General features: G+C 41.2%; 4 protein-coding genes, 2 long non-coding RNA genes, 1 other non-coding gene and 1 pseudogene across 14 annotated transcripts; 3 read left to right on the top strand and 5 right to left on the bottom strand.

The window, feature by feature from the left end:
- Positions 1-3,868: 3,868 nt before the first annotated feature.
- LOC118724524 (PRAME family member 20-like) lies at positions 3,869-7,526 on the bottom strand. The gene is made up of 3 exons (XM_045583810.1): positions 7,204-7,526; positions 5,707-6,489; positions 3,869-4,499 (listed from the first exon to the last, which is right to left on the bottom strand). The coding sequence occupies exons 1-3, from the start codon at positions 7,491-7,493 to the stop codon at positions 3,956-3,958; spliced, it is 1,617 nt and encodes a 538-aa protein (XP_045439766.1). The 5' UTR covers positions 7,494-7,526; the 3' UTR covers positions 3,869-3,955.
- Positions 7,527-18,033: 10,507 nt separating this feature from the next.
- On the bottom strand, positions 18,034-21,125 carry LOC118723071 (PRAME family member 15). The gene is made up of 4 exons (XM_036445150.1): positions 20,754-21,125; positions 19,510-20,049; positions 19,255-19,380; positions 18,034-18,565 (listed from the first exon to the last, which is right to left on the bottom strand). The coding sequence occupies exons 1-4, from the start codon at positions 21,089-21,091 to the stop codon at positions 18,034-18,036; spliced, it is 1,536 nt and encodes a 511-aa protein (XP_036301043.1). The 5' UTR covers positions 21,092-21,125.
- Positions 21,126-37,001: 15,876 nt separating this feature from the next.
- Positions 37,002-77,460, top strand: LOC118724350. Its single transcript, XR_004989563.1, has 6 exons — positions 37,002-37,013; positions 41,451-41,452; positions 47,671-47,675; positions 57,500-57,630; positions 61,295-61,300; positions 77,448-77,460. It is a non-coding gene; the product is annotated as an uncharacterized LOC118724350 (long non-coding RNA).
- LOC118724349 (barrier-to-autointegration factor-like) lies at positions 37,657-38,400 on the bottom strand. The gene has a single exon (XM_036447505.2). The coding sequence runs from the start codon at positions 38,304-38,306 to the stop codon at positions 38,037-38,039; it is 270 nt and encodes an 89-aa protein (XP_036303398.1). The 5' UTR covers positions 38,307-38,400; the 3' UTR covers positions 37,657-38,036.
- Positions 77,461-81,590: 4,130 nt separating the features above from the next.
- Positions 81,591-132,378, top strand: MTF2 (metal response element binding transcription factor 2). 8 transcript variants are annotated; one of them, XR_004989642.2, is made up of 16 exons: positions 81,632-81,860; positions 98,603-98,801; positions 98,914-98,995; positions 104,268-104,363; positions 104,571-104,671; positions 105,060-105,208; positions 107,428-107,523; positions 108,401-108,469; positions 111,070-111,193; positions 121,123-121,190; positions 123,387-123,557; positions 127,315-127,420; positions 127,581-127,633; positions 127,752-127,856; positions 129,538-129,610; positions 129,786-129,905. XR_004989642.2 is itself a non-coding variant. In XM_036448031.2 (16 exons), the coding sequence occupies exons 5-16, from the start codon at positions 104,288-104,290 to the stop codon at positions 130,141-130,143; spliced, it is 1,476 nt and encodes a 491-aa protein (XP_036303924.1). In that variant the 5' UTR covers positions 81,636-81,860; positions 98,603-98,619; positions 98,700-98,801; positions 98,914-98,995; positions 104,268-104,287; the 3' UTR covers positions 130,144-132,378. The 8 variants fall into 8 exon arrangements, 7 of the variants coding, with proteins under 7 accessions (XP_036303920.1, XP_036303923.1, XP_036303922.1 ...); XM_036448031.2 differs by lacking the exon at positions 129,538-129,610 and having other exon boundaries at positions 81,636-81,860; positions 98,603-98,619; positions 98,700-98,801; positions 129,786-132,378; XM_036448027.2 differs by lacking the exon at positions 129,538-129,610 and having other exon boundaries at positions 81,591-81,860; positions 129,786-132,378.
- Positions 87,730-88,304, bottom strand: LOC123652691 (annotated as a pseudogene).
- LOC123652693 lies at positions 122,832-123,387 on the bottom strand. Its single transcript, XR_006742157.1, has 2 exons — positions 123,119-123,387; positions 122,832-122,910 (listed from the first exon to the last, which is right to left on the bottom strand). It is a non-coding gene; the product is annotated as an uncharacterized LOC123652693 (long non-coding RNA).
- An 8,296-nt stretch (positions 132,379-140,674) lies between the features above and the next one.
- Positions 140,675-140,834, top strand: LOC118725211. Its single transcript, XR_004989935.1, has one exon. It is a non-coding gene; the product is annotated as a U1 spliceosomal RNA (small nuclear RNA).
- The last annotated feature ends 3,345 nt before the right edge of the window (positions 140,835-144,179 follow it).

Genomic DNA, 144,179 nt, shown 5'->3' with positions numbered 1-144,179 from the left:
TCTTTTGTGTGAAATGTATCATTGGGCATGTGGTGGTATTATTGATATGAGAAAATGCTAAGTAACTGATTCACTATCTGAAAAGGGATTTACTATCGGGGAAAGGGAGGGAGGAAGAGACTGAACATAAACTGCACCTATGGATGAGGACAATGGGGGATGGGGAAGGGGCCGAGGGTCGGGTGGGAACCTGGTGGAGGGGGGAAGAAATGAGGAATCTTTGTAACAATATGAACAATAAAGATTGATTTAAAAAGAAAAAGAAAAAAAAGAACCTGAATTAGAGAAGGAATTCCCACTGGTCTGGGCAGAAAGGAATCCTCCAGACCTGGCTAAGGACCAGGCACTGGTTCCAATCGAGTTAAAGCCTGGGCCACAGCCTGTTAAAATCCTCCAATATCCAATTCAAAGGGAAGTACGCCTAGGAATCCAGGTCCACTTACACTGGCTGCTTCAGTGGGGACTTGTTAAACCATGCAGGTCTCCATGGAACACACCTCTTGCCTATCAAAAGCCTGGGACTAATGACCATTACCCGGTGCAGGATCTATGGGCTGTTAATAAGGCTGTCATAACCCTGCATTCAGCACTGCCGGACCTCTACACTCTTCTGGGGCTCATCTCGTCACAGGCGGAATGGTTTACATGCCTAGATCTGAAAGATGCCTTTTTTCTGTTTTTGATTAGAGCCTTCCAGTCAGCCTCTCTTTGCTTTCCAATGGGAAAACCCAACTACAGGGGCCAAGGAGCAGTTCACCTGGACTAGACTGTCACAAGGGTTCAAGAACTCTCTTACTCTTTTCAGTGGAGCACTATTATCTGATCTAAGTTCCCAGGACAGGAATTGGGGTGTGGTCTACTCCAGTATGTAGATGACCTTCTATTGGCCAGTTTCACACAAGCTTGGTGCTGGGAGGGAACACTAGCGCTTCTGAGACTACTAACTGAAACAGGTTATTGGATATCCAAGAAAAGAGGCACCCATTTGTCAGAAAGAAGTCAAGTATCTAGGCTTCTGGGTCACCCAAGGGAAATGAAGGCTACTGAAACCAAGGGACTGAAAGGAGGCTGGCCGTATGTGCCATCCCAGTCCCTAGCACCCAGTGGCATATTCAGGAATTCCTGGTGTAAGGTCTCAGCTGAGAGGTTTGCAAGGCAGAAGCAAGGCACATTGTCCAGGCCATTAAAAGGGGGGAAGTTTTAATCTGCACTCCATCCCGGGCGAAGCTTGCTGGTTCGAGGGTGGGCCAGGGAAGTTCGCGCCAAAAGGCGGCATAGGTACTTCTTTTATGCAGCTGTTTGGGGAGGGGAGGGCGGAGGGCATGAGAGGTGTGTGTTCCTGCCTTGGGCCAGGGGTCTAGGCAGGCCCTAGGAAGGCTAGCCAGCTACCTTTGTCACCATCCACCTTGCAGATGCTTGCATCAGCTCTGGGCTCCCCCCTCCCCCCCCAACACCTAGGAACAGCAGGATTCTGTAGAATTTGGATCCCAATATTTTCAGACTTGAGGTTCTTGCCTGAGGTCCCTCCACCCAACAGCACCAGCCCCTGCGGTGGAGTCTTTCTTCGGGTGCCCTTATATTAGGATCACTGTGATGGGTTAATTTTATGTGGCAACTTGACCTGGGGTCATGTTGGGGTTCTTTTGTCAGCCTTACAAAGGGGTCAGCATTCTGGAGAAAGGGTCTGCCGGTAGATGATTAAAGAGTCTGGAGATGAAAGATAATTTTGAAAGGCATTGGGGGTCAGAGGAGCTTCAGCTGAAGGAACTAAAGCCTCTCCTTGTCTAGGGCCCTGTGCTATTAATTAAACACAATCTGTCCTAAGGCAGTGGTCGGCAAACTCATTAGTCAACAAAGCCAAATGTCAACAGTACAACGATTGAAATTTCTTTTGAGAGCCAAATTTTTTAAACTTATACTTCTTCTAATGACACTTCTTCAAAATAGATTCGCCCAGGCTGTGGTATTTTTTGGAAGAGCCACACTCAAGGGGCCAAAGAGCCACATGTGGCTCTGAGAGCAGCAGTTTGCTGACCACAGCCCTAAGGCAAGGTGGAAATATACACTTCAAAAGGTAGAATACTGAAGCATTATCAGTTTAGGGAATGGGCTACAGCTGTTCAGGTGTTTGGCCGTCAGGAGGCAATAAAATTCCCTGAGCTGTCTGGCACTTAACAATTATCATATTTGGTTTTGGGGGAAGTGCCCTTTAGCCATTTCCAACAGGTAAACTACATATGTAGATCACCTTCGTTGAGCTGCCCAAGCTTCACCAACCTTTGGGTGAAACTCTTGTAATTATTACATGCTGGAATTGGTTCCTGGCATGGTCATCAGAGTTTTGAAACTCACAAAGCACCATTGGTACACAGAACACCAGTGACAACCGCTGAACTTGACAGCTCTAAGGATTTCCCAGGTAACTGGTAAAACCATTCTGGTGTGAATGGATGGGGTCAGCGTTTGATTTACTAGATGAGTGAGGAGATCTTAGAGTGCAGCTGGGCTTCCTGCAAACTCTTGGGGGCCAAAGTGGAATGGAAAGAGGAAGGAAGGAAGAATTCTCTGTTCTTGGATTTTAGCTGTTGGTGAACATAGGTTTCTGGTTGGCAGGGCATCCAACTACAGGGTGTGGACAGCTGCCCTTTATTCTCAGGCCTATGGCCTCACACTGGGGGGTACACCATGTGCTCTCAGGCCTTTGGACTTGGCCTCAGTTATACCCAATGGCTTTGTAGGTTCTCCAGCTGGCAGAGGGGAGGTATTAGAACTGAAGGCAGAAGCCTATCCCTGTAAATCTCCTACCTGCATCCATGTGTCCCTGTTGGCTATTCTGTGGAATGATCACAGGGAAGAAGCTCACTCGTTTGTGCAGGGTGTCTGCTCCCCTTCCTGACAGGCTGATTTCAAACACGCTCTCTAGTCTTGCTCCACAGAGAGTCCTTAATGGGAATAAGCCCCCCCCCCCCCCCCATGGATATGACCTGCCCCCCCTTCCTGGGTTATATTTTATGTGGTGTAGAAATCCTCAGAAAAAACTGTTATGCCACTGAATAACTGTAGTATTTTGCTCAAAGGAATTTAGATGATATCGCTGGCCGTAGCAGGTTACTTCCTCTGCACCAGGCTGACAGGCGTGGGCGGGATGGCCCAGGGACTCTGTGCCTCTCCAGTATGGACGAGCCCTTCTGGAACTGAGGGCCATGCCTTGTCCCTGAACCGCTCCGAGCAGAATTCCTGAGATGTGTGAATCCACCTGCAGAAGCATAGGGAACACTGGCGTCCAGGTGAGAGCAGACAGTAAGGTCTCCATCACTTCAGGGGTTGGTGGGCCACTTAGCAAGTCCCATTGTATCCACCCCCTGAGCAGCCACAAGGAGGTCAGAGATGCCCAGTGGGAAGAGAAGACCTGGAGGGAGGGATAAAATGGAGCTGAGCCCTGCAGCCAAACTGCATCCCAGCACTCCAGGTTCTGATCCTGAGCCCTCCCCATCTTTTTAAAAAAAAATTTTTTTTTTTTTTTTAGTAACTGCACAGTCCTGAGATGTAAAGTGGGGAGACAGGTGAACACATACAAGAGGACCACCAGATGGTTGCCTTTGAAATTGTCTTTATTTCTGATCATTTCTTTACAATCATCCACCCCAGGACTCACTCCCTCACAAGAAGATCAAGCCCCAATTCTGCCTCTCCCCAAGCATATGAGATTCATGTTTCTGATTGTAGGACACTTTGCCTTTGAAAGTCCCAATAACTCCCTGTCCTTTGTCCCTGCAATCCTGTAACCCAGGCTGTGTCCCTCCTGTTCCCCATTCACACTGAGCATGAACCTTACACACTGGTGGCCCCTGTATAATGCACTCCGCTCTGAGGTTTCAGCTTCCAAAGGCCCAGAAAGAAGCTCAGGTGCTCTCACTGAGCAAGGTCATTACAGGGGCACAGCACGGGGTCCCAGTCAGGAAAATGTCACATCATAAAACTCCCTGTGACCACTGTGCTTGGTGGCAAGGAGGATGGTCCTGGGCTGTCCTAACTCCCTCAGAATCCCCGTCAGCTCAGCCCGGACCAGGGCAAGCCTGTCCTGGCTGACAGTGTCCTGGGTGGTGTAACACTCCCGGGGGATGGGGTACAGCTCCAGCTCTAAGCTGCGCAGCCCGGCTGTGTGACGCAGCAGCTTCCCCACGGTGGCCAAGGAGAGGCAGTTCTCAGAGAAGGTGAGGGAAATGAGCTGGTGACAGCGGCTCAGGACAGGCAGGATGGCTTCGACTTGGGAGTCCACCATGGCACACTTATCGAGGTACAGATTCCGGAGGGTGGGTGACACTGCATCCAGCAGAACTCGAAGGGGCTCAGGACTAAAATCGGCAAAGTTGGCACAATACAGACCCAAGGACTTCAGCTGCCTGAGGTTCGGGCACTGGAACAGGTGTGTCAGGTCTGAATGGGTCAGGCTCTGGCAATGCGTAATGGTAAGTTTTTCCAAGGGGGACTGCAGGCACCTGCGAAGACACAGAGCAGTTAGTTCTGGGGGTAGGGGTGGCTGGTAGAGGGGGCCTCCTTGTGGGACATGACAGATTTGTCCAAGCCAAGAGTTGTCCTGACAATTTTATGAAGGGAAACACCCAGGAAGCCCAGTCTCCTTTTAGGCTGGGTCAAGTTCACCTCTTCTCCAGAGCTTCCTTTCCTCAGCCGCCATGCAGAGCACTGCACTCTGGAGGGTGCCTGGACATAGGGACACCCCGGGGACCTGCTCAGAGAGCCTGACGGTGTCTAGGTCAAAGTGGGCATCCCTGCATCTTATGATTGGGAGACAAAACCAACCATCCTGTCAACTCAGGCTCCCTCTGTCCACTGCTTGGCTCCAGGCACCAGACATCTTGACCACACGAGATTCTAATTCATAGGGAACTCAAGGGGCCCTAGCCTGTTTGAATCAGAGGATAAAGCTTTCCCTTTGGACTCAAGGGTCTCAGGTTTGAGTCAAGGTCAAGTGCACAGATCTCAATTGATGATTCAATGCCCAGCTTGGGTTTGGGGCATGTGCTGAGAGCAACAAATGGTTTCTCTCTCACATCATCTCTCTCTCTCTCTCTCTCTCTCTCTCTCTCTCTCTCTCTCTCTCTTTCCCGCTCTTTCCACTTCCACTTAACTTTCTAAAATTCATAGAAAAAAACACCATCCTCCTTTGAGGATTTCAAGAAAGGGGAGAGAGTAAACCAGAGGAAGACTCTGCAACATCAACTGGAGAGACCAGTGTGCAGAGGTGACTTCCATCCATACATCACCACAAACCACTGGTCACTCTGAAAAACCTTTCCAATCCCGCTTCCTTAGCTGCAGAATCATGCCTGTCCTTTCTACTAATGACCTTCCTGATACCCAGGACCATCTCTGACAGATGGGGAATCTGAGAGGCGCACGTGTGTTCAAGTGGCTGGTGGGCACAGAGCTCATGTCTGAAAATGCTCCATCTGATGTGGCTCTGCCTCCTCCTAACCCTCTTCCCAACACCTCATCACTTAGACTTCTGTCCCTTCACACACCCAGGCTCGCTGGGTCCCTCACTGAGGCAGTTCTGTTACCCATCCTGACAGGCTGATTTCAAAACATGCTTCCTTTGGGTGCTCATGGGATATCACCCTCAAAGCATCTAACAACACCACTCCCTTTACATTCTAGGGCTGCATCCACTGTTACACAGCTCACCTGAGCATCTGGTCCAGACGGCCTCGGAGGAAGGAGGGGGAATCCATGTTGAGCTCACGGAGGTGCTGCAGCCTGAGCATCTGAGAGAGGAATTGGGAAAAGGATCCCTGTTCCTCTAGCTCCTCCTGCTGCTCCTGCTGCTCCTGGTCCTCCTGCTCCTCCCTCTGCCACTCCTCTTCCTCATTCCACTCCTGTTCCTCTTGCTCCTGCTCCTCCCCCCTTGACTCATCTTCCTCTCCCATCTCCTGATCCTCATCCTCCAGTTCCTCCTCTTCCATATTCTCCTCCACATTCTCCTCCATATTCTCCTCCTCGTTTTCATCCTCATCCTCCTCACTCAGCACTTCGATGTGGGAGAGAGAGAGTTTCTGCAGGTTCCTCATCTGCCCCAGGTAAAGAGCAAACTTCCCCAGGGTGGGCAGGTCCCAAATGCAGTTCACTTCTGCCTCCTGGATGCAGTCCAGCTGCACCGCATCCAGGACCTTCCTCACCGTCTGGAAAAGCACCTCAGAAATCTTCAGCGTCTTGCAGCACAGGTGTACCAGCCCTTTCCTCTGCTGGGCCCATTGGATGACGTACATGAAAAATGCATATCTGTCCCTTTCGTTGAAGTTAAGGTCTAGGAACACCTCCACGGGAGCTAAGGGGTGCTCCGTGTTGGGGCTGGACCTGTGCACAGCCACTGGTACCATCGCTGAGGGCTTCTGGGTACTGTATCCACACCACCTTCTCCAGAAGTCTGCACCCAGGTTCCTTAAATCCAGCACCCGCAGTTTCCATCTCCTGTGGGGAAAGCAGGCCATTAGTCTAGATTCATTCAGGTCTACGTACATGACATTGGCTGACAGTGTGTCTCAGTGGTTGAGCATCTACCTATGAACCAGGAGGTCACAGTTCAATCCCCAGTCATGATATGTGCCTATGTTGCACGCTCAATGTCCAATGTATGTGCGTATGGGTGTACATGTGCGTGCGTGTGTGTGTGTGTGCCTACCTGTGTGTGTGTGTGTGTGTAGTATGCAGCAGATCAATGATTCTCTCTCATCATTGAGATTTCTATCTCTACCTCTCCCCTCTTATCTGGCATCAATGAAAAATGTTTTTTAAAAAGATCCACTGAATGAGGGCAGGTCAGAATGAGACTAAGCATCTGAGTTGAGGCAACAACCAGACTCTACCCAAACCCTGACCTTAACTTTGATTCTCAAGGTCAGTATCTCCCTTGCCCCTGCTTTGCTTTGCTCATCTCCTTCCATCCCTCCTGCTCAGCACTTCATGTACCTTTAACTACCACTGGGAGGAGGCAGGGCACATTTTGGAGGTGCCTCTGCCCAGTAGGCAGTGCTCCACTCCCCAGTGAGCTCAGCAGTGTGCCAAGGCTCCCTACCCTCACTGGCACCTTCAGAAAACCCGGGTCCCCTTAGGCCCTCCACACGCCCTGACCCCCTTTGTCTCCGGGATGCCCAGGACCCTACCAGGCACCGGGAGCAGCCTTACCTGGGGCGAACCTCCTGGGTAAGCAGAACGTCAAGCCCATCCAGCACGGCTTTTAGGACCTTGACCCGCGGCCGCTGCATCAGGCCCCCCAGATGGAGGACAGAGTAGGGCCAGGCTTGGGCCATCGCCTTCAGGGACTCCTGGTGGCGTCTACTGTGGAAGGCCAGGATGAACAGAGGCGGGAAGAGCTCGGCGGGCAGGTGCTCCAGAGCTGCGATGCCCGAGGCCTGGTCCCTCAGCAGGCGCTTTCCTGCCAGCTCCAGGAGTGTGGGCGGGGTCTGCATGCTCATCTTCAAGGTGCTCAGAAAGGAATCCTGCAGAAAGGACTGGAGAACAAGACATCCATGTCAGGCCAAGCATTTGCACCCCCATTGTCTGTCTCCCCATCCCTCAGAGGAATCAGCTCAGGGCCAATGATCAACCTTATGACCTGTACCCCTAAAGCCTCCAGTTCGATAAGCCTGTCCCCCGGTTGGAAAAAAAAAGGAAGAATATGAAAAGCTCTCCGTGCCAGGTCAGGCTTCGTGCCACCAGGAGGCCGACTCCTTAGCTGAGGTCGGTTCCTTACCTGCTGTGACCGGCTTGGCTGGAGCTCAGATCTCAGACCTGGTGGAGAACCAGGGCCCTGACTGCAGAGCTGAAGGACTCTGACTCTCTCCACTGGTGCCTGAGGTTTTTATACACCTTCTCAATTGCTAGCGTCCAATCAGAACCTCTGGTCTAAACCCCTCAACCTGATGGGATTTTTGCCTTTCTCCATATTAATTGGTTACCCCAGAAACGAGATTAGGAAAGAGAAAGTTCGAGAGGGACAAGGGTGTGGCCTGGGTCATTGATTACTTCCACAGACACTGACTGAACTTGACTGATGGCCCACAGTTGTCATCCTGGGTGTGAGACAGTGAAGGGTGAGATGGGTTCCTGACTTCAGACAGGAAAAAACACAGCCTGAGAACATGGCTGCTGGGAGGCCGTTGGCCACCTCAAAGTAATCCAAATTACCCACAGTGAAAACAGCCGAGAAGGCACCAGTGGCATCCCCACAGAAGGAAAAACGTGTCCCTGCATTTAGTTGTCACTCAGGTATTCTGTCAGGTGACATAGCAGATCATTAGCTCCCCAGGGAGCAACGAGTGAGCGACTGAGGATGCGCGTGGCCCTTCAGACCACAAGTCTTCTCTGAGAAAGGCCAGGTCACAAGGATCATGAGAGGCAGGAGTCAGGGCTGGGCAAGGTAGCGCTGGGCCATCCTAATGAGACCCTGTGAATGACCCTGGGCCATGGGAAAGATGGGGGATTTTTCTTGGAAAGAAGAGAGGTGGAAAAACACTTCTCGGGGTGAATTCAGTACCTAAAAGAGATAAACTGGAGTGAAGACAGTGCCATTCTAGAGGTCAAAGGAAGAGGATTCCATCTTCTGTCCCGCACAGGTAGAAAAGGGTGTGTCGGCTCTGGGGAAGATGGGATTAGCTCAGCAAACTGGGTGGAGACGCTTGAATGTAAGAATGTGATTAGTGGGAAAGAGGCCCAATCTGGGAGTTACACATTTTCTAACCTGCAGGGCACAAAAGGCACAGTTGTGGGCTCTTTGAGATGTTTGAGCCAGGGACAGAAATAAACGTGGGCCAATCGCAGGTAACCCTGTCAACATCATGGCAGCTGCCACCAGGGGACATTTATCAAAGGGAAGAGGTTCTTCCACAGAGAACTCTGATTCAGGAGGGGAAGACAGTGGCACTGAACAAACAGGGTAGGGAAGATTGAGTGGAGGTCCCAGAGGGAGTACTGATACTTAGAGGCAGGGAGTGCCCTGAAAAGGGACAGCACAAGCCCCGCTGCCTGCACTAGGCTTCATGGAATTTGTCTGCAGTATGAAATCACTGCCAAACAGCCGGGACCGGTTTGGCTCAGTGGATAGAGCGTCGGCCTGCAGACTGAAAGGTCTCGGGTTCAATTCCGGTCAAGGGCATGTACCTTGGTTGCGGGCACATCCCCAGTAGGGGGTGTGCAAGAGGCAGCTGATCGATGATTCTCTCTTATCGATGTTTCTAACTCTCTATCCCCCTCTCTTCCTCTCTGTGAAAAATCAATAAAATATATTTAAAAAAAAAAGAAAAGAAAAGAAAGAAATCACTGCCAAACAAACACATGTGGGCACATGAGCCAAGAACACACTAGACCCAGTCTTGCCCCGAGAAAACTGAGCTGGGCTTCTGCTGGCACTTCCTGGAAGGGAGAGGCAGTTTGCACAAGTCTGAGCCAGGCTGTCCACGGACCACCCTGCATGGGCTCAAATCTGAGCTGGGAGACTCATTCGCAGTGTGAGCTCAGACCATTCACTCTCCAGGGCCTGTTTCCTCCACTAGGAATGGCAGTGACATGGAGAACTCTGCCTTGGGTTCCTATCAGACGTGGTGGTGGCATCTTCACCATTTTCATTTCTGGACTGTTCCTCCTCTTTTCTTGGGGGCCATTGCTATTTCTGTGGTTGGAACAGTCCTGTCATTTCCTGTCTGGGATCCGTTGTTGCAGAAATCCACATAGGCTTAGAGTTTTTTTGAAATATATGAGAGGGCAGGGCGGGGCAAGGATGGGCTCCTGACTCCACTGTGAGGCAGGACGGAGTTATCCTCAATTCTGTAACTGAACCCTAGCCCTCACCCAACCAATCAGGGTTAGCCTAGGCAGTGACATCACCACCGACCGGAGTAAAACCCCTGGGCTGGGCAAAATTCACCCTCTGTTCCTCCATGCTGCCGGCGTGAGTGGGACAGAGCCCATGCTAGCATGGAAAAGACTCTTTTGTTTATTGCATTAGACTCAGCTCCCTGGTGGTCCTTGGGGATCAGGAAGTCTGGGCGTAACATATACAAATACATTCTCAACCAAAGATTAATAAAGGCATCTTTTCTATAAATGTGACTTGGGATCCTTTTTCTTTTTTTGCCCAATCAATTTACCTTTGGCTTATTTTGATACCAGGGACAGAAATAAACTTGGGCCAATATTTGGCTTATTTTGATACCATGTGATTTTTTGTATGGTTGTCTTGCTACTAGCATTACAAATGAAAAATCATTTTCAAAGTGAAATGTGGGATCCCTTAACACAACCCGCATGGTTCAGGGCCCACTCAGGGTCCGGTTTCTGGAGAAGGCTGCACACTAAAATAAAGAGAGACTGGAAAAGTGTTAATTTGGGGAAATGGGGGGCCAGGCGGGAGTCAACCTCTAGTGGGAAGACTACCACCAGGCTCTGGCCTTGCTATCCCTTTTATTGAGGCTATGGGATACACCCTTAAGCAGGTTTGGAAGACACCCATACCCCTTAGGCAGGTAATAAGCAGATTATCATTTCAGTAAGGATTTACATGATTACAAGATGGGGGAGTTGCTTCAGTTACCATTGTCTCAGTTAGATAGGGTGTGGTTGGGTCTGACCTTTCAGAGCTTCAAGGTTAACCAGCTTTTTACATCTTTCTATTAGTGAGACAATGATTGGTTTCTTGCAGTAAAAATTTCTGGATGTAATTTACATACAGGATGCTACTCTTCTAGTCCCCCTTTTTTAATTTAAATATTAGGACACTTTTGGAAATTTTACAATGCAGTCTTAATAACTTTTTTTTTCCCATCCTTTCTATTATTTATTTATTTATTTATTTATTTATTTATTTTAAATCAATCTTTATTGTTCATATTGTTACAAAGGTTCCTCATTTCTTCCCCCCTCCACCAGGTTCCCACCCCACCCTCCGCCCCCTCCCCATCCCCCATTGTCCTCATTTATAGGTGCACAGTTTATGTTCAGTCTCTTCCTCCCTCCCTTTCCCCGATAGTAAATCCCTTTTCAGATAGTAAATCTGTTACTTAGCATTTTCTCATATCAATAATACCACCACATGCCCAATGATACATTTCACACAAAAGACATTTCCAAATACTAGGTCAACAAGCCTCATCCAGGCCCCACCCAAGGCACTCACAGATCAACACCCCAGCCCTATACTAACTCAACACATCCAGATCTAAGCCTTCATCACTTGATTCAGCACACCCTCAAGTTCCCACAAAAGTTTCCAGCCATGTCTGAGAGGCCGTCATGGGGCAGGGGCAGGCGAGAAGCGAGCTGTTTTGGGCCAGGCTGCTCCGGGCCTGGCCTCTGTTGCTCTGGTTCATTCCAAAGCCAGCTGCTCCGGGTCTGGTCACCACCGCTCCCGACCTAGTTGCTCTGGACTTGGCTGCTGCTGCTCCGGTCCTGGACGCACCTGACCCGGCCACTCTGGGCCTAGCCGCTCCGGGCCTGGCAGCTGCTGCTCTGGGCCTGGCTGCACCCGACCCGGCTTCTCCCAACCCGGCTGCTCCGGGCCTGGCCGCTCCCAGCCTGGCAGCAGCTGCTCCGGGCCTGGCCGCACCAGACCCGGCTGCTCCGGGCCTGGCCACTCCCAGCCTGGCAGCAGCTGCTCCGGGCCTGGCCGCACAAGACCCGGCTGCTCCGGGCCTGGCGGCTCCCAGCCTGGCAGCCGCTGCTCCGGGCCTGGCCGCACCAGACCCGGCTGCTCCAGGCCTGGCCGCTCCCAGCCTGGTAGCTGCTGCTTCGGGCCTGGCCACACCCGACCCGGCTGCTCCGGGCCTGGCCGCTCCCAGCCTGGCAGCCGCTGCTCCAAACCTGGCCACACCAGACCCGGCTGCTCCGGGCCTGGCCGCTTCCAGCCTGGCGGCTGCTGCTCCGGGCCTGGCCACACCAGACCCGGCTGCTCTGGGCCCGGCTGCCCCGGGCCCGGCCGCTCCGAGTCTGGCCGCTCCCAGCCTGGATGCTCCGGGCTTGGCTACTGCTCTTCTGGACCTGGCTGCTCCCAACCCAGCTGCTCTGGGCCCCGCTTCTCCGGGTCCGGCCACTCCTGGTCTGGGTATTCCTGGACTGGCCACCCTGGGCTTGGCTGCCTCTGCCTCAGGTCTGGCTGCTCCAGTGCTGGCTGTTGTTGCTCTGGTTCTGGCTGCTGCTGCTCTGAGGCCTGGCCGTTGCTGCTCCGGGCCCGGTTGCCATTGCTTTGTGCCTGGGCACTCTAGGCCTGGCCGCCGCTGTTCCAACATTCTGTCCTTTTTTTTTTTTTAAACGCATTTATGTTGCAATGTTGGCTGGTGAGTTGAGTTCTGACTTAGTCTTTGATTTTTCAAGATCTTCTTTGTATTCTTTCTTAAGTAATTTTACTATCTTTTGCTCTCACTTGATTTCTTCACATTGAGAACTTTGGTTTCTTCCTCCTTGTCCTGGGAGCTCAGCAGGTTGGCCTGTGGCACCCCTTTGTTCTCCGCGGGCTCCTGCACTGCTCCAGCCTGTTGCCGGGGTTGGCACCGCTCAGGAAGCAGCCCCCGGCCTTGGCTCCCTTGCCTGCGCTCAGAGGTCGATGGCTTGGGGGCACCCCCCCCTCTGGGGGCCCCCGTCGCCCAGCTCCCGCCGGCGCCCGGCTGGCTGGTGTCCTGGCTGGTGTCCGGCAGGGGCTCCTGCTCCCTGTCGCATTCCTCCAGTCTGGAGCTTTTTTTTTCTCCTTCCCGCTAGGGGAGTCTAGGATCAGAGTCAACAGACTGTCCTCTGCGCACAGTGCGCGCGACTCTGGGGGCTCCGCTTTTTGCCACTCCCCTAGGATTCGGCCTCACAGCCCCGTCTCCCCCTGCCCGAGCCTGGGTCCCCAGGTTCTGGTCCAGGACTGGGGTTCAGAGCAGTCCGGACTGAGGCTCAGCGCCGCCGGAGGCTTTGTTTCTTCACGCTAGGGTAATCCAGCATCAGAGTCAACATTCAGTCCTCTGAGCGCAATGTGCGAGCGACTCTGGGGGCCCTGCTTTTCGCTGCTCGCTTGGGATTCTGCCTCACAGCCCCGTCTCCCCTGCCGGAGCCTGGGTCCCCAGGGTCTGGCTCATAACTGGGGGGTCAGCGCTGCCATTTCGGGGGTTCAGCCCAGGCTGGGGGTTTTATTTCCTTCCTGCTAGGGAACGCCAGGCAGCACCCAGCCCTCTCCTCCTCTCCGGCTGCGACCTCTCCGTGCGCAGCATGTCTCCGTACCTTAGGCTTTTTTTCAGCTCCTCTGATTTTCCTTCTGGTTTTCTCTTTCCTTCTTGTTGTAGAATTTTCAGTCAGTCGACTACCTGTAGCTCTGGGCGATGTCCACTCTACATTTTAGTTGTATTCCATTGAAATTGTTGTGTGCTGCTGCGGTTAGGTGTCTACCCGAGCAGCCATCTTGGATCCTCTTAATAACTTTTAATTTTATTATTTTGCATAGAAATATGACTGCTTTGGACTCATTGCATGTTAACAAATTCACTATGAGATGAAATATCAATAAAAATTTTAGTTAATACTTTAGGAACAGTTTTTTTTTTCCAGTATAACTAAATTCTCTTGAATATTTATTTATTTCAATTAGCCAATTTCAAATAATTCGGGAAAAAGGCTTATAAGTTTTAACTTTATTTGTCCTAGTTTATGGACAATAAATGACATTAACTAAAATTTTGTAATTAGTCTTTGAGTAACTTAACATTAACTTTGTCAGGGAGGCAAAAACCCAAATTACTCACTTCAGTTTAAGAGATAAATATATGCACTTCTAATTACAGTTCTTCAGATATTTGAGGAAAACTTTTCTCTATTTTCTTCCAGAACACTTTTCAGGTACAGAGCGTTTCACTTAAGAACCTTTGTTTTCCTTTAGAGCAAGCAGCCTATAGGGCTGTTGCTTGAACTTTACAATAAGGGTGACTACTATTTTATGTCAGATTTAATACTTTAGCAATCTTCAGTTTACATTGCAAATACTCAGGGAAGAGATTTCAAATTTTTCCCATTTCTTCTTTCTATTAAATTTAGAATTATAAGACTGGGAAGAGTGCGATGAGGAGCGGGAGCCGCTGCAGCGGCTGCCACCAGGCGCTGGCAGGGAGCCGGGTGACAGGGCCCCGGGCGGGGAGGTGCCCCTGGGCCCGTGACCGCTGATCGCTGGCCATGGAGCTGAGGCCGGGGGCTGCTTCCTGCGTGGCGCCGACCCCCGGCAACAGGCTGAAGCCGCACAGGAGGCCTCAGAGAACAAAGGGGTGCCGTGGGCCAGCCTGCTGAGCTTCCAGAATGAGGAGGAAGAAACCAAAGAAGTTTTCAATGTGAAGAAATCAAGTTAAAGCAAAAAGATAGTAAAATTACTTAAGAAAGAATACAAAGAAGATGTTGAAATATTGAAGATTAAGACAGAACTCAACTCATCAGCCAACATTGCAACATAAATGCATTAAAAAAAAAAATAGACAATGTTGGAGCGGTGGCGGCCAGGCCCAGGGCAGTGGCAGCCGGACCCGGAGCAGCAGCAGCCAGGCCCGGAGTGGCAGCAAGCCATGGAGCAGCCGGGCTCAGAGCAGCAAAGGCCAGGCCTAGAGCAGCTGGGCGCCGAGTGGCGGCAGCAGGACCCGGAGCAGCTGGGTTGGGAGCGGCCAGGTCAGGAGCAGCCAGGCCCAGAGCAGCAGCAGCCAGGCCTGAAGCAGCCGGGCCTGGAGCAGCAGCAGCCAGGCCTGAAGCAGCTGGGCCTGGAGCGGCGGCAGACAGACCTGGAGCAGCTGGGTGCAGAGCAGCCGGCCCGGAGCAACAGAGGATAGACCTGGAGCAACAGCGTCCAGGCCCGGAACAGCTCGCTCCTCGCCTGCCCCCGCCCCAGGGCTGCCTCTCAGACATGGCTGGAAACTTTTGGGGGAACTTGAGGGTCTGCTGAATCAAGTGATGGAGGCTTAGATCTGGATGTGTTGAGTTGTCGTAGCGCTGGGGTGTTGATCTGTGAGTGCCTTGTGTGGGTTCTGGATGAGGTTGGTTGATCTATTTGGATGTGTCTTTTGTTTGAAGTGTATCCTTGGGCATGTGGAGGTATTATTGATTTGAGAAAATACTAATTGATTTGCTACCTGAAAAATTTAAAGTTCTGAAAGTTTAAGGTCTCTTGCCAAAAAGATTTTAAAGCTAACACCTTAATTTTAATGGAGAAAGGGGAGGACAAGCCCTTCCCACCCAGAACAGGTAATCCAATTCCAGCCAGCAGCTATCTTTAAACAATGTGTTCATTTACATTTGAATGGCTACGCCTTTTGATAGCCCAAGGGCAAGTTTACATATAAACAAGTTTGCTTCTCAGTTCCCAGGGCAGAAAAAACAAGGTTTAAAATTATTAGATTTTAAAATTTATTCTTAAAAAATATAAAAGTTTATTAAGTACAATAAAAAAAAACAAGGAAATTAAAAAACCCGATGAACAATATTAACTGTTGATTATAATAGAATCAGAGATACGGGAGGGGAGGGGACTGAATTTTCAGGGAAAAGGGGAGTGGTGGGTGTGGGAAGAGACTGAACATAAACTGTACCTATGGATGAGGACAATGGGGGGTAGGGAGAAGGGCAGAGAGTGGGATGGGAACCTGGTGGAGGGGGGGAAAATGAGGAACTTTTGTAATAATATGAACAATAAAGATTGATTTAAAAAATAAACAAAAAACCTTTGTCATCCTTTAGAACACATGTGTCAAACACAAGGCCCGCGGGCCAAATCCATCCCGCCAGGCCTTGCAAAGTGGCCCACACCGTGCTGTCATCACTGTACTCCGCTGCGTTTCCATCACAATGACAGTTTATGACTGGTCAGTAAACCACTCACGATTTAGGCTGGATTTTAGATTTTGGCCCCTTCTCTGATTGAGCTCCACACCCCTACTTTAGGGCAAGCAGCCTGTAGGGCTGTTGCTTGAACTAGCTATATTACAAGTCACTTTACAATAAGGGTGACTACTATTTTATGTGAGATTTAATACTTTAGCAGTCTTCAGTTTACATTGCAAATACTCAGGGAAGAGATTTCAAATTTTTCCCATTTCTTCTTTCTATTAAATCTAGAATTATATTATCAAAGAGTACACCCTTTGGCTCATTTGCATATACAGAGGGATCATGGGAGGTCTTAATCACTTTTTTAGAAGACTTAATCAGGGGTTGGCCTTTGCTGTTCCAAGATGGCTGCCCCAAGAGGAGCAGCAAGCCATGGGGCCAATATGGTGTCTGCCATGTCAGACAGTCCAATATGATGGCTGTCTAAACTGTTCTTTGACAGAAAAGATCGTTTGTTTATTCTCACAATAAACAAGGGAAGAGCAAACCAAAAAGATAAACACTCAAAATTACATTGCAGACAAACAGAAATCTCACTTGCTGTTTCTGGTGGCTTTATTAGAATTTCATTGTTTATAAAAACATTGCCTTTTCATTTAGCTGAAATTATATGAAACCTTGATTATAATTAAAAAGATAATTTATTAAGTAATTTAAGTAGGTATCTTTTATTGAAAAGGCAAAGCAGAGCAAATAAAGTAAATGTTTACAACTGATTCACAAGGCACAAAGGTCACCCCAGCTCCATCCTAATTAAAAATGCAGGTGGCTAGAGACACTTGTATTTTAAATTTCCTCTTGAAATTTCACCCTGCTATTTGGCTTCTATAAATTAAACCTTCCCCAGACAAGCTTATCAGTGCTCCATATTTGGGAGACAAAGAAGGTAAAATCATATAAATAGGGAGAATTTCTGCATGTTGGGGCCCAGAATTTGAGAGACATTTTCTTCTGGACCCGCACTTAATTACTATCACTCCATCTCTCTGGTATTGCTTTGTTCTTCTTTGGTTTTCTGTAACATTATGAGTCTGTTCCTATAAATCTTCAACCTGCGTCCATGTGTACCCTGTTGGCTATTCCGGAGAACAATGCCTAATACAGCGATTGATTACAGGGAAGCAGTGTGTCTGCTTCCCATCCTGACAGGCTGATTTGAGAACACGTTCTCCAGTCTTGCTCCATAGACAGACAGTAGGTTTAATGGGCATAAGCCAAACCCCCATGGATATGACCTCCCCTGCTCTCCCCGGGTCATATTTTATGTGGTGTAGAAATACCAAGAAAAAGTGTTATGCCCCTGAAAAACTAATATTTTTGTCAAAGGATTTTGGATGAGTTAGCTGGCCCAAAGCTAACTTATTTCCTCTGCCAACAGGCATGGGCTAGGAGGCCCGGCAGCCTGGTTCCTCTGCGGTATGGATGAGCCTTCCGGAAGCTGGGGTCCTGCCTTGTCCCTGAACCCCTCACATTTTCTGAGTCCACCTGTAGAACCATGAGGAACACTCGAGTCCAGGGTCATAGCCAGCAGCCAGGTCCCCTTCACCTCAGGGGTTGGTGGGCCACTTAGCAAGTCCCATTGTATCCACCCACTGAGCAGCCACAGGAGATCAGACAGGCCCAGAAGAAAAGAAAAAAAAGACCTGGAAGGAGAGATAACATGGTGCTGAGCACTGCATCCAAAACACATCCCATCACTCCAGGTTCTGTTCCTGACCCCTCCCCACTTTTATTAATCAGTAACTACAGGGTCCTGAGGTGTAAACGGGAGAGACAGGTGAATACAAGCAAGAGGACTAGGAGGTTGCCTTTGAAATTGTCTTTATTTCTCATCATTCCTTTACAACCCCGGGATTCACTCCCACACAGGAAACTCAAGCCCCAATTCTGCCCCCTCCCCACACAAATGAGATTCATGTTTCTGACTGTAGGACACTTTGCCTTTGAAGTCCCATGAGCTCCCTGTCCTTTGCCCCTGCAGCCCTTTACATTGGCCACGTCTCTCCCTTTCCCCATTCACACTGAGCATGAACCTGAAAGCCCGATCCAAGGTGTCAGCTTCCAAAGGCCCAGCCTTTGCCGTTTGCACCCACTAAAGCAGAGTCCAGACAAGGGAACAGCACGGGCTCCTGGTCATTACAACTCAACGTCATAACACTCCATGTACTCGGTGGCAAGCTGGATGGTCCTGGGCCGTCCTAACTCCCTCAGAATCCCCGTCAGCTCAGCCAGGACCAGGGCAAGGGTCTCCTGGCTGACAGTGTCCTGGGTGGTGTAACACTCCCGGGGGACGGGGTAGCACTCCTCTTCTAAGCTGCGCAGCCCGGCTGTGTGGCGCAGCAGCTTCCCCACGGTGGCCACAGAGAGGCTGTTCTCTATGATGGTGAGCTCGCTCAGCTGGTGGCAGCGGCTCAGCACAGGCAGGATGGCCTCGACTTGGGAGTCCACGATGGCACATTTCTCGAGGTACAGTTTCTGGAGGGTGGGTGCCACTGCCTCCAGCAGAGCTCGAAGGAGCTCAGGAATAAAACCAGTGAGGCTGGCACAATACAGACGCAGGGACTTCAGCTGCCTGAGGTTCGGGCACTGGAACAGGTGTTCCAGGTCTGAATCGGTAAGGCACAGGCAACGACTTACGGTGAGTGTTTCCAAGGGGGCCTGCAGGCACCTGGGGAGACACAGAAAGGTTATTTTCTGGGAATGGGGGTAGCAGGTAGAGGGGTTGCTGAGGGCAACCAATCATCTCTCTATCACTACAAATTTCACTTGCTCTCTCTTCCCTTCCATTCCACTCTCTAAAGATCAATGGGGGAAAATATCCTCCTCTGAGGATTTTTTAAAAAAAAAAAAAAAAGGAGAGAGTAAACCAGAGAAAGATTCTGCAACATCAACTGGGGAGGGCAGTGTGCAGAGGCGATTTTCATCCATACATCACCACAAACCACTGGTCACTCTGCAATCCTTTCCACTCCCGCTTCCTTAGCTGCAGAATCATGCCTGTCCTTTCTACTAATGACCTTCCTGGTACCCAGGACCATCTCTGACAGATGGGGAATCTGAGAGAGGCGCACGTATGTTCACGTGGCTGGTGGGCACAGAGCTCATGTCTGAAAATGCTCCATCTGATGTGGCTCTGCCTCCTCCCAACCGTCTTCCCAACACCTCATCACTTAGACTTCTGTCCCTTCACACACCCAGGCTCGCTGGGTCCCTCACTGAGGCAGTTCTGTCACCCATCTTGACAGGCTGATTTCAAAACATGCTTCCTTTGGGTGCTCATGGGATATCACCCTCAAAGCATCTAACAACACCACTCCCTTTACATTCTAATACTGTGTACAGTGCTAAGCAGCTCACCTGAGCATCTGGTGCAGACGGCCTCGGAGGAAGTAGGGGGCATCCAGGTCCAGCTCGCGGAGGTGCCGTGAGCTGAGCATTTGAGAGAGGAGTTGGGCAAAGGCTGTCTCCCTCTCCTGCTCCTCCCTCTCCCACTCCTCTTCCCAATTCAGTATCTCTTCCTCCTCCCACTCCTGCTCCTCATCCTCCTCCCACTCCTGCTCCTCTTCCTCCTCTTCCTCCTCTTCTTCGTCTTCCTCCTCTTCCTCTTCATGCTTCTCCCAATCCTGCTCCTCTTGCTCCTCTTGCTCCTCTTCCTCCTCGTCCTCCTCCCAATCCTGCTCCTCTTCCTCATTGTCCTCCTCCTCTCTCAACACACGGATGTGGGAGAGAAAGAGTTTCTGGAGGTTCGGCATCTTCCTCATATAAAGAGCAAACGTCTCCATGGTGATCAGGCTCCAGGCGCAGTTCAGTTCCACCTCCTGGATGCAGTCCAGCTGCACCGCATCCAGGACCTTCCTTGCCCTCCGGAAAGGCACCGCAACAATCTTCAGCTTCTTGCAGCACAGGTGTAGCAGCCCTTTCCTCCGCCGGGCCCATTGGATGACGGATGTGACAAACTCATCTGTGTCCCTTTTATTGAAGTCAAGGTCTAGGAACACCTCCACAGGAGCTAAGGGGTGCTCCATGCTGGGACTGGACCTGTGCTCAGTCACTGGACCAGTCAGCCAGTGCTTCTGGGTGCTGTCTCCACACCATATTTTCCAGAAATCGAAACCCAGGTACCTTAAATCCAGCACCCGCAGTTTCCACCTCCTGTGGGGAAAGCAGGTCATTAGCCGAGATTCTTTCGGGTTCACAGGGCATCGGCTGACATGCTGTATGGACAGTGTGTCTCAGTGGTTGAGCATCTACCTGTGGACCAGGAGGTCATAGTTCAATCCCTGTTCAGGATACACGCCTGGTTTGCATGCTCCATGCTTAGGGTGTGGCATTTGTGTGTGTGTGTGTGTGTAGGAGGTTGCCATTCAAAAAATTCTCTCTCATCATTGAGGCTTCTATCTCTCTCTCTACCTTCCTATCTGAAATCAAGGGGGGAAAAATGTGGTTTTTTTTTAAAAAGATCCACTGAATGAGGGCAGGTCAGAATGAGACTAAGCATCTGAGTTGAGGCAATAATCAGACTCTACCATGACCCTGACTTTAACTTTGATTCTCAAGGTCAGCATCTCCCTTGCCCTCCTCTTCCCTCTGCTTTGCTTTGCTCATCTCCTTCCATCCCTCCTGCTCAGCACTTCATGTACCTTTAACTACCACTGGGAGGAGGCAGGGCACATTTTGGACGTGCCTCTGCCCAGTAGGCAGTGCTCCACTCCCCAGTGAGCTCAGCAGTGTGCCAAGGCTTCCTACCCTCACTGGCACCTTCAGAAAACCCGGGTCCCCTTAGGCCCTCCACATGCCCTGACCCCCTTCGTCTCTGGGATGCCCAGGACCCTACCAGGCACCGGGAGCAGCCTTACCTGGGGCGAACCTCCTGGGCAAGCAGAACGTCAAGCCCATCCAGCACGGCTTTGAAGACCTGGACTGGAGGTGGCTCATTCAGACCCCCCAGAGGGAGGACAGTGAAGGGCCAGGCTTGCGTGATCGCCGTCAGGGACGAGCAGCGTCTGCCCCGGAAGGCCAGGGCGAACAGCTGCGGGAAGAGCTCAGCGGGCAGGTGCTCCAGAGCTGCGATGGCCGAGGCCTGGTCCCTCAGCAGGCTCTCTCCTGCCAGCTGCAGGAGTGTGGGTGGGGTCCTGATGCTCATTCTCAAGGTGCTCCAAAGGAATCCTGTGGAAATGTCCAGGGAACAAGGCATCCACCTCAGGCCAAGCCTTTGAGCCCCATCCTCTGACTCCCCATTTTCACGGGAATCAACTCAGGGCCAAAGCCCCCACCTGGCGATGGTTACAGAGGCCCTCCGTTTACAGAGGCCCTCTCTGGGCGAGGTGACCACAGAGCCATGGCTCCCCTGCAGGCCCCAGGTCAAGCATCTCAGAAGCACCCACATTTTTATTTCAATCTGCCTGGGGAGTGGGTACGAAGGGCCAGAAAAGCTGGCCCCCTCCTTTTTTTGGGGAAAAAATTCAGACCAATATATGGACACAAACTTAATATTTGAAAATGTCCAGAAATAAAACCACGGCTAAGATGTTTTCATTAGGGGCTTGGAGGGAGGAGGGGGTGTCAGGGAATCAGCTTGGGTTACACCTTTAAAATAGAGCAAAGCACAAATCCAGATTTTGAAATTCAGGAAAAAACTACACTAAGAGGCAAACTCAATGCCTTCAATCAGGCTGTTAAAACAGCAGAAGAAAAGGGGAAAGGTCTGTGCCAACGTGAGACCAACTGCCTCAGCGGAGGCCCGTAACTTACCTGCTGGGGCTCAGATCTCAGACCTGGTGGAGGGCCAGGGCACTGACTGCAGAGCCGGACGCCTCTAAACCCCTCCTCTGGTGCCTGAGGTTTTTATACAGACCTTCTTAAACACTAGAATCCAATCAGGACCCTCAGTGTCCCACCCTTAATCCTAATGCCATTATTGCCTCCTTTCAGATTAATGGATTGAGAGAAAGTTAGGGAAGGGCAGGGTGGAGGCCTGGCTCATGGATCCCTTCCACAGACACTGACTGAGGTTGACTAATAGTCCGTAGGCTCCTCCTCCGTGTCAGACAGTGAAGGTGCCACGGGTTCCTGGTGTTAAACAGGAAAGAGCAAAACCTGAGAGCATGGTTTCTGGGGGTCTTTGGCCACATCAAAGTTATCAGAACATTGCAGAGTTAAAACATCCTCGAGAAGACACTGGTGCATCCCCAGGAAAACCGGGAAATGTGTCCAGGCATCAGGCTCGGTTTTACAGCAGGTGACATAGCAGATCGTGAGCTCCTCAGGGAGGAAGAGGTTGTGTCTGTCCTAGACCCCGAGGCTTCTCTGAGGGAGGTCAGGTCACAAGGACCGTGAGAGGCAGGGGCAGGGCGGGGCAGGGTGGCGCTGGGCCATCCTAATGGGACCCTGTGAATGACCCAGGGCCATGGAAAAGATGGGGGTTTTCCTTGGAAAAAGGGGAGATGGAAGGACTCTCCTCTGGGTGAATTGAGGACCTAAAAGGAGACGAGCTGGAGGGGAGGCAGTGCCATGCTTGAGGGCGAAGGGTGAGATTCCATCTTCCGTCCCACCCAGGAGGAAAGGGTGGTCTGCTGTGGGGAAGATGGGATTAGCTCCCAGCCTGGGTGGGGGAAGATTAAATCTAAGAATGTGAGCAGCCCTGGGAGTTCGACATTTTCAAGCCCAAAAGGCATTGCGGCTGGATGCTGTGGGCTCTTTGGGCTGTTGGAGCCTGGGACAGAAATAAAAGTCATCCAATCACATGCAACCCTGTCAACATCAAGAAAAAAAACAAGCAAAAAACGGTTTTTAAAAAATATCCACGGAATGAGGGCAGGTCAGAATGAAACTAAGCATCTGAGTTGAAGCAACAACCAGACTCTACCCCCACCCTGACTTGAACTTCGATTCTCAAGGTCAGTATCTCCCTTGCCCTCCTCTTCCCTCACTTTGCTTTGCTCCTCTCCTTCCATCCCTCCTGCTCAGCACTTCATGTACCTTTAACTACCACTGGGAGGAGGCAGGGCACATTTTGGACGTGCCTCTGCCCAGTAGGCAATGCTCCACTCCCCAGTGAGCTCAGCAGTGTGCCAGGGCTCCCTACCCTCACTGGCACCTTCAGAAACCTCAGGTCCCCTTAGGCCCTCCACACGCCCTGACCCCCTTTGTCTCCGGGATGCCCAGGACCCTACCAGGCCCCGGGAGCAGCCTTACCTGGGGCGAGCTTCCTGGGCAAGCAGAACCTTTTTTGGGGGGAAATTTTTAGACCAATATATGGACACAAACTTAATATTTAAAATTTCCAGAAATAAAACCACGATTAAGATGTTTTCATTAGGGGCTTGGTGGGAGGAGGCTTGGTTACACCTTTAAAATAGAACAAAGCTCAAGTCCAAATTTTGAAATTCAAGAAAAACTACACTAAGTGTAAGGTGACCAGATTTTAACATTGATAAAGCGAGACACCATTGATGGGGGGGAGGGGGGGTGTTTGATTAAAAATTTGGTCTATATGGAGCAACAAAAATTTTCATAGAACACAAAAATAGTATTGTAATATATTTTTAAATAAATTTCAACATAAGGACAATTTATAAATATAATAAATTAAAAAATTATGTATAGTCGTGTCAATTTCAAGACCGGTGCTAGACTTTTTGCCGCCACTATAAAATATAACTAATACAAGTACTGTCTGCTAAATTCAAGAAAACTTATGTATTTATGAAATAAATACATAAATTACTTAACCTAAATTATCTGAATAGCTGATTTGTAATGACATCACTTGTTTAACTAGCTTACTAGCTCGCAGTATGATGTGTATCATCTGAGAGACAGTTACAAAATGTTTTCGTCGTTGCCAATCCCCAAAAATGCCATTGTTCATTAAGTCCAAACAATGGTGGTCGAATTCTAACAACTGATCAACAATGCGAACTTTGATAAGCAGTTCTCAATAATCAGTTCTCAACAGTTACTTGTTATTATTAAAGTTTAACATTATAAAATTAACAAAAGTAATATAAAACTCATATCCTGGCTAAATAGCCACTTGGCAGCCGAAAATCCTATATTCCCTTACCATTCTCCTGCATTTCCCTAGCTTGTTGTGCATTCTTTCCAAAATCAGGCCGTTTTTAAAACGCCGCGGGACGCGGGGCAATTTGTTGAAAATCGGGACTGTCCCGCCCAAAGCGGGACGTCTGGTCACCTTAGTGTATTATAGTACCATGAATATTGGAGGGCAGTTGGAAGCATCTGCTGCATGGAAGGTGTAAGGGCACTTGAAACACACACCTACCCTCAAGATGCTTCATTCCAGTGGAAGAACTGACTGTACACACTACCTCTGGTTTAACTTGACTAAAATAACATTTTAACACAAGGGAAAGATATGATTACAATACTGATGTAATTATAAGGACCATAAACTAAATACTAACCCAATGTAGGAAATAATAATTTTTGTCATCTAGTAGTGGGTATCGAATTAGCCACCGCTTTATTTTTAGCTATGTGATATGTCACTCAGCGCACATTCCCTGGAGGGTTGCATTGGCTGACATATGAAAAAGATCTGCAGTGTCATAGGGTTGCCAAGTTCTCATCAAAGATTATCTCCAGCTGGTAATTTGCTTTTTGGTACAAATTGGCATGCCATCTTCCAGTGCCAAAACTCAGCATGATCAAAGAGAGTTGGAGCGGAGGCAGCTCTTCCTCTCCCATTTTCTACATTTCACAGAGCTCTTTGCTCTGAAGAACTCTATTCCAAAACAGTGTTGTTCTCATGGCCTCCCTGGAGTGTTGGCCCAATCTCCAGGCTCTGTCATAGATTATTGATTAAGCTTGAGGGAGAAGAGTATAGTTCTGAACTTCTGAATAGGAAGCAGACAGCCTAAATACTGATCAACAAATTTGGAGCTCTGGCCAGTTTTGCTCAGTGGATGGAGTTGGCCTGCAGACTGAAGAGTCCCAGGTTCGATTCTGGCCAAGGGCACATGCCCGGGTTGTGGGCTCGATCCCCAGTAGGGGGTGTGCAGGAGGCAGCCAATCAATGATTCTCTTGAATTATTGATGTTTCTATCTATCTCTCCCTCTTCCTTCCTCTCTGAAACCAATAAAGAAATATATATATATATATATATATATATATATATATATATATATATATTAATTTGGAAAAGAATCAAGAGAAACTTGCCTCATTTTGCTACTTCCATAAAAACAAAGCTTAGTGTCCTCCAATTCTGACCCCAGTTTCTGGAATTGTTTGGATAAATATAAACTCTTAAATGTGGAGAAGAAAATGAGGTGCTCTTAAAGCTGATATTCCTGGATAAGACATAAGACAGAGGAGGTGGCCATGTCCATGTGATGCAGCAGATAATGAGATAGCTTTTCATGTTTTTATTGATTTCAGAGAGAGAAAGGGGGAGAAAGAAATAGGAACATCAATGATGAGAATCATCAATCAGCTGCCTCCTGCACGGCCCCTACTGAAGCACATGCCCTGAGCAGGAACTGAACTGTGATCATCTGGTTCATGGGTCAACTCTCAACCACTGAGCCACACAGGCCAGGCTATTGAGATGGCTTTTGTTGTTGTTGTTAATCCTCACCCGAGATATTTTTTCCATTGATTTTTTTTCTTTTTTCTTTTTTAGAGAGAGTGGAAGGGAGAGGGAAAGAAACACAGAGAGAAACAACGATGTGAGAGAGACTCCAATTGTTTGCCTCCCACATGCACCCTGACTGGGGTGGGGATTGAGCCTGCAACCAAGGTATGTGCCCTTAACCAGAATGAAACCCGCAACCGTTCAGTCCATGGGCCGATGCTCTGACCACTGAGCCAAACCTTCTAGGTCTGGAGATGGCTTTTTAAAAAAGCTTTGGGACCTAGAGAGGAGGAGCTGGGGTGAGGATGGGGTGAAAGTGGCAGCTGCAATTAGATATCAAAAGGCAGTCTTTCTTTACACAATAAGACTGTCTTTTCAGCCATTCCACACACTTGGGTAGCAAGCACCATCAGTAGTATCAGCTTCCAACAGGAAGAGTGATGGAATCCTTTCATAGCTTCACACATACATACATCCTTTTCTGTGAGGGAAAAACCTGTGTAGAGGGCATAGCACTGCCTGGCATATGATAGCAGGTTCTCAACAAGTGAGAACCATTGTCATTGTTATTATCTAAATGAAGGGCACCACAAAACCTCTTTCTCCTGACCTGCAAATCCAACTCTGAGGTCATGTATGCAGATTAGAAAAAATGTACTGATTACCCAGACCTAGGCAGCATCTCTCACCTTCTTGTAACACTTGTTAACAGGTTCATTTTTACCAATCATTTTCCTCCTCCTTTCTCACTGACAAGTGCCTACTTTTTCTTCAAGGACCAAGACAAATACTAGCTTCTCCTTGTACCTACACCTCATCACATTCCCACATAGACATCCACTTTCTTCGATGGATGCCCACAGCACTTTGATTATACATGTTATATGGTTGTTATGCTGTGATTTATTGTATATGTTACCAACCCCAATGACAGTAAATTTCTCCAGGGAAGGGATGACTTCTCTCTTTTTGCATCTTAAATTATTAAAGTATTGTCTGACTGGATAAATTGTACATCCACCCAGTGGATATTATTCATAGATAAAAAGAAATGAACTACCAAGACATAAAAAGACACAGAGAAATCTTAAATGCATGTTGCTAAGTGAAATAAGACAGTCCAAAATGGTTATACACTGTAGACTTCAATTATACGACATTCTGAAGAAAGCAAAAGTATAGAGATAATTAAGAGTGGTTGTGCCCTGGCCAGGTACCTCAGTTGATTGTAGCATTGATGGGTGCAGGGTGGAGGGGGGGGGGGGTGTGGGTCAGTGGGGGGAAGAGCGGGGCAGCTGTAATACTTGCAACAATAAGATAAAATTTAAAAATAAATAAATAAAAATATACTGGTTGCCAGGGTTTCAGGGTAGAGTGAAGGAGTGGGAAGGTGAAGTACAGTTGACATTTGGAGAAATGAAACTATCTATGTATATGAAGAGCCAGGGTCGTAACATCCACAACAACTGGAGGCTTGACCAAACACCAGGCTTCGGGTGCAGCAGGTGAAAGGCCTGAACTGCTGACCTCTCAGAAAGAGAGAGGTGGGCCTCGCCAGCAGCCAAACCTCTCTCTCTCTCTCCCAGCGGTCATTAGTTCTGCCTGCTCACCAGCAGCCTGAGGCAGCAGCTGATCAGCCCCACTTCTATGATCAGGCCCAGAGATAAGCCCAGAAATGCTGACAGGCATAGAAACCAACCAATTAGGACCAAATCTGGGTGAATTGCGAGGAGCCAATGGCTGCCTAGGAGGCGGGGCTTTTGACACTGATTGGCATAGAAACCAACCAATCAGAACCTAACCTGGGTGAACTGCGAAGGCAGAACTTAAGGTGGGGGCTGAGGAGGTGTTTTAAGGGCAACAGCTGTTTGGTGTAAGGTGTAAGATAGTGATTCAATTTTTTAATGACCAGTTTGGCAGCACAGTGCATATGGCTGGCTATCAGTCTAGCTATAGGGGATTATGTATTTTTGTCTGCCAAGAACACTTCCTCCTGCTGAATAAGGCTCCCCTCCTCCCCCATTTAAGCAATCCTATCCTAATAATCTATCTATACTAATAAAAGGGTAACATGCTAATTAGACTGGGTTGACCAGCCATCTTCTAGAGGTCTAACTTCCTTCCAGACAAAGCCATGGTAGTGGGGGCTGAGGCAGAGGCAGTTAGGGATGATCAGGCCTGCAGGGGAGGGCAGTTGGGGGGCAAGATCAGGCTGGCAGGGGAGAGGAGCAGTTAAGGGAAATCAGGCAGGCAGAGGCACTTAGGGGCGATCAGGCTGTCAAGGGAGAGCAGTTATGGGTGAAATCAGGCCAGAGAGGAGGGCAGTTAGGGGCAATCAGGCAGGCAAATAGAGGGGTTAAGGCCAATCAGGCAAGCAGGCAGGCAAGGGGTTAAAAGCCAGTTGTCCCAGATTGTGAGAGGAATGTCTGACTGCTTGTGGGATTGGGCCTAAACTGGCAGTTGGATATCTCCTGAGGGGTCCCAGATTGGAAAGGGTGCAGGCCAGGCTGAGGAATCCCCCTCCATGCACGAATTTCATGCACCGGGCCTCTAGTGATGTATAATATTTTAATGATACATAATGTCACACATATATCAAAACCTATAGAATGTTACAATACAGAGAGTGACCCTTAATATATGAAAGTTAAAATAAAATAATTTCAGAGGTCAGAGAGTTCCAGGAAGAAAAAGCAGACCATGATAAGGACTCTACTATATTAAAAATGTATGAAACAACCTCACTGAAGGAGGTAGGGGGAAAAGATGATCTTAAGCAAAGTTGGAAATGAGTGGAATCTGTAAGACTGACTCAAGACAAAGCAAGTTGCATAGAACAACTCTAGTTTATAAATTGTCTCTTGGAGGTTTGGGCTAACAATTTTAATACTGTTACATATCCTATATAATAAAAGCCCAATATGCAAATTGTTCAATTGGGAGTTTGATCACTTGCTATGACATTTGCTGATCACCAGGGGGCAGCGTGGAACATGGTGGGTGTCAGCAACACAGTGCTGGCAGTGGAGGCACTGACAACCTGGATGAGCCCTGATGAGAGCAGAGCTGTGATGGGATGGTGGAGCAAGTGAGTGGGCAGTGCCCAACCAAGGCAGTTGGGAGCAGATGCCCAATTGCCCTGTTGATAGCCTCATAGATGGCAACCAGCAGTGGTAGCTGGGGATGGGGATGCCACCTGGCTCCCAGACACTGAGGGAGCTGGACAGGAAGCTCAGCCCGAATCAGACGCCCTGCAGGTTGGATGGTGGAGAAGGTGAGGGGGAGGTGCCAGGTCATGGTGGGGTGCCAGGCGGAGCTGCAGGGCTGTGAGCCTGGGGATGCAAGCTGGGTTCCGATCCCTACAGGCCATCCCAATGGACCCCACCCATGCACAAATTCATGCATTGGGTCTCTAGTGAATAATTGAGTAAGTGGATAGCAGATGGTGGGTGCTGAGTATCTCATTGTTAGAATGAGGATTTATGGATGAGCAAGGAGAGGAGGCTAGAATTGTCCATGTAGTGATGAAAGTTGGAAACATTAATAACATCAATTAGAACTCATTTTAGCTTTATATAGATACATATGCTTACATACAGAAGTATTTATAGATGATGTGTATGTACACCAATTAATATACACCCATATATAGAGTGTCCTACAGTCTGAATAATCATGTTATCAGATACTAGTAAATGCAAATTAAAACAATGATGAGAGAGAGAAGACCAAGATGGCTGCGTAGGTGAACAGCTGGTCTGCCGCTCGCACAACAATTTAAAAAAATTAAAACTAATACAAAGGATATCTATCATCCAAAACCACGGGAAGGCTGGCTGAAAGGGAGGCGAGTGCAAGCGCTGAAAAGCTGAGAAGCCTAGGTACGGAGGCATGCGAATCGGGCTGGTGGTGAATCGGGCTGGTGGTGGGCGACTGGGCATGTGGCTCGGCTTTTCTTTTCAACCGGAAAGGAAACAAGCTCCCAATCACTTTGAAATCCAGTTTCTGGGCTCACATGGGGGACCCAGACTCCTACGGGGAGAAGATGCCGAAGTGAGGGCGACTCTTGCAGAGGCACGCACAGCAATCATTGTATACTGCGCTGGATGTCAGGGAAGCGGGGACTTGGAAACTCATGGCTATTAGCCATGCCCCAACCTAGTGATGTCCTGAGGCCCCGCCCCGCCCTGAGGCCCCGCCCTGAGGCCCCGCCCTGAGGCCCCGCCCTGAGGCCCCGCCCTGAGGCCCCGCCCACAGATTCTACAGACCAGCACGGGCACCACAAAGCTACTTTTACATATGAATGGCCTGTATTGAGGCAGCTTGACCATATATAAACTGCAGCTCCAGCAAAAAAAAACAAAAAAACAAAAACCGCCAAGACCCAAGCAAACAGGAGAAAACTATAGTTCTCGCTGTAGCTCCTGAACTGAATCCCATTGGAGATCCAGAAGCCAGTGTTCCTAGTGGTCAATTTCAACCCCTCACACCCTTAAGTGACACATTCGGGAGACGGACTCAGTGAGCACCAAAGCCCCACTGAAACATACCGCGTCTCCAGCGCAGCAGTTCTTCCTTTATAGACAGAGCGGGTCCTCACAGACAATTGGCCTGGAGATCAGTTCCTCCCAGAGTACCAACAGCAAACAAGGCTTAATTACACTCATCCCACAAAGGGATATAGCAAAAGCAACCACCTCATGTGATTGGGGAAGCTGATAGGTCACCTACCACACAAAGCCACTCCATCAACACAGGGAGGAGACACAGAAACATGTCACGAATAGGAGAGATGGAGGAAAGTAAACTAGTGGACAACACAGAGTTTAGAATCACATTTATAAGATTACTCAAGAATCTTCTAAAAACCTTTGAGAAACTTGATGAGACCTCCAAGAAGCTTGGTAAGACCTTCAAGGACCTTAAAGAGAATACCAAAAAAATGGAAAAAGACCAGTCAGAAATTAAGCATACAATGTCTGAAATAAAGAATATACAGAAACTCAACTATAGATCAACGTACCCCAAGAATCAAACTAAAGATCTGGAATATAAGGAAGAAAAAATCACCCAACCAGAAAAGCAGAAAGAAAGAAGAATCCAAAAGTGTGAGAATAATGTAAGGAGCCTTCGGGACTGCTTAAAGCATACCAACATCTGGATTTTTGGGGTGCCAGAGGAGAGCGAGCAGGATATTGAAGGCTTAATGGAAGAAATAATGACAGAAAACTTTCCCTACCTGATAAAAGAAATAGACTTACAAGTTCAGGAAGCATACAGAACCCTAAACAAGAGGAGTCCAAGGAGGGACACACCAAGAAACATCATAATAAAATGCCAAGGGCAAATGACAAAGAGAATTTTACAAGCAGCAGGAGAAAAACAGCTAGTTACCTACAAGGGAGTACCCATACGACTGTCAGCTGATTTCTCAACAGAAACTATGCAGGCCAGAAGGGAGTGGCAAGAAATATTCAAAATGATGAACAACAAGAACCTACAACCAAGATTACTCTACCCAGCAAAGCTATCATTCAGAATTGAAGGTCAGATAAAGAGCTTCACAGACAAGAAAAAGTTAAAGGAGTTCATCAACACCAAACCAGGATTACATGAAATACTGAAGGGTATTCTTCAAGGAGAGGAAGAAGAAGAAAAAAGTAAAGGTAAAAATTACCAACAACAAAAAGACATAAAATACATACCTACCAACAAGTGAATCTAAAAATCAAGTGAATAAAAAATCTGAAGAATAAAATGGACTGGTAAACATAATAGAATCAGGGACATAGAAATGGATTGGACTAACAATTCTCAGGGGGGAAGTCTGAGGGGTGAGGAAAGAGACTGGACAAAAATCTTACACCTATGGATGAAGACAGTGGCAGGGGGTAAGGGCATGGGGTGGAGTTGGGAGTCAGGTGGAGGGGAGCTATGGGGGAAGAAGGGGGAAAGAGGAACACCTGTAATAAACTGAACAATAAAGATTTATTATATATTAAAAAAAATGATGAGATAATACCACCCTTATTAGAATGGCCAAAATCCAGAATACTGACAACACCAAATGCTGACAAGGATGTAAAATAACAGGAATTCACATTCATTGCTGGTGAGAATACAAAATGATGCCCTGCCAGTGTGGTTCAGTGGTTGAGTGTGGACCTATGAACCAGAAAGTCACAGTTCAATTCCCAGTCAGGTCAAATGCCCAGGTTGTGGACTCAATCCCTGTGTAGGGTATACAGGAGGCAGCCAATCAGTGATATTTCTATCTCTCTCTGAAATCAGTAAAAACATATGTATTTTTTAAAACAAAAAGATACAGCCACTTTGAAAGACGTTGGTTTATTACAAAATTAGACAAACTCTTTATGATCCAGCAATCACAGTCCTTGGAATTTACCCAAAGGAGTTAAAAATTATGTCCATACAAACACATGCACAGATGCTTATAGTAACTTTATTAATAATTGGCAAAACTTGGAAGCAACCAACATGTTCTTCAATAGGTGAGTGGATAAATAAACTGGTACATCCAGACAATAAAGTATTTGCTAAAAACAAAACAAAACGAAACAAAAAAAAGTAGCCATGAAAAGATATGGGAGAACCTTAAATGCATATTACTAAGTGAAAGAAGCCAATCTCAAAAGCCAAGCTACATACTGTATGATTCCAACTCATTGACAGTCTGGAAAAGGCAAAACTATAGAGGTAACTGAAAGATCAGTGATTACTAGGTGTTTGGGGGTGTGAAGAGATCAGTAGGTGAAGCACAGGGGATTTTTAGGACTGTGAAATACTCTATCTGATACCATAATAATGGATAAATTTGTCCAAACTCAGAGGATCACAACACCAAGGGTGAACCACATGTAAACTGTGGACTTTGGGTACTAATGGTGCGTCAAGAAGCTCATCAGTTATAACAAATGTTCTATCTGGTGGGAGGTGTTGATAGTGGGAGGAGCTATGCATTTGCAGGTGCAGGAGTTATATAGGAAATCTCTGTGCCTTTCCATCAATTTTCCTGTGAACGTAAACTGCTCTAAAAGAAAAGTCTTAATAAAATAATAGATAGTCTATTTGTTAAGCCTCCTAACACATTATTTATTAAGTAACTTTATGCCCAGAGAAGGTAAATAATTGTCCCAAGTTAAGAATGATCTTCATAGTGATTTGTTCTAATTTATTTAGCAAGTATTTATATTATGCTTACTATGTGAATGACTATTCTAAGTGCTCTGCAATAATAGCCCTGTAAGTCCTCATAATAATATCATGAAGATGATTCTATTTTAAAAAATATATATCTTATTGATTTTTTACAGAGAGGACGGGAGAGGGAGAGAGTTAGAAACATCAACAAAAGAGAAACAAAGGTACATGCTCTTGGCCGGAATAGAACCTGGGACCCCTTAGTCCCCAGGTCAGCGCTCTATCCACTGCGCCAAACCGGTTAGGGAAAGAGGATTCTATTTTTATTCCCATTTTACAGACAGGAACTGAGACATGGGAGGATTAAGCAGCACTGGCCTGTGCTCAAAGAGCCAGTAAGTGGCAAAACTGGAGTTTGGATTGAGGCAGTCTAGCTCCAGAGATTATGTGTTAACCACTGTGTGTGTGGCCTCTGTTATTCAAAGAAAACTTTGAAAAGCAGTTTTGAGTTAAAGTCTTCTCCATTGTTTTTGGCGTTAAAGTTGTTGCATAACGGTAAATGCAAATGGACAGTACTGTTATGACTGGCCACTAGGGGGCATTAGAACTCTTGCAAACCTGCCAAATGACTAGTATTTTTTTTTCTTCTTAGTTTTATTTTTCCCCCCAACACCATTTATTCTACCTATACCTCTTCCACCTCCACCCTCCGCCCCCCACAATCACCAGGTCCATAAGTTCTTTCCCTCTTTTCATTTTTTGTTAAATCCCTCCACAAGCCCTCCCCCATCACATAACTCCTACCAGAGCTAAATGACTAGTATTTTAAAAGGAGTGAAGGACAGCCCTAACCGGTTTGGCTCAGTGGATAGAGGGTTGGCCTGCCGACTAAGGGGTCCCAGGTTTGATTCCGGTCAAGGGCCTGTACCTGGCTTGCGGGCACATCCCCACTAGGAAGTGTGCAGGAGGCAACTGATCAATGTTTCTAACTCTCTATCCCTCTCCTCATTGTAAAAAAATCAATAAAATATATTTTTTAAAAGGAGTAAAGAACAAAGTTTCTCATTTGTATTTCCATTTGTTAGCCAAAAATAAACAGAAAGTCATACAAATAAGTTTAAGTCTCACAAGGTTTTCGCTTGCCTTTTTTTTTTATTATTATTATCCATATCCTAGAAATTTTCCATACTGTCCAATTTAACACCTCATTGCATACTGTTTTGTTTTCAAGTTGTTTCATGTATTTGTCTTGTGCCTAAAACTAAGATGCAAACTCTTTGTCAATAGGGAACGCTGTTTATATTGTACTTACTATTTTTTAAAATGGTACAGCACCTGACACAGTTGTTAGGTACTTTATAAACACTTGCTAATCAGTTTGAGTGCATAAATACCTTAATTTACATAATAGATGTGTTCTTGAGGCCAACATCAACCAACTTTAAAACTCACTAGGGAGCTAGATATTTAAGGGAATTCAGTAGTAAAAAGCCTTTTAAATTAAGTCACGAAGCACTCTGTAATTTAGCCTACTATATGTAAATCTCTATTTTCTTTTTAAAAAAATATATTTTATTGATTTTGTACAGAGAGGAAGGGAGAGAGATAAGAGTTAGAAACATCGATGAGAGAGAGTCATTGATCAGTTGCCTCTTGCACACCCCCTACCGGGGATGTGCCTGCAACCAACGTACATGCCCTTGACCGGAATCGAACCAGGGTCCCTTCAGTCCCCAAGCCGACGCTCTATCCATTGAGCTAAACCAGTTTCGGCTAAATCTCTATTTTCAAATGTGGTTTGGTTTAAAGCAGAAAACACCTGGGTATCATTGATTGAAAAATATCCATTTCTGTATCTTGTGCAAGGCTTTAAAGAGGCTTACTTAATAGTCTGCCCTGTTTCGTGCTACAGCGGATGGCAATACACTGGGGATCGAGTGGCCAAATGCTGCCCAAGGAGGCAAGGACCTGCCCCCTACCACTCACCAGCTGGGCAAACCACTGGCACTTTCCCGGGCCCAGAGTCCTCAGCCATAAAGCGATGGAGTGGAGTGAGAAGAGCTCTTTCAAAATCAACACCCCAGTTCTTAGGTAAGGGGGAGGGCGGACAGAAAAGCCTTCACAGACTCTCTTACCCGAGAGAGAGGGAGAGAGCACTCTCTCAGACCTGTGTTCTTTACCTCCGTTAGATGCCATTGACCCGGGAACAGCTTGTAATGATACAGTCATTGCCCACAAGGTATTTAAATTTCCTTGATTCTCCCTGGTCCTCCTGGACTCTCCATAAATGAAAAGGGCGCAACATCCTTGTGTTTCTATTTCAAAAAGGATGCTAAGGGACTAGGGGGAGACTTGGGAGTGAACAGATCTTTTTACTACTCTCCAAAATTAAGAGAAAACACTCAGGTGTGGTGTTTTGTTTTTTCCTAATAAATAATTTTAAACATTTAAAAAGTATAAGGCTGTTCAACTATTTCATTTTCTACCAAGGGAACCCTATGATCTATCATAGATAAAGAGGTTTGGGGACCGCTGGGGAGGGTGTTTATGAGCTGTAAACTGAGTGCACTGAGAGCAATTAGGCATTTAAATTAGAGCAATGTGTAAAGCTAACAGCTGGTAAGTGTTGTTAATTGCAAGCTATAGACCACCTGCTTGGCAGGATCTGCATATAAACGGAAGAAAATAGATTGAACAGTGGAGAGTAGAATATGGATGTGGTAATTCGGAGCATAAATTCAGGTGACACAGTCAGCTGGAGTATCTTTAATATGTGTCTAGAAGCACAGCATCTCCTCGAGGAATGCATGGCCGGACAAGGATTTGTTAGGCTATTTAAAATGGGCTTAAATTACAATTTAATTACTCTCACAGTTAATAGCTTGGGATTATTTCAAGAGAATCTGACCTTGAAGACTGATGCCTATTTATCTTATAATCATTTGATGCTAAAAAGTGAAATATAGTGGCAACCATACTTTGGTAAAAACTGCTGTTTGAATTTTAACCCTTCTAGTTTGGCCCCTGCATCTGATTAAAACACAGGGTACTTACCTCAGCTTCCAGGTGGAGACCTGGAGGCTAAGGCAATTCTCCCTTGCCTGGGACCAAGACCACAGGAAATTGATTCCCACTGACTCAGTAGCTTCAGGGATAGAAACTGTAGATAATCTTTAGAGACTAACCGCTGAGCTCTGCTTCTGTGTTATCGCTATCGCAAGATAGGGCCACATTCCAATGTCCTGCAGGATGTGACTGGGAACCTACTCTGCGGGCTGTCCCCAGTCTTTAGAATTTAGTATTTAGGACTTAGGAACAAAAGGAAAATTCCTGTGGTTTGAACCTTTAAAGGGACTGCCTACCCCTGAAACGGTGCAGTCGTGTGGGGACCATCTGCGTGTGGTGCTCTGGCGGCTGTCCTGGCCAGTTCAATAAATCCTTGCCTGCTTTTTCAAAATTAATTAATCAGCCTCCGGTGGTTTTATTTTGAACCCAGGGTTCGACCCCACAACAAAAAGAATGGTTGAAATAAAAACTTAGACACTTCTATTTATACACATTGTATTTACAACATTTATTAAAATAAGGTTTTTCACCATGTTCCCAGGATCCTACTTTAAAACTTGCCAATGGGAAAAAGAGGGAATTCTTAAGACATTGGTGTTCTAGCCTTCTGTCACTGAGCAACTTCTCGATGCTAAGTATATCTTTAAATCCTCTGTAATAAAGTATTGATCATTGTTGAAGGGGAAAAGATCAGAGGATTTGGATTTATACTTGGTCTGACCTGTACTTATTCCTCCCCTTTTTCTATCAAAATCAATTCATCCTAGACCTGTTGCTCTCTGGGTGTTTCAAGGTAGCAGGATTGGTAATTTCTTTCTTTCTTTTTTTTAAATATACATATATATATATATATACATATACACACACACACACACACATATATATATATATATATATATATATATATATATATATATATATAATTGATTTTTTTACAGAGAGGAAGGGAGAGGGATAGAGAGTTAGAAACATCGATGAGAGAGAATCATCTATCAGCTGCCTTCTGCACACCCCCTACTGGGGATGTGCCCACAACCAAGGTACATACCCTCAACAGGAATCAAACCTGGGACCCTTCAGTCCACAGGCCAACACTCTATCCACTGAGCAAAACTGGTCAGGGCAGGCTTGCTAATTTCTGATAAATTAGAAGGCAAATCCCTGGAGGAAGCCCCACTTTTTTCTATTAATTTTAAAAGCGAAAGTTTTTGCCGAAACCGGTTTGGCTCAATGGATAGAGCGTTGGCTTGGGGACTGAAAGGTCCCGGGTTTGATTCCGGTCAAGAGCATGTACCTTGGTTGTGGGCACATCCCCAGTGGGGGGTGTGCAAGAGGCAGCTGATCGATGACTCTCTCTCATCGATGTTTCTAACTCTGTGTCTCTCTCCTTTCCTCTCTGTACAAAATCAATAAAATATATATTTAATAAAATAAAAGGGAAAGTTTTGAAAAGCTTGAAGAATTTTTAAGGGGAGCTATCATTTTTTTGTTCCCTTTTTAACCTTCATACTTTTGTTTTAGACTAGATGATATTCTAAGACACATGCTGAATTCTTTATCCATTCATAAGCTATAATAAATATGTACTGAGTGCTCACTAGGTGCCAGGCAAAGTGCCAGGAGGTAATAATACAAAGCAAAGGTGAATCAGACTGTTTCTGGCCCTTGAGGAACCCCCATGTCCAAACAGGAGAGTCAGAAACATAGAAAGAATCACAACATGATAATCATAGCCTCAAGATTTTGAACATTCACTCAACGTCAGGCACTTTACTACATGATTTACATATGATATGTCATTTAACCCAACCACCAACCCCAATAGGGAGATGTGCATCTCTCCATTTGCAGATGAGGAGACAAGAAGCTTAGAGAGATAGTTATGTTGCCATTCTCTCGCTCTCCTCTGTACACTTAACTCCTCTACCTAAAATTTTCTTTTCTTTTTTTTTTTTTTTTACTACTGACTTTATTGATTTAAAAAACTTTATACGGACAGTGACGGTTTTGCCAAAAGAGAAGCCAAACGTCATTAAACAGACCAGGGGTGAGGGTAGGGGCCAGAAATCCACTCAGAAAAGCTGGTTGTTGACCTGAAACTGGCGGGAAGGAGAAGGGAGATGCATGCAAGAGTGAGAATTCCAAAAAAGGTGAAATGGTGAGGGGAGAGAACTCCCCCAAAGACCCGGAGGCCATTGGTGGTGGGCAGACAGCAATCGTTTCCTTGGTAGAAGACAAGGGAGCACCCCCACTCAGCTGCAAACTCTGGAGACTCGAGGCGGGGGTCAGGGGTCGGGGGCTCCCCAGAGAGCATCACAAGAAGGCGTCGCACCACTCGCGCAGGCACCCGAAGCAGTCCCCGGACTGCTTGGCGTTGGCGCCACACGTGTCCTTCAGCCACTCCCGGAACAGGTCTTCGTCCTTCTTCAGCACCAGGGACTGGCCCAGGACCACGTAGGCCTTGTCAAAGCCCCTCTCCTCCAGCTTCTTGCCCAGGACTTCACCGATCCCCGCCAGGCTGCCCACTGGCTTTTCCCCCATGGGCTCGGCCACGAAGTCTCGGTGCTTTTGGGAGGTTGTCATCTTGACCAGGGTTGATCTTGGTTGCGGGCATATCCCCAGTAAGCAGGAGGCAGCTGGTGGATGTTTCTCTCTCAAAGGTGTTTCTAACTATTTCTGTAAAAAGTCAGTAATTTTTTTTTTTAAGAAGAAAAAAAAAAAAAAGTCCAAAAAGAGTTTCCCCCACTATTCGAGAGAGAAATCTCTTCACTCCCCGGGGAAGGCGCTGTGTACTGCCCGGACCTCCCGGGGGAAAGACGATCCGGCCGCTCAGGTGGGCTCAGGTGGCGCACGCGGCGGCCGGGGCTCGGGAGGGCGTCACTCCCTCTGTGACCTTGGCTGGGAAATGAGGGCGCTGCTGCCCGGGAGGAGCAAACAAAAAGGGCCCTCCGCCCTCCGCCGCCCCGGGGGCTCCCGGGGTGGCAGCGGCTCCCGCCCCTCTACCTAAAATTTTCTATCTGCCTTCATCTAATTCCTGTTTGTCCTTCAAAAAGCCTTCCTTGACCTAGAGGAGGGACAATGCCTCGCCTACTGCTTCCTGTCCATCTCTAGCAGTGCATTGTCTCTAAATTTGCATTTAGTTTATGCCTGAATCCTCGACTAGATTGCATTAGGACTGAATTTCTTTCAGAGTGAGCATGGCTATGCCATCTTTGTATTCCTAGAATGTGGCTCAATGTATTTCATGCAATTCATTCTCAGTAAAAGCCATTTGACTGAATGAAGCACAGCAGAGCCAGGATTTGACTCTACATATATCTGCCTGGCTCCAAAGCCCTAACCAGTTCATTCTGTTAATTTGCTTAGAAATGAATCCTATGCAAAATATGGGAGCCCAGCCGAGACCGGTTTGGCTCAATGGATAGAGCGTCGGCTTGGGGACCAAAGAGTCCCGGGTTCGATTCCTGTCAAGGGCATGTACCTTGGTTGCGGGCATATCCCCAGTAGGGGGTGTGCAAGAGGCAGCTGATCGATGACTCTCTCATAGATGTTTCTAACTCTCTATCTCTCTCCCTTCCTCTCTGTACAAAATCAATAAAAAAAAAGAGAGACTTGCATTCCCTATTTGGGTGTGAAGGTCGTTTAAAAAAAAAAAAAAAAAATATATATATATATATATATATATATATATATATATATATATATATATATATGGGAGCCCAGAGGAGAGAAAGTCAGGGTAGGGCTCACAGAGGAGGTGATATTTAATATGGATTTTGAAGAATGTGTAGTAATTTGTCAAGTTCTGAGAGGAGCAAAAGCATCTCATCTGGGGAAACAGTTCACTCAGTGGCATGAGAGAGCAAGGTGCATTTGACCTATGAAGTGGTACTTTCACGTTGATACAGCACGGGTTGAGGGTGAATGATGGTAGATGGCAGGAAAGCTCGGGCACAACAGAATGAGAGAAACCTGATATGCCTTTCTAAGCAAAGAATTTAGTCACTGATAATTTTTAAATAGAGAAGGTCCCGTTTAATAGAGAGGAGTTGGAGTCCAAATACTTGGGTTGAAACCTAACTGTCACTATGTGATGTTAGCGATTCCCACGCACTCAGTTCCCTAACTGAAAACCTATAACACCTGACTCATCGCCTCATAGCGTTGTGATGAGATTCAATTAAGGTATACACTGAGTGGCCAGATTTTTATGATCTCTGAATGCATAATAATTTGGCCACTTGTGTGTGTGTGTGTGTGTGTGTGTGTATAGAGGCTCTGGTGGATGAATTCATGCATAGGAGAGGTCCGGACTTCCTGGCCAGGGGGAGGGGATATGGACATGGGCAGTTGGCCGGCCTGCCTGCTGGTCGAACTCCTGGTTGATGGGACAATTTGCATATACGCTGAGTGGCCAGATTATTATGCGTTCAGAGATCATAATAATCTGGCCACTCAGTGTGTAACCTAAAATTAACCGTTACAAGCATACCTGGTTTTATCTCACTTTGCTTTATTGTGCTTCACAGATGTCATGTTTTTTTTACAAATTAAAGGCAAGACCCTCCACCAGCAGAAAAGCAGAAAAGATTTTGACTCACTTTATTACGATAATTGCATTGTGGTGATGGTCTGGGACCAAAACCACAATATCTCCAAGGAATGCCTGTATAAATGCTAATTATTACTAACAAGTGAATTAGTGTGTTAGGGCTATCATAACAAATAACACAGACCAGGTGGCTTAAAGGACAGAAAGGGATTTCCTCACAGTCTGGAGGCTGGAAGTCTCAGATCAAGGTGTTGGCAGGGATGGTTTTCTTCTGAAGTCTCTCTCCTTGGCTTGCAGACGGCCATCTTTTCTCTGTGCTTGTCTGTGTTCTAATCTCTTTTTATAAGGACACCAGTCACATTGGATTAGGGTCACCATAATGACCTCATTTTACACCCTCCCCCACTTAATTACCTTTTTAAAGGCCCTATTTCCAAGTGTAGTCACATTTTGAGGTATTAAGAGTTAAAACTTTAGCATGAATTTTGAAAGTGATACAATTCAGCCTATAACAGCACTTAAAAAAAATATATATTTTTTTATTGATTTCAGAGAGGAAGGAAGAAGGAGAGGGAAATTGAAACATCAATGATGAGAATCATTGATCAGCTGCCTCCTGCATGCCCCCTACTGGGGATCAAGCCCGAAATCCAGACATGTGCCCTTGGCCAGAATCGAACCTGAGACCCTTCAGTTCACAGGCTGATGCTCTATCCACTGAGCCAAACTAGGTAGGGCAGCATTTTTTTTTTCTTTTTAAATCAATCTTTATTGTTCATATTATTACAAAGGTTCCTCATTTCTCCCCACCTCCACCAGGTTCCCACCCGACCCTTGGCCCCTTCCCCATCCCCAATTGTCCTCATTCATAGGTGCAGTTTATGTTCAGTCTCTTCCTCCCTCCCTTTGCCCGATAGTAAATCCCTTTTCAGATAGTAAATCAGTTACTTAGCATTTTCTCATATCAATAATACCACCACATGCCCAATGATACATTTCACACAAAAGACATTTCCAAATAGGTCAACCAGCCTCATCCAGGCCCCACCCATAGCACTCACAGATCAACACCCCAGCGCTATACTAACTCAACACATCCAGATCTAAGCCTTCATCACTTGATTCAGCAGACCCTCAAGTTCCCACAAAAGTTTCCAGCCATGTCTGAGAGGCAGCCGTGGGGTAGGGGCAGGCGAGGAGCGAGCTGTTCTGGGCCTGGCTGCTCCTGGCCTGGCCTCTGTTGTTCTGGTTTGTTCCACAATCAGTTGTTCCGAGTCTGGTCACCGCCGCTCCCGACCTAGTTGCTCTGGACCTGGCTGCTGCTGTTCCGGGCCTGGCCGCACCCGACCCGGCTGCTCTGGGCCCGGCTGCTCTGGGCCCGGCCACTCCGGGCCTGGCCGCTCCCAGCCTGGCAGCTGCTGCTCCGGGCCTGGCCTCACCAGACCCGGCTGCTCCGGGCCTGGGCGCTCCCAGCCTGGCAGCCTCTGCTCCGTGCCTGGCCGCTCCCAGCCTGGCAACTGCTGCTTTGGGCCTGGCCGCACCACACCTGGCTGCTCCGGGCCTGGCCGCTCCCAGCCTGGCAGCAGCTGCTCCGGGCCTGGCCGCTCCCAGCCTGGCAACCGCTGCTTTGGGCCTGGCCGCACCACACCCGGCTGCTCCGGGCCTGGCCGCTCCCAGCCTGGCAGCCGCTGCTCCGGGCCTGGCCGCACCACACCCGGCTGCTCCGGGCCTGGCTGCTCCCAGCCTGGCAGCCGCTGCTCCTGGCATGGCTGCACCAGACCCGGCTGCTCTAGGCTCGGCCGCTCCGAGTCTGGCCGCTCCCAGCCTGGATGCTCCGGGCTTGACTACTGCTGTTCTGGACCTGGCTGCTCCCAACCCGGCTGCTCTGGGCCCGGCTTCTCCGAGCTCGGCCACTCCGGGTCTGGGTGTTCCTGGACTGGCCTCCCTGGGCTTGGCTGCCTCCACCTCAGGCCTGGCTACCACTGCCCCAGGTCTGGCTGCTCCAGTGCTGGCTGTTGTTGCTCTGGTTCTGGTTGTTGCTGCTCTGGGGCCTGGCCGTTGCTGCTTTGTGCCTGGGCACTCTAGGCCTGGCCGCTGCTGTTCCAACATTCTGTCCTTTTTTTTTTTTAAAACACATTTATGTTGCAATGTTGGCTGGTGAGTTGAGTTCTGACTTAGTCTTTGATTTTTCAAGATCTTCTTTGTATTCTTTCTTAAGTAATTTTACTATCTTTTGCTCTCACTTGATTTCTTCACATTGAGAACTTTGGTTTCTTCCTCCTTGTCCTGGGAGCTCAGCAGGTTGGCCTGTGGCACCCCTTTGTTCTCTGCGGGCTCCCGCGCTGCTCCAGCCTGTTGCCGGGGTCGGCGCCGCCCAGGAAGCAGCCCCCAGCCTTGGCTCCGTTGCCCGCGCTCAGAGGTCGATGGCTCAGGGGCACCCCCCCCCTGGGGGCCCCGTTGCCCGGCTCCCTGCGGGCGCCCGGCTGGCTGGTGTCCAGCAGGGGCTCCTGCTCCCTGTCGCATTCCTCCAGTCTGGAGCTTTTTTTTTCTCCTTCTCGCTAGGGGAGTCTAGGATCAGAGTCAACAGACTGTCCTCTGCGCGCAGTGCGCACGACTCTGGGGGCTCTGCTTTTCTCCACTCCCCTGGGATTCCGCCTCACAGCCCCGTCTCCCCCTGCCCAAGCCTGGGTCCCCAGGGTCTGGTCCAGGACTGGGGTTCAGAGCAGTCCGGACTGAGGCTCAGTGCCTCTGGAGGCTTTGTTTCTTCACGCTAGGGTACTCCAGCATCAGAGTCAACATTCAGTCCTCTGCGCACAATGTGCGCGCGACTACGGGGGCCCTGCTTTTCGCTGCTCGCTTGGGATTCCGCCTCACAGCCCCATCTCCCCCTGCCGGAGCCTGAGTCCCCAGGGTCTGGCTCATAACTGGGGGTCAGCGCTGCCGGTTCGGGGGTTCAGCCCAGGCTGGGGGTTTTATTTCCTTCCTGCTAGGGAATGCCAGGCAGCACCCAGCCCTCTCCTCCTGTCTGGCTGCGACCTCTCCGCGCGCGCACGCAGCATGTCTCAGTATTTTAGGCTTTTTTTCAGCTCCTCTGATTTTCCTTCTGGTTTTCTCTTTCCTTCTTGTTGTAGAATTTTCAGTCAGTCGACTACCTGTAGCTCTGGGCGATGTCCACTCTACATTTTAGTTGTATTCCATTGAAATTGTTGTCTGCTGCTGCGGTTAGGTGTCTACCTGAGCAGCCATCTTGGATCCTCTCCATTTTTTTTAATTTTTTTTTTAATGTAACAATTCCACAATGGCCGAAACCGGTTTGGCTCAGTGGTAGAGCGTTGGTCTGCGAATTGAAAGGTCCCAGGTTCGATTCTGGTCAAGGGCATGTACCTTGGTTGTGGGCACATTCCCGGTAGGGTGTTTGCAAGAGGCAGCTGGTCGATGTTTCTCTCTCATCAACGTTTCTAGCTCTCTATCCCTCTCTCCTCCTCTCTGTAAAAAATCAATAAAATATATTTAAAACAAAAACAAAAAACAATTCCACAATGACTACTTAGGTAATGCCAAATGAAAAATGGGAAACCTACCTTATTTTCAAACCACGTCATTCAAACAAGAAATAAAGTCACAGACTCATCCCCACACCTTTTTTCCTATGAAATGAATCCTCTAGTCAGAGGCTGTGCTGAGTGGGATTTCATATCCAGGGATCAAGCTTTCCATAACCCATCCCCAAAAACAGCACTGGCTGTGGCTCCGCAAACAGGAAAGGTAATCCCATGCCTGGGATTAGTGTCCATCCTCTCCAAGGTGAACCACTGGCTCTTCCAGGATGGAAGGGGCCCTCAAACTGACCTCTTTAAGGAATAGTTCCACATGCGGACCCCTGTTTTGTCTATGTTGCTGACAGCTGGATGTTTAGAAGCAGCAGCAGCTAGACTGGCACTGGGAAGTAGAATTCCATGCTTCGTGTCAATGCATAGTCTTCATTTTGGCCACAACGGCCAGTCTGTTCATGTGCCCATCATGGCAATAGCAAAGGCTGGCTAACACTAACTAGCTGAGAAATTTTGCCCACTTTGTTCAGCACTTCCGTGGTAGATGCTCTGGCAGGCATGAACATAACACAGAAATCTCCATACTTGATGCCTACTCTCTCTGTCCTCTATGTTCCTTGTCTCCTGTCATCCAATCCTTTTCTTCCATGCTCCTGACCACATAGATGGTCAGGCCAGTCCGTATATATTCTTACCTCAGACCATTCTTCTTTCACACCACCGCATGGCAGGCAGAGTGAGTTACCTGATTGGTGAATTTTGAAATAGATGAGCATCCTCCTTCCTGTTTCTCTGCCTATGAGTGTGTGGGTCAGTCTGTCTAGTTCTGCTGCTAAAGTACTGTACATCCTCCAAACTAGACTCTATTAGTAATTAAAGGGATATTTGGGCCTCCAACTGTCTGACTCCTACATAGTCTCTTAATTAGTTCCAAGCTCCAGAAATGTTACTGATTTTGTGACTGAAACCCAGACAGAAAGTATGTAATCTGAGCCTTCAGCCAGCAAAAGGGCAGTGCTTCCTACTTCAAAGTTTCTCCAGAGAGGTGGGCACTCCCCTGAACCCAGGGAATTAGAGAATATTTGATGTCATGGTGGACATAGGAGTGAAGCGCTTGAAAGAACATTAGCCCCTTGCCCTGGCCAGGTGTCTCAGTTGGTTGGAGCATCATCCTATACAAAAAGGTTGCCAATTTGATTCCTGGTCAGGGCACATACCCAGGTTGAGGATTTGATCCCCGGTCGGCACATACGAGAGGCAAGAGATCAATGTTTCATTCTCGCATAGATCTCTCTCTCTCTCTCTCTCTCTCTCTCTCTCTCTCCCCCCCCCCCCCTTTCCTCTCTCTTAACATATCCTTGGGTGAAGATAAAAAAAAGAAAAGAATATTATCCCCTGATAGAAAGTTCTGGGTGACAAGGAGGTAGGTGCTTCTGGTTGCTTCATCTCTCGGTCTTCTTCAGAGCTTATTTTCAGGAGCCCAATGTGATGAGAGCTAAAACCAGGCTCCTGTAGCAACTCAGATTCTTTGAACTCATAGTTCATTTGGACCCTATCATGGAGAGAACTTTGGAAGTATCAGGGAGAAAATACTTTAAAAAACATATTTTATTGATTTTTTTACAGAGAGGAAGGGAGAGGAATAGGGAATTAGAAACATCAATCAGCTGCCTCCTGCACACCTCCTACTGGAGATGTGCCCGCAACCAAGGTACATGCCCTTGGCCATAATCAAACCTGGGACCCTTCAGTCCGAGGGCTGATGCTCTATCCACTGAGCCAAACCTGTTAGAGAGAGAAAATACTTTTAAAATTCTCTTTGAAAGCACATTTTTCTTTATATGTGTTTTTGTTGGTTGTTGCGGAAAGATTCTTTCCATACACTGAATTCTTCACAAATACTAATTGCCTATTGCATTTGAGGTATTTACTATGAGTGTGTGTGTGTGTGTGTGTGTGCAAGAAAAAATAAGCAGTTTTCACACTTCTTACAAGTATTCAGTTAGTGACTATGTACTAACTGAAGCAAATTTTTTCATTTCAAAGCAATGTTGAAGTACTTTTGCTCAGTGAATTATTAGGAAGGATGAAGTTCCCATATAAGTGTGGAAACTAGAGCACCTTATTTTACCTCAAAAAAGAGAAATAAAACAAAAGGGAAATATCTTATGTTTTTGTTCTAAGTAAAGGGAACAGAATACATTTGATGTTCACTTACTTTTCACAGTGCCAACAGTTGGCCCACTTCTGCCCTTCTGGTGGCCACACCTGTTGCATCACAAAACCGAAAACAGATACGTGGGCTCCTAGAAAGCAGAAGTAAGTGTCAGATTCAATCAGAGAAGCAGTGGGAACATCATAGGGTGAAGCCTGTGCTTAACCACAAGGTGCCAAATTTGACCAAGGGTTGCTGCAGACAAAGAGAAGTCACAGATGAGCAGCTGGGAGAGGAAGAGAGGCAGGAGGAGGAAAGAGATGGAGATAAGAGATGGGAAAGCAGATACAGATCAATTCCGTGTGGTTGGCTGGAAGGTGGGCTTTGAGGTTTGGGCTGCTTTGAGTGAGCCCAATGCTGCTGTTGTTCCCCTCACCTCCCTGCACTGCCCAACATTTGACACCTGTAACAGACAATCGTTCATAGGAGGTTAAAAAACATGGCAGTGAAAAGCCTGGGCTTTCGAGTCAGGAAACCTGGTGTCAAGGCCCAGCATCATTATGAGTGTGTGGGTCAGTCTGTCTAGTTCTGCTGCTAAAGGACATCATTAATTAACATACCAATTAACTCAATAACTCCCACTTTTAGTTTCGTTATCTGTAAATGGAACTAAAAGGGACTCTTTCTCAGAGAAAAGTGTGATGATGATTATATGAGATAATAGATTCCAGAGTTCTTAGCACAATGCCTGGCATATAATGAGTCCCGATAAAAGTTAGCTCGTGTTATTAACCTGGGTCAATAGAACTCTAACTGAGCTGGAAAGACCCACAGATGTGTGGAAGTGTCTTTGTTTAAACCACACTTCACCAAAGCCATTCCATTTTCATCTATTTTATATACATATTTGTCTTCTGTGAAGATTTTGCTTTAAACCCCCCCCCCCCCCAAAAAAAAAAAAAAAAACCTTCAAGCTCTGGCCAGATAGCTCATTTGGTTAGAGCATCATCCCAACACTCTAAGGTTGTGGTTTGGATCCCTGACAGGGCACAAACAACAGTGAACCAGTAAATGCATAAATAAGTGGGACAACAAATCTCTCTCTCTCTCTCTCTCTCTCTCTCTCTCTCTCTCTCTCTCTCTCTCTCTCTCTTCCTCTTTCTAAAAAATCAGTTAAAAATATTTTTAAAGCCCTTCAAGATCATGATCTAAATCACTGATGTAAATCTTGAATTGGGCAAGTCAAAGGACCTGCTCAGGACACTTTACTAGAAAGTTCCCTCCATACTGGCAGAGACTAGCCTTTGGGTACAAAGTCCCACCAGCTATGATGACACTTGTAATGCCATCTGCCTGCCTACACTTTAACATCTTACACATAAGGAAACAATGGGAAATTTTTTGTCAGTTGCCCTGCTCAAACTCAGGAAACATTGCAACCATAGCGTTTCCTCAATCCACCAAGTTCATTAACAGAATTGTTTCTCTTTGGCTTCATTCTTCCAGTGCAGCTTCCCAGATAACAGGTGATCAATGCTGACAATGATAATTTATAGGTTCTTCGATTAGCAACAAAGATTTACTTCTTTTAGGTAAAGCTTGGATTAATGTCGTCACTGATAAAATTAGTCTCTGGATACAGAGTTTAATGCCTTGGGAAGCGTGTAAGTCAAATACAGGGGAAAGAAGAGTAGGTGTAAGAAAAATTTGATTTCTACAATTTTATGTCCAGAAAATTAAATTGAAAGAGAAGTTTTAAAAATCTCTTTTTGCATTAGTTATAGCGTTAAATAGTTTTCTTTGAGAAATAAAGCTAGATGCACCATCATTTTAGAAGGTTAGGTTGGTGCATCTTTCCATGCACCGAGTGTTTTTTAATGTGGAAGGTTCCAGGTGGGCTCTTGGATTGTTCTGTGCTTCAACAATGCCATGAAAATTGGTCTGGGATTATATTTCCCACGCCCCCACCTCCTATTACCAAACTAGTATATCACCCATCTGCACAGGGATAAAATTTACACCTGCATCATGCAATTTCTATAAGAATACACTTTGTTTTGATAGAAGGGCTTGTGACACAAGAAGGCAACAAAAGTTATTTTTATAACCCTCGAAGGTCAGGGATCTGGAAAAATAAATAAATGTAGTATACTTATTTGACAATAGTAAAGTTTTTTTTTTTTTAAAGAGTAGAAATACATTTTTAACCATGTATTATATAGAGAAGTTTAGAAATCTTAATCTAGAAAATAACTAAATAAAATCTTCACTTAGAGTATATTTGGTCAGAGTTTATAGGGACATTTTGATAATCAAAAACCATATGTACACTATAAATATAATGTTCTGGAAGTTAAATCAAAGCACTGAAATATAATGCCATAAAAATAAAATTGAATGTAATGACACATTTAAAAATTTTAATTACTACATGAGGCTCAGGGTCATATATGAAACTATAATCATTATATTGTACTGGGTTAAAAAGAGAAATGTCAGTTAACTTTTCTTAGTAATAGAATAATGAATAGTAGAATTTACTACATTCAGTAACATTTAGCAGCCCACCACCCCAATTTAAACTGCTTTTCTTTAAAAAAAAAATTTTTTTTATTGATTTCAAAGAGGAAGAGAAGAGAGCAATAGAAACATCAATGATGAGAGAGATCATTAATTGGCTGCCTCATGCAGGGGATCCAGTCCACAACCCAGGCTTGTGCCCTGACTGGGAATCAAGCTTTGATCTCCTGAGTCATAGGTCAATGCTCAACCACTGAACCACACCAGCTGGGCAAAACTGCTTTTCTTTTCTTTTTTTTAAATATATTTTACTGATTTTGTACAGAGAGGAAGGGAGAGAGATAGAGAGTCAGAAACATCAATGAGAGAGAGTCATCGATCAGCTGCCTCTTGCACAGCCCCCACCGAGGATATGCTCTCAACCAAGATACATGCCCTTGACCGGAATTGAACCCGGGACCTTTCAGTCCCCAAGCCGACGCTCTATCCATTGAGCCAAACCGGTTTTGGCAAACTGCTTTTCTTTAAATATATATATTTTATTGACTTTTTACAGAGTGGAAGAAAGAGCGATAGAGAGTTAGAAACATCGATGAGAGAGAATCATGGATCAGCTGCCTCTTGCACACCCCCTACAGGGAATGTGCCCGCAACCAAGGTACATGCCCTTGACTGGAATCGAACCTGGTACCTTTCAGTCCATAGGCTGACGCTCTATTCATTGAGCCAAACCGGTTTCAGCAAAACTGCTTTCCTTTAAAACTAGGTTATTTCATCTTATTCTATATTCAGTAAATATTTTTTTATCTATTACTGTAATAGTTATAAAATAGCAAAAGTGTTCCATGCTTTAGCTACGTGAACCCTGATGAAAGTATTTTTTTTTTTTTCTGGTTAAATAGGAAGTAGTATAAATAACTTACTATTTGAATATTTCCCTTAGGCAATCTATATAGATGACCTTCATTTATTAAGGCAATTAAATTAGCTGTGGACAAAAAGCTATTTAAAGTTAATTTTAAGCAACTGCAGTTGTAATTTACAAACTACCTTTCGACTCATTTATTCTGAGAGAGAGTTGGGAGGCTGATGGCTTTTATTCCGGACCTCTCGTTATTTATGTGAGGCAGATACAGACCAGATGCATGCCCCAATGAACCGTGATGCATGCCCTAGATGTGTGCCCCAACAAACCACAGCCATCTCCCCCAAATCTAACTACTCAATCCCTCCCCCCTTCCCTCAGTCAACCATAGTTCCTCTTGGGGTAGAAACCTTTTGAACAGGACAATCTGTTCCACACTTACATTTATGTCTAGAAAGCCAGGTGATTATGGAATGTATTTTCACTGAACTTTTCTTTAAACTGAATCTGGAATTGTTGAGCAAAATGTAATTTACTTTTCTAGCTTTTTAAAATCAGGACAGTATAAGGGAAAGATGGAAACATTCAATTGAAGTCTGAGAGCCTGAAGAATAACACATTATTTGCTCAAAGTCATGCAGGTGGAGAAAAGAACTTGTGATTTCATGTCCTCAGATATATTGCTTATTCAAAGACATATTTAAATTCATTTAGAAATAAAATATTTCAATCAATATTGGCTTCATGGACATGCAATCTGTGCAATCAGAGTTGAGAGTACTACATTTACCTGTGCTGCCATCTTGACTGAAAGACTAATTATTCTTTCTCAGCTTCATTTCCTCCTTGGTAAAGTGGGCATAATCACCACTTTCTCAAAAGGTTTTATGTATAAGGACCCAGAAAATATTATATGATCAATAAATATTATATTTATGATGTCTTGGGGATGGTGCAGGAAGACTTCTCTAAGGAGGTGGAACTCTGTAGAACAGTGTTTCCCAAACTTTTGACATATGTGTACCCCTTCTATAATTTTCATAATGCTGAGTACCCCTCGTACTCATGAGAACGTAGAATTAGACGCAGCTGAGCACGGTGCAGTGCATATCCCCACCAAACTCCGGTGCAACTCATACCCCCACCAAACTCTTCCCATACCCCTGGGAGTACACGAACCACACTTTGGGAAACACTGCGTAGAACCTAAACTGAACTCTACTAGTATAGGCAGTGAAAGAGCAAGACAGTTATTACAGTCATGAGGAATGATATGAGCAATATAAAGAATAAAGTAAGGCAAATTTATGAACCAATTTTGTGCTTTCTCTCTATACTCCTATAACATTCTATACTTACGGGGTTTTTACGGTCTAATTCTAAAAACCCATTCTTGGAAAGCAAGAAATGTATCATTTATGGCTGTTGCTATATTCTCAGTACCTAACATAATACCTGGTGCGCAGTAGGCACTCAAGCACAATGCTGAGTGAGTGGAGAAATTAACAGGTCCAGTGTCAGTTGCAAGATTAATTGAAGATGGGTTCTTTAAAATTTAAATTCTTTGTTGTTGAAGGTATTACATATTTCTGCTTTTCCCCCCATTGACCTCTCCCCAGCCGCTCCTGCCTCCCAGCACATGCCCTCGCCCCCCTAGTGTCCTTCAGCCCAGCCTGTGCCCTCTCTCAGTCCGGGACCCCTTGGGGGATGTCTGACTGCCAGCTTGTGGCTGGATGACCTTCTGAGGCTGCACAGCCTGCTGCTTGAGCTTCATCAGCTGCTGCACATGCACAGTCTGTCCTGTGAACACCACTGAGTGGGTGAGTCAAGTGTGGTGGCAGGCTCACCACGCTGAGTTCCCTGCACTTCCCTGAGTCACTGAGTTATTCAGACTCACTGCCTTCTACCGAGAACGGAACCAAAACTGGGCCTAATCTGGCAGCTGGACATCCCTCTCACAGTCCCGGATCCCTCAGAAGATGCAGTAGTGCACCAAGTAGCAGGAAGCCAGGGAGGAGCCTGAATCAGGACCAGGCACTCTTCAGTGTGAACTCATCCTGGCCCATTGTGCCTGCTGCCACCGCTCAGCAGTGCTGCCTCAGAGTCAGGAGAGTCTCCCCATGCCTTGGCAGCTGCGCTTACAAGCCATGAGTCCAACTTCTGGCTGAGCGGCAAACACCCTCTGGAGCACACTGATCACTAGGGGCAGCTCCTGCATTGAGAGTCTTCCCCTCTGGTGGTCACTGTGCATCATAGCAACTAGTCGTTCTGGTCATTCTGATCGTTCCACTGTTAACGGTCGCTTAGGCTTTTATTAGATAGGATAGAATAAACTTGCTTAATTAGACCTGCTTTTTGATTTGGCTAAACTTTTCCCAGCCCAGTGAAGCACCCCAACTTCTCTTTCAGGTAATTGTCAGCAACACAGCAGAAAATATCAACACAAAGCAGATTATTATACAGTATATATAAAGGATTCATTACCAGCCTTTGTTAAATTTAACAGGCTTTTATAAGTACAATTCTCTAAATTTTTATTACATTTTATTTTATTTTTTTTAATATATTTTATTGATTTTGTACAGAGAAGAAGGGAGAGAGATAGAGAGTTAGAAACATCGATGAGAGAGAGTCATCGATCAGCTGCCTCTTGCACACCCCCTACTGGGGATATGCCCGCAACCAAGGTACATGCCCTTGACAGGAATCGAACCCGGGACCCTTCAGTCCCAAAGCCGACGCTCTATCCATTGAGCCAAACCGGTCTTGGCATTGAGCCAAACCGGTTTTGGCTAAATTTTTATTACATTTTAAATTTGATGCTTCTTGCTTGATGACTTAGCAAGAACTAACATTACTTTCAGCACTAAAATCCTATTAGCATTAAATCATAAAATTTAATATTTCAAAATGTTTCTCGCAGACAACCAATCCCATCAATGTTTCAACTCAGTTCAGTAAATACCTTGTGAAAAGCAGTATAGTGGGAGTTTTTCTCAAAGCCTGATAATGACAAGTTGAAGTACTTATTATCTTCTATGCTCCTAGTACCGGTACATACTTAGTAACAGAGCAATGTAAAGTTGAATAATACTTATTTCCTACCTCACAGGAAGTCACAGATTAGTGATGGAAATAAGCAAAATTTACAACTAATGACAATAATGACAATAAACCAGACTATGTAGTACCTAGGTGTGATTATAAGCAAATGCTAAATAAATGTGTATGTTGAGTTAGGAGTGTCTTCACAAAGCTAGTGGCATTTGCTGTAGGCCTTCAAGGATGAATAAAACAGAGAAAGATGAGATAGAGGGCCCATGCAGAGGGAACAGGATGAAATAAGGCAGAGAAGTAAGTAAAAACATTGCAGACTTATCTGATGTGCCTAAAAGAGCAAGTGAAAATAGGTAGAAAATGGTAGACATAGAGCCAAGATAGGAACACAGGGAAAGTGGATATTTTTAGTGGAGGGAGAGGAGGAAATAGTGATAGGTGATAAGTAACAGTTGAAGGCATAGAATGGATGAATCAGTTTAGGAATAGTTGACTAGAAAATGAAAAAGAAAGGAACTAAAGAAGTATTGTGATTTTTATTTAAGGACTCAGCAGAGAAAGAGAAATGAGCAAACATGTAGACAGAAATCCATCAGAAAGGTATTGAGGTTTGCCCTGACCAATGTACATATACTCCCTCCTGCCTCAATTTTCCCTATTATTTTTTTTTCTAAAATATATTTTATTGATTTTTTACAGAGAGGGAGAGAGAGGGATAGAGAGTTAGAAACATCAATGAGAGAGAATCATCGATCAGCTGCCTCTTGCCCCCTCACTGGGGATGTGCCCACAACCAAGGTATATGCCCTTGACCAGAATCGAACCTGGGACCTTTCAGTCCTCAGACCGACGCTCTATCCACTGAGCTAAACCGGTTTTGGCTTCCCCTATTATTAATATCACTAGAGGCCCGGTGCACGAAATTCATGCTTGGTAGAGGGGTGTCCCTCAGCCCGGCCTGCACCCTCTCTAACACAGGACCCATTGGGGGATATCCAACTGCAGGAATCGGGCCTAGATTGGCAGTCAGACATCCCTCTCACAATTCAGGACTGCTGGCTCCTAACCATTCGCCTGCCTGTTGGCCTGATCCCCCTAACTGCCCTTCCCTGACAGCCTGATCCTCCTAACTGTTCTCCCCTGTCAGCCTGATCCCCCTAAATTCTCTCCCATGACAGCCAGATCACCCCTAACTGCTTCTGCCTTGGCCTCACCACCATGGCTTTGTCTGGAAGGATGTCCAGTCTAATTAGCATATTACTCTTTTATTAGTATAGATGCTTTGGTGTAATATATGTGTTAAAATTGATAAACCAGCATTGATACATTATCATTTATTAAAGTCCATAATTTATACTAGGGTTCACTCTTTGGGACTTATAATTATACCAGACCCAATGCACGAAATTCGTGCAAGAGTAGGCCTTCCTTCCCCCCCCGGCTGCCAGAACCGGCTTCCCTCTAGCACCCAGCTTCCCATGCAGAGGGAGGCCCTGCCCACCTGCCGCAGCTCACCCCGTGGCCTGGGCCTCCCCAGCAGGGCGATCATGGGTGATGGTTGGCCCCTGACCAATCTCATCGCACCCGCCTTGGCTGGACTGGCACCAGTGGATGTCATAGAATGGTTGTCTGGAAGGTTGTTCGATCTAATTAGCATATTACACTTTTATTATTATAGATGGACTTTTTATTGTGTTTCTTGATGCTCTTTCTCACTTTAGAGATACATCTTGATGAATTTATTCAACTTTTATTGTTCTTTATGGTGATATTTTATAATTAGTCATATTTAAGGTGGTTGTTTTTTTATCAAAGAACTTTTCTTAAGAATGTCTTCAATTCTGGGTTTCATGGAGCTATTTATCATTAGTCTCCAAAATAGGTACTAGAAAATAAAAAATTTGCATAATCACCTAGTCACACTTCTAGTATTTTTTATTTCCAATTTAAATACAAACCAAAGATGACACATTTCTGTCTTTTTAAAGATGTAGTTTATGGATATATTTAAATATTTTTTTAAAAGGAAGTAATTTTTATGGGAATATGGACATCTAAATATATTTTTAAGTTAAATCTTTATTGTTGAAAGTATTACATATGTCCCCCCATTGACTCCTTCTAGCCTGCCCTCACCCCCTACCCCAGGCCTTCACTACTTTATTGTCTGTATCCATGGGTTATGTATATGCATACAAGTTCCTTGCTTGATCATTTCCCACCTATCCACCCTCCCCTGCCTTTCCTCTGAGATTCCACAGTCTGTTCTATGCTTCTATGTCTCTGGATCTATTTTGTTTATCAATTTATTTTGTTCATTAGATTCCACATATGAGAGAAATCATGTGATACTGGTCTTTCTCTGACTGGCTTATTTCGCTTAGCATAACACTCTCCAGGTCCCTCCATGCTGCCTCAAAGGGGAAGAGACCCTTCTTTTTTTTTTAAATATTTTATTGATTTTGTACAGAGGAAGGGAGAGAGATAGAGAGTTAGAAACATCGATGAGAGAGAGTCATCGATCAGCTGCCTCTTGCACACCCCCTACTGAGGATATGCCCGCAACCAAGGTACCTGCCCTTGACCAGAATCAAACCCAGGACCCTTCAGTCCCCAAGCCGACGCTCTGTCCATTGAGCCAAACCGCTCTCGGCGAGACCCTTCTTTTTTACTGCTGCATAGTATTCCATGGTGTAAATGGACTCATCTACTGATGGACACTTGGGCTGGTCCATGATCTTAGCTATTGTAAATTGTGCTGCTATGAACATAGGGGTGCATGCATTCTTTCTGATTGGTGCTTCAAGTTTCTTAGGATATAATCCTAGAAGTAGGATCACTGGGTCAAATGGCAGTTTCATATTTAATTTTTTAAGGAAACCCCATACTGTTTTCCATATGGTTTCACCAGTCTGCATTCCCACCAGCAATGTACTAGGGTTCCCTTTTCTCCACATCCTTCCCATTTGTTTATTTGTTGATGGTAGCCATTCTCATTTTAATTTGCACCTCATTGTCATTTTAATTTGCATCTCTCTAATGATCTGTGACTTTGAGCATTTCGTCATATGTCTCTTAGCCCTCTGTATGTCCACTTTCGAGAAATGTCTATTTAGGCCCTTTGCCCATTTTTAATTGGATTGTTGGTCTTCCTTTTTAAGTTGTATGAGTTACTTATATTTTTTCAGCATTAACCTTTTATCATATGTATCATTGCCAAATATGTTCTCCCATACAGTGTGCTCCCTTTTCATTTTGTTGACATTTTCTTTTGCTGTGCAGAAGCTTTTTATTTTTATTTAGTTTCATCTGTTTATTATCTCCTTGGTTTTCTTTGCTGTAGGAGATGTAGCTGTACACATATTGCTGTGAAAGACATCTGAAATTTTGCTGCCTATAGTTTCTTCTAGGATTTTTATAGTTTCATGACTTACATTTAAGTCTTTTATCTATTTTGAGTTTATTCTTGTGTATGGTGTAAGTTGGTGATCTAGTTTATTTATTTTTTGTATATATCTGTCCAATTTTCCCAACACCATTTATTGAAGAGACTGTCTTGGACTCCATTGTATGTTCTTGCCTCCTTTGTCAAATATTAATTGAGCATAATGGCTTGTGGAAACCCAAATATTAATAATATTTATCTATACATTGATTTTGAGTAATTTTTATTTTATGCTTTATACTTTTTATGTTCCTCTAGAAATAACATCAATATTTTGTAATTGGAAACAATATATCTGTTAAACAACTTTTGACTTGTACAAATGATTTTTGCTTTTGCGAAAATACGGAGGAAAATTTTAATGTTTTATCGCAATGAAAATATATGTTAAAAGCAATTACCCTTTTACAGAAGTATTTAGAAGTAAAATTAAGGCCAAAGCAAAGTAATTTCATGGCTTAAAAGCACTTTAGTCCCAAGGACATAAAATATATTAACTTAAACAGTGAGACTATTGTCCATAAGAGTACCAAATATTCTGAATGGATAGAAGCATCCAGCTGTAAACTGATGGACTTTTGTGGGCTAAGAGCAATTGAGGATTTCTACCTTTTAAAAAGCCATTTCTCATGTTACAGCAATGGAGATTGTGGAAAATGTATAGGACATATTATGTTTCACTTTCTTTATTTGCACAGCTTGTTGAAAGTAGGTTAATTCTGTGGGAATCCTTACTCCATTCACAACTTGAATATGTACTTACAGTATTTATACATCTAGAGTTCAATTGATGATTCTGGTCACCATCTGTACATGGATAGTTTTCACCCTAAGAGCTATTGGTTCTAATGTATTGTTTTGACATTATGTACTATAGTTGATTAAACAGAAGTAAATACCAGGTGCTGGCCTTCTCCTCTCAAGGGCCCCCAGCATGGCTGGCTGGATTGTGGAGTTTAATAAGATGCTGTACATAATGATCAATCAACTATTTGAGTTAGGTAAATCTTCAGGAGTGTAAAACAAACAAACAATAACAACAACAAAAAGTACAGGAAGATGACTAGAAGGAGACCTAAATAGGAGAAGGAAAATGTTTTCTGATAATTTTGTTAAGGAAATTAAGAAAAAGACTGAATCCAAGATGACAATTTGCCCATCAGAGGGGAAAGACGTGGGAATGTAGCAAGTCTTAAACAAAGAATAAGCACCGATCGACTCCCCGCTGGAGGGTTTCAGCCACATCCACAAACTATGTAAAAGCATTAAGAAGGAGACCAAGAAGCATCAGTGTAAAGTTCATTCTGGGTACATTCCATAAAATGATGAGCTGGAGTTGAAAATGGGAGAGATCATTGATATTTACGGAGAGGTAGAACAAGGCCGGTGGAGTGGAACCTGAACAGCAAGTTGGGACAGTTTTCCTCAAATTCTGTGAAAGAGTTAGAGGGAACAGATGGCAGTGAAACTCATGAAGCCCAGGAGGATTTAGAGACTGTTCTGGGCCGCCTTATCTTTCCCCGCTCTGGGGAATGGGAATGAAACTGCACTTGGATCAGTTACACAGCCAAAGAAAATTAGAGGAATCGGATTTAAAGAAGGCACTGTAAAATTTAGGATAAAATATCCAGTGAAAGAGAAGAGAAAAAAAAACCCAAAAAACAGAAAAGCCCTTAATCATACAGTAACTAGGATCCAGAACTCAGAGTGAGGAGATGGCAAAACAGACCCTGAAAGTAAAATTAAAGCTAAGGAATATAGTGTTCTAGATGAAATAAATTTTAAATTTTTTTTCAAAAAAAAAAAATAAAGAAAGAAGTAAATACCACAACACTTGGTTCTCTAAAACAAAATTCAGCCCAATAATTTTGACATTATTGTGAAATCTAACATACTCATCATCCACACTCGGTTCACTACGTAGTCAAAGTGAAAGCTCGGGAAAGTAAGAAAGAGATCTGGGTAGAAATAATACCACTCATTTCACAAAATATCTGAATTGAAGTGAACTCAGACTAAAGAGTTCAATAAAGTTATATAGACTAGAGATCCCGAAATTTATCAACCATCGCTGTTGGCTGATATTTACGGCATCCCTTTCTGTTTCTACTCTACTGTTTCTTTTCAATCATGTACAGTAAACCAGTAACTTGTTTACAGTTTTTTCAAGGACTAAAGATTAAAAAACAAACTAAACAATTTAAAAGCAAAATTTCCTGAGATTTATAGATGCAACCTAAAAAATCTGAGCATAGGATATGGGAAATCTTTACAGTTTATAACTTTTTAGACATTTTAATAGCAGCCAAAGCATAATGAGTACCAAGTGATCAAATTTCAGCCACAAAGTTTGAAAACTCATTTTAAAAAGTTTGATGGTCACCTTAGCTGGTCTGGCTCAGTGGATAGAGCACTGGCCTGCAGACTGAAGTGTCCTGGGTTCGATTCTGGTCAAGGGCACATGCTGGGGTTGTGGGCTCGACCCCCAGTAGAGGCATGCAGGAGGCAGCTGATCAATGATACTCTCTCATCATTAATGTTTCTCTCTCTCTTCCTCTCCCTTCCTCTCTGAAATCAGTAAAAAAAAGTACTAAAAAAAATGTTTGAACCCTAACCAGTTTGGCTAAGTGTATAGAGCATCGGCCTGCGAACTGAAAGGTCCTAGGTTCGATTCTGATTGAGGGCATGTACCTTGGTTGCAGGTACATCCCCAGTAGGGGGTGTGCAAGAGGTGGTTGACCGATGTTTCTCTCATTGATGTTTCTATGCCTCTCCCTTCCTCTCAGTAAAATAATCAATAAAATATATATATTTTTTAAAAAGGTAAACCCACCTAACCTGTTTGGCTCAGTGGATAGAGCGTCGGCCTGCAGACTGAGGGGTCCTGGGTTTGATTCCGGTCAAGGGCATGTACCTTGGTTGGGCACATCCCCAGTGGGGGATGTGCAGGAGGCAGCTGATGGATGATTCTCTCTCATCGATGTTTCTAGCTCTCTATTCCTCTCCCTTCCTCTCTGTAAAAAATCAATAAAAAATATTTTTAAAAAAAGGTAAACCCCTAAAAAAAGATTTAAAAAATGTTTGATGATCATCACACACTGTAATATACAGATCATGTATCATAGAAATGTATACTTAAAACCTATACAACCCTATTAATCAATGTCACCCCAAAAATTTAATTTTTTAAAAAGTGTGATTGTTGCCCTGGCCGGTGTGGCTCAGTGGATAGAGTGTCAGCCTGGGGTTCGATTTCAGTCAAGGGCACGTGCGTGGGTGGTGGGTTCAATTTCCCCCCATAGGGGACGTCCAAGAGGCAATTGATCCATGATTCTCTGTCATCATTGATATTTCTATCTCTCTCCCTTCCTCTCTGGAATCAATATGAAACATTTTTTTTTTTTTTTTTAGTTTGACTATTAGCTTCTCCATAATGTTCTTCACCAGCTTTAAAAAAAACAAAACAAAAACAAAAACAAAAACAAAGGGAAAGCACATGGAATATACAGGGGGACTGTTATTTACTTATCTACTTTGATTTTAATTTTATTTTTTCCATCACCGTTTATCCCCTCTATGCTCTCCAAGGGGATTATGTTTAGACATAATTGATATTATTTATTTATGTTTTATGTATTTCTAAATATCATTTTATTTTATTTCTTTTAAAACACTTATCTTTTTTTTTTAATATGTTTTATTGATTTTGTACAGAGAGGAAGGGAGAGAGATAGAGAGTTAGAAACATCGATGAGAGAGAGTCATCGATCAGCTGCCTCTTGCACACCCCCTACTGGGGATATGCCCGCAACCAAGGTACATGCCCTTGACCGGATTCGAACTCGGGACCCTTCAGTCCCCAAGCCAACGCTCTATCCATTGAGCCAAACCGGTCCCGGCTCTAAATATCATTTTAATTGAAGTTTTATGTTGAATACTTTAATCAAAACTTGTCTAAAGCTGGAGAGGGAAAGTAGCTTGATAAATTATTATATTGATTAATGCTTAACCTTAATTAAACTGACCTGACTCTAATATGATCTGAAAGTATTAGGTCAATGTTAGTATAATTATCTAATTCTGAATGTTCATATACATATGCTTGGCTCTAGTAACCCTTGAATATAGTTTATCAAGGAGTTTTGAGAACAAAAAAATGAAACAGTGGAAATGTTCAATTGTCAAGGAACCCAGTAGGAGAGGGAAGAAGAATTTACAGTCTTAAACCTCTACACATTATGTCAGACATTATGTCAGGCATTTTTCACGGGTTTCTTACTTAATGTTTCCAACAATCTCATGAGTAATATTTTATTATCCTATTTTACAGATTTTAAAAAATGTGATTTAAAAGGGGAAAGGGAAAGTGACATGTAGATGAAACACCTTTTCTCTGTGATAAAAACCCAAACGTATGAGGATAAATTAAAGGAAGCTATTGTGAAGCCAGGAAGGTGGGTGAAAACATGTCAGATGAGTTTTGGCATGAACAAGTGCAAGATGACATTTATTTAAAATATATTTAGAGAATAATGGTAAGTCATATTCATTATTCCTTTCGGATAGTAATCCTCAAACTGTTACAGCCAACAAATTAATAAAAGACTGGGCATCACCAGAAATTAAATGGAAAAGTAAATTGCACACCCTATCGCCCCCTTCAACAAATTATATATCCACAAGTAAAACATTCTGTTCTATTCTTCATACTTCATCTCTAGAAATAAATAGTAGAATTGAGGAAGGGTCAGATGAATTTGCCTGGCTTGTTTGAAGGAAAGTGTCACTTGAAGATTTTTAGACTGAAAATATAGATTATTTCCATCCTCAGGTCACTTTTTGTGAAGTTCTGGTCTAGATTCTGGAGTAACTAACTCTAGACTCTGAGGTAACTCATGTCATGGATGAACATGCTCATTCATCTCACATCCGGTCATTCATGTAACAAACATCAGACATTGTACAGATGGTAGAAATCAAAGATAACAAAGGTATTTTTAGATACCTCCTGTCTAGACATCCCTGGAATATAAACACAGACCTGTGCCAGACTCCACTAGTCCCTTTGGGCTTGGAAAAGCAGTTCCTTATTGTTGCACTGGTTTTTCTCAACCTTCACCCTCACTCAAAGCTGGTCTTACATTATCCTCCTATCCCTTAGAGAGGAAGGCTGGTTATGAAAGTTGCATTATCCCAATTTTTCACAACAGTAGGCTTGGGATTTATTGGGGAAAATGTGTGATCTTTGTTGAACCCTAGGGCCAAAGTCCCTGTGTCAACTTCAAAACCTTGCAGAAATAAAAGTGACAAAACCTATCACTGTTCTAGCCTTTGTTTCTTTTGTTCAGTTGTTTCTCGGTGTTTTTTGTTTGTTTGTTTGTTTTTGTTAATCCTCACCTGAGGACATTTTCCCCATTGATTTTTAGAGAGCCGTGGAAGGGAAGGAGGGAGAGGGAGAGAAAGAGAGAGAAACATCCTTGTGAGAGAGACACATTAGTTGGTTGCCTGCCACACACACCCAACTAGGGATCAAACCTGCAACCCAGGTACATACCCTTGACGAGGAATCCAACCTGCGACCCTTCAGTGCACAGGCCCAACAATCTATCCACTGGGTCACACGGCCAGGGCCTAGCCCCCTTTTTAAAAAAAATATATATTTTTTTTATCGATTTCAGAGAGGAAGGGAGAGGGAGAGAGGGATAGAAACATCAATGATGAGAGAGAATCATTGATTGGCTGCCTCCTGCATGCCCCCTACTGGGGATTGAGCCCACAACCTGGGCACGTGCCCTTGACCAGAAACGAACCCAGATGCTTCAGTCCACAGGCTGACGCTCTCCCCACTGAGCCAAACCAGATAGGGCACTTGTTATTTATGTAGAGTAAAAAAAAAATCAGGCCTTAATGCAGAGAAGACAGCACATGAAGACAATAAATCTACAGTGCAACTTCTAAAATATTTGATAAAATATAGTCAATTTAATAAACATGAACTCAATGTTAACAAGCTCCTCATAGGAAATAAATGCATTTTTCAAAAAGTTTTAATTTATTGATTTTTAGAGAGAGACATAGATTTTGTTGTTCCACTTATTTATGCATTCATCAAAAACCTGTTACTTTGGCACATTGGGATGATGCCCTAACTACTTGAGCTACCCCCCTGGGCTATGGATATTTAAATAAGAAGTTAATCTAGTGACTACAAATGAAGTCGTGATCAGAGCTAGCCTCGTGGTGGCAGAAATCCCCGAGAGTTGGGCCCCTTCTTCCCAAGATTAGCCCTGCCTTGGGCACAGAATAAAGACCATGCATTTGCTGACTCTGGTTTAGAATAGAAACTCACTGAGCCAGAGTCCTTGGTATGGCATTTTCTTATCACTATAGTTATAATCCATTTTCTGGCCTGGAGTAGCTCTCATATATCTGTTTCTATTAGGTACTCGAGCTTTTGCTAAAGACAGGGGGTTTGTCACAAATTAGTTTCTCTGGGAAGCAGACTATGAGATGGAAATTAGCATGCAGAAAGTTTATTATGTATTATAGTCTCTTGAAATCAACACCCATGGGGGAAGGGAAGAAGTACAAATTGGGCAGAAGGAGAATTTGGCTGCAATGCAACCACAACATCTCAGTTGTAATCCACGGGAAGCTGTGAAGTTAGAATGACCCTTCAAAGTTGTTGCCAGTTGAAGTAGGAGGCCTAATGCCTAATTATGTTGAGCATATCTTGATGTGCCTATTGGCCATTTGTAGATTTTCTTTGGAGATATTTTTATTCAGATCCTTTCTCCATTTTAATTACGTTATCTGTCTTTTTGAGTTATGAGTCCTTTATATGTTCAGGATAAAAGTCCTTATTAGATATATGATCTGAAAATATTTTCTCCCATTCTACAGGTTGTCTTTTCACTTTCTTGATAGTGTCCTTTGAAGTAAATTTTTTTTTTCATTTCAATGTTATCCCATTTATCTATTTTTTTCTTTGCTTGTGCTATTGGTGTCATATCTAAGAAACCATTGTCTAATCCACTGGTTTTCAACCTTTTTAATGCTGCAACCCTTTAATACAGTTCCTCATGTTGTGGTGACCCCCCTCCCAACCATAAAATTATTTTCATTGCTACTTCATTACTGTAATTTTGCTACTGTTATGAATCATAATGTAAATACCTGTGTTTTCTGATGGTCTTAGGCCTCTAATCCAAGGTCATAACATATGTTTTCTCCTAAGAGTTTTATAGTTTTAGCTCTTATGTTTAAATTTTGAATTAATTTTTGGGTTGTTTTTTTTTTAATGCAAATATGATGGACAACAGCCTCTGCACTATAACACTTGACCAAAACCCAGTGGTATCTTATGAAGGCTCTTTATCAGAACCCCTGACAAAAAGGCAAAAAAGGTCAGCACACAATACTGCAGCTGTTAGCAAGTTGCCACATTCCATTCAATATCCTGAATATAGTCTGCAGATGTCTGTGGTAGTCTGCATGCATCAAAGCACTCTCCAGTACAAAAGGATCTACTCGCTAGGTCAAAGACAGCTCTTTGAGGTTCAAGGAATGGCAGTGCACACTCCCCAATGTTTGCATAGGCAGGTAGCTGCAAGCTTGTTCATAGGGCTCCAGATCTGTAAATCAGCAGAGGTAAACTGGGAAAAGAAATGGAGAAACTTAAAAAAAAAAAAAATTTGGAGCCGAAATAGGTTTGGCTCAGTGGTAGAGCATCAGTCTGTGGACTGAAAGGTCCCGGGTTTGATTCCGGTCAAGGGCATGTACATTGGCAGCTGGTCGATGTTTCTCTCACATCGACATTTCTATCGATAGTTCTCTATCCCTCTCCCTTCCTCTCTGTAAAATATCAATAAAATATATTTTAAACAAAAAATTAGATAAGATTTCAGATTACGCTGATCAAATCTATTAGATATAACCTTCCTTAACAAATGTTTTCAAAGCAGAAGAGTAGAAGAGAAGCATTTTAAGAGCTAAATTGATGTATCTGCAGGAAGAAGTGTTCTGGCCAAACCTCAGCTGAAGAAACTACTGATTTTGTGGTTGGCTGGTGGTGTCTAAGAGTTTTTTAGGCTGAACTAAAGGGTGAAGTTTAAAGCCAACTGAATATCTTAAAGATCTCTGACATAGTTGTGAATCATCTGGAGAAATAAAAGCTGAAGAAATAGTTTGTAAAGCTTAATAAATAAAATCAGCCCAGCTGATGAGGCTCAGTGGTTGAGTGTCCACCTATGAACCAGGAGGTCATGGTTTGATTCATGGGTTGTAGGCTTGATCCCCTGTGCACCATGCAGGAGGCAGCCAATCAATGATTCTCTCTCATCATTGATATTTATATCTCTCTCTCCCTCCCCCTCTCTAAAATCAATAAAGATACATTTTTAAAAATAAAATCAGTCTAAATTGGTTGAATTTAAGTTGCTCTGCAACTGTAGTCTGCCTACTTTCATATTGCTTGTACCCTAAAATTTTCTTATAGCAGAGCAAAATAATTTTACTGTCCAGTCAACCAACCAAACATGCTGTGCTAAGAAGTGATACCTGAAAAGGTTTAGGCCTTAGGTAAAATACAGGAAATTTTCCACATCTCCTTAGTGAAAAATGCACATGTATGAGCAACAACATTCATTTATTTATTTACTCATTCAACAAAGACTTGTGAGAGGATATTCTTCTAGGCACTTGGGAAATCACAATGAATAAAAAAGTCTTTACAGAGTTTATAATCTACTGTGGACGACAAATAAAAATATGTTTTCAAGTGGTGATGAGTGCTATGAAGCAAAAAAAGGAGCAGCGTGATTGAGAGCTTCTGTTCATATAGGGCAGTCAGAGAAGGTGACAACCAATATAAGGTAGGTATATTATATTATTTCCAACTTACAGTAGATGAAACTGAACCTTAGAGTGACCAGTTGTTCCAGTTATCCATTGCTATGTAATAAAACATCTCAAACTTACTGGCCTAAAACAACTTATTTGCTTATAATTCTACAAATTGGCCAGGGCTTGATAGGAACAGTGCATCAGCTCCACGTGGCATCAGCGGGGGTGGCTGGACTGGAGCTGGAGGATGCACTTCGAAGGTGCTTTAAGTAAGGTGGTTGGCAAGTTGGCACTGACTGTCAGGGGAAGCTCAGCTGGGACTTGGCAGAGGCTTCCACATGACCTGTCCAAATAACAAGCCTGGGCTTTTCTCAGCATGGTGGTCTCATAGCACTTAGACTTCTTAAACACCCACTGGTTCTCACAGAGCACAACTGTGGGAGCTGCCAGACCTTTATAATATTATACCTGGCTTCAGAAGCCAAACAATGTTGCTTTTGCTACAATCTATTAGCTAAAGGTCACAAAGCCAGCTCAGATTCAAATGGAGGAACTGTACTGGGGCATGTATACAGGATGCATGGTTCTCTGGGAACCAATAATGTAATTGACTACCACAGTCTGCCCTTTGGCCTCTAATGATTTATGTTCCTCCTACATGCAAAATTACACTTAAATATCTGATTATATTTTTACATTGGCGCAAAATCTAGGCCCTACCGAGAATTTTACCACATGGTACTACTACCTGCCCATATGCTTAGGTGAGAATTACTCATTCTCCTTAATTTTCCCCACTTTTGCCTCCCATTTCAATTCAGCAACCTATAGTGTAGACTTTACTTTGTAAACATCTCCCTAATCCCTAACCCTAACCCTAACCCTATCCCTAACCCTAACCCTAACCCTAATTAGTTTACTTCCTTCCCCTTTTCCACCTCAAGTCTAAAGTGCCATAATGTTTAACTGGGCTAATGTAAAAACTGCCAAATGGTCCCCATCATTCCCTCTTGCTCTTCCTCCAGTTCAGAGTTTCTCAGCTCGGAATGATTTTGCCTCTTGGGACATTGGATGATGTCCGGAGACTTTAGCTGTCTCAACATGGAGGGTGTACACTACATCTAATGTGAAGATGTCAGAAAGGCTGATAAACATCCTACAATGTTCAGGACAATCTCCCAAAACAAAGTATTATTCACTGCAAAAATGTCAATAGTGCTGAGGTTGAGAGACCCTGTCATCTTTTCTCTACCAAGTAAGAAGTGAGCTCTTTTTTAAATACAATCATGTCAATACCCTGTTTAAAATCCATCAACATCTTCCAGCGATTATTAGGTTAAGAATGTGAACTTTTGTATGGCCCACAGGGTCCTCTGTAGTGTAACCCCTAACTCTTCACTGCTTTCTGTGCTCCAGCCACACAGGTCTTTCTTAAGTTGTGTACATATTTCCCCTCATGATTGGACCTTACTTACCCTTTGTCAGTAATGCTCTCCCTCCTAACAACCCCACCTCACCCTAACTCTGACCTAACAGAGGAAACAGGATGGGGTTGGTGAGGAGCTGGAAGCTGGGCAAGATCTAGGTCCATGTTGATGGTTCAGGAGTATTGAGTAAGGCCACTAAATATACTTGTCTGAATCCACTCATTATATAGAGTTGTGGGTTTTTTTGTTTTGTTTTGTTTTGTTTTTAAGGCATCATGGGACCCAGTGGGGAAGGGTGGCTGACTGGAGTAGTAAGGCAGGAGCCTGGCTTTGCTGCCATCAAAAGTGGGGACTGGGCAGTGCAGGTCTTTGTGGCACCAGGGCTTCTAATGCTCCCTATGTGGGAATATAGTGATCCATCAAAATCAGAAATTCCCTGGGTCTCCATAAACACCACCTGATCTTCCAATCATAGGCCTGGCTGCCTTAAGAGGAAGAACATCCCTTAACTTGGTTGCTGAGGACTTTATTCCGGGGAAGAGAAGAGCCAAGCTTGTGGAGCCTGTGGCTGTCTGCACCCTCCTGGCTGCACGAGCTCAGGTAGCACTTGCTCTGTCTTTCATCTCATTGGGAATGTTCTGTTTAGGGATGGAATCTTAGCCTTAATGTGAGCATCCTGTAGCTGAAGCTGGGGTAGAGAGAGGACTGTAGCCTCACTCTTGCCTGTGCCTTGTGGCTCCTCCTTAGCATATATTTTCAGTAAAAAATAGATTTGAACTCTATATCCAGTCGCTTTTTGTCCTCCATTTCTTTTGTTTGTGATCTATTTCATTGTCCCGGCATTTTTGCAGCTTCCTTGATGGGGCGGGGGGGGGGGGGGGGGGGGGGGTGTCAGGGTGGAACCTACAGCTTTGGCTTCTGTCAGCCCCGCCCTATGTGGTTCCTGAGTCTCAGTAATCCCCAGGGTCCTTCAGTACTCGTGGCAAGCACCTCTGAGAGAAAGGTGCCCTTGATTTTCGCCTGCTACCGAACAGTATAGTTTCTCCCTCAATGGGCCTGGAACTGGGGTTCAGTTCAGTTGGAAGTGGGATTGGAGGTGGCGTTCAGAGCAGTCTGGAGCCCCTGTCTCCTTCCCGCCAGGGCAATCCTGCGGCACAGCCAACCGTCCCTTCTCTGCACGCAGTGTGCGCTCCTCTGGGGACTCTGCCTTTCTCCGCTCCCCCGGGATTCCACCTTACAGCCCAACTCCCTCTGTGTGAGCCTGGGTCCCCAGGATCTGGCCTAGATCTGGGGTTCAGAGCAGTCGGAACAGCCCAGCACAGTCGGAGCTTTTATCTCCTTCCCACTAGGGAACGCCAGCCAGGCACTCAGCCACCCCTCCTCTCTGGCTTCATTCTCTCAGTGTGCACCGCGTGTCTCTGTACCTTAGGCTTTTACAGCTCCTCCACTTTTCCTTCTGGTGTTTTCCTTGCTTCTCGTTGTAGAATTTCCAGTCAGTCGACTTTCCTGTAGTTCTGGGTAATGTCCATTTTATATTTTAGTTGTATTTTATTGAAATTGTTGTGTGCGGCTGCAGCTAGGTGTTTACCTGTGCAGCCATCTTGGATTCTCCTATTTTCAGTAAAAAATAAAAAAGGGGGGTGAATCTCTGTATTATGAAAAAACAAACAAAACCACACAACTAGTTAACTCCTATTCATCTTTGAGGTCATAGTTCTAATATCTCTTTCTTAGGAAAAACTTCCCTACCCTCCTGACTAGGTATAAGCTCTCATGCCCTATGAAGCTTTCATTCGCAGCAATATATAATTATGCTCTTATTTGTGTTACTTGATTTCATTAGTTTGAATACCTTTACACATTATATTATAAATGCCAAGAGGGCCAGTAATACTAGTTCTTGGTGCAATGCTGATGTATAATGGATACTCAATGATATCTTTATTAATAGATTTTAATTTTCAGGCATTTTAGTTTTACAGAAAATTTAAGCAGATAGATAGTACAGAATTACCATATAATTCCGTGTCCCTTCACTCAGTTTCCCCTAGTATTAGGTCTAGTAATAATTAATGTCGTTTTCTAATACTTTTTAAAATTGAATTTATTTAAACAATACAACAAAATTTAATCAACAATATAGTTGCCGTTGTTTTCTACTACTTGTGCCCAACCCTCAGGAAGCATTTTAATCCCTCTGTTGTAAAATTCTTGTGATTTTGATGCAAAAAATTCAGTCAATGCATTTTTGAGGCATTCTTCATTATTAAATTTTTTTCCAAGAAGAAAGTTTTGCAAAGAACGAAACAAATGGTAATCAGAAGGGGCAATATCAGGAGAATATGCAGGTTGAGGGAGAACTTCCCATTCCAACTGGCGCAGTTTTTCAGCAGTGATTCTTGCAGTATGCGGTCGTGCGTTATTGTGGTGAAGAATTACGCCCTTCCGATTAATCAGCGCGGGTTCTTTTTCTCTTAAAGCTTGGGCTAACCTTTCCAATTGGGCACTATACACTGCACTTGTAATGGTTTGGTTAGATGGTAAAAGTTCATAATGAAGAATTCCTTTAAAATTCCACCAAACACACAACATCACTTTTTTCGCATGCAAGTCAGGTTTTGGTGTGGGCTGCGGAGCCTCATTTTTGTCCAACCATTGAGGCCGCCTTTTCAAATTAATATACAGCACCCATTCTTCATCTCCGGTAACAATTTGCTCTAAAAACGGCAAACGGTTTTGACGAGAGAGGAGCGAACTGCAAATTGTGACTCTTTGATTACGGTTGTTGTCGGTCAACTCATGAGGAACCCATTTTCCAAACTTTTGGACTTTGCCAAGTGCACGCAATTGATTGGAAATTGTTTTTTGTGAACAATTTAAAGTCGTCGCAAGCTCTTGTTGGGTAATTTGAGGATTTTGCACCAAAAGAGCTTGAAGAGCTTCTTGATCAAAATTGGACACATGGCCTCGACCACTCTTGTCATCTAACGAAAAATTTCCCTCGCAAAATTTCTCAAACCAACTCTGGCATTTTCTGGCGCTAACTGCATCTTGACCAAGAGCACTACAGATGTTTTTTGCAGCCTCACTTGCTTTTCTTCCTAATTGGAACTCGTAAAGCATGCAGTGCCGAATATGCTCTTCATCCGCCATCTTCTTAGCCCTAGTTTTGCAACAAAAACCAAACCAAACACAAACTTTTTCAAGCAAAACTTGTTATTTGCACTTCACACGTTGTGTAGATACCACGTGTTTGAAGGTTATGTCAATACAAGTCAACGCCAAGCAAGATTTTAAACGAATGTTTAAAAACGACATTAATTATTACTAGACCCAATATGTTGCTTTAGTGTGGTACATTTGTTAGTGTGATACATTTGTTATAATGAAATGAAACCTATAGTTTACATTAAGGGTCATTCTTTGAGTTTTGACAAGTGCATTGTCATGAACCACCATTATAGTATTATTCAGAATAGTTTCACCACCATAAAATCCATATGCTTATCCTATTTGTTCCTCCTTCGTCCCCCGTGCACAAATTTTGTGCACCAGGCCACTAGTTGAATAATATGCCATTGTATGGATGTACCACAGTTTATACATTCACCTACTGAAGAACATGTTCCTTCCAATTTGGCTACAAACATAAAAAAATATATATGTAAACATTCATGTGTAAATTTTTGTGTGGATATATTTATTTGTGTAAATACCAAAAAGTGTGATTGCTGGATCAGATGTTAAGACTACCTAGTCATAAGAAACTGCTGAACTGTCTTCCAAAATGCTTCCATCATTCTCCAGCAATGATGAAAGTTCCTGTTGTACTGCATCTTCGCCAACATTTAGTATTGTCTGTATTTTTTATTTTAGCCATTGTAATAGGTGTGTAGCAGAGTTCCACTATTTTAATATTCAATTTAATGATAAGATATCTGGCATATTTTCTTTTTAAAAATATTTTTTATTGATTTCAGAGAGGAAAGGAGAGGGAGAGAGAGATAAAAACAGTAATGATGAAAGAGAATAATTGATTGGCTGTGTATCCCCCACAGGGGATCAAGCCCACAACCCTGGCATGTGTCCTGACTGGGAATCAGTTGATGCTCAACCACTGAGCCATGCTGCCTGGGCTTGCATATTTTCATATACTTTATTTGCCATTTGTATATCTTCTTTGGTGAGGTGTCAGTTCAGGTCTTTTGCCCATTTTTAATCAGGTTGTTTTCTTATTGTTAAGTTTTAAGATTTTTTTTTGTGTATTTCGGATATAAGTACTTCACTGGATATGTGTTTTGCAAATATTTTCTTCCAATCTTTTCTTTTCATTCTCTTAATTATGTCTTTAACATAGTAGAATTAATTTTCATAAAATCCAACATCAATTTTTTAAGTCACAGAGCATGGTTTTGGTGTTGCATCTAAAAACAAATTGCCAAACCCAAGTCATATAGATTTTCTCCTGTGTTATCTTCTGGAAGTTTTGTTTATACTCAGTATTATTTATTAAATATGTTAATGCAGGTTAATGGTAGTAGAAATGGATGGACTAATACGGGTGGGAAGAAGATTATTGGCTCTATAGATTTTGAAGGCATCAGCATAAAGTTAACAGTTAAAGGCTGTTGGGAACTCATCCAAAGAATTAAGTTGCCAGTTAAGACATAGTTGAGAGAGTCAAGTCAGCTGATCAAAAGGGCATGATTCAGGGTAGACCAAAGGCAAATGGGTCAGAAGAGAGACACAAGGATCGGGTTTATTGATCAGAATTTCAGAAAAGGCAGTCCAGTACCCTGGAGAGCTCCCCCACGAGCCCATGTTTTGAGAGTCTGGAAGCTTTCATATCTCCCTACCTGATGGCATCTAAATGGGTTATTGGACCAGACACCCATATCACTGTACTGAGTGAGGGTTTTTTTTTTTTTGTTTGTTTGTTTTTTTAAATATATTCCATTGATTTTGTACAGAGTGGAAGGGAGAGAGACAGAGAGTTAGAAACATCAATGAGAGAGAGTCATTGATCAGCTGCCTCTTGCACACCCCCCACTGGGGATCCGCCCGCAACCAAGGTACATGCCCTTGACTGGAATCGAACCCAGGACCTTTCAGTCCCCAAGCCGACGCTCTATCTATGGAGCCAAACCAGTTTCGGCCTGAGTAAGTTTTAAAAAACCTTTTAAATATTACAAGAATAGAAAAATTAGAAAACAGAGAGGAACACAAAGAAGAAAAAAATCTTACCACATAGAGATACTCACTAACTACATTTATTATTAACTGATGACAATTAACTGGTGAAACAAGATCCATAAATGAACCCTATTTACTTATTCCTATTTTCCTTTATCAGAAGTCCTTCAATTACTCCAGTCTAATGTGCAAATTTTGTAAAATTAAATTGTAATACTTAAGATTATGTAATTTAATGTATTCTGCTTCAGTTATAATCACTATTTATGCCAAGCCTTTCTGCCTGACATGGGAGAGTCAGGAAAGAGCACTAGTAAAGTAAACTGAATTGGAATATGAAGACTTCGGGTTAGATGTATAGTTTCCACTTGATACCAGCCCTCTCCTTTATTTATTTTTTATTTTTTAAAATATATTTTATTGATTTTTTACAGAGAGGAAGGGAGAGAGATAGAGAGCTAGAAACATTGATGAGAGAGAAACATTGACCAGTTGCCTCCTGCACTCCCCCTACCAGGGATGTGCCCGCAACCAATGTACATGCCCTTGACCGGAATCGAACCTGGGACCTTTCAGTCCACAGACCGAGGCTCTATCCACTGAGCCAAACTGGTTTTGGCAAGCCCACTCCTTTCTTGTACTCCAGGTGCAATTTCGGCTGCCAACTAGACACACTCATTTTAATATTTTTATGGACACCTTAAACTCAATTTGTTCAGTATTTACTTTATTAGTTTTTCACTCAAATTGTTCCACATCTTTTTTCAACACAAGCCACCTCTAATCTTTGTTAAAATGAAGCAGGGAAGAAAGAAAGAGGGCAGAAGAAACAAAGAACCACAGATGTCATTTCTCATCTCAGTAAAGCCATGAACCTCAAAGATTATCCTTAAATCAATTCACTCTTTCACCTATCTCTTTCAATGACTGCTAAGTATTGTTTTTATCTCCTTCGAACTGTCTCTGGAGGCTCTTCTCTTTGTTCAGGCTTTCACCATCATCCACCTGGACAGTTGCAGTGGCCTCTTTATTTGAAGCTTTTCCCTCTTGAATTTAATTTCCACACCGATATTTATTTCTAAAGGATGAATTTATTTTAAAGCCTCTGATGGTTCTTCTATCTCTACATGGGATCGTGGTTAAAGAGTAATCTCCAGAGTCAAACAAAATTGAATTAAAATATACACTTACTGTTGTGTGACTGTACAATTTGCTTATCTTCTCTTTACCTCAGTCATTCTGTAACTTAGGAATAATTTCTTCTACATAAGGTGTTGGGAAGGCTAAAGAAAATAATATTTGTAAAATACTTTTCACACAGCTTAGAAGAGGGCAAACATTCAATGAATGTTATTGTGATGATGATGATGAAAGTTCAAACCTCACCGCATGTTAGTGGATTCACAGTATTTTGGCGGTCCAGAATAGCAACACTTTCTTTGGGGAAACACTTTCCCTCCAACTCCAATTATGTGTTTCTTGTGGTGGCAGTTAATAAACGACTCCATTTCTTTGACTGCAGGATTGAGCATTGATCACCTGAGGATATTTACATTGATTTTTAGAGAGAGGGGAGAGAGGGGAGGGAAAAAAAGAGAGAGGGAAGAAGGGAGGAGGGAAGGAGTGAAAGAGGGGGGGGAGAGAGAGAGAGAGAGAGAGAGAGAGAGAGAGAGAGAGAGAGAGAGAGAGAGAGAAATGTCAAAACATTGATCAGTTGTCTCCTGTACTTACCTCCACTGGGGATCAAACCCACAACCTTTCCCCCCCCCCCCAGATATCAAGTTTTATTTTATCTTTAAATTTTTTAAATTATAGTTGACATACAATATATTAGTTTCAGATGTACAATATAGTGATGACATTGATGTACTTTATGAAGTGATCGCCACCATAAGTCTAGTAACTATGTAATACCATACAAAGTTATTCTATTAGTGACTATCTTCCCTATACTGTACATTACATTCCCTTGACTTACTCTGTAACTGGCAGTTTGTACTTTTTAGTATTCCCATCTTTTTCACCCATCTCCCCAGTTCCATTTGGTAACCACAAGTTTGTTCTCTGTTACCTATGAGTTCATATATGTTTTGTTTTGTGTGTGTTTTTATTCCACATATAAGTGAAATCATATGGTATTGGTCTTAGTATAATATCCTATAATCCTTCTTATGTAACAATATTTTATTCTTTTTTATGGCTGAGTAATATTCCACTGTATGTATGTGTCACTTTTTTAACCATAGATGGACACTTAGGTTGTTTCCACATCTTGGCTATTATAAATAATGCTGCAGTGAATATAGGAATACATACATCTTTTCAAATTATTGTGTGTTTTTTTATTTTTTCAAATAAATACTCAGGTGGGATTTCTGGGTTATATGGTTGTTCTATTTTTAATTTTTTGAGAAATCTCTTTACAGTCTTTCATAAAGGGATGTACCATCTTTGCAATCTCATCAAAAGTGCATAAGGATTCCTTTTTCTCCATATTTTTTAATTTAATAAATCATTATTGTTCAGATTATTACAATTGTTTCACCTTTTTTCCCCTATTGCTCCCCTCCACCTGGTTCCCACTTCACCTTCTGCCCTTACCTCCCTCCCCACTGTCCTCATTCATAGGTGTACAACTTTTGTTCAGTCTCTCCCCATACCCCCACACCCCTTTCCCCCTGAGAATTCTCAATCCACTCCCATTCTATGTCCCTGATTCTATTATATGCACCAGTTTATTCTGTTCCTCAGATTTTTAATTCACATGATTTTTAGATTCACTTGTTGATAGATATGTATTTGTTGTTCATAATTTTCATCTTTATTTTTTTCTTCTTCTTCCTCTTCTTATAGAATACCTTTCAGCATTTCATATAATACTGGTTTGGTGTTGATGAACTCCTTTAGCTTTTTCATGTCCAGGAAGCTCTTTATCTGACCTTCAATTCTGAATGATAACTTTGCTGGGTAGTGTAATCTTGGTTGTAGGTTCTTGCTATTCATCACTTTGAATATTTCTTGCCGCTCCTGTCTGGCCTGCATCGTTTCTGTTGAAAAATCAGCTGATAATCGTATGGGTGCTCCCTTGTAGGTAACTAACCGTTTTTCTCTTGCTGTTTGTAAGATTTTCTCTTTGTCTTTTGCCCTTGGCATTTTAATTATGATGTGTCTTGGTGTGGTCCTCTTTGGATTCCTTTTGTTTGGGCTTCTGTGCACTTCTTGGACTTGTAAATCTATATCTTTCACCAGGTGGGGGTTGTTTTCAGTCATTATTTCCTCAAATAGGTTTTCAGTATCTTGCTCTCTCTCTTCTTATGGCACCCCCATAATTCTGATGCTGTTATGCTTGAAGTTGTCCCAGAGGCTTCTTACATTATCTTAAACTTTTTGAATTCTTTTTTCTTTTTGCTTTTCCAGTTGATTGTTCTTTGCTTCTTTGTATTTCACATCTTCGACTTGATTCTTGAGTTCCTCTAATCTGCTGTTGGATCTCTGTATAATATTTTTTATTTCAGTCAGTGTATGTTTAATTTCTAGTTGGTCCTTTTTCATATCCTCAGGGGTCTCATTAAATTTATTGGCCTTTTCTAGGAAATTCTTGAAAAACCTATAACTATGGTTTTGAACACTATATCTAGTTGTTTGTTCTCCATTTCTTTCGTTTATTAAATTTTTGCTGCTTCCCTGAGTTGGTAAGGTGGCTCTGTGTGCTAGTTGTCCTAGATGGTTCACTGGGTCAGCCTCCCCAGTTACCTGAGGTAGACACTCCTGGTGCACCCCTTTGTGGACTGTGTGCACAGCCTTTTTGTGGTTAAGTCCTGATTGTTGTTGGTGTCGCTGGGAGGAATTGACCTCCAGGCCAATTGACTGTGAGCACCCCCTGTGTCTATAACAGAAGAATTTCTGGCTGAAACCGGTTTGGCTCAGTGGTAGAGCGTCGGTCTGCGGACTGAAAGGTCCCGGGTTCGATTCCGGTCAAGGGCATGTACCTTGGTTGCAGGCACATCCCCAGTAGGGGGTGTGCAAGAGGTAGCTGGTCGATGTTTCTCTCTCATCGAAGTTTCTAGCTCTCTATCTCTCTCCCTTCCTCTCTGTAAAATATCAATAAAATATATTAAAAAAAAAAAAAAGAATTTCTGTGCTGGAGACATGCTTATGGAACCAGACTTGTTCCAATGGGCTTTGATGCTCACTGAGTCTGCCTCTTGAAAGTGTCCTTTATGAGAGTAGTTGAAATCTGGTGTCATCTCACACCAACCACTAGATACATAGCTTCTGGATCTCCAATGGGGTGCAGGTCAGCTACTGTCTGAGGCTACCAAGTAGGAGCTACAGCAAGAACTACAGTTTTCTCCTCTTTGCTTGGGGTTTGGAGGTTTTGGAGCTGTCTGACTGGAGCTGTAGTTTATTTGGTTAAGCTGCCACAGGGCAGGCCATTTATATGCAAAAGCCACTGCACAGAATTTGGGTATGTTCATAGATTATGTGGGGCGGGGTCTCAGGGTGTCACTAGGCTAGGGCGTGGCAAACAGCAATGGCTGCAAGTCAGTCTTCTCTGCCTTTCTGTGTTTCCAAGTTCCTGCATCCTGTGCAGTAAACAATGATTGCTGGGCGCACCTCTGCAAGAAAGTCACCCTCACTTTCCGACCCGATGGCCGCCAGTCCAGCTTCTCCCCGTAGGAGTTTGGGTCCCCTGAGTCTCCCCAGAAACTGGATTTTAGAGTAATTGGGAGCTTTTCTCCCTTCAGGTTGAAAAAAGGCAGCACATCCAGTTGCCCACTGAGAGGGCAGGGCGGGGCAAAGATGAGCTCCCAACTCCGCCCTAGGGCGGAGTTATCCCTAGCCCTCAAAACCCCTGGACTGGGAGATATTCGCTCTCTTCCGCCATGCTGCCGGCATGGGTGGGAGGAGCACATGCTAGCATGGTGAAGGCTCTTTTGTTTATTGCATCGGACTTGGCTCCCTGGTGGTCCTTGGGGATCACGATGTCTGGGCATAACACCCACCACCCGCCCAATTCACATGTCTCCGTACCTCAGCTTTTCAGCACTTGTACACTGAATGCTCTTTTCTCTTTCCTTCTAGTTGTAGAACTTCCACTCAGCCAACTTTCCCATGGTTCTGGGTGATAAACATTCTGTCCTCTAGTTGTATTTTCAAAATTGTTGTGCAAGGCAGCAGTTTAGGTGTTTACCTTTGCTGCCATCTTGGTTTCTCCCCCAATGGAAACCCACAACCTTTTGATGTACTAGATGACACTTCAACCAACCAAGCCACCTAGCCAGGGCACAATGATCCAATTTTTGTTGAACATAATATCTCCTTTTCTTGCTTGTAACATCTGGTCCAGGTTGGGTATGTGATCCAAGCATAGCCTTTCAGAATATTTCCTTGTGATTTATTTATTTATTTATTTATTTAGGCTAGAATGCTAAAGGTGGGGAGTGGAGATGAGGGAAGGAAGTAGAGGAGAAAAATTCCCCCTTTTAAAAAAAATACATTTATTGATTTTTTAAAATTATTTTTATTTATTTATTGTTTTTACAGAGAGGAAGGAATAGAGAGTTAGAAGTATCAATGTGAGAGAGAAACATTGATTAGCTGCCTCCTGCACACCCTCTACTGGGGATGTGCCTGCAACCAAGGTACATGTCCTTGACTGGAATCAAATGGTTAGGGCAAAAATTCCCTTTTCTTAACTACTGGTTCCTAAAGTAAAATGTAACTTTGCTAAAATGCTTCCCACTAAGTAGAGAAGGCCAGATGCAGAAGGAGGGACTGAAAACACCATTCAGAGAGAGCAGAAACTAGACAGAGAGAGAGAAAGAGATAGAGAAATATGGAGGATCCTGATATAATATATTTCTAATCCTTGTTTCCAGGCAACACCAAAGTAAGGGTTTCTGCCCTTCCAAGGCTTGTTTAGGTTGCAATCATGACCCTAGTAATAAAAATAGTCTTGACCGATACCACTTGTCATAGGAGTCCTCCCACAGTAAGACACAGTCATTTTTCTGTGCTTGTTTTTATCTTTCACTCTAGGTTCTACTGTTTTCCTCATTCCTAGAATAGCTCACACCCTGTTATACCTCTATACATTTGTATTGTATCTTAGTTACTTGCCTATGTCACTGTCTTCAGACTCTAAGCCCTCCAGCCCACTTTGTAGATATATTGCTTATTAATGCCTGTATCTGTGCTGAATAGTATATACCACAATTCTTCACATATAGAACATACTAGAGGCCCGATGTACAAAATTTGTGCAAGAGTAGGCCTTCCTTCCCCCAGCTGCCAGCACCAGCTTCCCTCTGGCATCCAGGACCCTGGTTGGCTTCCTTCTGGCCTCAGCTTTGTCCAGAAGAATGTCTGGTCTAATTAGCATATTATCCTTTTATTATTATAGATGGTCTCTCCACTGACAAAGCTTAACATTCTGCCAGTTGGTGAAGGAAAAAATTTAAAGGATCCATATCTATTTTCACAAAGCAAGTAATGAAGTGTAGACTTGAAAGTGATAGGCAATAAATTGATAATGGGCGCACTATATTTTAAGGGATATTATACAGAGTCCAAATTACTATATATATATATATATATATATATATATATATATATATATATATATATATTTACAACAAATTACTGGGTTTAAAGGCAGGTTCATGCTATATATGGATGTTTAAGCTTTGGATAAAAAGGAAAAGAATTTTAACAAATTCTCTTGATTTATTATGGAAACCTTTTTAAAAATATATTTCAGATCTATTTCCCTTTTCAGACCAGTGAAAATAAACTCTGTAAGGACTCAGAATGTCTTTCTTTGATTTTTCTGACTTGTCTGATTATCAGCCACCATCTGAGTCTTTCCTGCACCTTGGGCTGGGCCTGGGCAGCTGAGTAGCTGCCATCCAAGGCTTGCCTGTGCCTTAGGCTGGCCCTGGGCACCTGGGGGCTGAGGGGGCTGGGCATCGCCATCTTGTGGCTGTGGGTGCCGCCATCTTTGAGGGTGGGGCAGTCAATTAGCATATCCCCTCCTTATTGGCTGTGGGTGCCACCATCTTTGTGATGGCATGCGGGTCAGTTAGCATATTCTCTCCTTATTGGATAGGATGCTTTACCAAAGAAGATTTAAGACGAGCTAATAAGTACATGAAAATATGCTCAACATCATTAGCCATTAGGGAAATAAATATTGAAATCACAATGAAAAAACCACCTCCCTCTCATTAAAGTGAGTAAAATAAAAAATATAGACAATAACAAGTATGTACTGGTCAGTATGTGGAGGAATAAGAAAGAACACTTACACATGGCTTGAATTTTGGAAAAGTGTTCAGCAGTATCCTAAAAAGTTAATCATAAACTTACCATGCAATGAAACAATTCCACTTCAGGAATCTACCCAAGCAAAATAAAAACAAATATCTACACAAAGACTTGCACACAAATGTTCATAGCAGCATTATAATAGCCCCACAATTGGGAACAATGCAAATATGTATCAATTGGTAAACAGTTAAACAAAATATGGTACATTCATACAACAGAGTACTATCCAGCAATATAAAGGAAAGAACTGACACAGGGCACAACATGGATGAACCGCAAAAACACTGTTTGGATGAAAGAAGCCAGACCAAAAGACTATATATTATGAGTCCATTTATATGAAATGGCCAGAAAACGAAAATCTATTGAAACAGCAGATTGCCTGGGGTCAGGAGTGGGAACAGGGTTGACTAAAAATGGGCATAGTACTGACTATCTTTTGGGTTGTGGAAATGTTCTAAAACTGGATTGTAGTGATGGTTGCACAACTCTAATCTCTGCTTATTGTCACTTAGGGGCTCAAAGTGACAGATGTTTTATATCAACACATGCTTCCATGGTCACCACAGCAGCGGGGAGGGGACTGTGCCTCTGCCTCTTCAAAATTTTCCTAGGAAATGGTATCACTTACCCTCCCGTTTTATTGGTAAAAGCAAGTTACATGGCCATGTCTCACTTTGAGAGTACAAGGGAGTGCTCTTTTACTACGTGTCGGGGAGACAGAACAAGCATAATTTTTGTGAACTCTAAGACTCTCACAGAGACAAATAATAAGAATAAAAGGCACAGTTGACTCTGACTGGAGTGGTTTTGCTTTGTACTTCTGAGAGACTTGACATTTGTTTCTTCTTCAAGTCCTAATCCTTTGCATGTTGCTTAATTAAAAAATGTATAAAATCACAGTAACTGGTATTCTTTTTTTAAAAAATATATATATTTTAGTGATTTTTTTTTTTACAGAGAGGAAGGGAGAGAGCTAGAAACATCGATGAGAGAGTAACATTGACCAGCTGCTTCCTGCACACCCCCTACTGGGGATCAAGCCTGCAACCTGGGCATATGCCTTTAACTGGAATCGAACCTGGGACCCTTCAGTCCGCAGGCTGATGCTCTTATCCACGGAGCCAAACCAGCTAATGCTATTCTTTGCATATCACTGTGACTCCCTTAGTGCCTTTGATCCCCTGAACACCTGGTTTCCTTAAATTAGGGGTGTCGAACTCAATCAGAGAAGGGGCCAAAATCTAAAATCCAGCCTAAATCGCGGGCCGAATGGTTTACTGAATAGTCATAAACTGTCATTGTGATGGAAACGCAGCGGAGTGCAGTGATGACAGCGCGGTGCAGGCCACATTGCAAGGCCTGGCGGGACGGATTTGGCCCGAGGGCCTTGTGTTTGACACATGTGCCTTAAATGATGGCACTTTTGCAGTCATATGTTTACACACAGAAACAAGCTTTTTTTTTAAAAAAAAAAAATAGGGATCAGTGACTTCTCTGATTTTTAAGGGATTAGAATACTTTTGTGTGGCTAAAGATGTCAAAATTATACTAGTAAATGGAAATTATAGGAAGGTATATTGTACATCTATATAAGGGAGAATTTTCTAATGATACCTCTGAGGTATTGAACCACTGAAGATGTTGAAGTTGATGCTTGATGACCACTTGAGAGAAACATGGAGAACTTCCACCAAACATTCTCCCAAACGGATGTCCTATCATTAGGCTTATTTACTGTTTGCGTAACATCTCTATTTTTGGGCTGCACCTACTTTAAGTCAAAACTCTCCTCAACCAAAAGTGTGAAGGGCATTGAAGCCGAATTTATAAAAAATTGTTATAATTCAACTCAGAGAAAGTGAAACTTAAAAAGCAGCAAATAGGCTGAGACTCTGGTAAGAAAAACACTTAAAATCTAATTAGGACTATTAGTCAGGAGAAGCAAAAGGGTGGAAGGGTATGACTCAAATATGTTACATATTTAATGGTGTCGATAAGATGAATGTTTATTTGCTAAATCCCGAGATCAGAGGCTGAGGGAATCCCTTTTGAAATATGAGCAAAGTAAGTTCAGCCCACAAGAGGTATTTTTCCAGAGAGAGAGAAAAAGCATGGTATTAATTATCCCTGTGATGTAATATGAGACAAAAAGCGTAAGTCAATTTACAAAATGTTTTGACAAATTTATAAACGAAGGGACCACGCGTGGCTGCCAAGAGGAGCTGGGCTGTCTCTAAGCTGAGAGAGAGACAAGCCTGCACTTGGTCCCTTGGGACCCCTGCCCGCAGCAGTACATGGGGCAGGTCTGCCCTTGTATGAAAAAGTTTGCATTCCTAAAATAAACCACTTTGCACGGGATTATTCTCAGATTTCATCCCAATGAGGAACGATGGCAAGGCAGATAAACAGGAAAAAAAAAAAAAAAAACTTTCATCGTCTGTGGAGGGAAAAAGTCCAAAACTCTTTTATCTAAGCAGCTCCCGATTAGAAAGAATTTGGGGCCGATCCACCACCGCCGAATACATTTAAAATTGTGACATCCTGGGTCTTCGGCCGGCTAAAGGGAATGCAAGCAGCAGGCTTCAGGGTGAAGACAGAAGAAACGTCAAGTTTTCCCCCCCGGAAAGGAAGCGGGCCCGGCACCCGGAGAAGACTGTGCACACGGGACACGACGCTCTCCTCCAGACGCCGCCGGCGGCCCGGAGCGCGGCGCTCACTATTGTGCTCACGCCGGCGGCGGCGGCGGCGGCGGCGGAAGGACTCAGGCCGCCGCGACATTAAAGAGTCCGTCTTTGTTCGGCGGCGGCTGGGGACGCAGGGCGCGGTGTCCTTCCGCGCTCGCCGAGCAGGCCCCGCCCCCGCGCGGCCCCGCCGGGCTGCCATTCGGCCGGGGAGTCGCTCCGCGCTCCCAGAATGCACCGCCGGTCCGCGGGAAACCAAAATGGCGAAGGGCTGTAGCGGAGCGGGTTGTGTTTAAGGCCGGTGTGTGTGTGTGTGTATGTGTGAGAACGCTCGCTCCGACCCCCGTCGCTCGTCTCAGGACTTCGGCCTGCGCGTGTGTGAGGCGCGGGGTGCCCGCTGGGGAGGGTGCCCGGCCAGTGCTCGGACGCGCAGGGGGAGCGCCCACGGGGACGGGATCGGTTGTGTTTTTTCCTGTATGAAGCGGTTGGCACCACTGAAGTGACCGAATGAGGTGAGAGACCTGGGCCTGGGGAGCCGGGCTCTTCCGGGGGAGGTGGGCGGCGGGGAGAGGGAGGGGGAGAAGAAAGGAAGCAAGGGGAATAGGGAAAGATGGAGGACCGAGGTGGGGGAGGCGGCCGGCGGCCGCCTGTGTCTGTGGGTGCTTTGCATTCGCGTCCTGTGTTATAGGATGAAAAGAATGGATGGGACGGAGTCGTCATTTGGGGGTTGGTTGGAGGAAACAGAGACTATATGAGAGGGAGCTGGGCGCTAGGGAAGTCGGGTGGAGGGACCGGAGGAGGCGTTGAGCCGGGGACACCGTGTTTGGAGGGGCAGGAAGGAACCGGGGGGCAGCGGGCGGTTGGAGGGGCAAGAGGAACCTGGCGAGGGAGGGGAGGGGAGGGGAGCCGGGGGCAGGAGGAGTGGTTGGGAAATAGGGACGGAGAGGGGTGTGGGGTGCTGGGTGAGGGGCGGCCTGGGACGGGGTGGGGGTGGGGGTTGTATGGAGTTGGAGTAAAAGGGGTACAATAGAAGGGCAGGACGGGTCCGGGGATAAGGGGTGCACTCACCCAGGGGAGCCTGGGCACGAACCCGGGAAGCTTTGAAGGGAAGAAGTGCCGGTGTGAGATGGGGAAGAAGAGGTAGTACCTTGCGCTCCGGGCTCACCAAATCGGAGACAGTTGTTCCTGTTTAATGAAATCTATCCCCGATTCCTGCTCGGATGTGGATTTGTAGTGCTGATTCATTTTTTTTTTATTTTATTTATTTATTTATTTATTTATTTATTTATTTATTTTTACAACGGAGACAATTGTAGTTTGAGGGATTTTGACTTAATTTGCCAAGATTTCTTAACGTACCTTGGTAGAGCCAGAACTCTTTAAACTCTGTGTTTTCCGGTCTGGCATCCTTGGTTGCTAGAATTTTTGTTTGGAAGCACCTAGAGGGAACAGATGGGTTTATTGGAGTGATTTGACGAACAGTGAGGGTTCGTGAACAATGGGGGAAAAAAGGATATGGAATGTTATTCTATTCTTCAGAGCATTTGACTTGAGTTAAAGGTAGGACCTGTTTACTAAGGTAGATGTGAAGACCTAGGTGGGTCTGTGTATAACATAAGAAAGTACGTGAGGTCAGTGCGTAACTAGAAATATGTAAATAGTGCCTGGTTTAATTTGTCTCCAGATGCTGCGGTAGTAGTAACTTTCTCCTTCAGATTGATTCCATGTGGCCCTGCTGTGTACCTTGCCTACAGGCTGGTTTCAATTTCCATGTTTTCATTCTCTCTCTAGAATTCCTTTTTTTTTTTCTTCCCCCCAGTGGATTACAAAGACAGTGAATTTAAAAGTATTTAATGTGGCCAAAGCAAATACTTAAATCCTTAAGTGACCTTTTTAAAGGTTTGAAATGCTTTAATTGGAGCCATTTTGATTTAAAGTTTTAGGTGCCCAGTAGTTTTGGCAAGGAAAGAGTTGATTTTAAATTTCTTAACATAGAGCATCCTATTGTTGATATTTAGAATGTTATTCACACTGCAAGCATTTGCAGTGATAGCTTGAGAGGGGATATGGGACAAACATTTTTGTTGTTTTTAGGTTCCTTAATTTAAAAAAATGTATAATTCACATTTTCAATGTGCTCACCTTCAGTTTCTTTTAAGGTACTAAAAATATTCTAAAATATTTGAATTTAGAGTGCACCTGTTTCCTGATATTGCGTATCATGTTAATGGGCATTAACGGAAACCTATACCTATTAGGATGAAAGCACACACAGTTTTTGAACTAGAAGTGCAGAAATGAACTTTTTTTTCCTGATGAAACAAAATATATTTAATACTCCTTTTAAGTGTGCCTGTTGCCTCAGAGCTCAGTTTGGAAAGGGATTTTATTCTGTATATTTGCTATGGGTGCTTTGATGTCATGGTTTATAAATATACCTTTTTATGAGATCCTTGACTGAAAAGATAATTTTTTCAATTTATATTTCATCATAATCTTTACATCTGACTTTAGGAAACTGGCAGTATAGTGATAATCTATTTTAACGTATGGGAAATTTGCCTCTGAGGAGTTGCCATTGCCATCTGTAGCTTGGTGGTTCCGAAAGTGTAATTTGCTGTTTGAGTTAGTCTAAACTTCCACAAATGCTATTCCTTGTTTGATATTTTTATGCTTTGTTTTTACTGTTTTCCAGGATTTATTTATTGATACAGTATAACAACCCCAAATTGGAATGTAGAAGTTTTCCCTGTGCATATTTTTATGATTAGGAGTACTCTCCAATAGAACTTTCTGCACTGAATTATAAATTCAGTTTCTAGTGTTCAACATCCACAATGGCTATTGGCAACCATAATAGATATGCCTGTAATGCTATGAACTTCTCTCTCATGACTGCTTTTGCTGTGTCCCAGAGATTTTGGGTTGTTGAATATTGATTTTCATTTGTTTCCAAGAAGTTTTTTTATTTCTTTCTTAATCTCATTGGTAACCCATTCATTGTTTAATAGCATGCTATTTAACCTTCACGTGTTTGAATGTTTTGGGGTGTAGTTGATTTCTAATTTCATTCCACTGTGATCTGAGAGGATGGTTGATATGATTTCGATCTTCTTGAACTTGTAGAAACTTGTTTTGGGTCCTTACATGTGGTCCATCTTTGCGAATGATCCAGGTGCATTTGAGAAGATGTATATTCTGCTTTGGGGCGAAATGTTCTGTAAATGTCAATTAAATCCATCTGATGCAGTGTGTCCTTTAGAGTCACTGTTTCCTTCTTAAGTTTTTGTCTGGAAGATCCATCAAGTGAAGTCAGCAGGGTGTTCACACCCCTGGTTTTTTATATGTTAGGATAGTTAGGTTATGTTTTTGTATCCATTTTGCCTTTTGATTGGAGCATTCAGTCCATTGACATTTAGAGTTATTATTGATAGGTACTTATTTATTGCCATTTTAATTCTGTATGCCTAGGTCTCTCTCTGTTCTTCTCATTACAATAGTTCCTTTACATTTCTTATAATGCTGGCTTAGTGGTGATGTACTCTTTTAGCCTTTTTTGTTGTTGTTTTTGGTCTGGGAAGGTCTTTATGTGTATTTGATCATCTATTTTGAATGATAGCCTTGCTGTATATAGTAATCTTGGTTTTAGATCCTTGCTTTCCATTACCTTGAGTACTTCATGCCATTTCCTCTGACCTGTAGAGTTTCTGATGAGAAATCAGGTGTCAGCCTTATGGGAGCTTCTTTGTAGGTAACAGTTTTCTCTTGCTGCCATTAAGATTTTCTCTTTGTCTTTAATTTTTGGCATTTTAATTATGATGTGTCTGGATGTGGACCTGTTTGGGTTCTTTTTGCTTGGGGTTCTCTGTGCCTCCTGAAGTTGTGTGACTTTTTCCTTTACCAGGTTGGGGAAGTTTTCTGCCATTATTTCTTCAAACACATTCTCTATTCCTTCCTCTCTTTCTGCCTCTTCTGGCACATCTGCTATTCGAATATTGTTATGTTTCATGTTGTCCCATTGCTCCCTTAAGTTATTCTCCTGTTTTGTTTTGTTTTTTGTGTGTGTTGTTGTTGTTTTTTACATTTAATTTATTTTATTTTATTAAAATAACATAATTGAGGAACCATCAGATAACTGTATTTTGTCATGCACAATAAAAACAAAATTAAAAACCAAATCAAGAAAACTTGTATTCATGGCTTCCTTACATACACATTACATGGCTGTTGAGAGACAAGGCTGGTCGATGGCCCCACTCCATAGGGGCAACTCCTAGAAGACAAAATTCAGCATGATGGAAGGCTGCTCCCTGACAGGGCTGTGACTTGGAAGGGTAGGCCAGGCACCTCTTCTGGAAAACCATCCCAGTGCCCTGGAGACCTCCATGAAAAAAGGGAGGGTCCCCAAATTCAAGTTCCATAGTACCAAAGCACTCCTTTAGACAGCCATGGTTTTGACAGTCCTGGGCTGTTTGGTGCATTATGTGCAAAACTACCTGTTTGGTGCCACACTATTCACCATTCTCTCTGAAGAAAAAGTCCTTCCTTTGATAAGCATTTCTCATAGGAACGGATACTCAAAATTCACGTGTCATCCCATCATGGCTGGTTTCCCTGCCTTTATTTTCCCTCCAATTGCTTTTTCTTGTCCTAAAAATAGTTGTCTAACCAATGGCCAGGTTCCCAGATCATTGATTGCCATCAGCAGCCACTGGTGAATCTAGAGAAGGCTTAGCTCATGAGCATGGATGAAGCCTTGTAAATGTCTCTTTCCCAGGACCAGAAAGGGTAGAAAAGAAAGTAACATGAAGTAAGGCCCTGTGAGTAGAAGGTCCTTAGCAGGAGCTTCTCTAAAAACAAGCTCTCTGCTCCCATAGAAATGGAGCAGAAAGATGGTGCCTGCTGACTTCTCTTCCTCCCCTGATGGCCTGAGTATAGTTGCAAAGTCAGCTAGAAGACAGGCAGTCTAGGCAGCGATCGCCAATCTTTTGGACCTCACAGACCACCAGTGGTCCGCGGACCACCGGTTGGCGACCACTGCTCCAAAGGTTTCCTTAAACCAGCAGTCGCCAACCTTTTGGACCTCACAGAACACCAGTGGCCCACAGACCACTGGTTGGTGACCTCTGGTCTAGGGGACATGGTCAGTGTGCAGACATTGATATCCTCGATGTGGGCTGCCTGATTCAGGGATGGTTCAGAAGTGCTCCGGTTGACTTTCAGTGAGTATTGGAACAGCTCAATGGAAAGGATCACTGGGGGGTGGGGGGGAAGGGCTCTGTTCCTTAACTTTTTCACACAGTAAATTACAAGCCGCTTCATTGCTTTGGGGCAGTTCTAGTATAGTTTACTAAGGTCTGGGGAGGCATACCCTTGGCCCACCACGAAAATGATCTTATCTCAGTTGTTGATGTGGGAGTAAAGTAGCTCCCGTCATGAGCTCATACAGCACAATGCCATAGGAGTGGATGTCAGACTATAAGCTGAATGGGTTGTTCAGCCTGCTGAGAACCAGTCCAATGCAACTTTACTATTGCCAAACCAAAATCTCCAATTTTCACCATCAGGCCTTCATGGAGAAATATATTGTTGGATTTCATGTCTCTGTGGATGATGTTTTTTGCATGCAAGTAGTTCATTCCCTGAGCTGTCTGCCAGGCAACGTCAAATCAACTGGAACATCTGGAACTTGGTCTCTTAGACATGCAGGTGTTTGTAGAGACTGTTGCCCTCACACCATTGGGTCACAATTGCCAGGTTGTCCTTTGTCATGTATCCCATAAAGAGCAGGATGTTCATGTGTTTTGCGCAAGACAACCACCTCATTCCTTAAGGCCTGAAACTGCTATGGCATGGGGGTCAACAACCTTCAGGATCTTTACTGCAACATCTCCATGCCACTTGTCCTTATAAATAGTTCCAAAGGAGCCTGACCCAGTCCGAGTGTAGAGCATCACTTCACTGGCTTCTATTTCCCAGAAATAACTTGAATCTCTCTGTCCATGAGGCCTAATTTTGTTTTCTCCTGGGCCCCAGATCCTAGTGCCTGCTCTCTGTGCTGGCACAGGGGTTTTGGACTGTGATCAGCCCATTTGGCTCAGATTGTTGGGGCTACTGGGTAAGGCTGAAGGTGAAGCTGGTTCACTGTGACTTTGGATTGCATCCTCAACCATCCTGCTGTCCACAGGTAGGGTAGTGCTGACCGGGTGAACATTAGGAGTGGATGTCGACCTCTGCTTCTAGGAGAGGAAACCTTCAGAGGAGGGGCTGGAGGTGTTGAATGTGAATGTGTGGGGTCTGGAGTGTCTGTGCTAGGAATTAACAGGTATCTGGAAAACAAACTCACATCCAATGCATTGTCAAAGAAGGCAGTGCTGGGACTAATGGTGATTGTGGAATTTGGAAACAATAAGAGTTGTCTGACATTACTCTAGTCCACACATATAGTAGGTATTTTGGTGCTACCATGCTCGTGAAATTTGTAGCCACAAGTCTGACATTGAAATCCATTTAGTAGGAACTTATGACACGTCACAGAAGGCAAGCTCCAGGAAGGTCTTCCAAGAGGAACGTGATCCAGCAAATCTACTTAAAGTTATTCTGCAACCAAGGAGGCAGCATCAGTATTCCTTTCTAATGCTGTGTTTATGTTTGTGGAGAAGTCTGAACATTGTGCAGCACTCTGGTTGTGGGCCCTCACCTTAAGTGCTTTTCATAAGGCAGTCATGCAAACTCATTCCATTTTATACATTGACCGCAGTTCTTTGCTTGTTTGGCAAGATAACACGATGTATTGCTTGTCTTAGAAGAGTCCATAAATTTGCCATCATCTGATGCTCAACGCTGATAGCCAAACGGCTGAATTATTGGGAAATGCAGGTGGGGCCGTCAAACATTGCATCTTTGAATCCAAAACTGTTGCTGATCGTCTACTAGGCCCCCTGTATGTGCTCCATTGATAAAACTTAACACACTACTTAAACTTGAAGGAGCCAGGCCACCTCCATGTCCGTGGTCTGTCTGGTGGTAGCATCTGGCCCACTCCTCCTTCTGATGCTGGTTAGGGAGAGGGAGACGGTCACATTTGGTGCATCCCAAGCTCAGGGGACAGGTCCCTCATCATCACACTCGTGCTCTCCGCCTCAGGGCACATGCCCATAAGCCTGGCCAGCTGGCCCTTTTTGGGGCCCAAGGAGAGTGGCAGGGAACCCTTCCTGTCTCACACTCCTTCTCGTCTTACTCCTGCCATCTGTGATGGTGGCTCCAGTGCTCAGAATAAAGAAGTGTCCTCTTGTTGTGTGTGTGTGTGTGTGTGTGTGTTTTGTGTGTGTGTGTGTGTGTGTGTGTGTGTGTATATATATATATATATATATATATATATATATATTCCCCCCCCCCCCACTAGAGGCCCAGTGCATGAAAATTCATGCACTGAAAGAGGGGTTCCTCAGTCCAGCCTGCCCTTTCTCTCAGTCCGGGAGCCCTCGGGTGGGAGGTGACCCGGCGATCAGGGGAAGGTGATGCCCCATTATACCTCTGCTGCTGCCACTGCCGGCAGCACAAGCCTCCTCTGGCCTTGGTTACCTAAGCCCTGGGCGGCCCTGGGCAGTCTCCATCAGAGGCTTGCCTGAGCCTTGGGCCGGCCCTGGGCAGCTAGGCAGCTGACATCTGAGGCTGGCCCTGGGGAGTTAGGGGACTGAGGGGACTGGGAAACTCTGGAGGCAGGCACATGGAGCAGCCAGGACCACCGAGGGACTAGCCCGGCCTTGCCACACACCTGCCACCCTGGTGGGTTGAGGGAACAGGGCACCATCATTTCAAGACTGTGCGTACCACCATCTTTGAGGGCATGGCAGTCAATTAGCATATTCCCTTCTTATTGACTGTAAGCTCCACCATCTTTGTGATGGTGTGAGGGTCAATTAGCACATTCCCTCTTAATTAGGATTGATTTCAGAGAGGAAGAGAGAGGTGGAAACATCAATGATGAGAGAGAACCATCAATGGGATGCCTCCTGCATGTCCCCCACTGGGATGAGCCCACAACCCAGGCATATACCCTTAACCGGAACTGAACGTGGGACCCTTCAGTCCACAGGCCAATACTCTATCCAATGAGCCAAACAGGCTAGGGCTGCCCTCCTGTTTTTTAACTTTTTTCTTTGTGGTTCTCTGATTGATTTTTTTTCAACCCTGTCTTCTATTGTAATTCACTGATTTGATCCTCACCTTCCACTAATCTGCTATGTATTCCTTACAATGTGTTCTTTATTTGTGCCGTGTCATTATTTCTGTTTTCATAGTTAATATATATTCTCATACTGTTGAGCATCTTTATCATCATTACTATGAACTCTTTCAGATAAATTTCTTATCTCTGCTTCATTTATCTCTTCTGGAAAATTCTCTTGTTCTTTCATTTGAGGGTTGTTTCTTTGTCTCCATTTTGTCTTCTTGTTTGGGTTTGTGACTATTAGGTGGATCCTCTATGTTTCTTAATCTCTAGTGCAGGCCAGTATCAAATGCTATTTCTGATGAATTAGATCAGGCAAAAACTCAAAGCCTACAGAGAGGACCTCTGCTTATAGAATGATAGGATTCCTCTTGTATTACTCTAGGCCACATGTGTCAAACACAAGGCCCGCGGGCCAAATCCGTCCCGCCAGGCCTTGCAATGTGGCCCGCACCGCGCTGTCATCACTGCACTCCGCTGCGTTTCCATCACAATGACAGTTTATGACTGTTCAGTAAACCATTCGGCCCGCGATTTAGGCTGGATTTTAGATTTTGGCCCCTTCTCTGATTGAGTTCGACACCCCTAGGCAATCATCCTCAGGAGTGGCAAGAGTTTTTTTTTTTTCAGGTGGCAGTTGCTTCTGCTTGGAGGTTGTTATTTTTAGTCTCTTAAATGACCTCAGGGCAAGATGTTTTCCAATTGTGTGGGTCAAGCATGTCAAACTCAAATGCTAACTCAGGTCAAATAAACAAGGTTTAAGTTTATATGGGCTGCAAAAAAAACAAAAGCTTTAATTTTCATAGAAATGTAGGTTTATGTTGATAGATAAATGCTGAATAAAAAGGGCTGAAATAAATAATCATTAACAAAATAATAGAACATTTTTAAAAATATATATTTTATTTTTTTACAGAGAGGAAGAGAGAGGGATAGAGAGTTAGAAACATCGATGAGAGAGAATCATCTATCAGCTGCCTCTTGCACATCCCCTACTGGGGATGTGCCCACAACCAAGGTACATGCCCTTGACTGGAATCGAACTTGGGACCTTTCAGTCTGCAGGCCGATGCTCTATCCACTGAGCCAAACCGGTTTCGGCAAAATAATAGAACATTTAAAAAATATATATATTTTATTGACTTTTTACAGAGAGAAAAGGAGAGACATAGAGAGCCAGAAACATCAATGAGAGAGAAACATCTATCAGCTGTTTCTTGCACATCCCCTGCTGGGGATGTGCCCACAGGTACATGCCTTGACCTGGGATCCATCAGTCTGCAGGCTGACACTCTATACACTGAGCCAAACCAGTTAGGGCAATAATAGAACATTTTAATACAAATTAATGTTTTTTCTTGAACATTAACTTACCAGACACTGAATAACTGCACAAATTAATAAGCATAACACAAATAAGCCTATTTTTCTTATTCTCTGAAAGCAATATATTTCCTGTTGCACATACCAAACAAGTCAGTCCAAGACTAATGTGGCATTCAGCTGCTAAAATAATTGCTGCTAGTATTAGTAGAGAGAAATTAGCCTGTAAGGTGTGTAAGGGAAATGAATGCAACACGATTATAGTAATCAGTCATTAGTGAATATTGTAGTTCATTCTTGATAATCTTACCTATTAATAGACAAACTTGTAAACTGACCAGATCTCCACTATGCCCACAGACAATCAGAGTGAGTATGCAAATTAACCCAACAAAGATGGAGTTTAATTTGCATACACATGCGCCAAGCAATTGGGGGCAGTGGGCTGCTTGCATTGTCGCCACGGTGATGCAGCAGGCCTTACTCTCCAACCTTGGTCTTTCAGGGCCTCTGGGCAGTGTGGGAAGGTGGGCCGGAGTGGAAAGAAAGAGGTGGCTCCAGGGCTCGGTCAGACTAGTAAGGCCATGCTGGCAGCCAGGGAAAGGCAGGCCCATTCTAGCACGAATCTTTGTGCATTGGGCTTCTAGTTATGTATTACAGAATATTGTAAAAATTAAGTTACGAAATTTTTATTAAAAGGCTTCTTACATACCTTTATATTGGTTGGGACACAAAAATATTCATTGTGGGCTGCATGCAGCATTTTGGCTGTGAGTTTGACATGCTTGGTGTGGCTCAACTGTTCCCCCCAGGCCAGGCAAATGTCTGTGTGGGAAAGATGTCTCCACTGCGTGACGCAATGACTCACCATAGGAGAGTCCAGAAATACTGTCCATGTTTTCTACACTGCCTTCTGAGCTCTAACTCCTGAGTCCCCAATCCTGGCTTCCACTCTCATAGCTCCAGTCCACTTTGCCCTCCCTCTGCTGGAGCACAAGGTGGGTGGCTCCACAGGGAATTTTAGCCCCTTTAAGAGGGTGCTTGAATTTCCAGCTGTCGCTTCCTAGCAGACAGCAATCCTGCTGCTTTTCACAGGTGTTATGTGTGTACCCTTCTCAGTTCTGGGACTTTCTGCTGGGAGGCCTAGCTTGGTGATTAGATCCCTGAGTTCTCAGTGGCAACCCCCCACAGCTGAGATAACTCTCTGGAATTTCACTTGCTGTCTGTGGGCGCCCAGGCAGCCCCTTTGCACCTCTGCCCCTCCTACCAGTCTATGTGGTCTCCACTTTCAGTCCTCCAGTATCGAGGTTCTCTCCAGCGAGTTTTCTGTTGGTTATTCAGGAAGTTTTTTTGTATTTAAGTTGTAATTCCACTTTGTTTCTGCGAGTGTGTCTGTGCAGTATCCACTCCCTTTGCTGCCATTTTTAATCTTTGGCCTTATAAATTTGATCATATGAAAGGTCCCACCAAAAATGGCACCATTGTTAGTGTACGTTATATCCTTCATATCCACACATGTGCTTCTTTTCCCAGGAAATAGAAGAATTTCTGGGAAAGGTGGTAGTTTTTGTTTTTTAAGAGATGAGGTCAGGATCTGTGATGCTTGGAGGATATGGATAGTAGCGGAATAGGTTTTGTTTCTTCCCTTTGTCTCTTATTAGTGCTGGTCTTAATTTGCTATCGCATAGTCCTTTGACTTTGTAGATTGGGTTAAGTCAGAGTGAGAGGAGTGTTCCAATGGGAAGTGGCATTGTATGTGGAAGTAGGTTTTCCATTCTTCCCTTCTTTTACTGCCAAATTATATTTTGTGAGATCGAGAGTAGTGGCAGGTATACTAAAGATGGGCTTGTGGTAGATTTTTCATGGCTGATTGGGGTTGTCAGAGAAGATGAGGGAACCCCTCAGCAACATAATAGAGGGATGAAAGTTCCTACTAGGGAGATAGGTGCTATGTTGAGGTAGAGCAATTGACTTAGTTTCTGTCTTTAATTAAATTAAATGCTTGTTCATTGATTATTGTGTTCCTACTCCATTCTGGGCATAGTGCTATGTACTGGGAAAGTAATGATAAACAAAATGGGACAGTCTTTTCCTCTCTCAGGGTACAAATTGTTTAAAGGGTGGGGAATAGGTAAAGATAAGTAAGTAGGCAAGTAGAGCACAGTGTGAGAAGTATAATGATGGGAGAACTATAGCAAACCAAGAGAACTTCTAACCTGGACATGGTGGGTGGACCTGAATCAGGGAAATGAGTTTTAAGATGGAAGGTCTGTCCATGCCGGTGTGGATCAGTGATTGAGCATCGATCTATGAATCAGGAAATCATGGGTTCGATTCCCAGTCAAGGCACCTGCCTGCATTGCTGGCTTTATCTCCAGTGGGGCTTGCAGGAGGCTGCTGATCAGTGATTCTTTCTCATCATTGATGCTTCTATCTCTCTGAAATCAATAAAAACATATTAAATTAAAAAAAAAAAAGAAGAAGAATTAGAGGAAGAAGGAAGGTCTAGCTGAATCTTTCTTACCAAAAATCTTGGGCCTTGAAGATAGGACCTTGCCTATTGTGAAGGAAAAAAAAATAACCTGAAAGTGAGTTGAATTTCTTGATATTTTTTCCCTTATAATTGAGAAATTATAGTATGTCAAATCCTTAACTGATGTTTTTAAATATTAGTCTGATACTATTCCTCCGAGATTATTTCAGACAGATGAAATAAACTGTCCATGGTCTCACAAGTAATATTCAGGTACTTTGTTTCTTAGTTAACTTGAGGAATAAATTGGGGATTGGCTAGGGAAGGAAAAAAAAAAAGCCACACTATTTGAATAATGCATCCAATTACCAAGTCTTGAGTCAGAGTCATATTTATTGTGGGAAAGGTCAACCAAGAAGGAAGAATTCCTTTGTCTAGGCAATGTCTCCCAATGGATGGCAATAGTAGTGATGAAGAAAATACTTCTTTAATGGTAATTGCAGTATAGCTAGAAAAAGTCTGTAGGTGTATGTTGTCAAATAATAAAAGCAGATTGACTTGCTATTCTCATACTCTTCCTTCTCTGTCACCTATTATTGTGTGCTGTGAAGAGTGGCTATATTAAACCAGATCTTAGAAATACTGGAAAAGTGTACACCATCCCAAGTCTATGATCAGGAGATGTCCAATTTTCCCCAGTCCTCACATTCCCTGCTTTAATCTACCAATCATCTTAACATATCCATTTGAATATATTTATTTTTACTCATAAAATATACTTTCATTGGGTTCGAAGAGAATTAATTTAAAATATAGCAATCAAGGATAGTGCCAGTTGACAAATAGTTTCCACCCTTTCTGTAAATAGCTTTAACAAAAATTTCTACTTGTTAATTTGATAGACAAAGAGACAGTTAATTATAACTTAAAGTACTTGAAGACACAAGAGCACAGATACTGTATTCACATTAATTCATATATGTAATTTCTATCTTATCGATATTAGACAGTTCCTATAAAATAGCAAGTTTCTAATTAGGATTGTGGTGTAAAAAAAAAATGGGTAATTTTTTAATGAGTTCTTTTTACTAAAGACATAATCAGCTGAAACCAGTTTGGCTCAGTGGATAGAGTGTTGGTCTGTAGACTGAAAGGTCCCAGGTTCGATTCCGGTCAAAGGCATGTAGCTTGGTTTCGGGCACTTCCCCGGCAGGGGGTGTGCAGGAGGCAGCTGGTCAGTGTTTCTCTCTCATCAACGTTTCTAGCTCTCTATCCCTCTTCCTTCCTCTCTGTGGAAAATCAATAAAATATATATATATTTTTAAAAATATATTTTATTGATTTTATACAGAGAGGAAGGGAGAGAGAGAGTTAGAAACATCGATGAGAGAGAGTCATCGATCAGCTGCCTCCTGCATACCCCCTACTGGGGATGTGCCCGCAACCAAGGTACATGCCCTTGACCGGAATCGAACCCGGGACCCTTCAGTCCCCAAGCCGACGCTCTATCCATTGAGCCAAACCAGTCCCGGCCAATAAAATATATTTTAAAAAATAAATAAATAAATAAAGATACAATCAACTAACAGAAGTAAGACACTTATTCCCTCATCCCCTGATACCTTATACCTTGTATGTAGCCAGTGTAATATCATTATAGGTGCAGAGAGCAGAGGTTCATCGCAGGATCTGAGTCCTGCGCATAAGGCTTGCCATTCTCACTGTTCTTTATACTTCATTACAATGACTCTACCCCCACCCCAAATCAAACGAAAGAAACTGTTGCTCTTGACTTGGGGAATATTTGGTGAAGGTGGTAATTTAATAAAGTACGTAATTAAGTACAACATGATTTTATATTGTAAACGTATTAAAAACTCAGTTGAATATATTTAATATACATTTTGTATATTCTCGTAAAATATATGGGGTTATATATGCATGTTTTCAGTTTGCCTAGATGATAATTGTGCTATAAAGTTTGTTCTGCTTCTGTTTTCATCAACACATTTGTAACCTATTTCCATGTTGAATCAAGATCACAACAGTATTCTACATTTTCAAGGTAGATTTCAGGTTTTACATTTTATTTTTATGTCTTTAATCCATCTGGAATTTTGTGTGTGTGTGTGTGTGTGTATTGTAAATTAGGGATACAATTTTTCCTTTATTTAAGATAGCCAGTTTCCCAAATACTGCTTACTAAATAAATAATACATCCTTTCTGTACTGATTTGTGATATCAATTTCATCATTTATCAACTTACCACAGATGAATCTGTGGTTTGTTTTTTTAAGTTGGTAGAGAGAGAGAGGGAGGGAGGGAGGGAGGGAGGGAGGAAGGGGGCAGCAGAAGACACATCAATATTAATATTTTGTCCCACTTGTTTATGCATTCATTGATTGACTCTTGTATGTGCTCTGATTGGGGATACCCATAACTTTGCCATATTGGGATGATGTTCTAACCAACTCAGGCAGCTACCCGGCCAGGGCTAAATGAATCTGTTTTGGAGATACCTATTCTGTTGAATTGGTTTTATTGTCTGTTCCCTTTTTTCTGGAACTGTTTTTCTCTGGAATATGTCACAGTTTCTGATAGGGCAAGTCTTCTTTTTGTTGTTCTTTTTAAAATTTGACTTAGCTATTCTATGGGTTTTTAGTTTATCTAATTTTAAAAGTGTTTGACCTCTGTAACATGCCTTATTTTTAATTTAACAATGAGTAACTTCAGTATATGGCAGATTATTTTCTGAAATGACATACTCACTTCACTTATATTTACTTTCTTATTTAACACTTTTGGTTTTCTTCATTTGTTCCTGTGGCTTGTAACTCCATTTGTTACCAGCTGGTGTCATTTCTTTAAAATAATTTAGTTCCCACTATCTCCTTTGTGCTGTTACTGTCAATTATGTTACATTTCTATATGTTATAGGCCTAACAATAAAAGTATAGTTGTACTAGAGGGGGTCCCTCAGCCTGGCCTGTACCCTCTTGCAGTCCGGGATCCCCCCCCCCCCCCCACACACACACACACCCACACTCCGTACTGACCACCTGCTCCTGCCACTGGCTTCTGGCTGAGCTGCGTTCCCCCTGTGGGAATGCACTGACCACCAGGAGGCAGCTCCTGCATTGAGCGTCTGCCCCCTGGTGGTCAGTGCACATTATAGCAACCAGTTGTCCTGTTGTTTGGTTGATATGCATGTTAGGGTTTTATTATATAGAATTGTTTTATATACTTATATTAGAGGAAATATCACTTATACTGTATATCTAATTATCTTTACCAGTGTTCTTTGTTTTCTTCTATTTATGTGTATTTGAATTTTTATTTTGGTTTACTTGCTTTCAATTCTAAGAATTTTCTTTAGTATTTCTAGTAAGGTGCTTTGCTAGCAACAAATTCAGTTTTTGCTTAATGGGAGTATTTTTATTCACTTTTATTTTTGAAAGACAGTTTTGCTGAATATACTATTCTTGGTTGACAGTTTTTCTTTCAGCATTTTGAATATGTGATCTTACTTCCTACTGGCCTTCATTGTTTCTGATGAGAACTTACATTGTGGGGTTTCCTTGTGGATGCTGAGTAATTTTCTCACTACTCTCAAGACTCTCTTTCTCTTTCAGCATTTTTACTATGGTATGCCTGGGTATAGAGATCTTTTCATTTGTTCTATTTGGAGTTTGTTGAGCTTCTTGGATGTGTAGATTAATATTTTTCAGCAAATTTGAGAAATTTGGATAGGTAACATATCTTGAAATGTGTATCTTTCAAACTGAAACTTTATATCCTTTAAATAAATACTAAATCCCCATGCCTCCTTTGTTTCTGCCCCTGGCAGCCACCACTCTACTCTCTCTATGAATTTTACTACTTTTTATATCATAAGTAGAATTATATAATATTTGTCCTTTTCATATAGCTTATTTTGCTTTGCATAATGTTTTCAAGGTTTGTCCATTTTTTACCTTACGACAAAATTTTGTGGAATTTGAATATTCGCAGGTATTGAAATGAGATATTCCTAATTCTTAAGTGTTAAAACTTTTTTTCTTCCTCACTTCTTTTATTTTTACTTAACTTTTATGCTGTCTATTTTTTAATTACTATTTACCTAGTTTTACATGTTGTTTGTTTAATTAGTAAATAATAATCTAAATTAGGAAGTGAAACAAAATAAACTCTGCTTTACCTTTAAGAAGGTTGATGGTGGGCCAGTGTGTTCAATGGTTATAGTATCAGCCTGTACACTGATAGTCATGGGTTTGATTCCCTGTCAGGGGCAAGCAAGTACCTGGGTTTCAGCTTTGATCTCTGGCCCTGCTTGGGCTCATGCGGGAGGCCACCAGTTGATGTCTCTCTCTCACATTGATATTTCTCTCTCTTCCCCTCCCCCTGGCTGTGTCCCTCTTCCCCTCTCTCTCTCTTTAAAAATCAGTGGAAAAAAATGTCTTGGGTGAGAATTAACCAAAAAATAAAAAAGATTGATGGTGTTATGCTATGCTGCTTATGGAATAGCTAATACATAAGTTATATTGTTTTAGAATATTTGGGTGTCTTTTGTTTTTTAAAAAAGTAAATTATCTTATACTTCTCATTTGATTGTGATTTTATGGAATTGATGGTTCCCAATTTTTATTTTAAATTTTCTTTTTGTATATTTGATGGATTCTGATACATTCCTGTCAATAAACAAGGATCATTTCTATAGTGATTCTCTAGAGAGGGAGGTCATGACTACCCTTCAATGAGTTAAATATACCCAGCTACCCCAAAGTCATCACTGCTTAGTGTGTTTGAACTTCATGTGGCATAAACATTTTTGTTTATCAAGTACTTGTGAAATTGTGCCATGTAACTTTTTAAAAAAAATCTAAACGCAGTTATGATATTCAAAGCATCTTTTGCTCATGACCAAGGCCTGTCCACTTCAATTTGGAGCTGTTATTTTGATGATAGCTGCCTTTATTTGTCTTGGAGTGATTGCAGAATCATGGCCTCACCTTGGATAGGCACTGAATGAATATTGAAACTACTATCATTTTGTGTTAAACCTCTTTGTTTCTTACAAGGTATTTGTGACATTGAGGTAATTGTTATATTTTACCTCCATTTAAGGTTTTTAATAAATGAAGAAACTTAATATATGATATCAGTGGAATAAAATACGCTCTATCAGTAAGTTAATCTTATGGCTATCTTTTATTTTTTGAAACAGAGACTCTACAGGGGCAGGTAATTCACTGGTCCACAAGCGGTCTCCTTTACGTCGAAACCAAAAGACCCCAACATCCTTGACCAAGCTGTCTTTACAGGATGGATATAAAGTCAAAAAGCCAGCATGTAAATTTGAAGAGGGTCAGGATGTCCTAGCTAGATGGTCAGATGGCTTGTTTTATCTTGGAACTATCAAAAAGGCAAGTTACCTTAATATATCTTTTGAAGTTTTTGCAGTAAATGTTTAATAATTTTGAATTTAAATTTAACTCTGTCTTTTATTTTAAAAACCAGTATTTCTCTGTATTTCAGATAAACATATTGAAACAGAGCTGCTTCATCATCTTTGAAGACAGTTCTAAATCCTGGGTTCTCTGGAAGGACATCCAAACAGGCAGGTGCTACTGTTTCTCTTGAACATGATTTATACTAAAATTTGATATTTTCCAACTTGTCATTTTTGAGTGTTATCTGTTCAGCAGTATATTAAAATATCTTAGAACCACTTTTAAGGAGAGGCTAAAAAAAACCAACTTTACCTTTGTAGTCTTTGGGAAGTTATAATTTATATCAGTAGTTTTCAATCCTTTTCACTTCCTGGCACACATAAGCTAATTACTAAAATTCCGTAGCACATCGAAAAAATATATTTTGCCAGTCTGACACCCCCCAAAAAAGAAGGTATAATTTTGATTCATTCATACCAGACAGAGATTGTTGTATTGGCTGTTGTCATTTTTTTATTTGACAAGGGAAAAGAGGTCAGTGCCCCTGACTAAACAGTTAAGTATTGCACATTTTAAAAATTCTTGCAGCACTCTGGTTGAAAATTGCTGATCTATATTAAAAACTCAAAAAGAAAAAAAAAGAAAAAGAATTGGTCTGTTAGGGTAGAAGTCGACTATTGTTAGGACCCTTCTAAGAATTTAGAAGAAACAGTTTGGCCTACATTTTAACTGTTACTTACTTATATTAGTATAAAGTACTGTAAAGAGCTAATAGGTTTTAGCTTATAGGTATATATACTTTTTGTCAGATGTTTGGGGAAATTAGAACATATTAAAAGATTGAGTACTAGAAATATTCATTAATAAAAGTGGTTTAAAATGATCAATTATCTTTTAATGTTTATATGGGAAAGTGAGTACAGGTACACTTGATTTGGTTATAGGTACATTTCTTATACTTTTTATTTTTATAAACCATAATTATGTGTGTCATTTGAATCTGCTAAAAAAGGTATTTTTCTAGGTATCTCTTTCATGGAATGTGCTTTATTTATTTTTTAAAAGGTATGATTATTAAAATTTGAGCATTTTATCTACACACTAATGCAACACTTTTTAAAAAAATGTAAGTTTTGCCCTAGCTGTGTGGATAGAGCGTTGGCTTGGAGACAGAGGGTCTTTGGTTCAATTCCGTTCAAGGATGGGTTCCTAGGTTGCAGGATCCTCCCCAGTCTGAGCTCTGGTTGGGACGCATGCAGGAGGCAGCCAATCGATATGTTTCTCTCACATTGATATTTCTCTCTGTCCTTCGTTCTCTCTTACACTCTCTTAAAAATCAATGGGAAAATACCCGTGGGTGAAGATTAAAAAAAAAAGTAAGTTTTTATTATTGTTGTTGTTGTTCTTTATTTTAGAGAGAGAGGAAGGGAGAAACATCCACTGGTTTCTTTCTGCACATGCCCTGATGGGGAATCAAACCCACCACCTTCTGGTGCAGGGGTCCTCAAACTTTTTAAAGTGGGGGCCAGATCACGGTCCCTCAGAGAGCTGGAGGGCCGGACTATATGAACTACTAATTCCTACTGTAACACCTCGGCTGCGCTAACTGCCCAAAAACCTGGCGGGCCGGATCAGACTCCTCTAAGGGCCGCATGTGGCCCGCGGGCCGTAGTTTGAAGACGCCTGTGAGTCTGGTGTATGGGACAGATGTTCCGACTAATGGAATCATACCAGCCAGTGCTAAAGCAGTACTTTTGGTTTTGCTTTTACTAGGTAAATAGGCCTGCACAAAGACCTGTGTTTTCTATTTCCTGTTGTAGAAAGGAGATGTAAATTATCTTCCTCTAAGAATAGAAGGATACCTTTCTAAAGTATTTAGCGATTGGGTTTTGTATTGGATTCCCAAGTGCAACTTTATGATAGGTTACTGTGTGTTGTATGTTTTGAATCTGGAATTGATGGGTCAGTGAGAAAAGTGGTAGGAGGATAGGTGTCTTCACAGTAGTGATACTGAGCAGGTCTTATTACCTGCATTAGGAATTTCTCTTTATTTAGTTTGTAAATGTGACTCTACGGTGGATCCGAAACACATATAGGGCTTCTGTTCCCTTCTATTAGCTATGTATTCCTTTCAACTTTTCTACCTTTTCAAGGTTCCTGTGAGTTAAAATATAGGTTTCTCAGTCTTTTCCCTCCCTCATTCCTTCTTTCTGAAGACCAGTGGTACACAGGAATAGAAAGTTGTCATGAAAGGGAAGGTCCGTCCTATATGTGTACACACACCCACACACACACCCGGTGCATCAGTTAGTGTCTGTGGTAGTTCGTTTCTCACTGGCTGCTTTTACTATCCTTAGAATTACCAAGGATTATTCTTTGGCCATTAACTTTGTAATATCCAGAAAGTAGCACACATGTAACTTGGAGTTGCTATAAAATGAAGAAGTGAACCTGAAAATTGCATTCTGACAGATTTCATTGTGGAGTTTTCTTTCTATAAGAAACTTGCTAATAACAGAAACTAGGAAAATAACTGAATAAATTAGCATAATTTCACTCATGTAATAAGACTCCTTTGAAAAATTTACATAGATAAGGAAGAATATATGGTCATGTTAGTAATCAAAGAAATGTGTATTACAACAGGGAGATAACATGTTAAAACCATTAAATGAATTTAAAAGGATTTTTAATCTTAACACCTAAAATACTATTATGGTTTCTGTGGAAATAATACACTGCTGATGACAGTATAAATTTCTATTTTGGATATTTAAACAGCAGCATTAAATGCATAAAAATGTTTTATACGTTTTAATTTATACAGCAGACTCATTTTAGCAGTTTATTCTAAATAATTCAAATATAAAAAATTAGATGAGAAATATTTACTGTAGCTTTATTTTAATAATAAAATTTGAGATATCGAAGATGAAATGGCTTGAATTAGCACTGGCTTTTCTGAGGAACTGCCTTCCCCTAAACCAGTCCACCTGGTTGCAGTAGAGTCAGATTAAGCACCTACCCCAATCTAGAACTATTGGTTCTTTTCCAGGGAATTAACAGATTTGGACAGAGAGGTCCCAGGCTCAGTCTGGTTGCTCTCCTGATTCTAGCCAAAAATCAGAAGATGTGGGGAGGCCATGTTTACCCAGTTGTTTAGGGAAGAAAACAAACCCTGGGAAAGCAGGAAGCTAGAGCGCAAGAGATCGAAACAGACAAGGAAAAATGCAAAAAAATGAACAAACAAGAAATTTGGTAACATGTCTATGTAAGAATAGAAGGTGTAATGAAGTAAATTTGGTTCTTGCCCTGGATGGAATATTATGTAGTTACTAGAGGCTGGTGCACAGAATTCGTGCACTGGGGTCGGGTCCCCCAGCCTGGTCTGTACCCTCTCACAATCTGGAACCGCTGGCTCCTAACCACTTACCTGCCTGCCTGCTTGCCTGATCACCCCTAACTGCTCTCCCTTGCTGGCCTGATCACCCCTAGCTGCCCACCACCGTGGCTTTGTCCAGAAGAATGTCCGGTCTATACAGTCTAATTAGCACATATCCTTTTACTAGAGGCCTGATGCACGAAGATTTGTGCAAGAATGGGCCTTCCTTTCCCTGGCTGCAGGCACCGCCTTCGCTCTGTCCCGGAGCTGCCTTTCTGCCTTCTCATGCTCAGAGGCCCAGAACTGCTCGGGTAGTGTGAACCCCTGCGTCATTGCCATGGCGATGACGCAAGTGTCCCGTCCCCAGCTGCTTGGCACTTGCATATGCAAATTAACCTGTCAGCTTTGGTGGGTTGATTTGCATACTCCTGATTGGCTGGTGGGTGTTGCGAAGGTATAGTCAATTTGCATGTTTTTCTTTTATTAGTCTAGATTATTATAGATTTGAAGTTACAGTTTTGAAAACTGCAGTGTAAATGCTTTTAAAAAATATTTTTATTGATTTTAAAGAGGAAGAGAAAGGGATAGATAAATAGAAAAGTCAGTGATGAGAGTCTTTGACTCGCTGCCTCCTGCACACCCCCAACTGGGGATCGAGCCTGCAACCCAGGCATGCGCCCTTGATCAGAATCATACATGGAACCCTTTAGTCTGCAGGCTAACTATCCACTGAGTCAAGCCAGCTAGGGCTAAAAAAAATGCTTTTAATAGAAGGAATATTAAATAGTATTAATGAAAAGAAGCATCTCACAGTGTAGAGTATGGACTCTAGCATATCTAGGTTTGAATCCTACTCTTGATACTTTCTTTTTTTTTAATTTTTAAAAAATATATTTTTATTGATTTTTTTACAGAGAGGAAAGGAGAGAGAGAGAGAGATAGAAACGTCGATGAGAGAGAAACATCGACCAGCTGCCTCTTGCACACCCCCTACCGGGGATGTTCCCGCAACCAAGGTACATGCCCTTGACCAGAATCGAACCCGGGACCTTTCAGTCCGCAGACCGACGCTCTACCACTGAACCAAACAGGTTTCGGCTACTCTTGATACTTTCTGATTGAAGATCCTTGGATTAGTTACTTTATCTTTCTGAACCTCATGTCTTCTCTTTAGAGAGGATATTTATCTAAAAGTTGTATAATTAAATAAAGTAGTATATGTCAGGAGCCTAACAATGCTTGCACCAGAGAATAAAATTGAAATTTTTTTATTGTTGCTATTTGAATAAAGCATGTGTATTAATATTTTAACTATGTATATTTAAATAAATGAATAGAGAATATTGGAAATGTGTTAGTCATAAAGTCATTTTAAAATTTATAGAATAAAATTGCTTTTAGAATAAAAGTGTTATAGAATAAAAATATTTAAGAAAGATATAATTTATTCACTTAAGATGTATAATTTTATTGCAGTGGGATTTTGTTAGGGTATATTATTGATACAATCATGTTTCTATATTTCAGAAGCTGGAAATTAAATAATTGGTGTTCAGCCTCTTTCATAAATTAGTAAATAAAAAGAAATGTTCCAAACCCAGAGAAAAAAGGAGTCATTTTTCAAAAAGGATACATCTTGCGCTTTTCTTTAGTCTCTTGTTGCTAGGCAGTGTAGGGTGAGTGAATACATGCATATACATGGTTAGATGTGTGTTTTGCAGAGTAGTTCTAGTGTTGACAAAATAAACCCCCAGAAGAAGGGGAATGTTAAAAATGAATGATAAGGCTTCCTGCCTGAGAGCAGTTTAAATTATGCCCTCTGCCAAAAAGCAGGTTAAGTTATGAATGTAGACAGTTAGAAATCAGTTAGAGGTCAGAACACAGAAAGGGAGCAGAGAGATAGCATTTGTATATAATACTTTGGCTTGAAAAGAAATCATTATGATCTAGTGAACAAACATTGCCAATATAGGCTACTCACTGAGTCAAAAGGTAGTTTTGTTAAATGGAACACTTTATTATTATAAACAAATAATAAAATTATTTAAATATTTCAGGAGCCACTGGAAGTGGGGAAATGGTCTGTACAATATGTCAGGAAGAGTATTCAGAAGCTCCCAATGAAATGGTTATATGTGATAAGTGTGGCCAAGGTAAACATTGATTTCTTTTAATCTTGTGGAAAAGTTTGTGAAGATTAATGATTAAAAATTACAATGTTAATTTGAAGCTGTTACAATAAATTTACTCATCAGTTGTAATTATATTAATATAGGAAAAGAAAATACTAATTTATTTAAATTGTATTGCAGTATTTATTAATAAAATAGAATTTGCTTTATGCTTTTTTTGATATTAAGGATATCATCAGTTGTGTCACACACCTCACATTGATTCCAGTGTGATTGATTCAGATGAAAAATGGCTCTGTCGACAGTGTGTTTTTGCAACAACAACAAAGGTAGGTATATTTTAAGTATTTTGGGCTAAAGCCCTAAATGGAATTTATAAGGCATTATCAACATAATGATTGTGTACGTTGAAAGTTTATTTGAATGAAATGTGCGATCAATGCTCGGTAGAAAGAGATGTTGATATTTGTTTAACTAATGATGCTTAAATGACTTGCAGCTATTTTTGTACTTATTTTCTGATTGTGGTCTTGGAATTGGGGCAATAATTTGAAAGAAATTCTAGTAGGAAAGATTATTATTAGTCAAGTAGTTTTGTGATGTAAGAAATTTAGAATGGAAATGTCTTCAGAAATTTCAGAAGCATTTTTAAATTATAGAATTGTATTTAAAATTTTATCCTTCACTCTTTTAAATAATATTTTCCCTCTGATATAGAGGGGTGGTGCGCTTAAGAAAGGACCAAATGCCAAAGCATTGCAAGTCATGAAGCAGACATTACCCTACAGTGTGGCAGACCTCGAATGGGATGCAGGCCATAAAACCAATGTCCAGCAATGCTACTGCTATTGTGGAGGCCCTGGAGAGTAAGTATAGTTACTTCATACCATTTAAGTAATTTTTATTTGTTTATATTGCCAACTTTATTTTTGTTACTGACTTTGGTGTTGGAGTAATAGTGAATTGTAAATTCATGGGATTGTCAGTACAGAAAATTGAAGGAGGGGAATTAGAGGTTGTAGTTTTATTCAAATTTTTAATTAAATATTTTCTAAAGAAATGAATTCGTTTTAACTAAGAATGTCTAGAAATTTACCTTTAACTTCTGATCAGTGGTCCTAGGTTTGCTCTTTGGAACTAAACAAATACTCTTACCTCTCTGAGGAGGTAACTCTTAAAATATTTCAATTCAGCAATCACATTTCTTACTCCCATGCCTTATATACCAATAATGTTCTCTTTTCCATGCTAAAATCTCCATTGCCATAAAAATTTCTTTATGACATAACTTTCAAACTGCATTTCTTATTCATAGTTTTTAAAAGTTATTTTTAAAATACGATGTTATGATTAGAAAATTCAGTTTCCCAGAATAGTCTTGACAGAATATAATGGGACTATTAGAGTTCTGGACATTATACTTCTGTAGTTGCAAAGAGAGATTGTAATACCTTTCCTTAGTCATCCCATCTTATTCTTTTGATTTAATTATTTAAATTATAATTTTTTAAAAATATTTTTTTATATTTTATTGATTTTTTTTTTTTTTACAGAGGAAGGGAGAGGGATAGAGAATTAGAAACATTAATGAGAGAGAATCATCGATCAGCTGCCCCTTGCACACACCCCCCCCCCCCCTCCCCGGGATGTGCCTGCAACCAAGGTACATACCCTTTACCGGAATCGAACCTGGGATCAGTCCGCAGGCCGACGCTCTATCCACTGAGCCAAACCGATTTCGGCTAAATTATAATTATTTTTGTGTGTGTCTTAATGAGACTGCTTCTCTTAAGATGATGCTTTCTAGAAGAAGATTGGGACATATAGGTAATCCATGATGAAAACATGAATAAATGAACATAAATTAATGAAATTTTAGTTCTATATTCTTCATCTCTGATCTTAAGGACTTTTTGTGATTTAATATTTTTCTAGTACTTCTTAGTTTTTGGTCACCTTCACATTTAAGAAACTGAAGTTTTTAAAAATCACTTCTAAAATATATATAACGAACTCATTTATAACCAGCATTTAATTTAAAGCATTATTCAAAGTAGGTGGAAACTATTGTAGACTTTATTTTATGAGATAGATCATTCATTGTTCTGTGCCATGACTACATGAACTGATATTGCTAACAGATCTAACTTCAGCAACTACCAGAGTAATTACTTGAACACAAACACTGGAAAATAGTTTATTTATTAGTCTTTGTTGAATGAATGACCTTACTTAATATCAGTCTTCTTACTTTGTGTATATGTAGGTTAAAATTTATGTGGGGCTGACTTGTTGAGCCACAGAATTATTGGGAGAAACAAATTATTGGGGTGGCAAATAAGGATATCAATATATCAAAACCATGCAGTGACTGAAAAGAAAGGATATCCTCAGTTGAAGGTTGAGTTTTAGCATCTTCAGCTTTTTAAAATAGAACAAAATCTTTCACAAAGCCTTTACCTCCTGGTAGAGTCTTAGATTAGATGTATAATTATATTTATCAATTACATTAAATTGCTATATAGTCATGTGCCATTTAGTGATGGGAATACTTTCTGAATGCATCATTAAGGTATTTCATCATTGTGTGAACATCACAAAGTACACAAATCTATATGTATACATCTAGGTTATATGGTATGTCACTGTAATATATGTGGTCTGTTGTTGCCTGAAATTATGCCATGCGTAACTATACTTGTTTCTATTTTAATAGACAATAATAATAGAAACAGAGTGAGTGATATGGGGCAAACACCCATACCATCAGTGACCTCTGGAACTTATTTCTCTTAGAGTATAGAGTCAATGTGGGGGGGAAAATCCCAGGATGGTGTTTTGACATAGATCCTTGACTAGTGTAGGAACTGGGCTTTTGTTGACTAAAATAGATGTATCTTTCTAGAGTTTCTAAATGTTCATGAATAAGAGATGAAATGGTTAATATGAATGACATATTTAAGAAAAAATTTAGCACTATGTGTAGTAGAAATGTGATCCTATAAGCACAGTGACATTAAAAAAAAGAAAAGAAAAACAACTACATCATCAAAAGGTAGTAATTTTAATCGTTTTTTTCTCTTAGCTGGTATTTAAAGATGCTACAGTGCTGCAAATGTAAGCAGTGGTTTCACGAGGCTTGTGTGCAATGCCTTCAAAAGCCAATGTTATTTGGAGACAGGTGAGAAGGACATTTGGACTTTACTTTGTAAATTTTTTAAAAATTTTATTTAGCTTTTTTATTGTGGTTATATTTGCAGTTTTTGATTTCTAGAATTAGTTTTAATAGTGATTTGTAAAGGAGTTGCCTTAGAGGGAAAATATTGAGTAATATCTTTAAATTATATGTAATTTAAAAGTACACATAATTTTTATGCTTTTGGGTATTATTCTAAAAGACTTTTAAGTATTTGATTAGTGATTACATTTGCTTATGTTCTCCCTCTGTGTTCTAAACTATTCTCATTGGGATCTTCCTTTAAAGAACCTCAAAGAGATCTTGTGACAGAACATTGGAAAAGGACAAAGAACCTTGATACACATAATTTATACCTTAGACCTAAAGGATTTCTAAAAGTAGACTTAATGTGCTTCTGGATTAGGAGAATGTAGAATATAAGAGAAAATTCTAGGAAGACAAATTAAAGATAGAACATTAAACTTGACATAAAAAATTCTGGTTTTAAATCTTGGCTTAGCTATTAATTTATGCCATCTTTCTGAGCTTAGCAAGGTCAGTATGCCTCTCTGGACTTATTAGTTTTAAGCATTAAACATAACAATGTAGATCCAGTAGCCACCACAATTCCTGTTACACACAAGCCTTTAGTAAACTATGCCTGTATATAAATCTGTGTGTGAACTCTGAAGATTTCATTATTTGTCATTTTTGGAAAAGAAATTCTTTAAATCACATGTCATAATTCAGGTTATATTTTGTTCTGTGAATCCTTATGTCAATTGTAGGATATCCACTTGGCTGAATATTAGCTTTAATATTAAAATAGTTTATGTATACCTTTGATTACACAATAATTACAACTTTTTCTTTTCCCTAGGTTTTATACATTTATTTGCTCTGTCTGCAGTTCTGGACCTGAATACCTCAAACGTCTACCATTACAGTGGTAAGTGGGGACATTTCTGTTAAGGAACAAAAGAGAGCCATATTCTTAAACCTATAGGATAAAACTAGAGATATATTTAGTTGGCCTAAGTAAAAACTTGGTCATCTTTACGTATAGCTTTATTTATTTTCTATTGTTTATCCTTAAACCTGATGTCATCTTCACTAAGGATTACCTAATTATATTGATGAAATAATATGGCCATTCATTTTCTAACAACTTTAAAATACTCTTTAGATCTTCAAAACTCTTATTTATCTTTCTAATTCTTTTGGGCCTTCAGAATAGCATACCATAGAAGAGAAAAAGTTCTTATTACAAATATGCCAATTTCTGCTTTTGCTTAGCAATTCTTGGGCATGGGAAGTATGATGAATTAGGGAAATTTAATGGTAAAATATTTATATGGTAGTTCCCCATTACCCGTGGGAAATATGCCCAAGACTCCAAGTGAATATCTGAAACTGTGGATAGAATCAAACCTTGTTATATACTATGATTTTTCCTATACATACATAAATACACTTTAAGCTTCTCTTTGGCAAATCGCCATCATCATTATTCTTGAGCTTTGTGTTCATTATTTATTGGGTCGGCAACTAAGTAATTGCGGATTTTTTAAAAATCAAAGACAATTTTTTCATGGAACTAAATAACTTTATTCTGTAATGTATTGCCCATTTTGATCAATGACCTTTTGCCATCTTTCAGGCAGCATCATAATCCCACGTTCAAAAAACTTCTGGTTTTTATTAGCAAAAAACTGAATCAGGTACGATTTGACATCATCATCATTATTGAAATTTTTACCATTCAAGGAGTTTTGTAAAGATCGAAACAAAAAGTAATCAGATAGTGCAAGGTCAGGACTATATGGTGGATGTGGCAAAACATCCCAACCAAGCTCCATTAATTTTTGCCGAGTGACCAAAGATGTGTGTGGCCTTGCATTGTCATGATGGAATACAACACCTTTTCGATTTGTCAATTCGGGCCGCTTTTCTTCAACTGCATTGTTTAATTTCGTTAGTTGTTCAATGTAGACATCAGAATTGATCGTTCGGTTGGGTGGTAAGAGTTCAAAGTAGACAATTCCTTTGTAATCCCACCAAACTGATAACAAAACCTTCTTTTGATGAATATCAGCTTTTGATGTTGTTTGAGTTGGTTCACCTGGCCTGCTCCACGATCTTTTCCGCTTTATATTGTTGTAAACAACCCATTTTTCACCGCCAGTTATCAGTCGTTTTAAAAATGGATCATTTTCATTACGTTTCTTTAGCAAATCGCAGCTGCTAATGCGTTGCGTTAACTGTGATTCTTTCAGTTCGTGCGGAACCCATGTATCGAGTTTTTGAACATAGCCAAGTTGTTTTAAGTGATTTTCAATGCATGTATGTGATACATGAAGCTTCTCTGCAATCTCACGTGTTGTACTGTGACAGTCCGAATTGATTATTGCTTTGATTAGGGCGTCATCAACTTCAACTGGACGACCAGAGCGTTTTTCATCTTTGAGTGAAAAATCACCAGAACGAAATTTGGCAAACCAATTTTGACACTGCCGTTCTTTTAAGGCTTCGTCACCATAAACAGCACATAACTTTTTATGAGCTTGCGATGCGTTTTTCCCTTTGCGGAAATAAAAAAGCAAAATATGACGAAAATGTTCCTTTTGATTTTCCATTTTTCAACGAACGCCAAACGAAAACTACAAAACAGATCAAAAAACTTTTTTTACTGATTAACAGCTGAATAGCCAACTATCAAATAACAAAATGTGTTTTACATTTGTACTACGTCTGCAAACCTAAAAATTCAACTGAAGCCATATATGTGTGAGACCCGCAATTACTTAGTTGCCGACCCAAATAGTAAAACAAGGGTTACTTGAACACAAGCACTGAGATACTGTCACAATCCATCTGATAACCATGAGGCTACTAAGTGACTAATGGGCAGGGTTGTGTATACAGCCTGGATCCACTGAACAAAAGGATGACTCACACCCCAAGGGGGTCAGAGTGGGATGGCACAAGATGATGTTATGCTGCTCAGAACGCGCACAATTTGAAACTTAAAAATTGTTTATTTCTAGAATTTTCCATTTCATATTTTGAACTGCAGTTGACTGCAGGTAACTTTAAAACTTTGAAAGCAAAACTGACACTTAGGAGTACTATGTAGTAAGTACTTAGAAATTTTTATTAAATGGTTTGCATATTTTAGGAAAAGGTAACACTTGTGAATCAGGCAGAGTCTAATAAAGTATGATCTATGCAGTAGTAAAAACAAAATATTTTATTGTAAAGTGTGTTTTTTTTTTAATTAGATTCTTTTTAAATGCATTTTAAGAAAGTATTTAAATATTTTTTTAGTTTATAGTTAGTTCAGAATAAGTAAATGTTTAGTTAATGCTTTCCAATTATTTTCAATGTAATGCTTTATTACATTATGAATATGAGTTAGGATATTAACCTTCTACCTAAACACTTTATATTGGATTTTTTAAATTACTGGTGTTATAAAAAAATTGTGTGATTTCTTAACAATAACCAAAAACATTGTTTTTTGTATATTTTGATTACTTTGGATTCCAGGGTAGATATAGCACACTTATGCCTTTACAACCTAAGTGTTATTCACAAGAAGAAATACTTTGATTCTGAACTTGAGCTTATGACATACATTAATGAAAACTGGGATAGATTGCACCCTGGAGAGGTAAGTGATTTTAGAGCAGACTTCATTAGATTCTTGTTGTCTTTTTCTGTTTTTGTTAAAAGCAACTAAGACACATGTATAAGCCACTCATCTAAAGTAGCATTTTATTTTTAATTCAGGGAGAAATAACTCCAGTAAGGATATCATGACCAGCCCTCTCATCCTCCTGTTTGTTGCCTGATGAGTAGGGGGAAAAATCTAGGAGGAGGAAGTAATAATCTTTCATATTCTGAAGAGACAATCATTGTAGTTAAAGATATAAGGGAAGGAGAAGTCCTTATTGGTTACCTTACTTATGGTTTCTCCTATGTTTTCCATCAACTTTAGAGATGTAACTAACAATCTTCTTTACAAATCTCTTGTTGGTATTTGCTTATAAATCTTTGACTTCTGGAATGGTAGGACCCATTAATAGTGTTAAAAGAACGAGTTATAGTGAAGCTACCTGAGTTGGAGATTTTCACCTTCATTCAGACATCTTATTCTGCTTTTCATTTGCAAAATATAACCATTCATGCTGATTAACAAAGGATTTTTTTTAAGCAATTTAAAAGTTAATGCACATACAGTGAAGAAGATTTTGAAACCAAAGAATAGCAGAAAGAAGAAACTAGAATAACTTTAGTAGTTATCTGGTACTTAGCATTTAGTTATATTATTGAAATATGGATATTAAGTATTCCTAGGTTAAATAAAAATTGTTTTATAATATGTGGAATGAGATGAATGAATTTTAGTCACACATTACATTTTGAGGTAAAAATTAAGTAAACTACTTTGAAATTTAGGAAAAATTTCTATATTTGAAGCCTTTGGACATGTGGCAGTTTATAAGGTTCATTTCAAATAGGACCGTAAGGGTTTTGTTGTTATATTGGGGGTTTTATGGGCATCCCAGAGAGCATAGTGCATATTTATTTAAAAGTTAGTTGGTGGGCTCTTCCGGGGACAGTGACTTCAGGCATTCACCACGGTCCGGCGTTTGACATACTGTTGGAGACCGTCCTACAATACAGCCTCTAACAAAACTAGGCTGTCCCGAACCCCAGGTAATAGAACTGTTTACCTTTATACCAAGAAGTTTGGGAAAGCACCAAAATATGCATGTGGCATGTGCCCAGGCCAGCTTAGAGGAGTTCGTGCTGTGAGACCTAAAGTTCAGGGAGGCTGTCCAAAACGAAAAAACATGTCAGCAGGGCCTACAGTGGATCCACGCGTGCTGTGTCTGTGACAGGATCACGTATGCTTTCTTTATCGAGGAGCAGAAAATCATTGTGAAAGTGTTGAAGGCTAAATAAATAAATTTTTAAAATGAAGCTTTTTTGAATAATAAAGATAATTAAAAGGCTAAAAAAAATTAAAAGTTAGTTGATGGTAGATCAGTGACATAAAATAAAACACTTGCAGAATACTTATATTTTAAATCTAAGGATATTAAAATCAATTGAACTAAGATTTTGATTGTTAGAAATTTAAATATAAATTTATTAAGTTTGTTAAATGCTTGTTTTTCTGAAGTTTTTTAAGAGAAAATGAGTGATTTGTAAATTTGATAAATTTTGATAAACTGATTAGTATAAAAGAAAAAAGTATGTGTACAGTACTAGTAACTGTAGTGTTGTTTTTTGTTGTTTTTTTGTTGTTGTTGTTAATCCTTACCTGAGGATATTTTTCCCGTTAATTTTTGGAGAGTGGAAGGTAGTTGGGGGTCAGGGGAGGAATAGAGAGAAATGCACTCTGGCGGGGGCCTAGATTGAACCTGCAACCCAGGTGCATGCCCTTGACTGGGAATTAAACCCAAAACCTTTCGGAGCGTGGTTGGCACTCTGACCACTGAGCTACACTGCCAAGGCTATAGTGTCCTTAATAGTTATCCTAATATCTTATGTTCTAATTCATTTATTCAAAATGCTTTTATTTTGTTTTAATATTGGAGGCACTTTGATTTACTTCTCCCCCTCCTCCTGCTCAAAAAATGCTTTTATTCTAGCCTTGTTTCTTTAACAGTTTATATGGAAGTACATCTGATTTCCTATTAGTACATTTCATGTTTTATATGGTTAAATACTACAGTAGTTACTTCATTTAGAGTCCAGGGTTGGGAAACCTTTTTGCTATCAAGGGCCATTTGGATATTTATAACATCATTTACAGGCCATAGAAAATTGTCAGCTTAAAAATTAGCCTGCTATATTTGGTCAAACATTTAATTAACTTACTGCTCATGCCTTGGCAGGGCCAGACCAAATGATTTTGCGAGACTTAGGCTGGATGTTCCCCATCCCCGATGTAGACAGTGAGCATATATATAAAATTCAAGTTGTTTTATTTATTTTTAAATGCTATATTTTTTTATTAAAATAATATTTACATTGTAGGTAAGAGGTTGAAAGTAGAAAAAAATAAAAATAAAAATTAGGCTATTTTTTAAAAATGAGTTCAGTTAATGAATTTCAGATACTCAGTTCTAACTGAACTTCTGATACAGATCAGAAATTTATTTCAACAATAGATACATATTTTTATTTTCTGTAGTTTATGAGATAATGCCTTAGAAATGAGAAATTTCCATTTTTTATTTGACAGTATAGAAAAAAATTAACAAAAATTTTATTTTCTGGGGAGCGTTTTTTTGAGCTATCAGATTATCAGAACAAGTGACTTTTGAATCATTTCTTATTGCTCTTTTTCTACATTAAAAAAATGTTCAGACTTCTTAGATTAGTCATATGTCCTCAGTCTGGTTATTTTACAGATGGAACTTCAGGTTAATTTTCTACATCTATCCTATATAATAAAAGCCTAATATGCTAAGTGTCTGGTCATCTGTTCAACTGTTCAAAGCATATTATGCTAATGATATGCTAAGGCTACTCAACCACTTGGTATGACGTGCACTGACCACCAGGGGGCAGATGCTCTGACAATAGATTAGCTTGCTGCTGGAGTCTGGCCAATCAGGACTGTGTGAGATGGGGCTGGACATGCCCTGGAGTCCTCCCATAGTCTCTCCCTGGCTGGCCAACCTCCTGCATCCCTCCCTGGCCCCAATCGTGCACTGGTGGGGTCCCTCAGCCTGGCCTGCGCCCTCTCGCAATCTGGATCCCGGGGGGGGGGGGGGGGGGGAGTGTCCCTCAGGGGATGTTGGAGATCCGGTTTCAGTCTGATCCTAAAGGCATAAAAGGCAAATATGCAAATCGACCGAATGGCAGAATGACTGGTCACTATGACATGCACTCACCACCAGAGGGCAGATGCTCAATACAGGAGCTGCACCTGGTGGTCTCCCACAGGGAAGCCCTGCTCAGCCAGAAGCCAGGATCATGGCTAGTGAGTACAGCGGTGGTTTCAGGAGCCTCTCCAGCCTCCATGGGAGCACTAAGGCTGTCCGACTGACAACTTAGACCTGCTCCTCCTTCCCCTGGCTGCCGGCACCCCGGGCGGGCGGGGGGTAATGAGTCTAAGCTGTCAGGTGGAGATCCCCCAAAGGCTCCCAGACTGTGAGAGGGTGCAGCCTGGGCTGGAGGACCCCCTCCAAGTGCACAAATTTCTTTCTTTCTTTTTTAAATATATTTTATTGATTTTTCACAGAGAGTAAGGGGGAGGGATAGAGAGCTAGAAACATCGATGAGAGAGAGACATTGACCAGTTGCCTCCTGCACACCCCCCACCAGGGATGTACCCACACCATTGTACACGCCCTTGACCGGAATCAAACCTGGGACCCTTCAGTCTGCAGACCGACACTCTATCCACTGAGCCAAACCAGTTTTGGCGAAGTGCACAAATTTCATTCACTGGGCCTCTAATCTATAATAATAAAAGCTAATTAGACCGGTCTTCCTTCTGGACAAAGCCGGGGCTGCGAGGGAAACTCAGGACCCGGTGCCAGAGGGAAGCTGGTGCTGGCAGTTGGGGAAAGGAAGGCCTACTTTTGCACGAATTCTGTGCATCAGGCCTCTAGTATAAATATAAAAGCCTAAACAACCGGCCAACTGGTAGCTATGATTCACACTGACCACTAAGGAGCAGACACTCAATGCAGGAACAGAAACCATAGGCATGGTAACATGTAACAGGCTGATGAATCTCAGAGGGAAGTGGGGAACACTTACTCTCATTTAACATAGGGGCCCAGTGCATGAATTTGTGCACCTTTAAAGGAACTGTGGGCTGCAAGGCTGCAGTGGACACAGGGGCGGGTCTCGGGCCATCCTCCACGCCCCTGCCAAGCCCTTCCCGCTGTGGCCCCCACTCTCCTGTCTGCTGGCAGCCCCACTCCTGCCAGCAGCCCCGCTCCCACAGTTGCCACTCCCATGCACTGAAGGCACCAGCCCTGCTTGTACCTGCTGACAGCACAGAGCAATTGCCAGCACCAGCAAACTGTGCGAGTGGCAGCTACTGCCCCAATTGACCCTCAGGAGCAGGGGTAGGTGGAGAGGTCCACAGGGATAATCGGGACCAGTGCTGGGTGCTGGCAGCGGGTGCGAGAGGTGGCTGCCTGCCCCAGTTGCTCCTCAGGAGCAGGGGGAGGTGGAGAAGCCCTCAGGGGTGATTGGGGCCAGCAGCTGCCACTTGCATCCATTGATGGCACCAAGTGATCAGGGCAGGCGCCAGGCAGTGGCAATGAGTGTGAGCAGCAACTCCAGTGCTGGCAGCAGGTGTGAGGGACCGTGGTGGGCGGGAGCAAAGAATTTTTAAGTAACCACCAGAGGCTTGCCCTGATGACAGTGACTGGCGCCCCGCCTTGATCTGGCGCCCGGCTCACCTGCTCCACCATCCCGCCACGGCCAATGCCCGCAATGTTCTGCATTCTGTGGCCTGCTGCCGATGTCTGCCATGTTCTGCATGCACCCCCTGGTGGTCAGCGCACGTCATAGTGAGCATTTGTTCAGTTATGCTGTTTGGTCTGTTTGTATATTAGGGTTTTATACATATAGATTGCCGAGCTAAATTATAACAAATGATGACTCTGGCTAAAGTCAAATGGTATTTCTATGTTTGAGAAGCCTAATAATTATTTACATTTCTAGTTACTTGGAGCAATTTTATATTGAATCAATGATGTCTGTTTAGTATTTCGTGCATCTTTTTTAATTTGGTATAAAGTACTACGGCGAACTTTTAAAAATTGATTTTAGAGAGAGAAAGGGAAAGAGAAACATTGATGTGATAGCAAAACATCAGTTGGCTGCCTCCGGCATGCACCCCTATGGGACCTGGGTCTGTTCTCTGGCTGGGAATTGAACCCGTCTCCTTTTGATGCACAGATGATGCTCTACCAAGCCACACTGGTCAGGGCCGTGACCTTTTTTAGTAACAAAAAGAAGTTTCAAAATCATTAAGTATCTTTCCTAGTGAAAAGGCAAACAACATTTATGTAGCATATCTATTTTTTTCAGTTGGTTATTTTCAGGATTCCTGTGAAGAGAAGCTGAAACTTTTGGAACATATAGGATATATAATTTGATATTATGTTTTCTTATATAAATGTTTTATATCTTTGAGAAGTAGTGAGTTAATGATTTCATAGATTGAGTATAGCTGTTTCTTAAACATTGAGAATGTTTTGGAATGTTTTCTTTGGATTAGTAAAAATGTGTAATATACCATTTAGGACCCCAAATAAAGGTTGATTAAGTTTTTTATTTAGAATGATGTATCGTTGTAAGCAGATTTCTTTTCGGAGTTAAAATGAGATATCAATACTTTCTAGAATCTGCCTGTTAATCATTTGTCTTTGATTCCTAATGTGATTTGAAGTCCTAGTTCTGAAAGGACAACTCACTTTTCTCTTAACTATGCTCTTAACAATGTCTATACTGCTATCTCACTTCTGAGAGATATAAGGGGAAAAGCATAGATAAACTCAAATGAAATGCTATGGCAGAAATGATGTTTTGGCTAATGGAAAATGTAGTATGATAGAGCTGGTATAATAAGAAATCTAGTTAAAAACACATGGGGCCTTGAGTGTTATCTATTAGCCTGTAGTATATAGGTCTGTAGACAAATTACCGTATTTTTCGGACCATAAGATGCTCCGGACCATAAGACGCACCAGTTTGTAGAGAAGGGAAATGAAGAAAAAAAGATTCTGAAACAAATAGTGTCCTAAAATATCTTATGTGCATTAAAACCCAACATCACAGTCATAAACACATGTAATCAACCCTGTAAAGTAAACAGCAGCATTTAGAACCATTTTAGAGCCAGGCAAGCACACAGAGACCACACAGAGCCGGGCAAGTAAAAAAACTTTTTTTTTTAAAGTATATGTGTAGGCTATATTTGGACCATAAGACGCAGGGACTTTTTCCCCCCACTTCTGGGGGGGAAAAAGTGCGTCTTATAGTCCGAAAAATACGGTTGTACTTAAGCTGTTTGTCATGCTTCAGCCTACGTGGCAGGAAATTCAACATGAATAATTGAATGGTGGAAAGAGTTGTAGCTATATATAATGTCATTTATGTTATACAGAAGTATACAACCCTGAAAGTAAAAGCAAAGTGTGAGTTGGTGTCTTCTAATACAGATATTTAAACTGCAGTCACACTCTTAGTTTTCAAAACACAGAATGGGATCCCGTGACCTCCCTATGCAAATTGAAATACTGTCCTATGCAGTCCAGGAGTGCTGAATGAACGTAGAGATAAAATTTCTGAAAACTATAGAGAATAAGTATTAAAAGAAAAATGAGGCTTCATTGCGATTTTGATAAAGAAAAAAGGAGTGGAAATGAGAAATTAGAAAGTCAGTTGTTGTTGTCAGCCAAGTTGTAAAGCAGATTTTTCAAGTGCATGGTTTAAGAAGCAGTAGGGAAATAACACTGATTTATTACAATGAGCCATATTAAATACTCCGGATTGTTTTTTACTATGGTTAGCAAAACTGGTATGGGCATGGTGTACCATAGGGCAACTCAATTTGATATTAGATAATGAAAAGTCTTGGGGGGGAAAATATATATATATTTTAGAGACAGGGAAAGAGAGGGAGGGGGGAGAGAGAGAGACAGAGAAAAACTTTGATTTGTTGTTCCACTTAATTGTGCATTTATTGGTTACTTCCTGTATGTGTCCTTACCAGAGATGATACCCGCAACTTGGCATATGAGGATAACGCTCTAACCAACTGAACAACCTGGTCAGGGCCTTGGCTTGGAAGTACTCTTGAGGGAGAGTCTATTCTTTTTTTTTTTTTTTAATATATATTTTATTGATTTTTTTACAGAGAGGAAGGGAGAGGGATAGAGCAAAACATCAATTAGCTGCCTCCTGCACACCTCCCACTGGGGATATGCCTACAACCAAGGTACATGCCCATGATGGGAATTGAACCTGGGATGTTTCAGTCTGCAGACCGACACTCTATCCACTGAGCCAAATCAGTTAAGGCGAGAGTCTACTCTTGAGGGTGTGTCTTTTTCTCTACCCTCAATATGACAGAATCAAAAGAAAAAATAATTTTGAACACTGAGCTGTAAACATAATCAGATTAACAACAGTTATCAAGTTCTACTTTTAGGTTTCAATACACAAACAGTACAGAAGAAGCAGGTATAATAGGAAATACTTGACTTGATAGAAGTTCATCTGATCAGATTTTACTTTATTTATTTTTAAAATATATTTTTATTGATTTCAGAGAGAAAGGAAAGAGGGAAAGAGATAGAAACATAAAATGATGAGAGAGAGTCATTGGTTGGCTGCCTCCTGCGTGCCCTTTACTGGGAAGTGAGCCTGCAACCTAGGCATGTGCTTTTGACTGGAATTGAATCTGGCACCCTTCAGTCCATTGGCTGATGCTCTAGCCCTTGAGCCATACCAGTTAGCACATCTGATCAGATTTGAGTTAGGGTAGAGACAGAGATGGGAATAAGGAAGAGGATGGAATTAGTTAGCCAAAGCTTAGTATGAAGTAATCATGTGATGTTGCTGCTAAAATTTTAACCTAATCTTAGACATGATAGCTGCTGTCAAATATTTGAAGAACTATCTTGTAAAAGGGAATAGAAGAGTTCCCAGAAGGAAAGTTTTAGCACTTATGGAATGGGCTCTCTCAGTAGGTGCCTAATCAGTGTTAATAGTAAGGTTAAATGACTGTCCTATCTAATAAAGAGGGAATATGCTCATTGACATCACACCCTCACAAAGATGGCAGCACCTACAGCCAATAAGGAGGGAATATGCTAATTGACTGCCACACCCTCAAAGATGGTGGCACCCATAGCCTTAAGATGGCAGCGCCCAGTCCCCTCAGCCCCACCAGAGCAGCAGGTGAGTGGCACAGCCTGCCTCCAGAGTCCCCCAACCCCCTCAGCCTCCAGCCACCCAGGGCCGGCCAGAGGCACAGGCAAGCCTCAGATGGTGGCTGCCCAGCCACCCAGGACCAGCTGAGACTTGTGCTGCCAGCAGTGGTAGCAGCAGAGGTGTGATGGGGGCATTGCATTCCCCTGATCACTGGGTCACCTCCCGCTCCTGAGAGCTCTTGCACTGTGGAAGGGGGCAGGCCAGGCTGACGGACTCTCGCGCCCCCCCCCCCCCCCCCCAGGGCATGAATTTTCATTACCAGGCCTCTAGTCAGTACTATAAAAGAAATTACAGTGTATCAATAGAAGCTTGACATCTAGGGTCTCTTTCAAGCTTTAAAGTTTGATTCTTTTATTTTTACTTCAATAGAAATTTTTTATCGTTGGACACTTCACAGATTACCTAATCTTAGATAGCTGCTGTCAAATATTTGAAGAACTATCTTGTAAAAGGATAGGAGAAAGTGATAGAAATAAAAGTGTCAGAGATGAAAAAAAAAAAGAAAGAAAGTGATAGAGTAATATGAAGGAATGAGCACAAAACTGCTTCCCTCCCCTTTTAACATCCAACACATTGCACAGAATTGGCTCTCAATGAATGGTGAATGGACTTTTGTCACTTGGGTTCAGGTTATAGCTCTCTCACCAGCCATGTGAATTTGAACATATCATTTAATCTGTATATCTGTTAAGTAATTAAGAGTTGGAGTAGATGACCTTATGTCTTTTCTACCTCCAGCTTTATATGTGGCAGATTTGTTTGTTCTCTTTATTTGAAGCAGTTCTGAGATTTAGGAGTTTTTCGTGGTAAAAAAGATAATTCGCAGAATTTTGAACTTAGCTGTGATGTTTTGGAAACCTTTTTTTCGAAGGTATTTTTAATTGAAGATGGTACTTTTATGATTCAGAATTTTTCTGCTATTTTAACTTTGTAGATGAGACAAATGACTACAGGAAGCCCTTTTGAAACAAAATAGAATATTTTTTAGAATTTAATATTTAGATTTTTAAATGGTTTGAGATAATAAAAATTACTGAGGCAATTGGATTTTAGGGCTGGCTAAAGTCTATAATTATTATAAAAATAAGGTCCTTAAATTTCAGTTTTTAAAGTTATAGAAATTATTAGTTTACTATAATTACTTTTAATAATGTTAAAAGTACTGGGAAATAAAATGTTATGTTTCTCATTACTTTTTATACTCCTTATTCATATCTAATTAATATGTATTAGAAGCTTTCATGGTTGAAATTAAAGTAAATTCAAATATATATTCCCCTCAAGTTATAAAATTAAAATAAATGTAATAATAACTAATATAATCATTTTAGTGGTGTTACACAGGTATAGTTCTTTCAGACATATCACTTAATCTGCAATTACTAGTAAAGTAATTAGTGCAGGATTTATATTCTCCTTTTTATAGGTAAGAAAATAAGCCCTGAGAGGTTAATCAACTTAAGATCACAGAACAGCTCGTCATTAAGACCTGGAATTAGATCTTCTGACCATCAATCACTACCCTTTTCTTCTGAATTATATTGCCTCTGTCTAGCACCTGTATATTACTAATTGATGAAATTATACTACGTTAAATTGTTTCTTGATACTTCACAGCTGGCAGACACACCAAAATCTGAAAGATATGAGCATGTTCTGGAGGCATTAAATGATTACAAGACCATGTAAGTTGATTTGTTTTATGTTTCCCTATGAGGGAGACATTTATTCAGTATAAGAAATAATGGCATTGTTTAAGAATTGTGGTATTTGTGTATAGAACTAGTACATACAGTTTAAAAATTTCTAATGTCCTCTCAGAGTAATGCATTGATTCTCAAGGATTGGAGAAGAGAAGAGTAATCCTATGGGAATGGGGAATGGGAGGTGGCATATGAATATCTCAGGGGAATTTGGCCTGGCCAATTTGAAAAAGTGCAACCAGTAATGATTTATTTTTATAATGCAATCTACCTAAAGTAAAATAAAATCTTGTTAGCTGGTGGGAATTTGTACAAGGTAGGGGAATATATTGTAGAGAATGTGGGTTTTTGAATGAGATCTTTGATGGTAATAAGATTAGTTACTGCTTCAGTTATAGAAAAGTAGTATCAGTGGTCTAATTGATTTCAGAGATGAAGGGAGAGAGGGAGGGCGGGGAGAGAGAGAGGAAGAGGGACAGGGAGAGGGAGAAGCATTAATAATGAGAGAGAATTATTGATTGGCTGCCTCCTATATGCCCCATACTGGGGATTGAGCCACAACCTGAGCATATGCCCTGACCGGGAATCAAACCATGACCTCCTGGTTCATAGTCAATCAATGCTCAACCACTGAGCCATGCTGGTCGGGCATTGGTCTAAGTTTTTTATAATTAAGTGATATTATTTTATATTTTTAACCTAATCTTTCCTTTTTTAAAAATCTAGCTTATCTATATTTCTTTAAAATATTTTCAAAATATATAGAAATGTTTTTTAAAATGTATATGCTGGTTTCAACTATTGAATTACATTATACAATTTTTATAACAAGCTTGCTGTTTTTGCACTTGATAGCATTTCCTCATTTTAAAAAAAAAGTTATAATTACTAGTAGCTAGATATTTAGGCCAGCTCAAAAAGTCATAAAGTACATGAGCAGTTACTGTGTTGGTAGAAATACTTTATGGGACAGGGAATTCTGTAATCCAGTTTAGGATACCAGAAATACATCTGTTTCTATTATAGTAGAAATGAGAGCTGCTCTTTTTCAATCCTACATAACAGTGGAAGAACAGTCTAAGCATTTGATAGTGGTTCTTGTTGCTAGGCAAGCTGAACAAAGATAGGTTGGGATGTTTTGGAATAAGAAATCTAAAGGCTCTTATTTTTCTTTTTCTTTAAAAAAAATATATATTTTTTACTGATTTTTTTACAGAGAGGAAGAAAGAGGGATAGAGAGTTAGAAACATCAATGAGAGAGAAACATCGATCAGCTGCTTTCTACACACTCCCACTGGAGATGTTCCCTGGACCAGAATAGAACCTGGGACCTTTCAGTCCGCAGGATGACACTCTATCCACTGAACCAAACCTGTTAGGGCAAGGCTCTTATTTTTCAGAGCATATTATTCAGAGACCCAAGCCCACACTGAAATAACATATCTCTGCTCCAGGTTATTTCTAATTTCAGATGACAGACTAGATATTCTTTGTATTTTCTGGGCTTCTGGGATTGGTCTCCTACACTCTCTTTAACAGTGCTATTGCTTATTATTTTCTGACCAGAGTTTCTCACAAATATACTCTCAAATGAAATTCTTCTTGTCCTACACCTTTTTTTTGGAGATATTTTTGAACAGATGACATTAAAATATGGAAAAACATACTAGACTAAGAAGACAACTCTATACTCTTCTTTCCTCTAAAACACATGTGTCAAACACAAGGCCCGCGGGCCAAATCCGTCCCGCCAGGCCTTGCAATGTGGCCCGCACCGCGCTGTCATCACTGCACTCCGCTGCGTTTCCATCACAATGACAGTTTATGACTGTTCAATAAACCATTCGGCCCGCGATTTAGACTGGATTTTAGATTTTGTCCCCTTCTCTGATTGAGTTCGACACCCCTACTCTAAAAAGTTAGATGCCATGTTTCAAAAAGAAAGGTAGACATGTGCACATCTCTCATCCTTCTGATGCTATCCTCCCTCCCTATTCTTCCATCATATCCTACTGTGGACTGGCTCAGGGGCAAATAAGAAAGCAAGGGAAAAGGTAGTTTTTGTAGTATGGGGTGGACTTTCATGTATGAAGACTTAATATCTGAAAGTTGAGTTAGGGTCTGCCATGTATATGTGTTCAGTTTTTAAATCTTTAGTTAACTTTTTTAAAAATTTAGGTTTATGTCTGGGAAAGAAATAAAGAAGAAGAAGCATTTGTTTGGGTTGCGAATTCGTGTTCCTCCTGTGCCACCAAACGTGGCATTCAAAGCAGAGAAAGAACCTGAAGGAACATCCCATGAATTTAAAATTAAAGGCAGAAAGGCATCAAAACCTATGTCTGATTCAAGGTAAAAGTTGATCTGTGGCTTAGTTTTTTTCTTTTTAGCTTATTTGTAACTAAAAATGTGTATTGTTTAGTCTCATTAGTATATTTTCAAATATAAGTGGTAGTTACCCTGATTTGTTTTACTGTGTATAATTTTTTTGCTTAGACAAGGTACAAAGAGTTAATACTAGATGTTTATTCATTTATTTCATATCTTAGGCTTTTAAGGAATAAGCACTATTGATTAGGTTAGCAAACAATTTAAGTGCTGGCCTATTTATTTATTTGTTTATTTTTCTTTTACTCATTAATTCCACTTAGCAAGCATCTTATTAAGTGCAGGGATATAATAACAAACAGGACAGACTTCCTTTCTGCCCTGATGAGGTTTACATTATATTGAGGAAGAAAGGTGATAAAAGTAAAATAATTACAGAACATGCTAATGCCATTTAGGATATAACACACAGATTTAGACTGTACTGGGATGGGTTGGGTCTACTTAAGAAGGAGGCTTAAGGAAGGCCTATTTTAGTTGAAACTTAAAGAATAAAAATGACCTAATAATTTGAAGAACAAAGGGATGAATACTCCAGGTAGGAGAAATAACGAGTGTGAAAACTGTGAGTTATGTTATAGGAACTCTCCAGAAGAATTTTGGGGTAAGAATGAGGGGTAGAGAGTAGCCTCAAAGTGTTGGGAAAGTTAAGTAGGGCATGATCCTATAGAATCCTGTAGATTTCATGAGGACTTTGGGTTGTTTTCTATGAATAATGGGAAACTATTTAAAGATGCAAGCATACTGGACTACCCTTTGAATGTACCCTTTGGATGCTATTAATATTTGGAGAATGGACAGGTATAGAAGTAAGAATAGAAACAAGAGAAAATGAAATTAAGACTCTTGAAGTTGTCTAGGTAAGAGATAGATGATGCCTGCTTATATAGTGGTAGGTGGTAACAGTCTAATGGAGAGTGAAAATAGATTCAGGAGAACTATTAGAAGAATTTATTGGCTATGTGAATGAATTAAATTTATGAAAAAAAGGGAGGAATGAAGTTAACAAATGCCCAGATTTCTGGCTTGAGCAACTGGTGAGTGGTATTACCTGTTTCCAAGATCTGAAAGAACAGAATTTGGCAAGGTGAATGAAGCATTCTTCTGTTTCATACTCATTGATTCTAAGATTCTTACCAGGGATATCTAAGTGATGGTGATGATGTTAGATATAGGCAATTGAGTGCTCGGGAGAGGGCACATGATATAAATTTGGAAACCATGAGAATGAGTGAAATTACCTAGGGAGCAAGAGAAAAGAAGAGAATGTGGCCCAGAACAACGCTTTGATACCATTTCGAGATATGGGAAGAGGTGAAATAAATGAAGAAGACAAAAAGGGATGATCAGTGAAATAGGAAATCAGAAAAGTTTAGTGTCACAAAAACCAAAAAAGGGTACTGTTTCAAGAAAGATTAATGTATTAAATGTTTTTAAGAACTGGGTTAAGATTAGAGAAAATTTTTATTGGATAAGATAGCATTCTTTTATTAGTGACCTTGACAAAAACAATTTTTTTGAAAGGTAAAGATAGAAACCAGATTGAAATATGTTAAAATGTGATTTAATCTGGCACTGTCCAATTGACATGTCACAACTGTTTTTTGTTTTTTCTGCAAATAAAAGGAACATAGGGAGATTCAAAATAATGATGATAATAACAACAAAGGAAATAACCATTAAGGATTCTGAATGAAAAGGGAGAAAGTGGAAAGGGTATGTGTCCTCAACTCTTAGTAGTTTTACTGTGGAGAGAAATAGATAATGGAATGGAAGCTGAAGAGTAATCAAGTGATTTTTTTTAATAGATAGAAGATAATTGGAACCTGTTTCTGTGTGCTAGTAGGAATGATCCATTGGAACAGGGATTTGTATAGGAGATACGGGAGGTAATTAAAAGTAATTAAAGATATTGTAAAGTCTTTGAGAAGCCAAAAGGAAAGGGATTTTAGAGCCCAAATGTGGGAGTAGCCTTTAGAAGCAGAACTTACTGTACATCTTTCTGTTGAAATGGAGTGACAAAAGAGAAGAGAGGTTCAGATGCCGGTTTTATTGTAGATTTGCCATTTGGAAGATGACTGAAGTTATTGCTGAATAGCTTATATTTTCTCTGAAGTAATGAGGCAAAGATAGCTGAGAGAAAAATTTAAGGAGTAAATAAAAGTATGAGGTAGTGATTTTGGAGAATAAGAAAATGTAATTTCAGAAGGTTGGCAGTGCTTCCTATCCATTTGAGTTGGTCATAAAGTAGATGCTACTTCAAAGTTGTGTTTTTTGTTTGTTTTTTTAAGGAAAGAATACTATCACTTACAAATTTTATTAATCCTTTGCTAGCAATTGTCCACGTGATGAATATTGAAAAAGGTTTGCACAAACTTTCTCATTCCTATCATGATTTTGATAGGACACTCCATCTGTGGTAGCTATAAGGTTTTCATTTGATGCTACTGGATAATGAATGGTTCAACGTGCTTTAAAAGGCATTTTCAGTTACTTCTGGGCCCTAAGTATCCTTTTAATGTGAGAGTACTTTCCTTAGTCAGGAATCGGTCCTTGAGAAATGTTATGTTGACCATCTTCAAAAAAGAAAGTGTATGCCCTATCCATCTTAGCCTTGAGACTTTTTATTGCAGTTATGGTTTGTTCCTCTAGCTTCCTTACTTGTACTTCCACCTTTATTCTCCAATCTTAATTTGGCATCTGGAGAGGTAGTCTTTCCTACTTTTCTTCATTCATCTCTTTCCATCTCTATAGTCTTGTTTATTTTTTGTTGTTGCTTTTAATTTAATTTTCCTGGATAACTTTCTTATAGCACTTAACCCACTTAATTAGCTTGCTTATATGTACATTTGTCACTTTCTAACTATATTGTTAACCCATTAGCACAGGGAATATCTTGGTATTCCTTTTATCTAATATCCCCTTTATATGGTAGATAATGTTGAATAAATGAAATAGATATTTTGCATATTGATAGCTGCTCTTTTCTTCTTCCCCTATAATTAATTAGAGGTGTCCTTAACTATTGCTTTTTTCCTTACTATTACTTGATATTTGCCTTTATGTCTCAAAAATGGTTTTCTAGATCTTTTTAATTTTGCCCTTTGAATGATTCACTCACTCACTCTACCCTCTCCCACCATGAGCTTCATTCTCTTTCTGATCATCATCATTTATATATAAAATTTAGGTATATACATCTAAAGGTAACCTCTATTTATATATAGTTAGTATATTTTAACATAGTTATTTCCTGACTCTGTGAAGTTAACTACTGAATTCCTAATTACTTTTAGTAGTAAAGCCTTCAAATATCCCCCAAGTACCCACCTAGTAACAACCTAGCCTATGTAATGAAACTTTCAGGAGTTTTAAACTTTGCCATTTGAAATAGCTGTCTGTTTCTTTTTTTTGAAAAAAAATTTTTTAGGTGGTATATATTTTTCACAAGTGTATTAAAGAGAACTTTCTTAAACCTTTCATGTGTGAATTATCTCACAAGTCAATAAATACTTTTTAAAATTAAAATGTTCTATTAATGCACTTGACCAAACTTATAGATTCTACTTCTATTTAATTTTGTTTTTATATTATTATTAATATAAAAATAAGCATAACCTAATTATTACATAGAGATATGACTGTATATTGTCCATTGTTTTTGTTGTTATTGTTATTCTCTTTATGCAGAGATTAAATACATAGTGATTTTATTTTTCAGGGAAGTAAGCAATGGCATAGAAAAAAAAGGAAAGAAAAAATCTGTAGGTCGTCCACCTGGTCCATATACAAGAAAAATGATTCAGAAAACTGCTGAGCCATCTTTGGTAAGAGGAATAATATATTTGTATATGTTCTTAGAGAGGAAAGATGCTTGAAATGACTCAAGAAACTAGTATTTTTTCAGCTTACTTTAGAACCATGCTTTTAAAGTATATATATATATATTTTTTTTTTTTTTAATTTTTTTTTTATTTTATTTTCCAGGATAAGGAATCAATTTCAGAAAATCCTACCTTGGATTTACCTTGTTCTATAGGGTAAATAGAAAGTTATTTTCTCCTATCCTATGAACTTTCTTTTGGGGGGTGGGGGGGAATTAGTATTTCTATTGTTATGTAATATAGTCGTTTTACCATTTAAATTCTTTTGTCTCAGGAGAACTGAGGGACCTGCACATTCATCTAATACCTCAGATGTGGATTTCACGGGTGCTTCCAGTGCAAAAGAAACTACCTCGTCTAGCATTGCCAGGCATTATGGGTAGATATTTTATGTCCTTATTCTTTGTTAATTTTCCTGTAGTCTCTTTTCTTTGTGAAGTGATGATTAACAACATATTTTCCAATTGAAAGTGATACAAGTATGTTTTTCGCCTTTTGAAAAGCAACCAGTATGTCCAATACTTTAAGTTATTAATATTCATTTGGATAATTTTGCTTTTCAGAGCACAGACATTCAAATTTTTTAGAAAATTTGCTGTGTGCACTGAGAAAAGAGGCACACAAATGTTTATAGGCTGTGCTCTTTTCTGTGAGATCTTTTTATGCTTTTCTTTTAAAATATTTTTTAAATATATTTTTATTGACTTTTTTTTTTTTTTTTGAGAGAGAGAGAGAGAGAAAGGAAGGGAGAAGGAGAGGGAAGCATTGATTGGCTGTCTCTTGTAGGCCCCCTACTGGGGATAAAGCCTGAAACATAAGTTCTTTTGTTAGTAAAAGGATTTTTAAACTCAGGATTTTTATGAATAGCAGATTTCTTTAATGTTTTACATAACCTAAACTCTTCAGAAGAAAAACTTTTCCATAAAATGTGACTCATCAGTTAGAAAAGTTTTGTTTACTTGGTGTCAGAGTTTCGAGCTTCTAAGTTTTTGTTTTTGTTTTTTTTTAATATATTTTATTGATTTTGTACAGAGAGGAAGGGAGAGAGATAGAGAGTTAGAAACATCGATGAGAGAGAGTCATCGATCAGCTGCCTCTTGCACACCCCCCACCGGGGATATGCCCGCAACCAAGGTACATGTCCTTGACCGGAATCGAACCCAGGACCCTTCAGTCTCCAAGCTGACGCTCTATCCATTGAGCCAAACCGGTTTCAGCCTCGAGCTACTAAGTTTTATACTTCTCTTTAATTTTTGTTCACAATTAAAAAACTACTCATGTAAATTATATAAAATTCTAAGTATTTGAAGGCTTAAAATGTAATGTTTTTAAAATGAATCATGAACAATACGATAACCTATTTTTTTTGCCTCTTATCAAGCATTGTGCTATAAGTCTTTTATATATATTGTCTTTAATTCTTACAACAGTCTTTTGAGTTATAGGTCCTGTTATTTCCATTTTGCAGGTAAGGAAACTGAAACTTAGAGGGTTTTAAGTAACAGTCCAATATAGCAAGTTTAGCAAGTATAACAGAGCTGGTATGTTAACTGTAGTGTGATTATAAAGTCTTTGAATTTAGCAGTTGTGCTCTGTTCTCCCTTTGATATAAGTTCTCCCTTTGATAAAGTCGTTGAATTTCTGAGCAGAAAAGGACCTCAAAGATGATCTAGTTCAACATCTTCACTTAATCTTTTCTCTTAAGAGAACACAGAATATAAAAGATTTGAATTTGTCCAATATCACAAGAGCTATACTCAGGATTGCCTGACTTCTAGTTTATGCTTATTTCAGTTCATTTCCTTACTTTACTAGGCTTAGAACTGGTAATAAGACACCCTTTATTCTAGTTTTACCATTTGTTTAAGCACATGGAACAGTGTTTTGTACACAATAGGTACTTATTGTATATTTGCTACATTGAATGAATGAACTGGCTTTCTGGGGGATGAGGGATGCTAATGATAAGAGTGTTGACAAAACCTAACTTACTAATAGGTCCTCTTGGTAAGAATTTGACTTGGCCTCATAATCCAAAAATTTCCTTTGATTCTTTTAATCTTAATAGAACATAGTTAAGGAAGAAAAGCTCTTCAAAGGTCAGCCCCAAGAAGGTGATGGAATCTAATGAAGGCGAGTGATAATCCATTTATATAGCATTTATTGTTTTGGTTTGGCTAATTTTGTCACCAGGTTATATACTTATAACAAAGTGATAGGAAAAAAATAATCAGAGAAAACACATAGTATGGGCAGAGGATATTTTATAAACTTGGTGGATAATTATGTTGTTTTTTTTCTTCCATAGTTTATCTGACTCCAGAAAAAGAACTCGTACAGGAAGATCTTGGCCTGCTGCCATCCCTCATTTACGGAGGAGAAGGGGTCGTCTTCCAAGAAGAGCACTCCAGACTCAGAACTCAGAAATTGTAAAAGACGATGAAGGCAAAGAGGATTACCAATTTGATGAACTCAACACAGAGATTTTGAATAACTTAGCAGATCAGGAGTTACAACTCACTCATCTAAAAAACTCCATTACCAGTTATTTCGGTGCTGCAGGTAGAATAGCATGTGGTGAAAAATATCGCGTGTTGGCTCGTCGGGTGACACTTGATGGAAAGGTGCAGTATCTTGTGGAATGGGAAGGAGCGACTGCATCCTGACTGCAGGACTGAACGTCATGTTCACTGCACTCATTTTCTGTAGGTACAGCTCAAGCCCCTAAAGGAGTCTGCTTTCACTATCTTTCTTAAAAAAATAAAAAATGTCAAAAAATTTCACAAAAGAAGATGATACTAGCCTTAATGTGTACCTGTCAATGTTATGGATATTGTCATAAAAAGATATCTTTTAAAATCAAACAGAGACTTAATTTTTTAAATCTTAAGATTTGTAGAATGTTTCTAGGATAGGATATTAAAAATGATTCAAACCCATGCATGGTGTTAGATAATTTTTCTAATTATTCCATTGAGTCAGTTTTTGTGATGAGTGGTTATCAGAGCAAACAGATCCTGTAGTTAGATAGCACAAGTATTTGAAAAAATTGTGTTTTGTTACCAAAATGTTGGAAAAAATTTATTTCAATATCTTTTTAGATTTCATAAAGTGCAGTGTATATAATGCCTACTAAAAGACTGTAAAATATTGAAATTTTCTTTCAAGCAAAGTGTAAAAATATATATTGAGCCTGTAAATTGCTCTGTGACTAGACTTCATTGTCGTCTTAATATATTCTTTGCATGTGCATACATATACATACACACAGGTGTGTATGTATATGTGTGTGATTATGTGACCTATGCAATACAAATTATGGGAACGGGCAGCTTTGGAGTATATATCCCATAATTCTTTTTTCAGGAATAGTTGCAGTATTTACACAGCAGCATTTCTTCTCAGGCTTTTATTGGGTGCTGTTGCTTACTATGTATGAAGAGAAATGTGTCAAAACAAGTTTAGTGTGCTCTGAAGAAGGGTGTAGACAACATTGTTCATGGGCTTTTAGAATGCTTTTCTCTTTCAGTCCTTGTAACTCAGCTGTTCAGTACCTAAAACAAATCTAATAATATGAACATTATCTCCTACTAGAAGTAACATTTTCAAGTTTTCACGGCACATTATGATTGTAAATGTCTCTCAGTTTTAACAGTAAGTCTATAGGAGTCCTGTGAAGATTCCTGAAATGTCTGTAGTAACTGTTAGTCATGTTGAATAAGTGTAGAATGAACAAAGTATTTTATTGCACAGGGTTAACAAACAGTATGTTGCCTGCCACGGCTAGTGCTGTTTTTTTACAACATTACCTCTTGTTTTTATAAAATGTACCAAGATTTAAATTGATAATTTTATTTTACATGTAAAAAGAAACCATTTCTTTTATCACCAGTGTTAGAGTTGTCTTCTGTTTATTTTTGTTTTGTTTGTTTGTTCTTTTTTAGCCAAAGAGTAAACAGAAGAATATTCTTTTTGTTTTGTTTTGTTTTGTTTTGGTGGCTATTCATTTTATTCTTAAAAGTGATTGGTGGATTTTAGCCTAAAAATTGGGGAATTTGCTGCCAAAATGAAAAATATGTAAAGTGTAGTGATTACAGAGCGGTAAAAATGTGGGTTAGTACTTATTTATTCCATGGATTGATTATTTGACTGTTTATAATGAAAGTTGCTTTATTTCTTTAAACATCTTCAAAAGATGACCTTTTCTTGTCATACTATAGCCAAAAGAAGCAGAGAACATTGTTGTCCTGCATTTGGTTCCTGGTTGGCCAGGTATAAATGAGCTTTACAAAAGTGTGAATTAAAACTGTCACTTCTGTTTACCTCCACCAAAACTTGATTTCCCCCTAGCTATTAATTTAAAGTTGCCTTTCCTGCACTGCAATATTTTGAATAACACACAGAATTTGTGTTGATTTTGAATGTTTGTTTATATCTAGGGGTAATGGAAAATGTAAATCCCGGGTAACCTTACTCACTCCACCTGTATCATATTATTTCATTTTCCCCAAAGTCCTTTAATTCTAACTGAACACCAGCAGTATTTTTAGAAACTCTTTGGCATACTTGGAAGATGATTTATTAAGCTGAACTGTCTTTAGACGTAATTATTGTGAATGTCTGTTTTATTTTATCATGGTGGTTCACATGGCTCTGATGTTCAGTTTGTATTTTTGGAATTGCTTTACTTAGAATTAAAACAGACCAACATTAAATGTGTGTATTTTTTAAATAGCTAATGAGTTTTGCTTCTGTATTTGCTTAAAAATACACACTGGTGCAATAGATGACTACTATTATTTAGCCCAAGGAGCTAAGCATTTTTCTGTTCCATTGTAAATATATATGTTCACTTGAATCAATCTTTATAAAACTTTGCTTTCATTTTTCTCTTGCCCCCACCCCCCAAAACAATAGTAATTATTGCATGTTCGTCTTAAATGATCCTTAAAACCTTGCCTGTTAGGCCAGCTTGTGTTCTTTATACTTGAAGAATATAAACCTCTCCCCTGTCCTCAAAATTAAAAAAAAAAAAAAAATTCAGACTTTCAACCATGTATTTTTTCTTATTTACAAAGAAGGTGTCAGGGTACATATAAAAGGATTTTTTAATTTTTTCCTAAAATGCTTCTTCCCTACCTAGGCTACAGAAAGAAAAGATGTACAAATAATATATAAAACTCATTTAATTCTTCTGTTTCAAACAAATACATTTTTATAAATACCCTTGAAATAAATAGTAAATATGGGTTCTTAGGTGATCAAGCAAGATCAGAACATGAGGCTCTTAGGTGATCAAGCAAGATCAGAACATGAGCAATCAGTTATTTTAGAAATTCTAATGTAGGGTAATGAAATCAGTTCTTGCTAGGTATATTTTATTACTAAATGTTCAATAGAAGTGAATATTCAAGGTATATGAGTTGATGGGGGTACCTTTTTTCATTTGCAAGGCATGTCCAAGTAGGCATGTTTGGTTTCTATTGTGTGTATAGAAGATTTCTATTAGTGTTGGGGATTATAACTAATTCTTTTTTTGGGCTACTTCATTGAGTTTCTACTAGACAGATACTAATAAGTTTTTATTGGAACATAATCTCACTTGCATTGTTGCAGCAGACTGTTTCATAATGTGGTTCTAGAGTTGTTTGAATGAGGATGTGATGGCAAAGGAAGATGTCTGTGCAACTTTGGGAAATAGAAGCCTTCTTTTAAGGGGATGTTTCCTCTTTTAATGATATTGGAGTATCTCTATGAATACACACTCCCCCAAATCTACCTTTGTTTCTTCTGTGGCAGTTAATCAGTCATGTCCTTTCCTCAGGAAAACAAAAACTTGACAGTAAAATGTAAAGTGAGAATTTTATCTGATCATGGATTCTTTTCTAATTATTAGTAGTCAAAAAATCAGATGTCTGACTGATAGCAATTTGAAGATGCTATAAAAGTGAGGAGTTGTGAAAGCAATCTTGCTCTCTGAATAACCAATAGGTAGGACCAACGATGGCTCAATATTTATCTTAATATCAAAGTGTCTTGGAGAAATAACTAGATGAATGTATTTTGCTGACTTTATATTTGAAATTAGAATATTACTGCAAATGAACTGGCTCACTTTTTTTTTCTCTCCCTTCCCCTCCCTTTTATCCAACAAAATCCCTCTTTGCTTGCTCCCCGTGGACATGATGAGTATTGAAACTGGACGTTTAGTTAACAACTCCTCACTTTTACAGCATCTTCAAGGAGTGTGATATCTCATTCGGAAAAATTTTCCATTAGATTCAAGCAAGCAAACAAATGAACAAAACCTCAAAAAAATGTTAAAATGTACATATTGGATAAAACAAATATATTTTGCCATTATCATTAGTCTAATTTCTGTTCCTTTAGTATTCAATCCATTTTTTCTATTTTAATTCTGTAACATGCTTTCCCAATAATAAAATAATAAGTGTATGTATGTATGTATATATATATATATATATATATTATATATATATATATATATATATATATATATATATATATATATACCACTTTTTTATCCATTCATCTGTTACTTTCATATCTCGGCTATGGTAAAGTTTGCTGCAGTGAACAAGTGGATGCATATGTGTTTGTTTGTTTGTTTAAAATATATTTTATTGATTTTACACAGAGAGGAATTGAGAGGGATAGAGAGCTAGAAACATCGATGAGAGAGAAATATCCACCAGCTGCCTCTTGCACACCCCCTACTGGGTACATGCCCTTGACCGGAATCGAACCCAGGACCTTTCAGTCCGCAGGCCTATGCTCTATCCCTGAGCCAAACCGGTTTCGGCATGCATGTTTTTTTTAGTTAGTGTTTTGGTTTTCTTCAGACCAGTTACCAAGAGTGGAATTTCTTTGTCTCTTATGATAGCCTTTGTTTTAAGATCTGTTTTGCTTGGTATAAGTAATGCTACCCCAGGTTTTTTGTTTGTTTGTTTCTTTCTTTTTCTTTCATGAACTATCTTTTTCCATCTCTTTACTTTCAGCCTGTGTATCCTCTGATCTGAAGTGAATTTCTAGCAGGCAGCATATATAAGACAAGGATCTTGTCTCCTTATCCATTCAGCTCACCTGTCTTTTAATTAGAGCATTTAACCATTTACATTTAAATATATGTTGATAAAGATTTAGTTATTGCCTTTTTATTCATAATTTTTATCCTTTTTTTTTTCCTTAAAGATGTCCCTTTAACATTTGTTATAATATTGGTTTGATGGTATCATTGAGTTTCTTGAGTATCATAGGAACAGCACTGACATTGAGCTCATGAATACATACAGAACGAATGTGTGCAAGATCAGCTATGAAACTGGCAAATGGATAGCTATGTTTTGGAGGACTTTGTTCAGTGTTGAAGTCATATTGTCAGGTGGCCTGTGCATGTTTATTGGCTTCCATTGAACTCCCTTGCAGATGTTTATATTTGATCCTTGGTACTTTTGTGGGTGACTTGGCTTGGAGAATTGAATAAACTTAGTTTATATTTTGTTATTTAGTTCAGCCAAGGTTATTCAACCCATCATTGATTATGTCAAGTCTGAAAAGAAAAAATGTTGACAGTATTTGAATGAATGTTTAGCAGGTAATTAAAAAGTCATTTTTTCTCATATTAAGAAGTTAAAATTAAGCTCACTTAAATTTTTTTATAAGAAATTAAGTTTTTTAAATGTTTTACTTTTGCTGGAGAAAAGCCATTTTTTGAATGATTTTTTGAAATTACATGCTTTTATGTAAATTGGTAATTTTCATATGTAATCTTAGATACATTACCATTTATATAAGTAAGTCAATTACATTAAAATATATTCAAAATTAAGTTGTAAATTGAAGTTAAATGCTAATAGCAATATGCAGTATTAATAATATATACTTAGTGAAGGATTATAATTAGTGGTATTTTAACTAACTATTGACCTCAAACATATTTTACCTTTAATACAGAATTTCCTATACAGAATTAGTGGAATGTAAGGCGATTTTCCTATGCAAAATTTGAGACAAAAATAAGATTTTGTGAGAATTTCTGTCCCTTTTGGAAATATCCATGAAGTTAAAGTTTTCCTTGAGGAGACATGGAAGTTTTAGGAAATGAAGCTCATTGGAGAGAGTTTTGATAGGAAAAGCCATTGACTTATCCAAGACTTAGGAGTTTGCTCATGCCATCTGTATATTATGGGAAAGAGAAGATAGTATTTTATCTAATATGGATTTGTTATATAAGAATATTATTTACAGAACAGCATATTGACATGGTTTTATTACATGTATTTAATAGTCATAAACATAGCCTAAAAGGAAGAGAGGAAATGGTGTCTGTCAATCAATGAGAGCAATAATTCAGTGCTAATTACCATGTCCATATAGATTAAATGAACATAAGAATTGATAATAATAATTTAATTTTTAGTACTTTAAGTACTGAAGTTGAGTGCAATTAAATTTAAAATGACAAGCATCAGAGGATCATAATTTCTAAGAAATTAGTAGTTTTACCAAATTTATATAATAATGTTTGATCTTAGCTAAATAATTCAGGGAAATGTGTAAAATTAAGTTACCTGTGCTGATTATTGCATATATATGGAAGGTATAATTTAAAATGTTTCAGTAGGGTCAAACTCTTGATATTTCTTTAAATAATTTTTTAAAATTTTAAAGTATTTTAAAATTAAATTTGTACTTTTATTAAAAAGTAGTATTTAACATAAAGACTCATGTGCTTGAAAATGTAATGTATACTTATTGGTGGGCCCCTTCTAGAGAAAATATGTATGTTGTCAGCCATATTACAATCAAATCTTATTTGCTAATTGAAGATACCACTGTTATAGATAAGCAAAATTAACAAAATACACAATCATTTATATTTTTGTAATTAGAGGGATTTATTATTCATTTCCACTCATTGAAATTATTTGTGTGCCTTAAGCATACTCTGACTTAAAAAAGCAAAACTTGTGCTCAGTGATTGAGCATCGACCTATGAAACTGGAGGTCACTGTTCAATTCCCAGTCAGGGCACATGCCCGGGTTGCAAATTTGACCCCCAGTGCGGGGTATGCAGGAGGCAGCCGATGAATGATTTCTCTCTCATCATTGTGTTTCTAACTCTCTCTCCCTCTCCCTTCCTCTCTGAAATCAATAAAAATATATATTTTTTTAAAAGCAAAACTTGAATAACTTAGAAAAATAGTCTAAGGTTTACACATGGTATAAGGATTAAAGGGGAACACTGATTTACATTATAGAAAATAAAATATTGACTCTTACCTAATATCAGATTACATTGATAATACAAACCTCCATTAAAAATAACATTAAGATTTATATTGTAGTGAAATACTAATAAAGTAGTACTTCATCTTTAAAAATAGCATAATTTTAAAAAATATATAGTATATATGAGTATAATTGTGGTTTTACAACTTTCAAAACTATATACTTTGAAAATAAAACTTTATATTTAGAGGTTGCACTGAATTCAGTTTAACATAAGCCACTGCTTGCTTATAAAAAAATGTACTTCATATAAGTTTAAGTAAAATATAGTTTTAGGTACAAAAAACAAATTTATTAACCTCATTTGTGAAGATAAGAAATTTATTTTTCTGAATTTTTCAAAGGTATACTGTTTAACTATTTGTATTAGTTACCTAGGGCTACCATAAAAAGCCACCACATACTTAGTGGCATAAAACAACAGCAATTCATCTCTTAGTTTAGAGGCCAGAAGTATGATATCAAGGTGATGGCAAGGTTGGTTGCTTCTGGAGGCTCTTAGAGAATCCATTCATGCCTCTCTTTTAGAATAGCTTCTGGTAGCAGCTGCAATCCTTGGTTTTCCTTGGCTATAGGTTAACATTATTCCTTTTTTTTTTTCTTCCTCTTCCTCTTCCTCCCCTCCCTCCACTTTCCCTCCCCTCCTCTCCCCCCTCCTCCTTCCTCCCCTTCCTCCTCCTCCTTCCCCTCCTCTTCCTCCTCTTTGAAAGAGGTGGGGAAGACAAACATCTGAGTGAGTGAGAAACTTGGATCAGTTGCTTCCTGTACATGCCCAGACGGGGATCAAACCCATAACCTAGGTATGTGCCCTGACCTGGAGTCAAACCCACAATCTTTTGATTACAAAACGATGCTCCACTCAACCGAGCTACCCAGCCAGGGCTAGCATGCCTCCACTTTCTGTCTCCAGTTCACACATCTTTACTCTGTATTAAATCTCCCTCTCCTTTTACCAGTATATAGATACCAGTCACTGGATTAAGGGCCTACCCTAAGTCCAAGGTGATCTTGCTTCAAGACCGTTAACTTTATCATATCCACAAATATCTTATTTCCAATAAGGTCCATTCTTAAGCAATCTACCCTTGCTGGTTGGCTCAGAGTATAGTGTCAGCCTGCGGACCAAAGGGTTCCAGGTTTGATTCCAGTCAAGGGCACATACCTGGGATTATTTAACTTGGTTGCAGGCTCTAATGTTTTTCAGTCTTTCCTCTTCAACTCTCTAAAAATAAATGGAAAAATATTCTCAAATGAGAATTAAAAAAAAAAAAAGGGCATATCTTTTGGGGGGACACAATTTAACCCACTTGTGTATTACAGGATTGTGTTTTTTTGTATGCTTCAGTTTCTGAAAATGGTTTTACAAGCCATTTTGTGTTGTTTATTAAAATGGTAGCAATCATGTTTTGAATACCTATGAGTTGCTGTTAAAAGGGAAATGAAATATCGGGTCTAGTAATAATTAATGTCGTTTTTAAACATTCGTTTAAAATCTTGCTTGGCGTTGACTTGTATTGACATAACCTTCAAACACGTGGTATCTACAGAACGTGTGAAGTGCAGTTAACAAGTTTTGCTTGAAAAAGTTTGTGTTTGGTTTGGTTTTTGTTGCAAAACTAGGTCTAAGAAGATGGCGGATGAAGAGCATATTCGGCACTGCATGCTTTACGAGTTCCAATTAGGAAGAAAAGCAAGTGAGGCTGCAAAAAACATCTGTAGTGCTCTTGGTCAAGATGCAGTTAGCGCCAGAAAATGCCAGAGTTGGTTTGAGAAATTTCGCGAGGGAAATTTTTCGTTAGATGACAAGAGTGGTCGAGGCCGTGTGTCCAATTTTGATCAAGAAGCTCTTCAAGCTCTTTTGGTACAAAATCCTCAAATTACCCAACAAGAGCTTGCGGCAACTTTAAATTGTTCACAGAAAACAATTTCCAATCAATTGTGTGCACTTGGCAAAGTCCAAAAGTTTGGAAAATGGGTTCCTCATGAGTTGACCGACAACAACCGTAATCAAAGAGTCACAATTTGCAGTTCGCTCCTCTCTCGTCAAAACCGTTTGCCGTTTTTAGAGCAAATTGTTACCGGACATGAACAATGGGTGTTGTATGTTAATTTGAAAAGGCGGCCTCAATGGTTGGACAAAAATGAGGCTCCGCAGCTCACGCCAAAACCTGACTTGCATGCGAAAAAAGTGATGTGTGTTTGGTGGAATTTTAAAGGAATTCTTCATTATGAACTTTTACCATCTAACCAAACCATTACAAGTGCAGTGTATAGGGCCCAATTGGAAAGGTTAGCCCAAGCTTTAAGAGAAAAAGAACCCGCGCTGATTAATCGGAAGGGCGTAATTCTTCACCACGATAACGCACGACCGCGTACTGCAAGAATCACTGCTGAAAAACTGCGCCAGTTGGAATGGGAAGTTCTCCCTCAACCTGCATATTCTCCTGATATTGCCCCTTCCGATTACCATTTGTTTCGTTCTTTGCAAAACTTTCTTCTTGGAAAAAAATTTAATAATGAAGAATGCCTCAAAAATGCATTGACCGAATTTTTTGCATCAAAATCACAAGAATTTTACAACAGAGGGATTAAAATGCTTCCTGAGCGTTGGGCACAAGTAGTAGAAAACAACGGCAACTATATTGTTGATTAAATTTTGTTGTTTAAATAAATTCGATTTTTAAAAAAGTATTAGAAAACGACATTAATTATTACTAGACCTAATATTAGGAGCCCTGCTCTGAAATTTTAAATTCTGGTGGACACAAACACAACTAAATTTGAGTTGAAATGTGATAAGTACCATGGAATATTGCTAAAGGTTCCATAAGAATGTAGAATAAACATAAGAGTCATTAGGGAAGGACTTATTAAAGAGAATCTTATTTGAATTTCGGTTTGGAGGACAATAGGGTTTTGACTGACAAAAATAGAGTGGGATAAGAAACAGCACAAATAAGTGGAATTGGGAGGGACGTAGGGGTGTCGAACTCAATCAGAGAAGGGGCCAAAATCTAAAATCCAGCCTAAATCGCGGGCCGAATGGTTTACTGAACAGTCATAAATTGTCATTGTGATGGAAACGCAGTGGAGTGCAGTGATGACAGCGCGGTGCGGGCCACATTGCAAGGCCTGGTGGGACGGATTTGGCCCGCTGGCCTTGTGTTTGACACATGTGGTTTAGAGAATGGTACAGTCTTGGGGAGTTAGGACATGAAAATTAACAGTATTTTAAAACAGTATATGACTAAAGGTACCCACATATATGTTACTAGTGTATCCCTGGAGAAATGAGATTCGTTTTGACTGAAGTATTTTTTAGGTTGTATTTTCAAGGATGGATTAACCTAAACAGCAGCTAATGGATAGAAAAATCTTGGTTCAGAATGAGGGAGCAAGGTAAGAATAGGCCTGGAGTTGAGAATATCTCAATATGTGAGGGCCTGTTAAAACACTGCGGAGTGGAGGGTTGTGGGGGTGGGGGGGAGTAGATGTGATTGCCTCCTTCTAGTGTTTTCTCCTGGGAAGATAACTATAGCTATTTAAAGGGGGGTCTCAATGGCAAGAGGACTTAAGGGAAGGGAGAGATTACTTTTACCTAGACTTTGTCTATTTTTTGGTTTGTTTTTTACTGAAAAAGAGAATTCATATTGTTTTGAAATTTCACTTTTTACTTAATAATAAATAGTGTGCCCCATCTTTGTCACAACAAACACTGCATATAGAGGATGTTTGGGAAAAATGACTTCATGAAGGCATTTAAACGATCATGAATGTTATGCATGATTTAGAGGGAAATGATGTAATGCAAAACGAGCTAGGACTAGTCTAAATTGAGGTAAACCTGAGGTAGTAGGAGCAGTAGGGATGTTTGGAATAATGGAGATATTTATTGGCAGGGGAGATTCCAGGATCTCGAAGGTGGTTTTCTCAGTGAGGCTCACCCATTGTACTCCGGGTCTGCTGACCCCTGTGATTTCTCCAAATGTGCAAACTTGACTACGTAATCTGTGGTTGTGGGGAACTGCATTCACATTCACCCCATAAAAGAAAAAAAAACAAAAAACAGGAAAATACGTATGTGTGGCTCAGTTGGTGAGAATATCATCCTGTACACCACAAGGTAGTGGGTTCAATTCCTGGTCAGGCACATACCTAGGTTGTGGTTTTGCCTGGTTGGGGCGTTTATGGGAGGCATCCAATTGGTGTTTCTCTTTCCCTTCTCCCCTCCCTCCCTTTCTCCCTTCTACCTTTCTTTATAAAGTCAATAAATACATATCCTCAGGTGATTTTTTTTTTAAATGCATAAGAGATTTGGGGAGAGGACTGAATAGGTAAGGGGTTTGTTTTTGTTTTTAAGTTTTGAGGACTTGGGAGACTAGTGATGTCATTAAACACTAGCAGACGTGCAGAGAACAGGAAGGAAGATAGGCTTGGTTGGAATAAAACATGCATGGGTGTAGGACATGGAACAGAATTGGGTTATAGATCAGCATACGTTAATAGCTGCAGTCTCTGTCAGGAAATTTCCCAGGAGCTTCTGCACTTTATTATTAAAAACTTGCTCATCACCATTTTTTAAGCCAAGACTTAGACTTGAGGCTCCTCATGGTGGTTCTGTGGCAGGTATGCAGAATTTTTTTTTGTAAAAATGTGAATTTTTCTTTCTTACATGCTACCATAGTATTAGAATAATTAATTTAGAGCAGATTTAAGGTTATTAGCTAAACCAAAAAAGTATATTTTTAACCATTAGTATCTATATTTATAGTAAGAAACGATTATGTTGGTTTATTTGAAAGCTTATTCTTAAGCCAAAGCAGTGGGAAGTATTTTATGGTGCTTTCCAGGTAGATACTCTGTTTTGGATTCAAAAGTCCATACTGTACTTCAAAGTGCTGGTGTATTAATTGCAAATTGTAGCCCTGGCTGGCATGCTCAGTGGTTAGAGCATCGGCCTGTGCTCCAGAAGGTCACTGGTTCACTTCTGGTCAAGGGCACATACCTGGGCTGCAGGTGAGATCCCTGGCCTTGATTGGGACGTGTGTGGGAGACAGCCAATGGTTGTGTGTCTCACATAGATCTTTGTCTCTCTCACTCTCTCCCCCATGTCCTTCCTTGCCACACTCTAATAGTCAATGGAAAAAAGATCCTTGGATGAGGATTAACAAACAAAAAAAAGTTTCATGTAGTTACTAAAATTGACCTTTTAAAATTACAATACTTTGTCTATGGTATTGAAAAATACGTTAGGTTTAGGAAATAGCACGTATGTGCTGTAGTGCAGTAATAGAGAAACTTTGAAAACTCAATATTACAATACAATCAACAAGTAATTTATCCTCTTCATAAGGCAACTGAAATAACTTCCAATTCTGGATTTTCTTATAATAGAAATTATTTACATCTGAGAGTTAAAATATTCCTTTTCCTCATCTGAATCTAACTTAGAAGAAATAATGCTAATTTGTTTCTAAAGTATTGCTTTTCCTCTTAACTTTAAATTGTATTTTAGCTGGCAACAAACAGATTTAGTAAAGCAGTTCTAAGGGAATGGAGATGTGGTTTAGGAGAAAAGGGCAATTATAAGGAAGGATGGAGGAAGTAGATGAGAAAAACGAGATGAAGTCTTAATTGTTTTTCTCCAGAATTAAAAAGCTTTACTATTTCTAATTATGAGGTAAAAATATTTCTCAGTGAAAAATTCAGACAACACAAAACTGTAAAATTTCTGAAAATTTTCCCAGTTCTACAGTCCAGGGAAAATGGTCTAGACTTTGTCAATTTTTTGGTTTGTTTTTTACTGAAAAAGATAATTCATGTTGTTTTGAAATTTCACTTTTTACTTAATAATAAACAGTGTGCCCCATCTTTGTCACAACAAACACTGTCCTAACCACTAGATGTGGTGGGTAGAATAGTCATGTTCTCTGCCTTCAGATTAGGGTCTAATAGAGGATTTATATATGTTAATTATGATATGGTACGATCAATACTTTGAAAACAAAGTATAGATGGTACATAAGATGGACACAACCTAAATTTGAGGGACGTTGCCAAACTTCCTGGAGCAATGAATGAGAAAGCTGACTGGGAAAAAGTAGTAGTTGATAATTGTTGAATATTGTTTCTCTCCAGTTAAACTGTCAACTCTTTAAGGGCAGATTCTCCAAAGGCCAGGGCATAACAATGTTCAGATTTTTCTTATCCTAAACATTAAATTTTGTCTTGGGAATATTTAGGTCCTATGGGAATATAAAAGTATTGCATCCTGATCTTTGTTTGGGTGTCAAAAAGGAAATACTCTCCTTTGACAATAAATGGGATATCTGCATTTTATTTTATAGTCTGTCCTTGTTTCCCTGTCTAAACAAACTGATCTTTGTTCATTCTTTTCTCCTTTGCTATTTGTCCAAGGAATAGTGAAATAGTTGCTGCACATTTGGTTTTAAACTTATGTCCCTTTGGCATTTAAGAATTTAGAGTAGTTTATATTATACTCAACTAGAGGCCCAGTACATGAATTTATACATGGGTGGGATCTTCCTGGCACACCCTGATTGGGGCCAATCAGGCCAGGCTGGCTAGGGGGAGGGACTGAGGGCAGTTGACTGGTTGGCCCCACCCCAATCAAGGTGGGGGAGGCTAATTGGGGGCGGGGCTGGCCAGGGGGAGGGGCTGAGGGCAGTTGGCTGGCCAGCCCCACCCCCTGTTCGAACTCCTGATTGAACTGATTGAATTCCCAGTTGAGGGGACAATTTGCATACTAGCCTTTTATTATCTTACCCAGTAAAAAAACATGCAAATTAATCATCACTCCACTACACCCACAGCCAATCAGAGCAAGTATACAAATTAACCCAATAAGACTGGAGGTTAATTTGCATATGCAGGTGTGGAGCAGAGTGAAGCCTTTATGAGAGGAAGGTGGGGCGGCGGAGGGAACTACTGGAGTGGTGCTCCAGACAGAAGCAAGGACTTGCCAGCTCCGGAACCAAGACATGCCAGTTCCCAGGTAAGCCAGGAGTGAAGCCAGGGGAAGGAAGGCCTATTCTTGCATGAATATCATGCAGCGGGCCTCTAGTATAGGCTAAGTTGCTTTTCAGTTGCATGTGATGTATATTCCTTAATTCTAAGGTTCTTTACAGAAAGACTTCATTACCTTTATTGGTGAAGAAAACATTATCCTATGTTTAATATTTTCCATATACCTTTATGCCTTGATTGTCCACGGAAAAAAGTCAGCATTTGAAAACATTAAGGATAGCTTCTCTGCTGAGATTTAGAATGATGATTCTGCAACACTTGGCCAATAGGTGTGGTCTTCCCATGGCTGTGTTCTAGTTACCACTTCATCATAGTATGACCTTACTAGTAGGCAATATTTTAG

Source organism: Pipistrellus kuhlii, unplaced genomic scaffold (genome assembly GCF_014108245.1).
Source record: "Pipistrellus kuhlii isolate mPipKuh1 unplaced genomic scaffold, mPipKuh1.p scaffold_m20_p_2, whole genome shotgun sequence".
Classification (NCBI taxonomy): Eukaryota; Metazoa; Chordata; class Mammalia; order Chiroptera; family Vespertilionidae; genus Pipistrellus; species Pipistrellus kuhlii.
The sequence above is the reverse complement of the archived record's forward strand: the minus strand, read 5'-3'. Positions and strand labels throughout refer to the sequence as shown.

Excerpts from the sequence above, each read along its gene's own strand:
- LOC118724524 (XM_045583810.1), bottom strand. The coding sequence starts at position 7,493 with ATGAGCATGCAGACCCCGCCCACACTCCTGGAGCTGGCAGGAAAGCGC. Across the intron at positions 6,490-7,203 it reads ACCCAGGAGGTTCGCCCCAG|GAGATGGAAACTGCGGGTGC; the intron begins GTAAGGCTGCTC and ends CTTTCCCCACAG. Across the intron at positions 4,500-5,706 it reads CGTCTGGACCAGATGCTCAG|GTGCCTGCAGTCCCCCTTGG; the intron begins GTGAGCTGTGTA and ends GTGTCTTCGCAG.
- LOC118723071 (XM_036445150.1), bottom strand. The coding sequence starts at position 21,091 with ATGCCTTGTTCCCTGGACATTTCCACAGGATTCCTTTGGAGCACCTTG. Across the intron at positions 19,381-19,509 it reads GAGGAGCAGGATTGGGAGAA|GGAGGAGCAGGAGAGGGAGA; the intron begins GCATGAAGAGGA and ends GGAGTGGGAGAG. Across the intron at positions 18,566-19,254 it reads CGTCTGCACCAGATGCTCAG|GTGCCTGCAGGCCCCCTTGG; the intron begins GTGAGCTGCTTA and ends GTGTCTCCCCAG.
- LOC118724349 (XM_036447505.2), bottom strand. The coding sequence starts at position 38,306 with ATGACAACCTCCCAAAAGCACCGAGACTTCGTGGCCGAGCCCATGGGG.
- MTF2 (XM_036448027.2), top strand. Across the intron at positions 123,558-127,314 it reads AAACCTATGTCTGATTCAAG|GGAAGTAAGCAATGGCATAG; the intron begins GTAAAAGTTGAT and ends TTTATTTTTCAG. Across the intron at positions 127,421-127,580 it reads AAACTGCTGAGCCATCTTTG|GATAAGGAATCAATTTCAGA; the intron begins GTAAGAGGAATA and ends TTTATTTTCCAG.